Source organism: Acinonyx jubatus, chromosome E4 (genome assembly GCF_027475565.1).
Source record: "Acinonyx jubatus isolate Ajub_Pintada_27869175 chromosome E4, VMU_Ajub_asm_v1.0, whole genome shotgun sequence".
Taxonomy (NCBI): Eukaryota; Metazoa; Chordata; class Mammalia; order Carnivora; family Felidae; genus Acinonyx; species Acinonyx jubatus.
Window position 1 is genome coordinate 19543473 of NC_069395.1, and position 144179 is coordinate 19687651.

Below are 144179 nucleotides of genomic sequence, written 5' to 3' on the forward strand. Positions count from 1 at the left end.
TTAATAGCATGTAGAAGCTAAAGGTAGATTCTCCAGAAATAAACTGGTTGGAACTGGTAGAGTGCTGTTTAGAGTCCTGGAATTTGCAGTTAAAAATAAAGAATCTAAATAAGACTCTGGATAGCTTGGGCACATGTGCGCGCAAACGCAGACACACACACAGACACACACACAGACACACACACACACACACACACACACACACAGAGCTAGCTAACGCATAGTTGGCATGGGGTTACAAGATTTCCCAGTTAACTATAAAAATGATTTTTTAAAAGAGGCGACCAGCAGTGGTGATTAACTTAATTTGGTTATAATGTTAGGGCATTTTCTTTAAAGGGTTACCCTAATGAAACATTTTGCATTTGTTTTTACTGCCTTTCTTTTCCTAAAGATTTGACTCTAAGTAGAACGAATAGTACATAAAACATAAATGGATTCTTGCAGTCACATTTGCTGAAATTTATTTTTAAAATATGACATTTAAATATATAATAGATCTAAAGGGATCATTGTACTTTTTTATCCTACCACACTGTGACACCACATGGGATAAGAAAAGTTATATTTTGAGGTTATTCCAGTAATGCATATTTTGCAATCTGATATACGTTATAGATCAAGAGGAAGGAATATTGTGCATAGCTAATACTCTAAGTGGCCGATGGAAAAGTTAACACATTACTGGAATTCCAATTAATAGATACCCCATAGCTTCTCCATTAAAATACCAATGCAAGTCACTTAATTCATTTTATAAATAACTGGATTTATATAAAATCTTTTGAAAAGAAAGTGTAGATGAGGATGATTATCAACTACATACTGTTTCCAATAAAACACTGTAGAAAACTTGTCTTGCAAATATAACTCTTTGGTCAACTTAACTCAAATGGTATAATTTTACTTTTTGTCTTTGAAATAGATAAGTAGATATTTCAAGTTGCTAAAATAAAGAAGAATAAAATATAATTCCTCATGGATCAACTAATACATTTAAATATCTTCATATAGATGCACTGTAATTTCCTATTTAATACATTGATTTTTATTCACTAATTTATTTGTTCACTTATGGGATATTTATTGAGAAGCTCTTACTTGTCAACCACATCACTGTCAAAGTTTACCAAAGAAACAAACCATATATGAGTTATGTCTTTATGAAATTAAGTAAAAAAAATTGCCATTTGGAGAGAGATATTCAAAGCAGGAAGAATTCTACAAAACATAACTAAATAGTGTGATGGGAACATAAGAGATACTAACATGGTAACCAAAGATCAAACCATCGAGAGCCTCTGCCTATTAAAAAACAATTGAATTTCATCCTAGAGAAATTAGAATTTTGTTAAGCAAAGGAGTGCAATATTCTGAATTACATATTTTTAAATATCACTTAGAGTTCTTTGTGTAGCGTGTTCTGACAAGAATGTGAAGGCAGAGACCAGGAAGAGGCAAATATATTGGCTAACTGAGATGAGAAGATTACTTAGATAGGCTCCCAGCAATGAACAGGGTAATACAGATGGACATATTGTGCTTGAATAAACTATTTCAATCTAGGTATTTTTTTCAGTAAACAGCTTAAGAAAGAAATACTTATAGTATAAGAAGATGTTAGAAAGTGGTAGAATGAAGACTTATCTTCAGCTTATTCTTTTTATGAGAGAAAATTATTCTGTCTGAAATATGATATTCTACAAAATATACTAATTTTTATAGAGCCTGTTTTAGAGAATAAAGGAATTATTTCCCAAAGAAGACCAATATCAAGTAACATTATCCTTAAATTAAAAAAATAAATCTTTAAACTAATTAAAATTAGCACTCATATATACCACTTATAGTAGTAATTCTTGAAAGAACATGCTTTTCTTATTTTTATTAATGATAATATCCAGAATATCGACATTTATAGAGGGTTTTAGTGGTTTTAAAATAATTTCACATACATGACTATTCAATTTTACCACAACCTTGATATATAGATGGGAAAAATGAGATTCAACCAGATTCATATGCTCTTATGTCAAGAAGTAAGTCTGAAAACATATGCATTATGCTGAAAAATCAATATAAAGTTCTAATATAATATAATGGTAGGCATTAAATGCAACTGTGAGATTAAATAAGAAAAATGTAGAAAATATTAGCATTGTTCATAGTACACAGGACTCAATCAATATGTATTAGTTATTTTCTGAATGTTTATTATGCAGTAAGCCATATGTTTCCCTTAGAAAACAGATGAAATCAGCCTTAAAGCTAATTTTTTTAAATTTTTTATTTAAAGTTTATCGGAATTACCCAAGGAGTATAATACTCCAATATATATATTGTCACATTTCCAGTGATTTTACAGTGGTTCCCTCAGAAATGTGTTTAAGCACTCTTTAGGATATTGAGTCAAGTTATTTTTGAGAAAAAAAAATCAAACATTGTTCACATCTTTGATACACCCAACCCACCATTAAGTCACTTTAGGCATGATGATTACTTAATACTTAATTGTCAAGTGATGAACAGAATGAGCAACTACTAGATTTTAGATCATGTGCTGGGTCCTTCCATATGTCATTTTATTTAATCCTCAAAATAAACCTCTGAGTTAGGCATTGTAGCAAATACGTGCCAGTATATGATGGAGGGTAGTCCCATATTTGCCTCATTCTAAAATGTATTCTTGTTCCAATTCAACACAGGCAGTAGTCTAGTCAACAACATGCCTTCTTTGGAAAAGGGATGCTTCCAGTATTTGTACACGTATTCAAGGCTTCTGTTTTATGGGAGGTGTAGAGAAGCTAGATAGATGCCTTTTCAAACTCTTGCTTTTAAGCAAAACCACGACTGAAGGTGAGTAGTCATGAGCCTGATCCTCATTCCATAGTCCACCTATTCAATCTAAACAAATTTAAATAGCCTGTGCTTCTAATTTTAATCCTAAAACTACTCGTAATATTAAAATGATGGCATTTAACAGTGAATAATGGAATAATACCTGATCATATGCCTAATAAAGACAGACTAATATTTAGGTAATAATAATTGTACCCATTTTTTCAGTATTTGGAATAGAAAAATTCCCCAATTGGGTGATACATTTAAATTTAGAACTACACTCACTGTCAGGTTCTCTCTCCCTCTTCTCGAGAGGTGAGGGGGGATAATTACATTAAACAGAACCTTTGATTCTATGGTCCTTTAGCCAAAAGTATCCATGTTTTGGTTATCCATGTAAGAATTCTATTCCAAAAAAAAAAAAAAGTACAAAAAAAAAGAAAATATTCTGTTTTATTTCCATTCATTCATTCAATCATTTCTGCAACCAACAGTTTTTACTTAACATATGCCAGAATGCAAGAATATACTGACATATAGTAATCACTTTTCTTAAGAAAGTTGCAGAGCAGTGGAGAGAGATTACAACATGAATCATGATATAATGTAATCAGTGGTAGAACACCATGAGTATATTTAAAAAACTAAGAAAACTCATAGAAGAATGAGCTAATCAGTCCTAAGGACTCAGAGGGTTTCCTGAAAAGTTTATATTTTAGCTAAATCATAATAGATAAAGAAATGACTCAATTGGGAAAAAAAGAGAATGATGCAAAAAATGATAAATTATCATGTAATGTATATGCCTTATATGTATATATGTTATAAATATATTAAACACATATGTAGTTTTAATTTAATTGTTTAAATAATTTTCTGCTATGAAATCTCAAAATCCATTGATTTTACAAAATGAATTACAAGTTACATAGAAGCCTTACAACAGGTCTAAATAGGCAGATTGCTCTTATATTTGCAGAAAGGTCAAATGTGAATACTATTAAATTTACATTAAATTTTTATTTATTTTTTTAATTTAAATTTTTTACAATAAATAATTATCTAAAACTCTTCTCTTTATATATTACACATGTTAATTAGATATAAAGTAACTTTTTGTTTTTGGATAGACAATATATTTTCCTATAGATGAAGTTAATGTATGATATTAAATGAAAACATTATATTTTTAATAGGGATAATAAATACATGTTACTTAGCAGCTAAAATTTTACTAAACTAATTTATTACATTATACATTTTTATTTAGAAAAAATTAAGCAATGACTTTATGTGTGAATTTGTATATACCCCACTTCTCTAAACTTCAGGGGGTCATATCTGATCGACATTGACAGTGAATATTTGAAGGCTTTGTCCCTTATTATTTGAAGGCCTCAAGCACTCTGTCAGACCTAAATACTGATACATATACTAAAATATGGTCAATGTCATACTGCTAGAACAAATCATATGAAAGATGTTAAGTAGTCATTTCTGCTTCAAATTACAGGTTCTAGTTTCACTTGGTCATTAATATGCAATTTGTCCACTGTAGGGTATTACCTCAAAGTTAGTAAAAAATGTTATTCCCCTTGCATAATTTGATTTGAATCACATTTTTTGATTTTGTCTTTTGCTAACCAACCGTTATTAACTGTTGTTACTTGTTGTTACTTTAACAAGATTTTAGTATAGAAGTACTCTGCTTTTAAATCATTATTTTCTATCTTTTATCTAGAATCAGACTGTATAAATTAAAATTTTAAGTAAAAATAAAATTCTTAAGAGGCTTCCAGTTTTATTTATTTATTTATTTATTTATTTATTTATTTATAATGTTTATTTATTTTTGAGAGAGAGACAGTGTGAGCCCGGGAGCAGTGGAAAGAGACGGAGACACAGAATCTGAAACAGGCTCCAGGCTCTGAGCTGTCAGCACAGAGCCTGATGCAGGGCTCAAACCCACGAACTGTGAGATCATGACCTGAGCCGAAGTTGGCTGCTTAACGGACTGAGCCACCCAGGCACCCCTACAGGCCTCCAGTTTTAGCTACAATATGTAAAGAGCTTTAAGTCATTAATTACAGCAGACTTCCAGAAACCATACAAAATATAAGAAAGTGAACTATTTAAAGTTTTGAAATGACAAAACTACCATCATAGAATTATATATTCAGTAAAATGATCTTTCAAAAGTAAAGGAGAGATAAACACATATCGGACACAAAAAAATAGAGTATTTATTGCTTTCAAACCTGCCTTGGAAGAATCATTGTTAAAAGAAGTTCTAGAGGTAAAAGAAAAAACATATATTTCAGAAATGCAGAAATACATTAACAAAGGAAAATCATTGCGAAAAGAATAGGTAAAATAAAATATTTTGTTATTCTTACTATTGACCGATCTAATAGACAACTGTTTAAAGCATTAATAGCGGGAGACCTGGGGAAGATGGCGGCATAGGAGGACGCTGGGCTCACCTTGTCCTGCTGATCACTTAGATTCCACCTACACCTGCCTCTATAACCCAGAAAACCACCAGAAGACTAGCAGAACGGAGTCTCCAGAGCCAAGTGCAGACAAGAGGCCCACGGAAGAGGGTAGGAAGGGCAGAGAGGTGGTGCACACTACATGCACTGGCAGGAGGGAGCCGGGGCAGAGGGGTGGCCCACCAGCCAAGCAGAGCCCCGAGTCTGGCTCGCAAAAGCGGAGGGGCCAGATGGAGTGTGTTCTGACAGCAAGCGGGACTTTACATCTGGAAGGTTATAAGCTAACGGCTCTGCTCAGAGAATGGGAGGGAGAGTTGTTGAGCCCCGGACTACAGAGCTCAACTTGGCGGGGAACAAAGGCGCTCACCAGCGCCATCTCCCTCGCCCATCCCCCAGCCAAAATCCCAAAGGGAACCAGTTCCTGCCAGGGAACTTGCTTGCACCGCGCAAACACCCAATGCTGTGCATCTGCAAATCCATCACTCCAGCGGGTCTGACTCCCTCCCGGTGCCTCAGGGCCCCTCCCGAAGCAGATCACCAAAGGAAAAGTGAGCTGAGCCTGCCCCTCCCACCCCTGTGCACCCTGCTGATCCACCCCAGCTAATACACCAGATCCCCAGCACCACAAGCCTGGCAGTGTGCAAGTAGCCCAGATGGGCCACGCCACCCCACAGTGAATCCCACCCCTAGGAGAGGAGAAGAGAAGGCACACACCAGTTTGACTGTGGACCCAGTGATGGGCTGTGGGCAGATCAGGTCTGACTGCGGCCCTGCCCACCAATGCAAGTTATTCAAGACAGCATAGGGGAAGTGCCCCACAGTCTTGCACCACTCCAGGGACTATCCAAAATGACCAAACAGAAGAACTCTCCTCAAAAGAAACTCCAGGAAATAACGATAGCTAACAAACTGATCAACTACTATTTAAGCAATATAACAGAAAGTGAATTTATTAATCACTGGGCTTGAAAACAGTATAAAGGACAGCAGAGAATCTCTTGCTACAGAGATCAAGTGACTCAGGAACAGCCAGGAGGAGCTAAAAAATGCTATTAATGAGCAACAAAATAAAATGGAGATGACCACAGCTCAGGTTGAAGAGGCAGAGGAGAGAATAGGTGAACTAGAAGGTAAAATTATGGAAAAAGAAGAAGCTGAGAAAAAGAGAGATAAAAAAATCCAGGAGTATGAGGAGAAAATTAGAGAACTAAGGGATGCACTAAAGAGAAATAATCTACGCATAATTGGTATTCCAGAGGAGGAAGAGAGAGGGAAAGGTGCCGAAGGTGTACTTGAAGAAATAATAGCTGAGAACTTCCTGGATCTGGGGAAGGAAAAAGGCGTTGAAATCCAAGAGGCACAGAGAACTCCTTCAGATGTAACTTGAATCGATCTTCTGCAAGACATATCAAAGTGAAACTGGCAAAATACAAGGATAAAGGGAAAATTCTGAAAGCAGCTAGAGACAAATGTGCTCTAAAATATAAAGGGAGACCTATAAGGCTCGTGACCGATCTCTCTACTGAAACTTGGCAGGCCAGAAAGGAATGGCAGGAAATCTTCAATGTGATGAACAGAAAAAATATGCAGCCAAGAATCCTTTATCCAGCAAGTCTGTCATTTAGAATAGAAGGAGAGATAAAGGTCTTCCCAAACAAACAAAAACTGAAGGAATTCGTCACCACTAAACCAGCCCTACAAGAGATCCTAAGGGGATCCTGTGAGACAAAGTACCAGAGACATAGCTACAAGCATGAAACCTACAGACATCACAATGACTCTAAACCCATATCTTTCTATAATAACACTGAATGTAATTGGACTAAATGCACCACCAAAAGACATAGGGTATCAGAATGGATAAAAAAACAAGACCCATCTATTTGCTGTCTACAAGAGACTCATTTTAGACCTGAGGACACCTTCAGATTGAGAGTGAAGGGATGGAGAACTATTTATCATGCCACTGGAAGTCAAAAGAAAGCTGGAGTAGCCATACTTATATCAGACAAACTAGACTTTAAATTAAAGGCTGTAACAAGAGATGAAGAAGGGCATTATATAATAATCACAGGATCTATCCATCAGAAAGAGCTAACAATTATAAATGTCTATGCACCAAATACAGGAGCCCCCAAATATATAAAACAATTACTCACAAACATAAGCAACCTTATTGATAAGAATGTGGTAATTGCAGGGGACTTTAACACTCCACTCACAGAAATGGATAGATCATCTAGACACACAGTCAATAAAGAAACAACGGTCCTGAATGATACATTGGATCAGATGGACTTGACAGATATATTTACAACTCTGCATCCCAAAGCAACAGAATATACTTTCTTCTTGAGGGCACATGGAACACTCTCCAAGAGAGATCACATACCGGGTCACAAAACAGCCCTTCATAACTATACAAGAATTGAAATCATACCATGCATACTTTCAGACCACAATGCGATGAAGCTTGAAATCAACCACAGGAAAAAGTCTGGAAAACCTCCAAAAGCATGGAGGTTAAAGAACACCCTACTAAAGAATGAGTGGGTCAACCAGGCAATTAGAGAAGAAATTTAAAAATATATGGAAACACATGAAAATGAAAATACAACAATCCAAACGCTTTGGGACGCAGCGAAGGCAGTCCTGAGAGGAAAATTCATTGCAATCCAGGCCTATCTCAAGAAACAAGAAAAATCCCAAATACAAAATCTAACAGCACACCTAAAGGAAATAGAAGCAGAACAGCAAAGACAGCCTAAACCCAGCAGAAGAAGAGAAATAATAAAGATCAGAGCAGAAATAAACAATATAGAATCTAAAAAAACTGTAGAGCAGATCAACGAAACCAAGAGTTGGTTTTTTGAAAAAATAAATAAAATTGATAAAACTCTAGCCAGGCTTCTCAAAAAGAAAAGGGAGATGACCCAAATAGATAAAATCATGAATGAAAATGGAATTATTACAACCAATCCCTCAGAGATACAAACAATTATCAGGGAATACTATGAAAAATTATATGCCAACAAACTGGACAACCTGGAAGAAATGGACAAATTCCTAAACACCCACACGCTTCCAAAACTCAATCAGGAGAAAATAGAAAGCTTGAACAGACCCATAACCAGTGAAGAAATTGAATCGGTCATCAAAAATTTCCCAACAAATAAGAGTCCAGGACCAGATGGCTTCCCAGGGGAGTTCTACCAGACGTTTAAAGCAGAGATAATACCTATCCTTCTCAAGCTATTCCAAAAAATAGAAAGGGAAGGAAAACTTCCAGACTCATTCTATGAAGCTAGCATTACTTTGGTTCCTAAACCAGACAGAGACCCAGTAAAAAAAAGAGAACTACAGGCCAATATCCCTGATGAATATGGATGCAAAAATTCTCAACAAGATACTAGCAAATCGAATTCAACAGCATATAAAAAGAATTATTCACCATGATCAAGTGGGATTCATTCCTGGGATGCAGGGCTGGTTCAACATTCGCAAGTCAATCAACATGATACATCACATTAATAAAAGAAAAGATAAGAACCATATGATCCTGTCAATCGATGCAGAAAAGGCCTTTGACAAAATTCAGCACCCTTTCTTCATAAAAACCCTCGAGAAAGTCAGGATAGAAGGAACATACTTAAAGATCATAAAAGCCATCTATGAAAAGCCCACAGCTAACATCCTCCTCAATGGGGAAAAACTGAGAGCTTTTCCCCTGAGATCAGGAACATGACAGGGATGTCCACTCTCACCGCTGTTGTTTAACATAGTGTTGGAAGTTCTAGCATCAGCAATCAGATGACAAAAGGAAATCAAAGGCATCAAAATTGGCAAAGATGAAGTCAAGCTTTCACTTTTCGCACATGACATGATATTATACATGGAAAATCCGATAGACTCCACCAAAAGTCTGCTAGAACTGATACATAAATTCAGCAAAGTTGCAGGATACAAAATCAATGTACAGAAATAAGTTGCATTCTTACACACTAATAATGAAGCAACAGAAAGACAAATAAGGAAACTGATCCCATTCACAATTGCACCAAGAAGCATAAAATACCTAGGGATAAATCTAACCAAAGATGTAAAAGATCTGTATGCTGAAAACTATAGAAAGCTTATGAAGGAAATTGAAGAAGATATAAAGAAATGGAAAAACATTCCATGCTCATGGATTGGAAGAATATATATTGTCAAAATGTCAATACTACCCAAAGCTATCTACACATTCAATGCAATCCCAATCAAAATTGCACCAGCATTCTTCTCGAAGCTAGAAGAAGCAATCCTAAAATTCATATGGAACCACAAAAGGCCCCAAATAGCCAAAGAAATTTTGAAGAAGCAGACCAAAGCAGGAGGCATCACAATCCCAGACTTTAGCCTCTACTACAAAGCTGTAATCATCAAGACAGCATGGTATTGACACAAAAACATACACATAGACCAATGGAATAGAATAGAAACCCCAGAACTAGACCCACAAATGTATGGCCAACTAATCTTTGACAAAGCAGGAAAGAACATCTGATGGAAAAGATAGTCTCTTTAACAAATGGTGCTGGGAGAACTGGACAGCAACATGCAGAAGGTTGAAACTAGACCTCTTTCTCACACCATTCACAAAAATAAACTCAAAATGGATAAAGGACCTGAATGTGAGACAGGAAACCATCAAAACCCTAGAGGAGAAAGCAGGAAAAGACCTCTCTGACCTCAGCCGTAGCAATTTCTTACTTGACACATCCCCAAAGGCAAGGGAATTAAAAGCAAAAATGAACTACTGAGACCTTATGAAGATAAAAAGCTTCTGCACAGCAAAGGAAAGAAGCAACAAATCTAAAAGGCAACCAAAGGAATGGGAAAAGATATTTGCAAATGACATATCAGACAAAGGGCTAGTATCCAAAATCTATAAAGAGCTCACCAAACTCCACACCCAAAAAACAAATAACCCAGTGAAGAAATGGGCAGAAAACATGAATAGACACTTCTCTAAAGAAGACATCCGGATGGCCAACAGGCACATGAAAAGATGCTCAACGTCACTCCTCATCAGGGAAATACAAATCAAAACCACACTCAGATATCACCTCACGCCAGTCAGAGTGGCCCAAATGAACAATTCAGGAGACTATAGATGCTGGCGAGGATGTGGAGAAATGGGAACCCTCGTGCACTGTTGGTGGGAATGCAAACTGGTGCATCCACTCTGGAAAACAGTGTGGAGGTTCCTCAAAAAATTAAAAATAGAACTACCCTATGACCCAGCAATAGCACTGCTAGGAATTTACCCAAGGAATACAGGAGTACTGATGCATAAGGGCACTTGTACCCCAATGTTTATAGCAGCACCCTCAACAATAGCCAAATTATGGAAAGAGCCTAAATGTCCATCAACTGATGAATGGATAAAGAAATTGTGGTTTATATACACAATGGAGTAGTACGTGGCAATGAGAAAGAATGAAATATGGCCCTTTGTAGCAACGTAGATGGAACTGGAGAGTGTGATGCCAAGTGAAATAAGCCATACAGAGAAAGACAGATACCATATGTTTTCACTCTTATGTGGATCCTGAGAAACTTAACATAAACCCATGGGGGAGGGGAAGGAAAAAAAAAGAGGTTAGAGTGGGAGAGAGGCAAAGCATGAGAGACTCTTAAAAACTGAGAACAAACTGAGGGTTGATGGGGATTGATGAGGACACCTTTTGGGATGAGCAGTGGGCGTCGTATGGAAACCAATCTGACAATAAATTTCATAAAAAAATAAAATTAAAAAATTTTAAAAAATAAAGCATTAATAGCAATAATACACTAGATGATTATAGTGAAATAAATGGATAAATAAAATGAGAGAAATTTTGTAAGGGTTGATGAAGAAAGAAATTGTGACTACTAAGTTTTAAGGTACCTCTACTCTCAGTAAAGTGATACAATGCTATTTGAAAGTGCATGTAGATTAGCTGTAAATGTATACTGCAAACTCTAGAGTAAGTCCTAATTAAAAAATCAAAAAAAAACCTGATTGATAAGCTAGAACAGGACAGTATGGAATTATATGAAGTCATCTAATACTAGAGAAAGCAGAAAAACAAGAAAAAAAAAAGAATGAGTGCAACAAATAGGAAACAATTACAAACATGGTAGTGAGAAACAAAAAGCAATAAAAGAAGAATGAACATAACATAAGGAACCTTAGAACAGCAACAAGTGGACTAACTTATGTATTCTGGGAGTCCCAAGAAGAGAGAAGAAAAGCGAGAGAAAGGGGCCAAGAGTTTATTTGAAGAAATGAAAGTTGAAACATTCCCAAACCGGATGAAAGACAGAACATGAACATCCAAGAAACTCAAGAACCTCCCAGCAGGATGTATGTGAATACATACACATATATGTGTATGTCTCAGAGACATACACTGGGGGACGTTATGATAAATTTGCCAATAGCCAAAGACAAAGAGAATCTTGAAAGCAACAGCAGATAAACAATTCACAAATAAAAGAGATCCTCTCTCAAATATTATTAGTAGCTTTCTCATCAGAAATTTTGGAGGCCAGAAGGTAATAGGCTGGTAAAAAATTGTGGTTGCCGTGGGTTTGGTGTGAGGTGCAAGGACTGAATAGGTGAAGTATGGGGGATTTATTTTATTTTATTTTATTATTTTATTTTAGAGAGAGAGAGCATGAGTGGGAGAGAGGGGAACAGGAAGAGATAAAGGGAAAGAGACAGAGAGAGAAAGAGAGGGAAAAAATCTTAAGCAGGGTCCATGCTCAGCAGGAAGCACAATGCAAGGCTCGATCCCATGACCCTGGGATCATGACCTGAGCCAAAATCAAGAGTCAGATACTGAACCAACTGAACCACCAAGCTGTCCAAGTACAGGAGATTTTTAAGGTGGTTAGACTACTCAGCACAATACAGTAATGGTGGATACATGGTACTATAAATATATTAAAACTCATAGAACTTTACAGTGCCAGACAGCTTTAATGTATACAATTATAAACGTTTTTAATTAGGAGGTCACGGAATCCCAGGAAGAATGGTGGACCGTTAGAAAGGAATCCACCAGTATTATAAATAAAACAACTTCACTAAAGGGGTTCACCTGAGTAATTTTAGATATTAGAGGAGCCTTCCAGAAGTAAAACAAAATCAAATGCACATAAAGATTGCACTCTGCTAGATAAAGTTGTATCCCATGAGGTATGAGTTAATAATAATAATATTATGATAATAATAATAATCATATGATTATGGATTAGAGTTGGAGAGATCAGTGTAAACTTATTTTTAGCTCAATATAGACCCAGATGTTAACATCAAGAAATAGTTATAGATGTGTGTATATACAGGTCAGTATACATTCATACATTTCCTTGCCTTATCAGTTTAGAGTCCTAAAAGAAACAACACTGTGGTAGCAACAGTTTATGGGCTGCCCCGAGATATTTGTTTTTAAAGCATTCTCCAATAAAACAAATCAGGGTGCATCTTGGAGAAGTAGCTGATTCTAGAACTGAGGCAAGAAACAAGTAAGATGAGCCTGGAATATTTTGTAGTGACAGAAATTAGGGAGTCTAAAAATATAAACAAACAAAACAAACAAATAGCAAAAGAAACTGTAATAATGGGGTATGTCAAAGGGACACAGAAGCCAAGTAAAAGAGATCCCAGTGACCAAACTTGGAGCAATCTGAGCAACAAAATAAAGTAGTATTGGATTATAGCCAAATCATAAAATGCATACCCAGGTTTCCACACTGATGCAAATAAATTATTAAATAAATGAATAAAGACAACTCTCCTGTGCAGAATTCCAGATAATTCATGTAGCTGTTCCTTCAAAGCCATATATGGCTAAATCACCCTCTTCTGGAAACCCTTCTTAAAATTACTAAGATTAGATTTAGGTGCCTTAGTAGGTTTGAATCATCTGAGTTTAGTGTAATCAGTGATATCACTACAATCCTCCCCCTATTTTAATGGTGCAGAAATATCCACAATTTCCACAATTTCCAGTTTATCAACACTCTCTTTTTTTAACGTTTTTAATGTTTATTTACTTTTGAGAGAGACAGACAGACAGACAGACACACAGTCGGAGTGGGGAAGGGGCAGAAAGAGAGGGAGACGCAGAATCTGAAATAGGCTCCAGGCTCTGAGCTGTCAGCACAGAGCTGGATGCACAGAGTTCATGAACTGTGAGATCACAACCTGAGTCAAGGTCAGGTGCTTAACTGAATGAACCACCCAAGCACCCCATCAACATTCTTATAAAATAAAATTTCAGCACCTGATTCGTTTATTAAATATACAGTTCTATTTTGTTGTTGTTGTTATAACTGTGCCACGTAAGTGGATAATTGTGGAAGGTAAAAAAAAAAAAATACCAAATAACATAAGGAAATACGTTTAAATATACAGCTTACAATAAATGGTATAACTATTGCCGTAAAGGAGTTCATATTATGCTCAACAAACTCTGCAGCAAGATTGCTCATCCTTTATTTCAAATATATATTATATTTACAACACAATGTCATTTCCCAGATATCTAGTCAAGTTGGCACAACCGGCTGTTTCACCACAAGACTGGCAGATATGACAGTATCAAATACATCTCCACCACCCTCTGAAACCAAAATTAATTGTCTTTCCCTGGCCACTTCAAACCCAAGAACACTTTGATATTTTCGCAAATGCCCTGCATATTATGCTTTAAAGGTAGGTGTAATAACATTGAGCCTGGAGTTCTCTATCAGAGGTAGTCAACTATTATTCTGAGTATATACTACTCACTGCAAATGCGTTTCATACGCAATTAGAGCAGACAACAGAAGGAAAACGTACAGAATGGCAGTCTCTCCATACTATCACAGTTTATTTTACTACAATAATTCATTATAATATACATAATACTGCACTAAGAATACAATAACCCGGACAATTTTAAAAGCAGAAGGCATGATGGAAGAACTGATATAAATCATAATTCTGGAAAAACAAATGTATTGCCATCCCATATATATATATATATATATATATATATATATATATGTCTTCTTTTATTATGAATTTTACTTTTATCCCTGAATTCTTTTTTCTAGAATTTTATTATATTTTAATAAAATAGTATTATATTTCATCTATGCTATGGTAGTAGAATCCCTTTTATTTGTAAGTATGTTTTTATTTTTCGTATATTTATTTTTATTGAAGTGCATTAGAGTTTCTTTCCATTTAAAAATATTCTAGAATCATATTTAAAGTTTGAAAACAGTAATTATCAAACAGTATTTTATGAAGAATACCTATATCTGCATATAAAACAGATTAAACAGTGTTAAGATAATTTTTAAATCCATACAGAAAATTACATTAAATCATTACCTTAAAAGATACGTAACAGTCCAGATTAATCATTTTTCTTAAAATCCATTTTATCTCTTTAATTAAATGTCCTAAACATTCACCACCTTTCTCCCAGTCAATAATGTAATGTTTCTTATTTTCCTGAGTTCTGTTGCAATGAAAAAAAAGTAAAAACAAACAAACAAATAAACAAACAAAAACCTGTCTCATTGAGGCTTACTTGCTGCATTGGGAACAGCTCTGTTAAGGAAGCCTGTCTGTCACATCTGAGTCTCTATTACTTGCCAGATTTAAGGAAATGTTCTATAGTCAATTAAACTGACGGTGTTTTTCAGTGACATCCAATTGAACTTAGATTCTAAGTATAGAATTAATACAGAAAGGATCCATTCTCATCAGGAAAGGGTAAATCTTCTTTTCTCCCCTTTTTATGTCTTCTTGAAAAACCAGGAAGAATTGATGATAACCAGTTCATTGTCTGTCACTAGGTGTGAGTATTTGACAGATTCCTTCAGTGCCCTTAAATTTCAGAGCTGCTGGAATAGAAAATAAAGTACACAATTTCAAGACAGCACTGAAGGAAACTGGTAATTGGTCTTAAAATGGGGAAGAAATGAGTTCATTGATAACCATCACTAGTTGAAACTGAAAACTGAAGTAAAAGGAAAATACTACTTAAATATTCTGAATAAAAGTTATGACAACTAGACAAGGAAAAGAGCCAGGCATGTGAAGTTTTACATAAATATAATACTATTAAAGTGAATTACTGAGATTATAGAAATATTATTTTTAAAGACTATTTTTGACGTTACAAATTGTTGTAGTTTTTATATTTTCACAATGAAAACCATCATGTGCCTTAAGCTTCCTGAAATTCCCTTCACTCTCCATAAAATGTTCACTTAATGATCCAAACAGATTTTGGACACTAACAATTTAGGGTTGAAATGAGGATTCTGTCACTCACTAGCTGAAAAAGCTTAACCAAGTTATTTCCCCATTCAAAGTCTCAGTTTTACGTGTATTTTTTAAGTTTACTGATTTATTTTGAGAGAGAGAGAGAGAGAGCGTGCATGAGAAGCATGAGGAGCAGAGAGAGGTGGGGAGAAAGAGAGACAGAGGGAGAATCCCAAACAGGCTCCACGCTGTCAGCACAGAGCCTGATGTGGGGCTCGAATTCTTGAACCATGAGATCATGACCTGAGCTGAAAAGAAGAGTCAGACACTTAACCAACTGAGCCACCCAGATACCCCCTCAATTTTATGTGTAAAATTAGGAAATGACATTTCCCATATAGAAGTGATGGGTAGATTACATGGTATTTTACATGAAAATGTTTAAAATATTAAAATTATAGAGTTAGAAAAAAAGGAATATGATAGAATTAGTACCACACAATTTTCATATAAGATTGTTTTAAAAATAGCCAGTTATAAAATGTCTTGCCTGTTATTTTGTATAAGTGCCTTTTATGGGTTAAAGTGTGTCCTCCCAAGATTCATATGTTAAGTTCTACCCCCAGTACCTCAGAATGTGACCTCATTTGGGAATAGGGTTGCTGTAGCAACATTTAGTTGAGGTTTCATCTATTCTACTCCAATATGACTGGTGTCCTTATATAATGAAATTGGGCACAGAAACACAGTCAGGGAGAACACTATGTGAAGGTGAAGGGCAAAGATCTGGGTGAGGTTTCAAAAGGAATGTCAACAATTGCTGTCAAACCACCAGAACCTAGGAGAAAGGCATTAAAGAATGAAATCTTGCCATTTACAATGACATGGATAGAGCTAGAGAGTATAATGCTAAGCAAATTAGGTCAATCAGAAAAGACAAATACCATATGACCTCACTCCTATGTGGAATTTAAAAAAAAAAACAAAAACAAAACAAATGAACAAAAGGAAAAAAAGAGAGATGGAGGCAAACTGTCTCTTCACTGTAGAGAACAAACTGATGGCTACCAGAGGGGAGAGGGTGGGGGATGGGTTAAATAGGTGATGAGGATCAAGGAGGGCACTTGTCCTGATTAGCACTGGGTGATGTATGGAAGTGCTGAATCCTGTACATTTGAAACTAATTACACTGTATGTTAACTAACTGGAATTTAAATAAAAACTTAAAAAAAGAGAGACAAGTAGATTAAAATTTACTGTGTGTTAAAATAACTCAAACAAGAAGAGGTTCTCTCAGAGTCCTCACAATGAACTAAGCTTGCTAATTAACCTCAAAATGACTGGTTGATCTTAGAAATCTTGCCTCCAGAGCTGAGAGACAATAAATTTCCGTACCCAGTTGGTGGTACTTTGTTATGACAGCCTTAGCAAACTAAAACAATGTCTATTGCCAGTTCCTGGTCTTCTGTAGTGTTGAGTTGTCTTTTTTGAAATCTCTACAAATTGCTAAAGTTTTCTAATCCATCCTCTGCCAATTTAATTTACTATTGTGATTAATTTCTTAACTTTTTTTGTTTACCTTATCTCTGTAAATATTTGGGTGTAAATAACATTCTCTGACCTCTACTACAAAGTTGTCTTCCTTACAACTTGATTATTAGGACACAATTAATATTTAGCACATCATTTACTTGCATGTAACTTTTTCTCAAAACTCCACTTCAATTGTCTACTCCTTTAGGATATTTTTTTCCTAATACACTTCTCTTAAATTTATCATTTCAAATAATCACAATTATTCATTTAATCTAGCAGCTATAATTATTTTGTAAACATTAATGGGATTATGCCACTCTCACAATTTTTCAATGATTTTTTCATGTTTAGACTATAGTTAAATGCCTTAAAATTGCCCTCAGAACTCTGTTCCAATCACTGTGACTTTCTCCAGTTTTGTCTATTCCCTTTTCTTACCCTTCTCATTTAGTCTCAATCTCACCGTGCTGACCTCAAATGCATGGATTTCATTCTGCTTCAACCTACAGTTGTCAGATTGAGCAAGTAAAAATACAGGTTGGCATATTATATTTGGATTTCAGATGAACAATGGCTTCTTCAGTGTCGTATGTTGAAACAAGATTTTTTTTCCTCTTTTTAAAAAATTTAATGTTTATTTATTTTTGTGAGAGAGAGAGAGAGAGAGAGAGAGAGAGAGAGAGAGAGAGAGAGAGAGAGGCAGAGAAAGAGGGAGACACAGAATCTGAAGCAGGCTCCAGGCTCTGAGCTGTCAGAACAGAGCCGGACATGGGGATGAACTTATGAACCACACCTGAGCCAAACTTGGATGCTTAACCGATTAAGCCACCCAGGCGCCCCACATGATTTTTTTTTAATAAGAAAAGCATCCTTACCAGGTCTGAATGTGCCCCAAGTTCAAATAAATAAATTTAGCACTGCTTACTTTTCCCATGAAAGACAATGATGCTATTAATTGTGTCTTGTGTGTGTGTGTGTGTGTGTGTGTGTGTGTGTGTGAAGGTTAGTAAATTATTACTCAAAAATAATTTCACAAGCCAGATATAAGTCAAATACTGTATCTGATCTCTGTATGGTAGCTCTAAATCTCTCATTTTGTATTTCCTTCTCTTACAAATTCTTAGAAGATGTTAAATTCTGTGATGAACACATTTTGTACAAAAAATGTGATTTAGAAATAGAAAAATTCTGTTTCTTTTTCTATAGAAAACAATGTATATGTTTATATATATATATATATATATATATATATATATATATATATATATATTTAGAAATAAAAGTATCCATTAAAATATATATACTCTGGGAATGATGCATCTCAGTGTAGTAGCTGTGGTTAAATACATAGTTTCTTCTTTTTTAATATTTATTTATTTTTAAGAGAGAGAGACAGAATGTGAGCAGGGGAGGAGCAGAGAGACAGAGGGAGACACAGAATCTGAAGCAGGTTCCGGTCTCTGAGCTGTCAGCACAGAGCACGATGAGGGGCTAAAACTCACTAATGGTGAGATCATGACCTGAGCCAAAGTCGGACGCTAAACCGACTGAGCCACCCAGGCGCCCCATAAATACATAGTTTCAATTACAAAGACTCCCGTAATTATTTAGGACTTCTTCCTATTTCTAATATATCTTTCTAAATATTACAATGATTCATGAAGGAGTAGATTCAAAGTATAGTTGTAAGTGTTCAGTTATGCATTTTTGTAGTAAGATTTAATAAATTAGTTATTAGTGTATTAGCTTCTTGGGACTGACCTACCAAAATATCATAAATTGACTAGCTTAAAACAGCAGAAGTTCATTTTCCCACAGTCTTAGAAGCTGAAACTCCAAAACAAAGCTGTAGGCAAACCATTAGACCTTGCAAAGATATCCTTTGTACCTCTTAGCAGATTCTGGGCATCTGATGGCAATTTTTGGCATTCCTTGAATTGCGACTGCATACCTCCAATCTCTGTATTCATCATCACAGGGTATTTTCCGTGTGTTTGTCAGAGTCTCCATTTTACTTATTTTAAATGCAGGGGAGATTATTTTTGACACTTTATCTATCCATGCATACATTCATTTATTAATACTTATCAAGGGTATATGGTAAACATATAAATGCTGTGGTTAAAAATGAGCACTCTGGAGACATACTTATAGGTTCAAATTCAGACCCCTTGAGTTCTAGCTCTCGGATGTTGAACAGATTACTTACTCTGTTTGTACTTCAGTTTCCATATTCTTACAATGAGGTATAATCATAGTATTAAATTTATAAGGTCTTTACAAAGGTAAAATAAGTTCATCCTTAAAGGGCTTATAAGAGGGCTTAACCTATAGTAAGAAAAAAAAAACTTTCCATAAGTATCAGCTAGTATTATTATATAGAAAGGGGAAGATACTCAAAATAGAACTATAAAAGAAAAATAAAATATTAAAAGGATGCCAGGGACTCCTAATGCTACCCATGATAGATGTCACTTCTAGAAGATTAAACCTTTCACTAGAAAGGCTTGAAGTGCTATCAGCTCAGCCAGCACTTGAGGTTCCATTATCCTCTAGAATAAGGAAAATCATGAGATGATTATTACTTTCAACCTGATTTTAATTTTTGCCCAAGGGAAAATTTCTAATACCAATAAATAGAAAATAGAGTATTGGCAGAAAGCTATAGGCTTACAGGACTATGATGACAAAAGTCAGAGTCCAGGTCTGGAAATGAGAGAACCACAAAAAGTGGACACAAAAATCATCACAAAAATCTTCACATCACTGACTTAATCCTAAATTGCACACGCTCATGGTGTAAATTTCCAGAACCCCCAAAGAAAACAGTAGCTGTGTGGCAATAGTAGAAATATGAGTAGCTCTTTGGGAGTAAAGATGATAAAATTTGAGTTCAAAATCCAGCCAAGCTACAATCACTTTGATCTATCCATTTCATTTTGAAGTCCATAAAAGATGAGATTGAAGCACATCCTTCAGGCATCAGGGCACACGCAACAGGAGTAAGAACTATCCCTAGGTGGAAGGGCAAAACTGAAATAAAGGAAAGTCACAACACAACCTTTCAGAAAATTCAGTCGATTCAGTTATTCTGTACATCTTCCACAAGGGAAATGTGATCTGAACAATATGACATTTTGCAACAGATACTGAATATATTATGCTCAAATGCACACGGAATTTTTTCAAAAAGAGATCATAAACTGAATGATAAAATAAGTCATAACATGTTTTAAAAATTATAATGATACAGAATATAGTAAATAGGACAGAAAATTTGCCATAAAAAAAGGGAAATTAAGTGAAAATACCTCTAGGTGACCCATAGATGAGAAAATAACTCAGAAAACATTTTGAAATGAAAATAGTTAAATGATATGAAAATGGAGATATACTGTATCAAATTTTGTGATGCAGCTAAAATAAAGCTTAATAGCTTTTAATGAGTATATTAAAAAAGAAGATAAGTAAAAGTCATTAATCCAAACTTCAACTCCGCAAGTTAGAAAAGTAATGGGAAATAACTGCTTGTCCCCCTTGCCAACTGCGAGGTAAGTTTCTAGAAAACAAAATGAAAAATACAGGACAGGAGAAGGGTAAGGGACATGGGCACTTAATACAGTATTTTTATTACCTGATCTGTAAAAACTGATTTTACAGGTTAATAGGTAAAATAAATGAAAAATGTTCACATATAGCTGCATCATGTATAGCAAATGAGTCCTAATGCTGAAAAGAACAGAATTCTCCTCCTTGAAGAATAAAAGCTACTGGCAAAGGTGTAAGTAACAAATTGGCATCAGATTCCTATCAGCAATATCGGAAAGTATATTCACAAATTTATGATGGGCTAATCCCATCAAAATGAGAAAATATTATTCTAGAACTTATATGCAGTAATATTCTCAAATTTGAGAACATACTAAATATATCTAAGAAAGTTAAGAACTCAAAATGTGTATGTCACTTCTGCCCTTTCTAAAGAAAAAAATATATATTGGTGAAGAAACTAACACTTTGATTTCACATAAAGGACTGCATGAAAGACAAAAATGGGATTTAAGAAACTGAGATACACAGAATGTCATAATAAGAAATATCAGGATATTACAGCATAGTAAATCTGAAAAATTAGAGGAAAAAGTGTCTTAAAACACTTTAAGAAACAGTATTTATGAATCTGGAAAACATTAGTGACATAGTGAATGCATGTGACTCTTAGTGTACAAGCTAAAGAAGAATTAAAATCTTTGGAAAGGAGTCTATTTCTAGCAACCTAGTTGTTCAGGTATCCTCTCTGACACTCCAACCAAAAATAAAATAAAAAAAACTAAAAAAAAAAATACAGAATGAGATGCCAAAAATATCCATAAAAATATCAAAGTTCTTGAAAGACATTAGGAAAATATCAAGTTAAAATCTCAGTGAAATGGGAACTCAGAAGCAGATTTTGTTTTGATGGTATTTGCCAAGTCTAATAAAAATTGAACTTTAGTTTCCCTGGCTTTGTCTAAAATGGGAGACATAGACAAATTCCAGTACCACTCCAATGTGGGTGACCCTTGTAAATAAGGCAGAAACATCAAAAGGAAACACCCTCCATGCATTCTGAAACTGAAATATATTTTCTTGAGCTGCTACCCCAAGAGAACTGATATAAAAGTTACCATGGCAATAAGCAAAGCTGGAGGGTAAAATTAATATCAGAGAAGTTAAAGCAAAAAGCTCATCTTTACCTGCATTTGCAGACCAAATATATGTTATCTAGGTGTTAAAAATAAAATCCAGAATTAAGTATAAAATACTTGACAGGTAAGGCTCCCTGGTGCCTAACATTGCAAAGGGTTATCCTTTAGAGGAAATCATCTTAAAACTAGAACTTAAAAATTCTCCGAAATAATTTCCCAAGAGAGTAAACAGCTCAAAGAAAAAAAAAATTACAAGGCAGCAACATAGTACATGCCATCATCTACAGAGTATAGAAATAAACCTATGAATATTCACAAACTGGAATAATCAGACATCAGACATAGAACGAAAACAAAATCTATGCTTAGTAAGACAAATACACACACACACACACACCATAAAATAAAGTTTGAAAATATTTGAAGGGCAGTTTCTTGTTTTACATGTCAGGAGCTTTGGAAGTTACCACTCTTCCTAACAATAAGTAAAAACAAACAAACAAACAAACAAACAAACAAAAAACTGAGCAGTCTGATAAATTAAAAACTCTTCTTGGAGCTGTAAAACAAGTAGGGACCCAAGGTAAATAGCAGCCTGTAAGATTAGCTAGATAGGCGAATACAGGGAGTGACAGCTTACTTGAGCAAAGACTTATGGACAGTAACTGCATGGGAACCAGTACCAGGGTAAGAAAAACCAAACCGTAATTGGTGTACTTCTGGAGGCCCAGCGCAGATAATTCTGAGAGTTCAAAACAACATAGGGACCCAGTCATCAGTAGTTCCCACCCTTTTGTGCATTGTGCTTCCAAGACCTTGATTAGATTCTCACAGTAAATACTGGAGGAAAATTTTCTTGTGCTTCACACTGGGAAAAGGGAAAGGAACCATTCTGAAATACACCAGAATATTTGAACACTCTATTCTTAACAGTCCTGCCCTCAAGAAAAACTATTCAACTAGACTCTAACCTGCTGGGGCTTTATCACTTTAATTGACTTGAGGGAAGGGAGTTTCCAAGGCCAGCCAGCTCAAGTCTTCTATGTCAGAGAAGGGAAATACTCAACTCCAAAGTACACTAGTCATTCTGTCCCTCCTAAAGTGTGGCTGGGGTGGTTGGTGAAAGGAAACTGAGAAGCATCTGTGAATTTCACAGTCCAGAGGTATAAGCTCACAAAAAGACATGACCCAATCATAGAATTATAGAAAGCTTCCCTTCTCCTGACTTCACCACCATGTTATGAAAGGTCTATTTACAGCAGCTCCTTTTACATTATATCTGGCTATCAAAAAATTTTTTTTTATTTTACAAGGAAGACCAAAAGGCAAAAAACACAATTTGAAGAGACAGAAGCATCAGAACTGGAAAGGGTGTTGGAATTACCTAACTGGAATTTAAAGCAACTATGATTAATATTCTCAGGGCTCAAATGGATAAAGTAGACATCACGCAAGAACAGATGGCAATGTAAGCAGAAAGGTGGAAGGGGGGTCCTAAAAAGAACCAAAATGAAATGTTAGAGATCAGAAACATGAACACTGAAGTCAAAATCTTTGATGGGCTTGTTAGTAAACTGAACACAACTGAGGATAGAATCTATAAGTTTGATATGTCAAAAGAAACGTCCAAAGCTAAAAAAACAAAGATAAAACAATAATGGAAATAATGGAATAATCCAAGAAGTTTGGGGCAACTACAAAATTTGTAATATACACATACTGGAAATCCCAGGAGAAGGAAGAGGGAACAGTACACAAGAAATACTTAAAACAATAATAACTAAGAATGTCCCCAAATCAATGTCAGATCTCAGGTCATAGTTCTAATGAGCTCACAGAATGCTAAGCAGAAAAAACAAACAAAAACCAAAAAAAAAGACAAAAACTGGACCTATAATTTCAAATTATAAAATATCAAAGATATAGAGGAAATCCTGAAAGAAGACAGAGTCAAAAAACACGTTACCTATAGAAGAACAAAGATAATAATTACACAGACTTCTCAGGAATAATGCAAGCAAGAAGGGAAATGAAATATTTAATGTATTGAGAGGGGAAAAAATCCCACAAACCTAGAATTCTGTACTGTGTGAAATTATCCTTCAAAGGTAAAGGTAAAACAAAGAGTTTTCAAACAAACACAGCTGAAAGAATTTGTTGCCACAAATATTTATAGAACATATACATGTTACAAGAAGTTATTTAGAGAGAAGGAAAGTTCAGATGCCATGGACATTGAAAAGATAAAGAAATACCATGAACAATTCTATGCCCATAAATTTGATAACCTAGGTGAAGTGTACCAATTACTTGAAAGATAAAATCTGCCAACACTCACACAAGAAAAAAATAGTCCATATTAATATACCTATATATGCTAAAAAATTGAATCAATAATTAATAACCTTCTGAAACAGAAAGCACCAGACCCAGATGCGCTTGCTGGTGAGTCCTACCGAATATTTGCAGAGGAAATTATACAATTCTTTACTATGTCTTTAGATTAGGGAGAATAGTTCCTAACTCATTCTATGAAGCCAGCATTATCATATAAAAAAAGAAAAATAGAGACCATTATCTGTCATAAACATAAATGCAAAAATGCTCAACAAAATATTAGCAATAAAACCCAAAAGTGTAGAAAAATATATTTTTTCTTTATCAAGTTTTTACTTATATTGGTTCAAGCTGGTTAACATACAGTGTAATATTAGTTTCAGGTGTAGAATTTAGTGATTCATCAATTACATACAACACCCAGTGCTCATCACTACTACTGCCCTCTTTAACATCCATCACCTATTTAATGCATTCCCTCTGCCCATCTCTCCTCCAAGTTTCTTCCTTAGACTTAAGAGTCAGTTTCCAGGTTTGCTTCTCTCTCTCTCTCTCTCTCTCTCTCTCTCTCTCTCTCTCTCTTTCCCATATGTTCATGTGCTGTCTCTTTTTTTAAGTTAATTTATTTATTTTGAGAGAGAGAGAAAGAGAGAGAGAGAGAGAGAATGAACAGGGAAGGGGCAGATATAGACAGACAGAATCCCAAGCAGGCTCCACACTGTCAAGGCTGAGCCTGATGTGGGGCTCAAACTCGTGAACTGAACCGTGAATTCATGAACTGAGCTGAAATCAAGTCACTCAACTGACTGAGCCACCCAGGCACCCCTCATGTTTTGTTCTTTAAATTCCACATGAGTGAAATCATATGGTATTTATTTTTCTCTGACTGATTTATTTCACTTAGAATAATAATCTCTGTTTCCATGCATGTCATTGCAAATGGTAAGTCTTCATTCTTTTTTAAAACAACAGGTGTTGGTGAAGACGTGGAGAAAGGGGAACTCTCTTGCAGTATTGGTGGGAATGCAAACTGGTTCAGTGACTCTGGAAAATAGTGTGGAGGTTCCTCAAAAAGTTAAAATTAGAACTATCCTATGGTCCAGCAATTGCACTACTAGGTATTTACCCAAAGTATACAAAAGTAGTAATTCAGAGGAATACCTGCACCCTGATGTTTACGGCACCATTATCTACAGTAGCCAAATGTGTCCACTGACTGATGAATGGATAAAGATGATGTGGGATGTGGTATAATATACTACTCTGCAAATGAAAAGAATGAATGATTGATAGATGTTAGAACATATATGGATCCAAGATAAATAAAACTAAGTGAAGATAGACTAAAGAGGCTATGTGGTTATGATTTCATTTGTTTGACATTCTAGAAAAGATAAATTTATACAGTCATAAAACAGATATATGATGGGGCTGTGGAGGAGAGAGTTCACTAAAATATGGCACAGGGAAATTTTTCTGGTGATGGAACCCTTCTATATATTGATTGTGAATATGGTCACATGACTGTATAACTTTGTCAAAACCTCAGAAATGTTAACCGAAAAAGGCAAATGTTGCTAAATGTAAAGTACCTACATTTATAAAACATGAAAAGAAGATACCGGTATTTTTTCTTGCTGTTGTTAACCTTAGTATTCATATATGGTTATAATTCTGTATAAAAGTATCTAAAATTCTGGACTATTTCATTTATATAATATTTTCATTAATTTTAAAGACTGAAAAGAAAAATTGTCTTATATAAAACACTATAAAATGAGGCTTGAATTCATGTCACTGTTTATGGAGAGCAAATCAACTTGACTCACTTTTTAAACATTATTATTTGGTCTAGGCTTCCAGTCTAATCAAACTACAGTAGATCCTCATTATTCATGGATCCACCTGCTTACCAAAGTTTGTTACCTCAAAACAAATAACTCATGGGCATTTGTGGTCATTTGCAGACATTTGCAGAGTGGCAAAATATTTGAGTCATGCAAGTCACATTTTCCCAGCTAAAGTCAAACACGGCAACACTCTGTCTTAATGTTTCAGCTTCAAATTGTAAAGTAGTGTCCTATTTGCCATTTATTTAGTGCCGTATTTTTCACACTTGTGCATGTGTGTGTTTTTATGATTCTATCTTTAAAAGGGACCCCAAATGTAGTGCTGAAGTGCTATCTAGTGTTCTGAAGAGGAAGAAAGCAGTTTATATACCTTAAGGAGAAAATGATGTGGGTTAGGTAAATTTCCTTCAGGCATGAGGTAGCGTGATGTTAGTTAATGGATCATCAACACCGTACATCCAGAAAAAGGGGCGGGGGGGAGGAAATTTGCTGATCTGTATATAAGGATGCTCTGGAACGTGCTAACATAACATCTACAGAGTTTGATAAAGCTATGGAAGAGGTGGAAAAGTGACTGCATTTGTGGATTCATAAGAGAGCCACAAATGAAAAAAAAAAAAGCATAGCTTAACATAGAATAAATCAAGAGTTTGAGTAAACTTTTTAAGTTGAAAGTAAATTGAAAAATAATATCCAAATGAGAAAACAAAAATATTGCTGTATGTGTTATAGCTTGAAGGAAGAAGAATGCATCCTAAAATTTATCAACTTTAAACACTTGATTATGTCAGATGTCAGATATAGTTTGTGAAAATAAAAGGACGTAAAATAATCTCAAATATCACTTAATCAGTAGGGAGAAAAATCTTTAAAAATTTATCATAAGCATTAAAGATAAACAGTAACAACAATAAACATCTAAAGGGGAAGGGGCTTATTAGTACACTGTAAACCTTTATCATTTTAATTTAATCTATACATGATGACACTACAATATTAGTACCCTTAATTCACTTGGTCTAGTTGGATATTTCACCTGTCGTAAAAAGCAGTGCTAAAGACTCCGCAGATACTATCAAAAATTTTAACCTGTACACAACTTCAGTTTAGGCTATTGGAAATATTATAAATTATTTTTCAGTGCATTTGCTAAAACCCAATATCCACCTTGTTTCACTTATAAAACAATAGCACTATATTAGGACTCTGACACCAAAAAAAATATTTATGGACCAATGTCTTTTTTGTTTTTGTGCATTATTTGCTTTTACCTCTTTCCTACTTTAATTTTATATAATGCTTTAATTGTGACTCCCTTAATGTGAAGTTATACATCTAATCATTTTGATTATGATGTGCATTTAAGAGTCATGTGAAGCTTTGAATTAGAAAATAAAAATGATTCCAGAGAAAGAAGGAACAAAAATATTAGAAAAGCAGAGATTTTACAACCATTTAATTGCATATTTGTGATTTCTTAGTATTTTTATCTATACTCAGTAGAGTTCTACTGTACTGTATATTATAAACTATGTCTGCATTGGAATTGAGCCCTGAAAGGATGTTTGCCCTTACAAAATAAATGCACAATAACATGATAAGAATATATATTTAGATACTGAGATCCAGACTGGGGTAAAGAAAATATAGGGAAAGAGGATCAGAGGAACAGAAGAGATACAAACACTGCTGTCTGCATTGTGATGTCTATCTGTCTATTTTAGTCAATGACTCTTTGCCATATTATTCTGACATATATCAACTTCACATATTAGGGACATTTAGCACTTGTGACACAGGTTCTTTTTTTCTCCAAATGTTTTATATAATTATTTTACATAATAATACATACTAATTATTGTTTTTTATAAAGAATGAGTTTGGAAACACTTTATAATTTGCACAATCATTGCTAACTTTGCAATTAATATAACCAAGTGCCACAGAATTTTTGATATAAATTTTATCAGAGATGGGAAAAAAGTAGTATCAGCTAAACTCAGCCTCTGAGATATTTTATTTAATTAAATAAATTGAAATAACTTTAGAAAATATTCATTAGGAAATCCCAATTCCTCAATATAGTAATAATATAAGAATTATCTTAGCAAAGCATCTTCTTTTCAGGTAATCTGTTCATTTCTCATCCATTATATTTTTATGAAATATCAAAGCTGTACTGCATTTGATTACTGTGTTAGACAACTTGCAAAGTGTAACCTTCAGATTTCTTTTGTAGATGCTTTTATTTTGTTTTTGGCATCATTTAATGCTCTATCTGCCTTTCTAAATACCTGTTATAACAAAATAATGTGTTTTAGTTATACTCCAAACTAATTTCATGGATATAACAAACTTCCAGATTAGTTAAAAATCTATACTAGCTAGGTTCTTTCTCATTGCATCTGCATGAAATTTTCATTCTTTCCAACAAATAGAAACAAAAAGCTATTTTATCCACCAGTGGTTTCCAGCTACAGAATCTTCTTTACTGAAGAAAAATGTTTACTTTGTTGTAATTAAGTAAGACAGAAAAATAGGACATTGCCAAAAGGCCCGAGTACAGAGCAATTGCCCATACTTCACGCTTATTAATGGGAGAAGGAGGGACACGTTAGGGATCCAAAGCCCTGGATAAGGGTGAGCCTTGTGGGACCTGACGACTCTGTAGATCTATTCTGAAGAGTGACTGTCACCTGATCTACCCAATCACAGGTGTTAAGCAGAAATAAACATTTCAAAATTGTATTATATGTGAGGGCTAAGCCTATTAATATTTCACCTTGCTCTCTTCTCATTAGTTCCAGAAGGGCAGGGCAGCCTGAAGGTTATTAGGTGCTCATTAAGAAAAACTTAAAAAAAAAGAAAAGAAAAGAAAAGAAAAGAAAAACTTCAACGTGATAAACCAGGGACAGAAAATAATAGTACTACAATCTCATGACACAATATTTAATGATCTTAGTCTGCAAGCTGATGTTAAATAAGAGTTTTAAAGTATCATGCTTCATCAGGGTTTCAAAAAGTAATTAAAAGGCAGTTAATGTGCTACCATTTTTCATTTCTCAAGAGATAAAGAAATTAAAAAAAGAGTTATAAAAGAATTTTTTAGTCTTATTTAAGTTTAAACTACATAAATCAAAGACTAAATGTGCAGTCCCTAAGCTCTCTCACTAGCACTTGATATTCTGTCTCTAAAATAGCTACATATCTTTGATTTCCTAAGGGGTTAAAATTTATATGGTCCCGATTTTTAGACCAAAACTTGATTGTAAGAGAGCGGCAAAAAATCATAATAGCAATCATCATCTTTATCTTATGTGCAAACCCATAGGAAGAAAAAGAAACCATCTTCATGCTTTACTTTTTACTTGTTAAAAAAAAAGGATAATAAGGCTGCATATGAAAGATAATATATCCCAACATGGCCTAAAAGCCTCAAGTTTGGGAAGAAGTTTCTCATTTGGAAGAGTAGATAAACCAACCCATACTTAGAGGAGACCACTAGCTAATCTCTAAAAATGCCCATAGTTAAGCCCTCAGCCACTTCTCATCATAGACCCCAGAGCTTATATATTCTTCAAAAGCATAATCAGCACAAAATTGGACCTTATGATGTCCTATTTTTTCTGAAGGCACAATTACTGTTGCTTTATTTAAGCTTCTGGTTTACTATTTGATTCACAGTTGAGATGTAGGCTGTGTTAATTGCATATTTCCTAAATCAACTTTTTGAGATATTATTGTTATTTATGTTATTTATAATTTATATATAATTAATAATATAATAAATTATATTTATATTATTATTAAAATTACTGGAATATTTTCTATAAAAGAGTACAACAGAAGACTACAGTTAAAAATTCCCAAAGACATTTTGAATGCGTAAGTAATCCATAAAGATTTTACCCAGTTGGAGAATGTCTAAGGTAAAGAACTCTAAAATACAATTGCTTAATGTTCTATAAAGTATTGATAAAATTATTAAATATAAAAATATTATATTAGTCCCCAATAACTAGTGTTCTGAAAATTAACGATATCCACATTTCTCCTAAACTAAACCAAAAATAATTTAAGGTGCTTATGATATATGGTTTTAGCAGTGCTAAGAAAAAGTCCTAAAACACATTGATTTTTTGTCATTTGTTTAAAGCATCTTCTTTCTGTAACTGTTCTGATACCATATATCTATATGATTTCTGTGAAATTTAATGATATTATTTTTTAACTTCTGGGATCGATAAGGTAAAAATTAGATCATCTAGTATGGAAAGAAAATCAGTATTCTGGAAACAGACTGTGGAAACATTGCATGCAAAAGTACTACTAAGTGAGTTATAATGATCCCTTAATTTTTAATGCTTTAAATGGTTTACCTTTCAATGCACATACATGACAGTTGTTTTGGTAATTTTTATATATTCTGAAATTAATTTCATCATGTTATTGCAAGCAAATCACTAAAAGAAACTTAACCATGTTGAAATAGTGGAAAGATCTGCTTCTGTTTCATACAAAACATATATTGTTTCTCCAGTAAAGATGCTCAATAAACATCAAGTGAGGAGCTAAATAAATAAATAAATAAATAAATAAATTTTATAAATATAAATGAAACCTCCACGGAAATGTAAAACATAGGTGTTCCTTCTGCTGGTAGAGTAATAATAGTTGGACAGTGACTATAGGCTGAGTAGCATCCTGCAAGATTCATTCACATAACACCTCAGAACGGGACCTTAGTTGCCAACAGGGCCTTTGCAGATATAATTAAGGTAAGAATTGAGATAAAATCACAAGGATTTAAGATGCACACAGGGAGAAGAGAGCTTTGTGAAGATGGCATGCCTGGGGCCACCAGAGGCTGGAAAAGTCAAGTAGTGATCTCCCCATAGAGTTTTCTGAGGGAGCATGACACCTTGATTTCAGACTTTTAGCCTTTGGAACTATGAAATAATAAATTTGTGTTGTTTTCAGGAATCCACTTTGTGATATTTTGTTATGGCATAACTAAGAAACTAATACAGGTAGCAACTTAAAATGTTAAGAAGGGGAGTACTTAGCTGGGAGAAGTTTCAAAGGACCAGTTTTGGGGGAAAAAAAAGATTCTTAACATAAAGCCATGAAGAAGAGATCTATTCACACTGTAAGCAAAAATCTGAGTCGTAAATTAAACTTTTATAAGACATGAAAAATTATTTAAGGGATATGCAAATATAAGAGGTATAATAAATAAAAATGACACTGAGCATAGAAGAAAAAGGAACAGGTATAGATTTATGAAGGCAAAAGTTAATTTGCTAGTTTGTTTTCATAAAGTCAGAGAATCTGTTGATTGGAAGGAACCTTAAGGTTTACCTAGGTTTCTATTTGAATATCTCATCAGATACTTGAATCTCTTTAAAATTCCTTCTAAAGTTACTTTAGCTTCTTCTTGAACAACTTTAGTAGCAGATAAATAATTCCATTTTTAGACAACCTTGTCAGTATCTTTATTATAATAAGCCCAAACCCCTGTTCTGCATGGCAGACCTTCAAATACTTATCTCTTATTCAGGCAAAACTCACACTTCCTTCTAAAATTCCTTATATGATATGATTCATATTCTAGCTTTCTCTTCATCCAAATGAAACTCCTATGAAAACAATATGACTCATCTATGGATTTCTTAAAATAAGAATCTAAACTTAAACAGAATTCATTTGGTGTTTCTAATCAATGCAGTAGAAAAATTGGTTTCACTACCTACTATCTTTACATTATTTCAGTTTCAATTACATTATCATCGTTAACAGTCAAGTTATATTTTTAACTCAAACATCACAGGTGTTTATTATTTTATAGGGCTGCTTCTAAATTATTTTTCTCTTACTGTTTTCTTTGCTGAAAGGCAACACATTTATCTAACATTTTTAAAATTTGATTCTAATAAATCTATCTATATATATATATATATAAATGTTTTATTTTACCAATTTTGTACTACAAAGGGGTAGTTGTTCTCTTTTCCTGTTTAATGTATTAAAAAATGTGGAATTGTGGGGCTTGAACTTATGAACTGTGAGATCATGATCTGAGCTGAAATCAAGAGTGAGACGCTTAAGTGACTGAGTCATCCAGGTGCCCCTATAAAGCTGGGACTTAAGCTATATCAGTTTGACTCAAATATTCATATGGTATTTCTGTAAAGAAAGCACGGGGTTTTTATTCACAGGATCTGAATTTAGAATTTTAGATCTTGGACATAAGTAGCTGTAAATGATATTTTACCTCTTAAAGCTTCATTTTTCTGATCTGTAACACGGTCATTATCATAACTACTTCATGAGTTGTAATCAGTATTTCCCATTCATTGAGCTGGCTTTGGAATATCTGCCCCATATTTGTGTCTTTGTGAATATCTGTGTCGGTCCAAGTCATTCTTTCCTGGGAGGCAATGTGTCAGGATGCTCTCATTAGAAACATGTTATGTGGTTTCAAAATGGATTTCAAGTTTTGTAGAAGTGGGAAAGGTAATAGGTAATCAATATCATCCTCGAACAGAATTCTCATCACTGAACATCAGGTAGATGAATATCAGTTTGCAAGTGGCAGACTGCATACATATACTTGATCTCTTAGCCATGGGATTTTTGTTCTGGAATTAGAGGGAGGATTCCCAATCTCTCTTGCATCTCTAGCTTACCCATTGTCATTCTATGCACCAAATCATCCTCCTTCCCTCCCTCTCTCTGTAGCTCTGTCTCTGTCTATCTCTGTCTCTCTGTCCCTCTCTGTCTCTCACATTTTTGTTTAAAAAATCCAAGCTGATTTAGAACCAGGAAGTTGAGGGTCAAGAGCCTCCCCAAATAGATTTCCATATTTTAAGAAAGAAAAAGGAGAAACCTACTGTTGCTTCCTGCAGGTTTTTTTCTGAAAACGATTTTCCCAGCTTAGCATTATATACAAGGCAGAGGAGATACAGAAGATAGAGTTGTACATGGAAAGAACCAGGAGTGGCCAGCATGAGATAAAGCAATGATGGTAAAGGCAGCAATGGAGGGAGTATCAGAAGCTAAGACATGGAGGGAAATTGTATGGTGGGAGGAAGCTGACAAAGAGAGTGAGTAAGGCAGATGGAGCTGAGAGGACAGGGAGGCTGTTATGCCAGTGTCCACTTCTAGGAATCAGAAAGAGCTTCCAATAACCATTTTGAGAACACTCAGTTATATTTTCTTAAGTTTTTAGACTATATGAGCACATTCTTATTTTCTACACCTCCCACAGACACCAGTTAGCTTTTAGCTGTATTTATCGTTAAGCCATTCTATCCTTTTCAGAGGATAGCCAAAACCAAAATCAGGTCCTTGTTGACTGTGGAAAACACTGACTCAGGGACAGGGCCTCAGAGTCTAGGTATCTGCTTGAACCCTACCTCTTCACACAGTCCTACTATATTTTACATTATTTTCTTCCAAACACCTAGTGACATCTGGACTTCACATGTGTTTATTGATGATTCCCTTCATTAGCACATAAAGTGCTTGAGACCACAGTCCTTGCTAGGGTTCATGTTATGCTCTAGCTCAGAGAAGACATTCATTAAATGTGTACTGATGTCCCAGTAACAAGGTTTGTGAGATACATACACACACATATACATATACATACATATTATACATACATGCATTGTATGTATGTGTAATATGTATGTGTACATTAAATAAACATACATATGCATGTGTGCCATGCACATATACATTTTATGTCTATATTTATTTATTTAAAGATACATACACACATTTTCCCCCTGCTCATTCCCTTTCCCTCTAATTTATCCATGCATAATATGAGAGAAGAACATAAAATGCATTTAAGTAGAAAACTTATTTTCCCTTTGGAGTTTGAAGAAACATTTTGTTCAGCACATATGGAGGCAGCATCAGCAGAACTTGTTACTAATTTTGAGTGAGATGCACAGAGTGTTGTGTATGATTATTAGATTGCACTGAGACACAGTAGCTCACTATTTTATTTCCTCTACCACTAGAGTGAGGCTCTTCTATCATTGCAATAATGGAAATTGCTAAAAGATTGACAGAACAATCCCTATGTGAGTCTCAGAACACTTCCAGTACAGAATCAAACAATAAAGTAGTATTATCCAAGTCTCTGTGACCATGTCCATTTCCCTGACATCTTATCAATATTGAAGCTAATATTGTTCAGTGCATGATATCAGTTTCTTGTCTTTTACTTCATTCTTCTTTCATTTTTGCCTTGAAAGCCTGAGGTTGAAGCTGTATACTATGATAAATACTCCAGATTTCACCTGCCTGTGTGACTGAAGATTTGTGACATTTCTCCATCAACTTAATTGATTGATTTTTTGAATTAATTGACTGCAGTTTTTGAACAAAGGCTGCAATATTGGTTAATTAAAAAATATAAATATGTTCATGGATTGCTGTCATTGCATAAATGTTCAGTTATCCAACAAAACTGAAATTATGTTATTATATCATAGGCCATTAGTGCAGTATTCACAAAACCAAATCAGAACACAGAGTATTGAGAAAGTGAGAATCAGGAAAGAAATAACAAAAAATGATAAAAGCATTTACTGAGTTCAGTTTGGTCTGAAATTGTGTTTAGCATATTTTTTGCACCAATAAGGGGCATGATACCTAGATATATGTTCAAACTAGCAACCGAGTAGCTAGCAACTTGAATTATAATATAAAAGTATAAAATTATCAATTTTAAAGTTGTTATTCTGATATTTTTATCTTCACTATTTTTCCAACTACAATTTATTCAATTCCAAAAATTGCTATATAAATTATACCCGTGAAGGGGAATGGAGTCTTTTTTAAGAATTTGTGAATTCCTGTTAGCCATTCTATGGAATAAATATCTTGTCCCATTACTCACACTTGCTCCTAGTTATTGTGGGGCCACTTTGGGAATGTGTTGCTGACAAGATTTTACCAGTAGCTAGATTTGTGGACTGTCTCTATTCTTCTGGGCTTCAACCAGCCATTCACCTCACTGTCCTGTCTTCCTAACACAGGCATACCTATACTCAGGTCTTGATTGAGAACAATCGTCTCTGTTGACTAGGTTTTCTCATAAGAGGATCAGTAAATTACAAATCCACCTATTTTTCCCTATGGAATAATCCCTATGGAATAAACATTCACCTAAAAGAGATCCCAGGAATACTCCTGTTCCATGGATATTTGTAGCTGTCATTGCTTACCTAACCTTGGGCTATGAATTCCTTCTTAATTCCAATTAAATCTGTCTTTTGTCTTCCTGTGATTTCTCTTAATTTAGACATTCTTCTGATATCTCATAACTGTTCATGAATTTTTTCTATATTACAGGATTTGAGGTAGAAGAGAGACCCGTGGACAGGGACAGTCTCTGAAGCTTTTTTTAATTTAATTTTGTATTTGAATATAATTGACACAGATGTAACATTAGTTCCAAGGGTACAGCAAAGTAATTCAACAACTCTATATGTTACACCATGCATGGAGCTCTTTTCTCTAATGAATACTTATTTTAATTATAATCATATTGTTAACCAACACAATAAAACTTCAGTTTACTATAAATATTCACTGCAATTTTTGCCCTATCTGCATAAACATTAAAAATGTTTAACACAGTGAATTCTAAACTGTAAACGTTTCCAAATAGAGTATTGCTAGAAAATACAAAATATTAATAACACGTGAGAAGACTAAGATAATTTAATCAGAGAAACTGAGGGACGATATTTAATTGAGGCTCTATTATTATAGCTTCTGAGCAAACACAGGCTAGGTAGGATGAGGTATATGCCTCTTTAAAATAAAATCACAATTATGTAACTTCCTAGACTCCTTTGGAAAAAGTTAGTAAATAGGAATATAATTTTCTTGCTTTTTGCAAGCTTTTTCCAAAGTTATTACAGAATTTTTTTCTTTTTTTACTCTCTTCACTTTAATGAAAGTTAAAATAATTGTAAATGTAACTGAATTGGCCTCAAAATAGAAGACATTATTATTAATTTTCAGTGCAATATAGTCCTTGGGTGTTATATAGATGCCATAAGATGTTAAATTATAACATGTATCCTCTAGATCAGAAAATAATAACAAGTTATATGGTTTAAGTAACTAAATAGCACTCTCTATAACTGATTTATTACATCTTTATTTTTAAATGATCTATCCCCATAATAATATATACTTTCACAGAACAATTCTGATGTAGAAATGTTTTTACCGCTCTTCCTCAAGCTTGAAAAAGAGTGTTAAATACATTTTAAAGTAGACTTTGTCTATCTGATATGTCAGCATTCTTTTTGCCTATCTACAATATATGTATTCTATTTGTATTGATGTGTTTTGTCTAATCCCTTTATACCCAACTCTTACAGATATTATTCAGCGCTATATAAGCAAAGCATTAAATATTCAGCATCTAAAACCTGATTTTGCTGAAATGTGAAAATCAAGACCCTATTGAACTATGAAAGTTATGGACCTTCTAAAAGTAATTTTTTAAGTGCATGTACACATTTTTTTAAACCAGTGTGCGAGGGCTCAATGCTTCCCAACTGTCCCTTTTCAGGAAGTCTTGTTCCAAGGAAATTCTATAAAAATTTCTACTTCTGTATATTCCTCAATATTTTTTCTTCAATTCCTTATAAATAAAAATAGGGAGTTTTCACATTCTGGCCAAGATGTTTTATCTTAACCTTCCACCAAAAAGGAAAACAAAACAAACAGCAACCAAATAAAAAACCCTATAAAAGTGAGATATGTATGAAAACACACACACACACACAAAACAAACCTCTGACAGACAGCATGAAGAGCAACTATAGTAAGCAACATTTGAGCAGCTATGATCTATGAGAGGCTGAGATACTGGAAGCACTTTATTCATTACTGGCTCGCCTTAGAGGACATAGATGAACGCTGAGGGGCAGAATTTATGCTTTACTGATAAAGCAGGAGGGACTTGAGAACCAAAGTCCCAGAAGAGAGGAAATCTCAGTAAGTGAGCCCATATTCTGTGAATAATTTTTCCTTTATGCTGTAAAAAAAATCTATAAATTTCAAAGAAAAGTATCTGGCATCCAGTCAAAAAATTTTAACTGCTAAAATTAGAACCAAACTGTCAAAGACAAGAATAAAACAGACAATAGAAAGACATCCACAGGCATGTACTATAGAATACATAAGATTAAGGTGTATAAGAAATTATTGAAAAAAGATGAAGAATTTCTGAGAAACAAGTGGATACAAAAGAATGAAACAAATATTAGAGCTAATATATTTTTAACTATAATTGTTCAAAATATAAGTGAAAAGGGTAAGTATAGAAGAACTGAGAACAGCAAATGAAGAGTGAGGTAAGTAAAAATATACAGAATGAAACACAAAGAGAGAAAATAGTGGAAAATGTAGAAAAGAGTATAAGACATTTATGGGATATTGTGATGAGATCTACCATAAATGTAATTGGAGTCCCAATGGAATAACACAAAGGGAAAATGAAAGTAGAAATGTTGAAGAAATAATGAGTAAGAATTTCCCAACACTGATGAAAGACATCAAAAGAGATATTTAAGAATTTCTAAAAACTCCAAAAAAAGGTAAACGCAAAGATAATCTGATCTAGGCATATCAGCACTAAACTGTCAAAATGCAGGGAAAGAAAAAGAAAGTATTCATTTTCAAGGAATATCCAAGGGACAAAGAACAACATTACAGCAGTAAATAATTACATTATATCTGATACCAATATCTGAAATAAATATTTCACCAAACAATAAAAATTCCACAACATCTCACTTCATGATATTGGAGTGTATGTTAGTGTTTGAGACAGAGATCAGAATCACTGAAAAGAGTCACTGAAAAGAGAATGGGGAAGAGAAGTAAGACAAGGGTCCAGAGTGACAACGTGATTGAGATTTTGCTCTAAGTGAGAAAGGTAATCATTGGAGGACATCAAGCAGAGGAGTGACTTGCTTTGAATTAAGCAGTATTAATTCTGACTCCTGTGTTCTTCATAAAACAAAGAGGTACAAAGACAGAAGCGGAAGGACTAGTTAGATTACCTTTGTTGTGAACTAGATGAAAAGTTATCCTGACTGAATCTGAGTTTTAGCAGCAGATTAAAAGGGAAACATTTGGCTTCTGTAGATACTTTGAAGACAATGACTATCAGGATTTGTTGATGCCACAGATATAAGGAGTGAGAAAAATGGAGAATGGTAAGGAACCTTGATATAGGTTGTCACTGAATTTTACGATATCAAAAAAACTAAAGAGGAAATCAACTTGTGCTCTCAGCTCATTGCTAATTATGATGAATAAAAATTAGGCAAACTTTGGCAAACTCAGAAAATATGCAAAGAACTGGCATTCTATAATATAAAAAACTATATTTATATTTACATATAATATACATCATTTACATCAACTAAATTAATAAGGAAATAGGGCTAAAATTGATAATAATCTAATTTTACCAATAAGTAATGGTCATTTGCAGGTACATGAACTAATTCAGGATAATTAATCTCACCTATTCCATTAAGACATGTCTTTTTTATATAAATATTTTTATACTTAAAAACTACTTACCAAATTACTAGTATTTATTTTTATTTTGATGATTGTATACTACTACAACTAATACTAATATATGTCAATAGTTTATAAGCAGCTTATAAATAGCTTAATACTCATCTTAATTGTCTCAGGAAATTAAAATAATTATGCTAATACATATCTTTATAGCATAAATATGTATTACAAAGATCAAAAGCTGGGGGTAAAGATATCTTTCATATGTCTTATATGTGTGCATCTGCATAAAATTATTTGCAAGAAGTGGGATGGAAATTCAAAAATCATTAAGATATGGCACAAAAACAGACACATAGACCCATGGAATAGAATAGAAACCCCAGAACTAAACCCACAAACGTATGGCAAACTAATCTTTGACAAAGCAGGAAAGAACATCCAATGGAAAAAAGTCTCTTTAACAAATGGTGCTGGGAGAACTGGACAGCAACATGCAGAAGGTTGAAACTAGACCACTTTCTCACACCATTCACAAAAATAAACTCAAAATGGATAAAGGACCTGAATGTGAGACAGGAAACCATCAAAACCCTAGAGGAGAAAGCAGGAAAAGACCTCTCTGACCTCAGCCGTAGCAATTTCTTACTTGACACATCCCCAAAGGCAAGGGAATTAAAAGCAAAAATGAACTACTGGGACCTCATGAAGATAAAAAGCTTCTGCACAGCAAAGAAAACAACTAACAAAACTAAAAGACAACCAACAGAATGGGAAAAGATATTTGCAAATGACATATCGGACAAAGGGCTAGTATCCAAAATCTATAAAGGGCTCACCAAACTCAACACCCGAAAAACAAATAATCCAGTGAAGAAATGGGCAGAAGACATGAATAGACACTTCTCTAAAGAAGACATCTGGATGCCCAACAGGCACATGAAAAGATGCTCAACGTCGCTCCTCATCAGGGAAATATAAATCAAAACCACACTCAGATATCACCTCACGCCAGTCAGAGTGGCCAAAATGAACAAATCAGGAGACTATAGATGCTGGAGAGGATGTGGAGAAACAGGAACCCTCTTGCACTGTTGGTGGGAATGCAAACTGGTGCAGCCACTTTGGAAAACAGTGTGGAGGTTCCTCAAAAAATTAAAAATAGACCTACCCTATGACCCAGCAATAGCACTGCTAGGAATTTACCCAAGGGATACAGGAGTACTGATGCATAGGGGCACTTGTACCCCAATGTTTATAGCAGCACTCTCAACAATAGCCAAGCTATGGAAAGAGCCTAAATGTCCATCAACTGATGAATGGATGAAGAAATTGTGGTTTATATACACAATGGATTACTACGTGGCAATGAGAAAGAATGAAATATGGCCCTTTGTAGCAACGTGGATGGAACTGGAGAGTGTGATGCTAAGTGAAATAAGCCATACAGACAGAGAAAGACAGATACCATATGGTTTCACTCTTATGTGGATCCTGAGAAACTTAACAGAAACCCATGGGGGAGGGGAAGGGAAAAAAAAAGAAAAAAAGGAGATTAGAGTGGGAGAGAGCCAAAGCATAAGAGACTCTTAAAAACTGAGAACAAACTGAGGGTTGATGTGGGGGTGGGAGGGAGGGGAGGGTGGGTGATGGGTATCGAGGAGGGCACCTTTTGGGATGAGCACTGGGTGTTGTATGGAAACCAATTTGACAATAAACTTCATATATTGAAAAAAAATAAAGAGATAAAGTATCAGAAAGCAGAAGCCATTTAAAAAAAAAGAACAAAAATCATTAAGATAAAGAAACAATGTAAATTTCTAAATGTGAAAAAAGTTTTACGTAACCTTTTAAATAAATATTGATTTTAAATAAATACAGGTTATAAATCCATATGAGATTTGTATTCCATTGAATGCATCTTAAAAATGGATAATACCAGATTTATTTTCAAATGTCATTATATGCTATATATATGTATATAAAACATTACATATATATAACATAACATATATAACAATATATATGTAACATTACATACATTATATACTATATATATATAACATTATATATATATATATATATATATATATATATATATATATATATATATATATATATAACATTACATCCTTTGTACCTTTAAACTTCCTATGGCACATAATTTTTCAAAATTACTTTTGAGAAAATAAACATATTTGAAAATCACTTTTGGGAGGAGGCTTTCATTAATTACAATTGAAGTTTATGATTTACTCAAAAGCTTTTGCTATTTTCTTAGGGTAGTGCATTGTAAGATTTCAGGTATTGAAATAACAAAAAAAATGCTCATTATGTTAGAATCACTGAAATAAAAAGCAAAATATAATGTGTTAAGGGAGATAGGGATTTTGTGCCAGCAAGGGTCAGAGTATACATTTTATCTATTAAGGTATTGTGATGCCAGGAATTTAGAGTTAGGTACATTAGATTGTTTTCAAAATTGGAAATACACATTTTAGAGTTATATGCTTTTTTTTTTCCAAAGTGGAAGATGTTGATTTTCTTTTTTAGACTTGGTTGAAATGGTGATTGACACTTTTTTTTTTCAAAATAGGAATCCAAGATAAAAGATCCAATGAAATAGTCAAAAATTTTTGAATAGGAAGCATCTCTTTAGAGCAGAGATAAATGCAGTGGACTCTGATGTGATCTGTGTTGGGACAATTGGAACTGAATAGCTTAGCCACAGGTGATGCAGACAACTGCTGGGTTTGCATTTCAGAATGCTACTAAATGGTCATGAAAATGACCTGCAAAACGTTTTAGGCATTATTTGCTGTACTCTCTGAAAACAATGCTATAAATAATTCTTTTAGAGGTGTATGTAAATATTAAGTGATGTTTCAGCTTTATGAATCTACATTGGATGGTAGTTTGTAGAAATGTCTTTCTTTACTAAATAGAATTTTAGCTTAAATTTTGTTTATATTGGTTCAGATTATTAAAATTTTCTGCTTCTTATACATCACCTTCAAAATTTAGACTTCTTAAAACTGATGTGTAATTACTTATAATACAGCTTTTTTTTTTAAAGTTACCTTGACCCAGTTTTTTAGTCCCTGACTAGAGGCTAGTGAGTCAGTTCTCGTTTTTGAGCAAGTGATTAAGGTCATGCACCAACCATTTCCCTTATAGAGCTCCCATACCCTGGGCCACTATGTGCCATCCTAATTGTACTAGGGCCAGGAACCAGGCACCTAGGACAACCCCTGTGTCCCCAAACTAGTCAAATTAGCCAATTGACAGGGAGCAAAATCTACTTAACCCATCCCTGCTTGCCATACATGTACTGCGCCCCCCCAACAGCTCCAACTTATTGTTACCCTGTGTCGTAAGGCCATACCTCCTGTGTCTCTGTTGTCAGACTTATCTCCTTCCCAGCTGTAACAAAGTATTCTGCCTTTTATTTACCCAAGGGTGTTTTATGTCACACTATCAAAAGAATTATTAAGTCTTATAAAACATTAATCAACAAATGTTTATTAGTGTATGCCAGGATCATAAGAAGCAAAGACTACTGATGCTCTGAGGCATATATCATTTATATATTTATGTCTATATATCATCTAACATATATATATAGCATATATGCATATTTGTAAATTATAGTATTTGCTTTCTTCTTTCTAATATGTAGCTTTCTTAAGTAGCTTTCTAATAAAAATCTCTTTATTTCAGCAAGACTGGAACTTTACTGAAAATAGGGTTGGTATAACTGGTGAAAATTTTTGAATTATAGCTTTTTTAAATGTTTATTATTTTTGGGAGACAGCAAGCAGAGGAAGGGCAGAGAGAGAGAGACAGAATCGGAAGAAGGCTCCAGGCTCTGATCTGTCAGCACAGAGCCTGACGCGGAGCTCAAACCCACAGACCGCGAGATCATGACCTGAGCTGAAGTTGGCCGCTTAACCAAATGAGCCACCCAGGCACCCTGAATTATAGTTTTAAACCAAAATATTATATAATTTTCAACTTCATCAAATAATAAATAATGAGTCTAGTATACCAAATTAAAGGTCTAACTTATAAATGAATAATATCTTGATAGATGTTCCTAGATATTTGTTAACTGGCAATAGGCTACTATAGAGTCTTCTTTCTCTTGATGCAGTGTTTAGCAATCTTGGTGAAGTGTAATTTACAACACAAACAATTAAGCTGCATCCATGTGGAGTGAGCAATGCAATGACTTTTGAAAGATGTATACAACCATGAAACAACCACCACAATCAATGTCTAAAAACGTCCTCAGTCTTCTGTTAATTCTTTCTTCCCTTTTTCTTGGTACCACACAAACACTAATCTGTTTTATATCACTATAGCTTAGTTTTCTTCCTCTAGAAATTAATATTAGTGGATCATGTATTTCCTTTTGCATCTAACATCTTTTACTCTAAATAATGATTTTAAGATTTGTCCCCCATGGTGGTTCATTACTGATTGCTAATAGTATTCCATTGACCGGATATACAATTTTTAGCGTGACCATTTACCTGCTGACAGGTATTTGTTTTGTATAAAGAGTTTTGTTTTTATGAATACAGTTCCTATGAACTTTTATATACAGATCTTTGTAGGAAAATAGATTTCACTTCTTAGGGCTAATACCCAGGATTGGAATAACTGAATTGAGAGGTAGGTATATGTAGAACTTTATTTAAAAAATGCTGAAGTGGTTATAACATTTTACATTCTCACTGACAGTGTTTGGGGCATCTCAACCCCAGGTATCTTCACTTATACTAGTATTATCAGCCTTGATTACAGATGTCTTAGAGAAGATGCAGTTACATCACAGTGGTTTTATTTATTTTCCATTTTCCCAGTGATTATATAGAGTAACTTGTCATATGTTTATTAGCCACTTTGTTTTATCTTTTTTTTTAACTTTTTTGTTTCAAGCTTTTATTTAAATTCTAGTAAGTTAACATACAGTGTAATATTAGTTTCAGGAGTAGAATTTAGTAACTCATCACTTACATATAACACCCACTGCTTATCACAACAAATGCCCTCCTTAAAACTCATCACCCATTTAACCTATCCCCTACCCACCCGCCTACCAGCAACCCTCAGAGTTTGTACTCTATTGTTCACACTGTTTTATGGTTTGCTCCTCTCTTTTTCCCCCTTATGTTCACCTGTTTTATTTCTTATACCACATATCGGTGACATCATATGATATTTGTCTTTCTTTGACTTATTTCACTTAGCATAATACACCCTAGCTGAACCCACATCATTGCAAATGGAAAGTTTTCATTCTTTTTCACGGTTGAGTAATATTTCATGGTATTTATATACCAACTCTTCTTTGTCCATTCATTAGTCGATGGACATTTGGGTTCTTTCCATAATCTGGCTATTGTTGATAATGCTGCTATAAACATTGGGGTCCATCTGCCTCTTTGAATCAATATTTTTGTATCCTTTGAGTAAGTACCTACTAGTGCAATTGCTAGATTATAAGGTAGCCTATTTTTAACTTTTTGAGGAAACTCCATACTATTATCCAGAGTGGCTGCACCAGTTTGCATTCCAATCAACAGTGTAAAAGTGTTCCTCTTTCTCCACATCTTCACCAACACATGTTGAATCCTGTGTTGTTAATTGTAGCCATTCTGGAAAGTGTGGGGTGATATCTCATCATGGTTTTGATTTGTATTTCCATAATGATGAATGATATTGAACATCTGTTCATGTGTTTGTTAGCCATCTGTATATCTTCTTTGGCGAAATGTCTATTCATGTATTCTGCCCATTTTAAAACTGGATTATTTGTATTTTGGGTGTTGATTTGGTAAGTTCTTTATAGATTTTGTATACTAACCCTTTATCAGATATGTCATTTGCAAGTATCATCTCCTATTCCAAAAGTTGCCTTTTAGTTTTGTTGATTGTTTCTTTCACTGTGTAGAAGCATTTTATCTTGATGAACTCCCAGTTATTCATTTTTGCTTTTGTTTCCCTTGCCTTAGGAGACATATCTAGTAAGAAATTGCTATGGCCAAAGTCAAAGAGGTTGCTGCCTGTGTAACCCCTTAGGATTTTCTCACACTTAGGTCATTCATCCATTTTGAATTTATTTTTGTATATGGTGCAATAAAGTGGTCCAGATTCATTCTTCTGCATGTTGCTGTCCAGTTTTCCCAACACCGTTTGTTAAAGAGACTTTTTTCCATCGGATGTCTTTCCTGCTTTGTAAAAGATTGGTTGATGATATAGTTTGTGGGTCCATTTATGGGCTTTCCATCTGATACCATTGATCTATGTGTCTGTTTTTGTGCAAATACCATACTGTTGATGATGACAGCTTTGTAATATAACTTGAAGTTCAGGATTGTGATGCCTCCAGCTTTGCTTTGTCTTTTTCAAGGTTGCTTTGGCTATTTGTGGTCTTTTGTGTTTCCATACAAATTTTAGGACTGTTTGTTCTAGTTCTGTGAATGCTGTGTATTTTGATAGGGCTTGATTCAATGTGTAGATTACTTTGGTTAGTGTAGACATTTGAACAGTGTTTGTTCTTCCAATCCATGATCAATTGAAGGTTTTTTCCATTTCTTTGTGTCATCTTCAATTTCTTTCACCAGTGTTCTACAGTTTTCAGAGTATGTATCTTTTACCTCCTTGGTTAGGTATTTATTCCTAAGTATCTTATGGTTTTTGGTGCAATTATAAATGAGATCGATTCCTTGCTTTCTCTTTCCACTGCTTCATTATTAGTGAATATAAATGCAACAGATTTCCATACACTGATTTTGTATACTGCAAATTTACTGAATTCGTGTATCAGTTCTAGCAATTTTTTGGTGGAATCTTTTAGGTTTTCTACATAGAGTAGCATGTCTCCTGCAAATAATTAAAGTTTGACTTCTTCCTTGCCAGATTGGATGCCTTTTATTTCTTTTTGTTGTCTGATTGCTGAGTCCAGGACTTCCAGTACTATGTTATATAGCAATGGTGAGAATGGACATCTCTGTCTGTTCCTGACCATAGAGGAAAAGCTTTGTTTTTCCCCCATTGAAATTATGAGCTGTGAGTCTTTCATATATGGCCACTATGATGTTGCAGTATGTTCCCTCTCTCCCGGCTTGGTTGAAGAATTTTATCAAGAACAGAGGCTATATTTTGTCAAATGCTTTATCTGTGTCTATTGTTGTTCCTATCCTTTCTTTTGTTCCTATCCCTTCTTTTATTAATGTGGTGCATCACACTGATTGATTTGTAAATACAAATCAGCAGCCCAGGAATAAATCCTACCTGATCATGGTGAATAATTCTTTTAATGCACTGTTGGATTTGATTTGCCAGTATCTTGTTAAGAATTTTTGCATCTGTGTTCATCAGGGATATTGGCCTGTAATTTTCTTTTTTAGTGGGGTTCTATGTTAGGTTTTGGAATTAGGGTAATGATGGCTTTGTAGAATGAATTTGGAAGTTCTCTTTCCATTTATATTTTTTGGAAGAGTTTGAGAAAAATAGGTATTACCTCTTCTTTAAGTGTTTGGTAGAATTCCCCTGGGAAGCCATCTTGCCCTGGACTTTTGTTCGTTGGTAGACTTTTGATTACTGTTTCAATTTCTTTCCTGGTTATGGGCCTGTTAAAATTTCCTATTTCTTCCTGTTTCAGTTCTGGTAGTTTATATATTTCTACGAATTTATCATTTCTTCCAGACTGTCCAATTTGTTGGCATATAATTTTTCATAATATTGTGTTATGATTATTTGTATTTCTGTGGTGTTGGTTGTGATCTCTCCCCATTTGTTATTTCATTTTTGGGTCTTTTTTCTTTTCTTGTTGATAAGTCTGGCTAGGGGTTTACCAATTTTATTAATTCTTTCAAAGAATCAGCTCCTGGTTTCATTAATCTATTCTACCGTTTTGTTTCTATATCATTTATTTCTGTTTCAATATTATTCCCTTCTTCTGCTGGCATTAGGCCTTATGTCCAATTACTTTGCTTTTTTTCCCTCTGTTTAGATTTATTTAATTTATAGTGATCTATCTTTAAATTCAGTGATTCTTCTATAATTTTAAATCATGGCATTAAATATGTTGATTCTTGCCTCTTTAATAATGTACAAAATTATGTGTGGCCATTCGGAGTGAACTTTGCTGGTCTGTTTGCTAAATGGATGTGATTTTTTTTCCAGAAAACAGGAACAGTTTTGCCCTAAGGGAATATGCTGGCTTGTTCCAGCATAGTAGAGAACAAAATTTGAGTTTCTACAGAAAATTCTAGATGTTTTGAGGAATTTGAATCTAGTAATTTTTATTAGCTTTGAGGTAGAATTGACAAAATTGTAAAATATATAAAGTGAATGTCATGGGCACCTGGGTGGCTCAGTCAGTTAAGTGCCCAACATTGGCTCAGGTCATGATCTCACAATTTGTGGGTTTGAGCCCTGTGTCGGGCTCTGAGCTATCAGCACAGAGCCTGGAGCCTGCTTTGGATTCTGTGTCTCCCTCCCTCTTGCCCCACCCCCACTCATGCTTTGTCTCTCTCTCTCTCAAAAATAAATAAACTTTAAAAAATTAAAAAAATAAAGTGCACGTCACATACATTTTTAAAATAACTACATACACAATGAAAGGAGCCCCACTAATTAACACCTGTCACTTATTTATCTTGTGCGTGTGAGAATATTATTAGCAAATTTCAATTATATAATAGAGCATGAACAACTATAGTCACTATGATTAACATTAGGTCCTCAGATCTTATTTATCTTATAGCTGAAAATTTGTACATTTACCAACCTCCCCCTATTTTCCCCACTTCACAACCCCTGGCAACCACTATTCTAGTTTTTCTAACTTTTACATTTTTTAAAATTGTTTTCACATATAAGTGACATCATATGGTATTTGTCTTTCTCTGCCTAAATTCTTTATCTTAGCATAATACCTTCAAGTTCCATTCAACTGTTGCAATCACAGGATTTCCTTCTTTCTCATGGCTGAGTAATACACCACTGTGTGTGTGTGTGTGTGTGTGTATCAGATATTCTTTATCCCTTCATTTATTGAAGGAAACTTATATGGTTTCCATATCTTAGCTATTGTGAATAATGTTGCAGTAAACAAGGACATGTAGATATCTCTTTGAAATCCTGTTTACATTTCCATTGGATATTTACCCAGAAGTGGGATTGCTAGATCATATGAAAGTTCTATTTCCCAATTTTTGAGGAAACTTCATATTGTTCTCTGTAGTGGTTGTACCAATTTGCATCCCCATAACAGTGCACAGATGCTCTCTTTACATCTTTGCCAACACTTGTTACTTCTTGCCTTTTGGATGACAGCCGTTCTATCAAGTGTGAGGTAATATCTGACACTTTTGTTTTGTTTTGTTGATTTGCTTTTCCCTGGTGATTAGTGATGTTGACCACCTTTTCAAGTTTCTGTTGGCCATCTATATATGCTCTTAGGAAAAATTTCTATTTAGTTACTCTGCCCATTTTTTAATCAGATTTCTTGAATTGTATAATCCTTTTAATATATTTTGGTTATTAACCCCTTCTCAGATATAAGATTTGCTAATATTCTCTCCCATTTCATAGGTTAACTTTTCATTTTGTTAACTTCCTTTGCTGGCAGAAGCTTTTTAGTTTGATAGAGTCTCACTTGTTTGTTTTTGTTTGTGTTGCCTTTATTTCCGGTGTCAAATCCCAAAAACCATTGCCAAGACTGACATCAAGGAGGTTACTCGTATGTTTTCTTCTAGGAACTTCATGGTTTTAGGTCTTAAGGTCAAGTGTTTAATCCACTTCAGTTGATATTTGAGTAATTTGTAAGATAGGGGTCTAGTCGTGCATTCACTGATAACACATTTTTGTTTAAAGTTGTGTGTGTGTGTGTGTGTGTGTGTATAAAACAGATGCTTTAAGACTTTTGCTTATCACTGTCTATGCACACTTAGATTTATTTTTTTATTGACTAGGTCATCATTTTGTTTTGTATGTTTATGTGCCTGTTTACGTTTTCTTTGCATGTTTAGCTGGTTAGGAAATAGTGCTGAGATTAGATTGCAGTTGTTCTATATACTGTTGTGTTCTTTTAAGAATATTTTGTTGTTGCAGCGGCAGGCAGTAAACTCACATGGACTCAAACTGCAAATGCTGTCTCCTTGGTATGCAGCAGCTGATGTCTCTTTCCTATCAATATTATTTCCTACTGCTGTCTTTTATCTAGGACCCCAGGGGTTCTCCAATGTTTATGCATAATTTGGCTTTCAGACAAGGATTTTTAAGCGACGTGGCTCACTGTGATTTTCCTAAATCTGTAGATTCCGCCCCAATTGACAGCTGCTTTATGAGCCTCAAATATTCTTTCCTCTGATGCATCAAGCCTAGAAAGTTTTAACTTCTGCCACTTGAACTCCTAGCGGCTAAGAAATGCATTCAGTTGAAAATAATAAAATTGACAACAATAAAAAAAAGAAGAAACATGTCTAGTTTTATCTTGCTCTAATATTCAAGAACAAATCCTTGCTTGCCTCCACTTGCATTAACACTGGATCATCTTGCATATATCATACATAGATAATACGTATATGCACATTTGTATATTTGTGTTAAGTCACACAAAAGTTTTATTTTATATTTGTATTTCTTGCTTGTATTTATATTTATCTCTCATCTACATACCAAAAGGAACTATTAAAATACATAATGTGAAAAGAAAGATGGTTAGCCAGCATGGATGATGTTGATGTCAACTCTCCAGATAAGAAAACTAGGTGGTGAGGACGGGTTTGGACATTCTACTTTTAAGGTACCTACATGGAATGCAAGAGACAGTGTCAACTAGGCAGTTAAATATATAGACTTGGAGTTAGAGGTGGAATTGTGTTAAGATGTAAGTCTGTGATTCATGCAGGCTGGTAGGCAGCTGACATGCACGAGTGCAGCCTTTTTGGCTGTTTATCTGCTGTCTGCTATGCTTGGCAATGCCGTGGTGTTAATGGTTTTCGTGAAAGTGTTGGAGAGGTAAGTCTCTTTTTCTATTTCTCATTACCTTCTCCTCCATCATCCCCACCCCAAACTCTTATTTCTTCTCTTATTTTCTTCAGTCTGTCACCCCTTCCTTTCCTCCTCTTTCTGTACCTCCTTTTCTCTTTTTCTTTCTTGTTTTCTTATTTCTTCCTTCCTTTCCTCCTTCCTTCCATCCTTCCTTTTCTTTCTTTCCTTCTTCCTTCCTTCCTCTCTTTCTTTCTTTCTAATTTCTTTACTTCTACTTTTTTGAAATCCTGTTAAGCCAGCATATCTTTTTTTTTTTTTTTTTTGCTTTTTCTACAGGTGACTGTATCATATCTTTGCTCCTTAAAAAAAATCCTTTACCTTTCTTGAATGTGTAAGTAAACTATATTGTAGTTTCCTCCTCCTAATTTTAAAAAGCAGGTGAGTTGACTGTTTACAGTTCCTCCAAGGAAACAGTTAACACAATTCATTCTGCCTTGGGAGTTTTCCTGTGGTTAATGATTGTTGATTAAAGCCATCGGGAGGAGCCCTCAGCTGGTATCTTTGGGTGTTAATTTCACTATTGCTGGTACATCTTTTTCCAATCTGTTGCCCCACAGATTTTTCCCATTGGTTTTGTCATTTGTCCTCTTTTCACCTCCTTTTGTAAGTTCACAGATTACAAGTGAAGTCAGATCCAAAGCATTTCACAGTGCTGCTCTGATTCAACTGTGAATGCCCAACAGAGACAAAGTAATTGATTGTTAAGTTCCTAAGTTATTAACACAGTTGATGGTTGACTTCATTAAACTAAAGCTTCCTCTGGATTCTGTAACAACCAATGCAATCTGTCTTGTAAGTAAAAAAAAATAAACAAATAACTAAAAGTTTCAATTCCATGGACATATATGGAATAAATGTTTGAGGTGTGCATGACATTCTGTTTGCTGCTGGCACAAAGACAAATAGATCATGGTCCTGACCTTGAAGTGCTCCTAGTCTGAAGAATCCTATAATAGGAATATGGACAGGATCTATACAAACAACAAAAAAATAATTACAACACGACTTACCTTCAGTAAAGTCTTGGTTATATTTCAGGAAAAATGAGCAGTGTGCTAGAGTCCAAGGAAATAATCTTGTTTACCATCCCTTTGCAATTCCTATACATATACATTCACAGATTCATTTATAGACTGTTCATTTAAGCAACACCATTTAGAGTTCTTGTTTTAGTATTATTTATTTGACAGTATATATACATTATCCCATACAATATTGGAAATTATGCTATACAAAGAACAAACCCTTTCTCAAAGAAATTTATGGGTATGAAATAAGTAGCAAACAATTCCTAACATCATGCTTAGTGTTGAAGATGAGTCCTTGTATATGTTTTTGTTTGTATTGTTATTATGTGAAGAATGATCCTAGAGGCTATAACTTCTGCTGATTATTACTACACCATTTAGATTTGATAAAAATAATTCTAGAAATCCAAAGACTTTTGAATTCTAGCTTTAGAATGGAAGAAAGAGAAAACTAAACTAAACATAAATCTCAAAATACCTAGAGAAAACTGTTAGATTATTAATTTTTTTTCAATGTGTTTAAGTCCTACATGGCCACTTCCATGTAAGAAAAAAAACATATGCCTTTTTTCCCAAATACTTTTGTTCTGTTTCTCATTTTTATTTGTGCCTATCAGAATGCTTATGGATGTAATTCATAAATGCTCTCCTGAAGGTCTCATATGTATTCAAAACTAAATTAGGGCCCAAAATAAAGACTGCATTAATTTTGCTGCAGGGAAACACAGGTTTTTTTAGGGTAATGCATTAAATTTCGAATTAAATAGTATGTCACATACAAATAGTGTGAGATTGCAAAGGATTTTAAAATTCTGTAACTCAGTCATCCTAAAAACAACCCAAAGAAGTAAGCTCAGAATATTCAAAGCTCCTAGATATTTTGTTTCTAGTTCTAGTGTTCTGTCTTTATGGACTCTTTATATTGAGTATTAAAATTCATGTCTTTGTTTTTAATACTTGAAATTGGAATAGATATGACACATATATAGATATATTTAGCAAGTAAAGAATAGTTGAAAACTAACAAAACTCCTTAAAATCAGTTTGTAGATATGGGAGATAGAAATAGTAGATTTGAATAGCGTAAGTGATGCAGACATTATAGATAGTATTGAATTTATTTTAAAACTTTCTAAATAGCAGCATTAACTATACACCATAAAGTAATTCAGTAAATTACCATGAGGCCAGACCTCTGAGATTTTGTAGTTAACACATATTTATGACAAAACAAAAAAATCAAAACAAAAAAAATAAATAATAAATAAAAATTCAGGTAACACACATTTGCCAGACATATTTCTGACTAGTCTAAAAATAATCAAATCCAGAGGGAACAGGCATCACGTAAATGGAAGATTATTTAGAAAGCTGTATTCTAGTAGGACTAGGGAGGAAAATAAAATAAATGGAAAAGGAAGTAATCAAGTCCCTAATAGCTGGGAAAACTAATAACCCAGGATGCCCTTGCGACTCATTAGAGCAAACAAGAGGAAATGAAAACCTGTATACAGATAGCCCAGTCAACGTTTTTAATCCACGGAAATTAAAACTAGAGAGAATATTGTAAAATAAATTCACAGAAAATCCTGACATACCATTTAGATTTCCGTGTCTTCAACTTAATTATATCTGTTTCCCCTGTTATTTCTCTCCTATCATCTCACATTAATACACATATGCAAAGTGAGAAAGAACTATGAAATCAACACTTATGGACCAAATAACTTCCAAATATGTATTTAGCCCGAAGCCTTTTTGTCAGTAGTTCTGGGCATTTTATGCATCAATCATCATTCTTATAATCCAGACTCATTTTCTCCATGTCACCATGTAGCATACTTTTTTGGATTGTGCTAATGACAAGATTCTTCAGTGAAATGGCTTTAATTTTAAATAAATGGTTGGTATATCATTTTCTTCCATTCCTATAATCAATTACTTATACTTTTCTTTCAATTCTTTCTTTAAAGTAAATAATGTATCTATCATCCTACTGTCTATTTTTTCTTTACCTTAGCTCTAAATATTGTATGTTCAGGCTTTATTTTGTATAACTTCCAAATATATCTTGACATATCAAGGGTGCTCAAAATATTTTAATTGATTTGAGAATACACAGACTGGATTTTGAGCCATATAATAATTGAATTTAGATAATTCAGTACCTTTTTTTCTAATACATTGCCATCATGCTTAGTGTTGTTTTATAAACATTTAACATTAAATGAATATGGAAAATGATATTTTACTGACTATATAAATGTACTATAAGAACTGTAGTGTCAGGGGCGCCTGGGTGGCTCAGTCGGTTAAGCGGCTGACTTCGGCTCAGGTCATGATCTCGTGGTCCGTGAGTTCAAGCCCCGCGTCGGGCTCTGTGCTGACAGCTCAGAGCCTGGAGCCTGTTTCAGATTCTGTGTCTCCCTCTCTCTGACCCTCCCCTGTTCATGCTATGTCTTTCCCTGTCTCAAAAATAAATTAAAAAAAAAAGGTTAAAAAAATTTTAAAAAAAAGAACTGTAGTGTCAAGATTTTGTATATATACAGATGTGTGTCTACATGGGATGTATACATTTAGAGAAACATAAAAAATATGAACTACCAAGAATGCAAAATGCATTCCAGAACATTTAAAATTAGTCGCAAGCCTGAACAAATTCACTTTCCTAAAATTAATTAGGTTAGGCCAACATTTTCTTATTCCCCCACTCAACTCCTCTGTCCTGCTGCCTCTTCTGCTTATCACTTGAGCTTTCTTACTTACCTCATGGTAATTTCATTTGAGTTCCTTATAACTGACCTTGGCTTTCTTCCCTCTATTCTAGCCTTTGTCACTGGTACTCTATATCATGTTTCCACCTCTAATTCCATTACTGATGTCATTTGAAAGATTTTTGGTTTGCTTATGTTATTACATTTTGCACCACTGTGAGAAAAATAATATCAGAAACAAATGAGATGAGAGATAGCTTAGAAATGTATAAATGAACTTATTTACAGTGGGAAAAATTATATAATTGTGACTATATTTTCACACACACACACACACACCTCATAGATGAAGCGAGGAACACGTGTTTCATCAGCAAGATGACCAGCAGCTGACAGAAGCTTCTCTTTGACTCCATGACTGGAGCACACAAATCTTAGACAATGGAAAACAGCAGCACAGATGGCATATTTCCCTCACAGGATATAAGTGATTTTAATGAGGCTTGAAAATTGTCACCTTCATAGATGAACGTATTTACAATCTTTTCTTATTTATTCACTTATAGCTAACTCTGGATTACACAGTTATTCTTGTCCTCCTGATGCTTTTCTTGATGATAGAGTATACTTACACAATCCCACATATTCTGTACTCTTATTTGCTTCTCCTAATATACTAGAATAGTTTATAGTATGTAATTAAATCATGATGATATTAAGCAACTTGCTGAAATAAAATCTATCTAGTAAGTCAAGAGTAAAACTCAGATGTTCTAGTTTTGGTTCAGTGACTTTAAAATACTGTACTTTGTTTCCTATTGAAATATTTCAACTTAATATTAATTTAAATTTCAAAATCTGTATTCTAATTCCTAAATTGAATTTCAGCTGGAATCATCACGTAACATATTTTGTTCAATAATTTTACTTGACCCACAAGAGAGAGAAATTAATGTATATTAGAAGTATAAATGTTCCTTTATTGCCATGGTGCTTCACTCTGAAGTATAATGTTTTAAATGACAAAACTTTACCATTTAGGAACTTGAGATTCTCACACCTTGTGCACAAAATGTATTATATTTTGTTGCCTGGATTGAGTCACTCACTGGCATTTATGTATATTTTGTTCTTTTCTATTTTCTTTATTTCTAGAAGAGCTGCTAGCATTCAATAAATACATTTAAAAAGTGAGTAGAAAATTAATGAACAAGCCTCCACTCCTCTTGCAGAACTTACAAAATAAATTAGTATTTCAGATGAAACAATTGACATTCAATGGCACACTAAAGAGAATATAAGTGGCACTTGTAATACAGAACGTATAGGTTTAAAGAGTAAGATAATTGAACAAACTTGGTGAAGATGATCTCACGCTACTGACAGGTTTTCACTGAAAGATAATTCTCTCTTACAATTTCAAGATAGTCCCGCATGTTGTATCTACATATTGAAACACAATATCCAGAGGCAGAGAAAGGACCCTTGGGTATGTTATGTTTTTCTTAGGGATAAGCAACATTCTTCTTTAATGTCCCCAGGAGACCCATCCCAAGTCTCTGTGGGTATAATTGGACCACATATTCACTGAGAAGGAAGGCTTCCAAATCACGGGCTCGTCTCAGTACATAGGACACAGCCGATGCTTTGTCTCCTCCAGACCTGAGTCCAGCAAGGTGGAACATTAGTTTGTGAATGTTAGTGTGTGACTCCACAGTGGTTTGTATGAGAATGAAGTTGTCTATAAATTTAATCCTGAAAATGTACTCTATTAAATGGTCTTTTATCTGTTTTATCTAAACTGTATTATCTTGAGGTTTTTGGCTTGTAGTTAACTCCTTGAATAATTTTTGGCAACATCAGAATCCTTTCCATCACCTCCGAGCATATTTCACCAGAAATTATGGAAAGAAATATTAAAAAAGGAGTACTTGAGCTGTCTCACTTAGGAATCCTAACATGTTCAGGGGCGCCTGGGTGGCTCAACTGGTTAAGCTGAAGCGTTCTACTCTTGATTTTGCCTCAGCTTGTGATCTCAAGGTTCCTGGGTTTGAGTCTCATATTAGGCTCCACACTGACACTGCTGTGGAGCCCACTTGACATTCTTTCTCTCTCTCTTTGCTCCTCCCCCACTCGTCTCTGTCTCTCAAAATAAATAAATAAATATTTAAAAAAAGAAATCCTTAGGTGTTTGGTTTGTCTTTGTGAGTTTTATTGCTAATCAAAAATGAATAAGAGAATTTTAATAACAAACCAATTGTGAATTGAGTTAGGAACCAAGCTTATATTTTCTGATGTCTGCTTTTAGGTAGAAAAGTGAAAGAGAATCCACAACTTATTAAACTTGTTTAAACAAATGGTCCTTTTCAATGAATTTATATGAAGAAAATATTTTTATTTAAAAATCGTGTCATTACTACAATTTAGAGATCAAGATTTCATTCTCTATATTGGAGCTCAAAAATAATTCAACTTTTTGGAATTTCTTCAAAAGAATACAGCAAACTGTCTATATTGCCAGAAAACATACATCACTCACATCTAACAGAAAATGTCATTCTTGAATATCCACACTGTTTTTTCAAGAATAAAGGAAATAAGGTAAAAATGGCAGTAGAGCACTTGAAATATATTTTATAAGCAACTTTATTTCCTACTGTACCTCACACTGTCCTAATTTATATAACATTCAGAAACTTTTTGTAAATAATAACACTTTAGAAAAGTGTAACATATAGAAAAGATCATTTCCTATGTACAGATCCCTTTGACTTCAGAGGAAACAAGCATTTCATAAGGAAAATAGTTACAGGATTCTTCAGACCCTTTGTGGGGAAAAGGAACTTCTTCAAATGACTGGATTAGAGATGGATAAATTAATATATAGATTATAGTAATACCCTTTTTGCTTACACAGTGTTGAATGCAGGAAAATCACGATTAATTGGTCAAGAAGAATCATTGCATTACGTTTATCTGTACAATTTCAATTAAGTTAAATTAGCAATGGCCTCCTGAGTAAAATGTCATTTCATAAGAATATATTCAAAGAACACACACTTCGAAAGGATATTTATAAACTCTCTGAGGAAAGAGACTCTATCTACTTCACCCAGGAAATTTGATTATCTAAAACAGTACTTGGCAAATATAGCAAATCCTCAAAAATACTTATTGAGTAAAGGGATGCTGAACAAATTTTCTGTCACAAGGCAACCCTTCACAACCAATAATTGCGTGGAAAGTAAATGAGAGTTGAGTGAATTGGATAACATACTTAACACAGGTAAATTTTAAAATATATACGGAACTTCTACTCTTACACAACATTTTAATTATGAAATATAACACACAGAAAAGTATGTAAAAATAATTGTACACTTATAATTTTTATAATGTGAACACTGATAAAACTCTGACCCTAATACATAAAACACGGTCAGTCAGTACTCAATGATTCCCTCTATGTTTGTTAGCAAATTCTCCCCTCACTAACCACTATTCTAATTTACAATGACTATGTTTGTACATTTTTAATTTTAGAGTTTAGTCACTCAAACATACATCCCTAAATATTAAAGTTTAGCTTCACCTGTTTTTATACTTAGTATAAATGGAATTAGGCAGCACATGTTACTTTTGTATTGTATCTCTTAAACTTTGCATTATGATTGTGTTTCACACAGGTTACGGTGTACAGGTATAGTTCATTTATCTTCAAGGATGTGTTGCATATCACTGTATGAATCAATCCAATTTATTTATTTCTTTGTTATGTAGTTTTTCCATCCATAGCTCTTTTTAATAATGGGGTTATGTATATTCTTGTATGTGTCCTCTGTATGTAAGTATGCATGTATATACGCATAGATTTCAACTGCATATACACCTACCAATGAAATTATGGATCACAGATATGTAGTTGGTATTACTGATGTTAAACATTTTCTGCAATGGTTGTATCAATGTTAACTCTCACTGGCAATGTACATAACTTTCATGACCCTAAGCTCTCATATGCTACATTGTCAATCTTAAAATTTTAGTCACACCAGTAAGGGTGTTTTTGTGTCTTATATTTTTAAATTTCTCTCATTACTAATGAAGTCAAACACACTTTTACATGCTTATTTACCATTTAGGTTTCCTTTTTAATAAATCAGCTATTGGATTATCTTGCCACTCTTCTAGTCCTCTGTCTTTAATTTATTTACATGGTGATTTGTTACATATTTTCAGCCTAAGTTCTTTGCTGGTTGTACATTTTGTTAATACAGCCTTCTCATTTTTGGCTTGCCTATTTGTTTTTCCTAATACTATTTACTCATCAACAGTGAGTTCTTTAATAAGATCATTTTTATCTGTTGTTTAATAATGGCTAGTGATATTTTTCCCTATTAAAGAGATATTAATCAGAAATCAGGGCATGCCTGGGTGTCTCAGTCGTTTAAGCATCCGACTCTTGATTTCAGCTCCAGTCACGATCCCAGAGTTGTGGGTCAAGCCCTGCGTAGGGCTCTGTGCTGAGCATGTTCTCCCTTTCTCTCTCTGCTCCTGCCCTGCCCACTCCCTCTCTCTCTCTTGCGGGCACGCGCGCGCGTGCAAAATAAATAAATAAACTTAAAAAAAGAAAGAAGTCAGGATCACATGTGATATTATAAATAATTGCATTTGTTTTTAAACTATTTCTTCCTCTTGAGAACATTAGACCCATGAGGACAAGAATGATGTTACTGTATGTAATTGTATGTACACAACAGTGTATATTGTGTAATAATACAGAATAGTGGAAAACACAAAGCATACAATAAATAGTTATAGAATGTATTTTCTATAGCTATATACCTCTATATCTCCAAATTTGTATCCATCCACCTATTAACCATCAAAATATCCACACATATGTACCAATATGGTGTTCATGCAGTAATATATTTTAATATATTAATTATTTTCCTAATAATTATAAATAAACTAATTGAACTATAAATAAGATGAATACACTTGAAGTTTTCCACAGAATGGATACTTTTCTTGGAGCTCTCTTCTGTTGTACATAAACCTTTATATGAGGTTTTATTTTAAAACATTTTAACATTTCCTTTAATCTGAAGTTCTGAGTGATCCTGTTAGGACTTCAGTGCATATAAACAGTCAAGAATCCAAACCACACTGATATTTCTCATGATAAGTGCAGTCAAGATTCTATATTCCTGAGCATTCAGACATTTGACTACCATGAGTCCTTAGAATCATATTAGATGTGTGCACAGCATACTGTTGTTATACAAATGTTTTATCCAAATGCTTTAGCTCTAGTTTTTGCGTAGACCCCATATTTGGAAGATGTGTGGGTGTTGTATGAATCATGAGGACTAGTCCTCTAGTGTACGTGGCTCTCTTGCCCTTTTAAATTTAGAGAACTTGGTTAAATCTTGGCCCTTGAGTTCTTTACATTCTGATGTTTAGGAGAAAATGTGTGAAGGTTAACTAGGAGAAAAATAGTTTCTCTGAAAAGCAGAACTATCTTAACCATTTGCACCATGTCCTGGAAATCATGCTGACCCTTCTTGGCTTTCTAAGGAACTTGTGAGAGCATAGCTATCGGCCCAGATGCTCTCCCAAATCGTGCCTCCCTCTATTTCTATAATAGTTACCTTGGTTGTAGGTAGTTGCAAAGAAAAAATGGGAAAAATAAAGCAGTAAGAGCCCTTAAATTATAGAGACCACAGAAGAAGAACAAATCCACTAAAAGTGCATTGTCTACATACAGGAGAGAATTTTATTCATTTAGATCTTCTCAGAGACTATTGTACTTATTGATACCATAGACCAACAGAGCAAATAACTGTGACCTTGACTGTAGGTCTCGATTAAGTACAGAGAGAGGTGGGGAAGATAAAGTCTTGGATTTTCACAGAACATTTAGTATACAATTTAAAACTAGTAAAAACAAAACTGAATACTAAACCTGAATGCCTATAATCCATGTATAAAAATATTGTTCTAGATACATATTTTATTAAAGAATAAAAGAGTTAAAGTTTTACATGCAAATATATTCAGAATAGTATTAATTATGCTAATAAGAAATTGAAAACTCTTATGTCCAATATTAAAATGCTTAGGAAAATAATGGTGTATCCATATGTATTACTGCAACATTATAAATGATTTTACTTTAAAAAATACTTTCATTGATAAGCTAAATAAAGCAGGGTTTTATATTTTAGGAATGCAATAATATAAAGAAAGTAATAGATGTGATGGCTTTTTGATATGTCACTGGCTACATTACTGTCCCCAGTTATTTAATAACACTAATCTAGGTGCTCCTGTGAAGGAATTTTATAGCTGCAATTTGATTCCCTACTTACTGGAGTTTTAGGGATATTACTGTGAGTATGTCTAACATAATCAGTATGTGTATTGTATGTCTAACATTTACTCATTTATTTTTTATTTGAGGCACAGAAAGAGAGCATGAGCAGGGGAGAGGGGCAGCAGGCATACTGTGAGTATGTCTAACATAATCAGTATGTGTATTGTATGTCTAACATTTACTCATTTATTTTTTATTTGAGGCACAGAAAGAGAGCATGAGCAGAGAGAGCAGGGCAGAGAGATAGAGAATACCAAGCAGGCTCCTCGCTGGATGTGGGGCTTAATGTGGCACCCAACGTGGGGCTCAACAGGGACTGGATCCCAGGACCCTGGGATCATGACCTGAGCCAAAATCAAGACTCGGATGCTTAACTAACTGAGGCATTCAGGCACCCCTGTTGGAAGGCTTTTAAAGCAGATCTGAAGATGCCACCTGTGGACAACAGCTTTGGCCCCGTTCATGTAATTCCAGCCTGTGCTGGATCTTCCCTTCTTTACTGCCTGTGGAAACCAGCTTCTACCACCCTGTTAGGTTCCAGTTTACTTGTGATCTTTCTTTCCTGATAGTCTATTTTTCAGAATTTGAATTGCTTAGCTAGTCTCTACCACTGTGTAAGCCAACTCCCTACCATATATCCTTTGATATATCATCTCACTTGTTCAGTTTCTCTTGAACACTGATTGATACAATAGATATTATGCATATAATATGTTTACAAAATAAGAAAAGACCCCAAACAATTGTGAATGCTTCTGAGTTTTTGAATACAGTTTAGGTTTATTCTTTAATTGCCTTATTTCTATAATTGATGCAGATATATCAGACTCTAGTAGTTAAATGCCATTGTATTTGAAACTCTTATATACACTCTCCTGGTCTTATTCTACTATCAACATGCAACTCCATATTGATTACTCATTTTGAAGTTATTTAAAATGAAAATAATTGTTATAAATGGCTTACTGCCAATTACAGGATGGTTTTTCCTTTAAATTGTGATTAACACAAAAGAATGAACAATTATTGTCATTTGTATAAAGTATATATGTGTATATATGTGTATATATGTGTACATATGTGTATATATGTGTATATATGTAGATATATATATATATATATATATATATATATATATATATATATATATTCTTCAAGGTTATTTCTTCTATCTCTATGCTGGCCACCTCTGAGCCAATCTCTGCCTCCTGGGTTTAAATTAGTCTAGTTGGCCAGTTCTCGGTCAAATGTCCTCCTTGTCCAAATCTATTGATAAATGCCTTATGCCTAGAAGTTCAGACAAGACCTTTGTAATAATTTGATATTAGAAAAAGTATATCATTAACTTGCTCAAAAAAAAATTAAGTTTTTTTCTGTGCCAGATTCTGTATTAGATTTTGGATAATTTAAGACCATTTTAGGCTCTCAGTCTGGAAGAAGTTTTATAAAGATAAAATTGAATAACTTTAATACAATGAAATAATTTTCTTAGTAAATAAAAATGTAAGTGGCCTAATTCTAAACCCACTGAAATTAGTCTAGTATTGTCCACATTTTCTAAATTCAATGAATGCTACCTGTTACTCTAGGCTTTACATTATCCTAAAACAAATATGCTCCAAAAATGATACACAGAGTAGTTTAATATTGACTGTTCTGTTTAGAAAGAAAATGTAAAGGGAGTACTTGAATGAAGATAGTTTTACATGTTAGGGAAACCACAGGAATTCCTAAAATGTAAAACAAGGCTGGTCTTCTAAAACCTGCATATCTGAAGGACATGAAAAAGATTTCACATAATATAATTAATTGGTGTTTATCTATGTATATACATATATGGATACATACATAGATAATAACATGAGACTCTTAAATCTTTCTATAATTAGAAATCATTAGAAAGCATTAACTTGATTTCAGTGAAAACTGTAGAAAAAAATGTTCTCAGAAGAAAATGGTTAGCTCAAATTATGAACTCTCTAAAATTGTATCTGCTCCTACAAGACTTAACATATTTATGACGGATTCATCAAAACATGAATTATGAAGAAGGCTGACATGATGTATCCTGCATTATTGACAAAAGCTCCAGGCCCCTTCTGTGGCCTCTAAAACGAGGGTCTATCTTCTGTTTGAAATTTTGACCAGGGGATACAACAAATGTATACTCATTTCTTTCTCATGCATTTTTTAATTCTAATTTCTCTGTATGGTTTACCCATTGTGACTTTTGTAATTATTACTGTACTACTACGTCTTTTTATGTACGAGAATCATTTCTCCTTATAAACGACAGCATATAATTTTTCTAATTAATATGTAGTCCTTATGTGCCAATAATATAGTTAACAGATGTATATAAAATCTTAATGATATATTTTCATATAAAATACTTTTTCTTCCAAGTTTTTATTTGAGTTCCAACTAGTTAACATACAGTACAATATTAGTTCCATGTGTAGAATTCAGCGACTCATCATTTACATATAATACCTGGTGCTTATAATAAGTGTCCTCCTTAGTATCCATCACCTATTTAACCCTTCCCCCCACCCACCTCCCATCTAGTAACTCTCAGTTTGTTCTCTATAGTTAAAGAGTCTGTTCCTTGGTTTACCTCTCTTCCCCCCACCATGTTTATTTTTTTTGATTCTTAAATTCCACATATGAATAAAATCATATAGTATTTGTCTTTCTCTGATTTATTTCACTTAGCATAATACAGTCTAGTTCCATCCATGTCATTGCAAAAGGCAAGATTTCATTCTTTTTTATGGCTAATATTCCAGTGTGTGTGTGTGTGTGTGTGTGTGTGTGTGTGTGTGTGTGTGTGTGCGCGCGCCACATCTTCTTTATCCATTCATCAGTTGATGGACATTTGGGCTCTTTACACAATTTGGCTATTATTGATAATGCTGCTACATACATTGGGGTGCAAGTATGCCTTTGGATCAGTATTTTGTATGCTTTGGATAAATACCCAGTAGTGCAATTAATGGATCATAGGATAATTCTATTTTTAACTTTTTGAGGAACCTCCATACTGTTTTCCAGAGTGGCTGCACTAATTTGTATTTCCACCAACAGTGTAAGGGGAATCCCCTTTCTCTACATCCTCACCAATACCAGTTGTTTCCTGTATTACTAATTTTGGCCACTCTGGCTGGTGTGAGGTGATATCTCAGTGTAGTTTTGGTTTGTACTTCCCTCAAAAGGAATAACGTTGCACATATTTTCATTTGTCTGTTAGCCATCTGTCTTTTTTGGACAAATGTCTCTTCATGTCTTCTGCCCATTTGTTACCTGGATTATTTGTTTTTTGGGGTGTTCAGTTTTATAAGTTCTTTATTTATTTTGGATACTAACCCTTAGTTAGCATATAAAATGCCTCTAACCAGAAGGGAGCACTTACTATATTTTTATTTCTCTTGGATGAAGCTCATTTACACACCAGTGATTCAGAGTAAGATTTTACTAAGCTTCAAATATCTGTGATTTTTTTTAATTATTAAAAATGCATTAATATATAAACTAATCTATTAATGTTTAACTTAAACAGAAGCCATCTTAACTATTATTATTTATACAAATGTCATCATATATTTGCTCTTTTTAATATAATATTGGTAATCAATGGACATCAGAAAATGAACTGTCAGAGAACACTTATAAAACTTAGCAATGTAATAAAGCCAAGATTAAATAGTAAGCATTAAAACAAAATGCAATTTAAAATAGCAAATTTCATAAATATATAAATCAACAATGGATAGAATATTCAAGGAAAAATTAATACAAACAGTTGATGCTGAATTGGAACTTGAAGTAAAAATATTTGGGTGGATAGTGGTAAGAAATTATCTAAGTTGTGAAAGACAAAGGTGAAAGATTAAGTGACAAATTAGCATTATTCAAATGTTTATGAAAGAGTGACTAGAAAAGTCTTAACAAAATTACTGAGCTCTACATGAGTTAGGAAAAACAAATTTGGATTAGGCTGTCATTATTTTCAAAAGAATCTTCAAACAGTACAATTTGGATTTAATCAAGTTGCTAATGACCTGAGATCATAAAAAGAACATAATTGGGGAGCCTGGGTGGCTCAGTTGTTTAAGCATCTGACTACGGCTCAGGTCATGATCTCAAGGCTTGTAAATTCGAGCCCCATGTCAGCGCTGACAGCCCAGAGCCTGGAACCTGCTTCGTATTCTGGGTCTCCCTCCTTCTCTGCCTCTTCTCCCACTCACACTCTGTCTCTCTCTCTCAAGACAAATAAACTTATTAATTTTTTTTAAAGAAAAGAATTATTACAGTGAAACAGAACTTAGTTCATACACCTGTGCTTCTGGTCAATCATATTAACTACTAGTTCTGTGAACTTAGGCAAATTAATTTACTTCTGTGGCTAGCAGAAACACTGGTGCACGGTTCAATAAACAATAGACATTAGTTCTCATTTTCCTCATCCACTTTCTTTGGGGTAATATTAAAGGAAAAAAATAGATGAAATAAAGTTGTACATGCACCAATGATGAGATTAAAAAAATCATGGTCTTATTTATAGATCAAATACAAATTGCAGGTAACATTTACACATTCAACTTAATCTATTACCTTGAGTCTTTTGCCATAAATCTAAAAAACTACAAACCCGATTTCTAAAAATATTTATGAAAAATCATTTAGTTCATTCTAATCGATAATAAAATGCTCACTCAAAATATTGTTGGAAATTTCTTTTTCTTCTTTTTTTAAAAGTTTATTTATTTTTGAGAAAGAGAGTACAAGCAAGGGAGGGGCAGAAAGTGAGGGTGCAGAGGATCAAAGAAGGCTCCCTGCTGACAGCAGCAAGCCAATGTGGGGCTTGAACTCAGGAACCATGAGATCATGACCTGAACAGAAGTCAGAGGCTCAACTGATTAAGCCACCCAGGTGCCCCCTGGAAATTTCCTTATATTCATTGCAACTCTTTTTACAAAAGTGGAAATGTATATATTACAAAGCAAATGTTAATGAAATTGTACTCTGGGCACATTATCAAATATCTTGTATAACACTTATTTTCATTTATTGAATGTCTGAAGATTATTATGAGTCAAGAATGCAATTGAACTGCATGGATACAGTATTAACATATTGAAAAAAATAAACTATGAGAATTTAAATCTCAGGTGACCACAAATAATTCATAATGTCAAATTATGTAAAAAGGATATTTCACTTCAGCCATTAGAGGCAAAGATATAATTTCTTTAAAGTAAAATTAAAATACTATTCAATCAAATGTTATTATCATTTGATTATTTTCATTGTCAAATAAGTGAATTACCAAAGGATGTTAATTTACATCTCAATAGATTGGGACTTGAAAACAATTGCATAGTTGCATTTTGCTGGTAAATCAGAGACAACAGAAAGATAAAACTAAAACATTTAATGTCTTCAACTGGTTAGAAAAAAAGTTATTTTGTTTTGCTTGAATTTTTTATTTGATTTTTTTTTATTTTGAGAGACAGAGAGAGTACACAGTGGGGGAGAGGGGCAAAAGGAGAGAGAATCTTAAGCAGGCACTATGCTCAGTCAATGCAGAACCCATCACGGGGCTCAATCCCATGTCTCTGGGATCATGACCTGATCCAAAATTAAGAGTCGGATGCTCGAACAACTGAGCCACCCAGGCACCCCAGAAAAAAGTTTTGATTATTTTTTCTCAAATACTGTTAAATAACATGATTTGAAATTTGTATATAGATTGTAACATGAAACTGTATTTGCTTTTTTTAACCACTTACTTTTAGTAAGTATATGGATGATTTAAAAATTGATCATTCAATGGTGGCTTGTGATGTTAACATTAAAGCTTGTATTTTAATAAGCAAATGCTTAAATCCACAATTTATTATGCAGCTCATAAAATCATATTGAGATTGAGTAAAGTAAATGGTATATATTAATTTTTAAAATGTCCATAATTGGTTTTGGGAGGGATGAATGAGAATTTGCAAATGAATTTTTATTTATTTTTTATTTGAGTATAGTTGACATATAATGTCATATTAGTTTCAGGTACATAACTTGGTTATTCAATTTTTTGTATGTTATGCTCTGCTCACCAAAAGTGTAGCTACCACCTGTCACCATGTACTGCTATTGCACTATTGTTGACTATACTCCCTATATAGTGCCCTTTATTCCTGTGACTTATTCATTCCCTGACTGGAAACCTGTATGTTAAACTGGAAGCCACTGCCCTTCACCCATTTTGTCCATTCCCCCACCCCTCTTCCTTCTGCCAACCATCAATTTGCCCTCTGTATTTATAGGTCTGACTCTGCTGTTTGCTTATTCATTCGTTTTGCTTTTTGATTCCACATATGAATGAAATAGTATGGCATTTGCCTTTCTCATTCTGCCTTACTTCACTTAGCATAACACCCTCTGGTCTATCCATGTTGTTACAAATAGTAAGACATCCTTTTTATGGCTGTGTAATGTTCCATTACATGTAATTCCATCACATCTTTTTATCCATATGTCTATTGAACAGTGTCCATAATTTTTGAAGCTGCATTGTACGTCCTCTTTTTTATTTTACATAATAAACATGAGTAACAAAATGAGCAACGTAACTAACAAATAATTACTGAAAATTATACGCAAGGCATTTGACAAGGCAATGCAAAAAGGTCATTAGAAGCATAGGCTATTTCACTTGTCTACCCATGTAACTTTCAGCCTACAGCCTCTCTCAAGGTCAGACTGATACCACGTGACCCAAGGCCCCAAACACAGACCAACTGCTAGCATAAACTATCTCATATAGCCAAGAACTCCCTCCAAAATCACATTTGTTAGCATAAAGTATCTGGTGTAGCCTATGGCCTTAGGTAAACAAAGGCTGTTAATAGGCAGGAATCAAAGGCTTAAAGATTTTATTCTAGGTGTTGAGCAAAGACCAAATCTTTCTTTGGAAGGTGAAGAGTGGAGACAACCCAAACCTGCTGATTAATCTTCTGTGCACAACAGAAAACCCAAAATAGTATGAACTGGTATTCAGAAAGTGTAAGAGAGTCTAACAGTTAAAATTTAAAAACTAAAATATTTTCTTAGTGATATTTCCTTTTCTCTTTTTCTGGGAAATAAACTTATTTATAAATTAAGGAGTTCATTGAGTCAAACAACAGCAGTTTGACCTTGGTGGCTGCACTAATTGCTGTGCAATATCTTGAGACTCATTAGCATTATCTTACCTTTCCAGACCATCTGGTATTTGATAGAACTAGATACAAGAAGTACAAACAAAATGATCTTTCTGGATTTCTAGGTCACTCGGGCACAATAATCTATTCTATTCTCATGTTTCCACACAGGCATTAAATGCAAGTATTTATGACAAAAATTATTTTTATAATGAAATGACAAATTATTTACTGGTATAGTAGAATAAGAAGAAGCAGGGAAAATTTTTATTTGTCAGTGAAAATTCTTGCAATTTTAATTCATCATTAATGTTATGCTTCTTCAACCAAATATTTTGCTCAATAAAAATGTTAAAGGATAGATATAAAATAGCAAGGTCATCCAGACAAATTACTTACTATTAAAAAAACCATAAATGACATATTTTCTTTCTCCAATTTATACTTAAGAAAGGATAAAAATTAATCAGGAAAATATACTGAACAATTACCTATGAAACTTCAGAATTATAAAATCATGTTCCTTATATGAGAAACCAACTAGCTGTCAAGAAGTTTCAGAAGATGGTGTTACTGTGATGAATTCTTGCTTTGTCCATCATACTGGACTGTACTGAAAATTTTGTCAAGGGAGAGCATGTTTTCCAATTTCATGCAGATGCCAATTTATACAAATTAAAATATGTTGGTGTTAACATCAATAGAGGGTTTCTGTCATGCCCATTGTGTTCAAGGACACTTTATACATAATAAAAACAAAATCATTGCCTAGCTAAGGGGAGAGTCTGGTTTATAGCCATAAAATCAGTCATTCTGTCTACTGGATTATTTAGAATCATCAGCTACTCATTTCAGCTCACGAACACGAGACACAAAGATACATATACCCTCTATCCCATAGGCTCCTTCACATACATCTCCCTCAAAATTCTACATTCAATTTTTTTCAGTCTTGTTCATGCCAAGTTCTACAAAACTACCCAAAATGTTTCTCATTGATCAAGAGTCACCATATACCCATACCTCCTACTACTTTCCCATATATGCAAGTTGGTTATTTAAGTATTTCCTTTTAGCTCTGTTACTAGGAAGACTTTTTTTTCATAACTGTCCTTCAGAGTCATCTGAAAGTGAGAATATACCAGATATAATGTACAGTAATCTATTTCCAGTCATCTGGGAAACTGACCCAAATCTTTTTTAGTTGTTCACAGAAAAGCCTCTTTGAAGCCACTGGTATGACCTGAAGAAGAGGCATTGGTCTACAAAAGAGGTAGATGCAAAGGGATCCTGCATCATCAGGACATATGATTTTTTTAAGGTTTATTTATTTATTTTGACAGAGACAGAAACAGCACGAATGGGGCAGGGGCAGAGACAGAGGGAGACAGAGAATCCTAAGTGGGCTCCACACTACCAGTGTGGAGCCTGATTAGTGTGGAGCCTGATGTGGGGCTCAAACTCACAAAACTGTGAGATCATCAGGTCATGTGATTTACTTGTGTCTTCTGGACACTCTTAAACCTGTTCTTGGATCTACCTCTATCATGATTCATCAGTTATTGCCTAATTACCCCCAAAACTTGGCGATTTAAAAGAACAACCACTGGGGCGCCTGGGTGGCTCAGTCGGTTGAGCATCCGACTTCGGCTCAGGTCACGATCTTGGGGTCCGTGAGTTCGAGCCCCGTGTCGGGCTCTGGGCTGATGGCTCAGAGCCTGGAGCCTGCTTCCGATTCTGTGTCTCCCTCTCTCTCTGCCCCTCCCCCATTCATGCTCTGTCTCTCTCTGTCTCAAAAATAAATAAACGTTAAAAAAAATTAAAAAAAAAAAATAAAAGAACAACCACTTATTGTTACCCATGAATCTGTGAGTAGTTGAAGGTCAGAAGATCTACTTGGGGTTTAACTTTGAGTTCAAGTTGCAGATTGGGTCTAATTTGTCTTCCTATGCTTCTTGGACTGTGAACTAGCAGTAGCAGATTTCTCTCATAGTAATGATAAACTAAGAGATCACATTTTTTGGCTGCATACTTTCGGCCCTTTTCAGTTGATAGATGGCGCCCATGTTTACTTTCCTTGAATCCTGGCTGGTCTGTGATTGCTGGGGCCAACAGAGTACAACAGATGTGTCACTATGCCTGTTCCAGGCCGAGTCTTTAAAAAGACTACAAATTCCAACTTAAGTCTCATGGAGGTCCATAGCACTTTGTAAAACATTCTACCATATTAAAGAGACTATCTGAAAAAATGCTGCGATTACATAGAGAAAGGGGCTTATGTGTGTGCCACCTCTCAGCTATCTCCACAACAACATCATGGATGTAAATGGAAACCATTTATTTTCACACTTGACCAGATGTCAGGTGTGAACCTGTGACCCCAATGATAGCACACTGAGCAGAAGACTCTGTCAGCCAAGTTCAGCACAATTTCCTGAACCACGAAAGTATGCTATACAATGAAATAGCTGTTGCTTTATTTACCCGTAGAGGATAAGGAATAGAGATAAGTAGTTTTAGCGGTTCTATTCCACAGGTCAGGTGCTAACAGTGTTTATCCTAAGTACACATTTGAAGACTGGAAAAATAAGCACAGGACCCACTGTGAACTGTACTTAGAGCAAAGTTTCAATTAGAATCTAACTTCCATAAGCACCACTGTAACTGAAGAACCTTTGGGTTTCTTGGTACTAGGGTCAACTTAGCGCCTAGGTCTAAAATTCTTCAAAATGTTATATACTCTTCTTTCTCCCGTATACTGTAAACCTATATTGTCACAGGGCCCTTTTAAAAAGAGTCAAAATGATGCCTGTTGATACTTTTACAGTGGCATTACAGGGTCCTTCCTGTAAGGAAAGTAGTGGCCTCTTTAATCAGTAGACTATTGGATTTTGAATGGCTTACATTCAGAGAGGGTGCTAACTAGCATCATTTTACTGCTCACTAGCTCTTATCTTTATTTCTGTGATCATACACAGTTCAGCAACATTCTAGTGTCTGTCCCACTATCTAAGTCCTAAAATAATTATGATACAGTAGACATTGCTGCAGATCCCCTTAGATCGGGATATCCTGAATTTCAGTCTCCCATTGCTGCACTTGATGTTGATTTTGTTCATTATATGTCTGATATTTAAGTGCTTCCACCTAGCTTCTGCTATCCTAGAATTTCATTGATGCCATTCATATTAAAGAGCCTGGCTCCATAGAAGCATTTTTCCCATTAAGTGTAGTTTATAGAGGTCAGCCACCACTGAGCCACTGAGATGCCAGTGTGGTCTCCATCAGGGCATTAGTAATTGACTAAGTGAAGGAAATGTCCTTGAGGACCTGCTGGGGAAGACAATTAAGTGGTGCATATTTACATCTTGCAAATTAAATTAATTCTAACATCTTACTTCCTTAAGCTTTTAACCTTTCCTTAGTGATGTAACGGAATGTCCTTTCATTGCCATTTCAAGTACTGAAGGCTATTACCCTGTCCAAGTTTTAATAAACCACCTCAGCAAACTTTTAGGACTGTTTCTGGTACCCTTGCCAGAGCTGGGAGTCACTAGCAATGAGCGAGTTCACCTGTGTCAATAAATTATTTGTCTACAGTTTCATACTACATGAGTTTCCAGCCTAAGTCCTTTAAGGTCTACTTTTACATATATCTGAGGTCAGATTACCTATGTTTACAACATGGCTCCAATGCCTAACTTCTGTGTGAATTTTGGTAATCCACTTAATTAATCTGTGCCTCATTTTACCTATGTGTAATAGCATAATTATAAAAAGGATTCTAACACATAGCAATAGAAGTGAGAAAATTTAAAAAGTACATGTGAAGGACTCAAATCACTGCTTTCAAATAGCAATAGCAAGTAACTGTTTTGGTGAATTGTGTCCCCCAAAAAGACAATTTGAAGTCCTAATCCACAGGAAGTGGGAATGTGATCTTATTTGGAAGTAGAATCTTTGCAGATATATCAAGTTAAGATGACGTCACTATGAGTTAGGCTGGGTCTTAATCTAATGACTAGTGTCCTTGTTAGAAGAGGAAATTTGGACACAGAAATGCAGAGACTCACAAGAAGAGAATGCTATATGAAGATACAGAGAAGGCCATGTGACAGTGGATGCAAAATGATGAATCTGCAAGCAAAGGACCCCAGAGATTATTGGCAATGACTAGAAGCTACGAAGAGTCAAGGAAGGACTCCACACCCTCTCCAGATCTTCAGAGCACATAGCGCTATAGGTCCCTTGATTGCAGACTTCTGGCTTCCAAAACTGGAAGAGAATATATTTCTGTAGCTTTAGGCCACATGGTTTATGTTACTTTGTCAGAACAGCCCTGAGGAAACTAATATAACACCCACAAGGATTAGTCATTAATATTTTTGGAATACAGAGAGCATACCTAGTTTTTTTTTTAATTATATCTCTTTGGCCTTATTAAAACATAATATATTGACATATAATTATTATCCTATAATAATATTCCTAAGGAATATTTAAGTTTGTTTTCATATTCTTAGACCTAAACTAATAATATGTTTAGCCTCTAATAATATATTTAAAGTTATAGTTAACATTGAATGCCACCCCCTGCTAGGCACTGTACTAAGTACTTTAAGTAAATTACTGATAACAAATATATATTTTTCCTTATAACACATACATGAGGATGTTATTGTTTTAAAAATGAGGAAACTTTGGTGCAAAGAGGATAATATTCAAGTTCTCACATTGTGGAAGTAACAGATATGCATCATATAACATCAAGGAAACTTTGGAGGTATTGTACAAAGAAGATGCGACATTTAATAATGGCTTATTAGATGGTAGGCACTGAGTACTGAAGGAATGTTTCTCGAATGTATCATTTATAACCTCTACCTCCCTAAAATTTTATAAAGTTTAGAATACTAATGCTTCAATTACAGTGCTTACAAAATGAAGTTCAATGGATGCTGATTTCCTTAGAAAATGTGATTAGTAGTTGATTAAGCCAAGTAGAAACTAAAGCTGAAAACTAGACAATAAGAAGTAAAGCAATGGTGCAGTTTTTCATATGCAGTATCTTTGTTACTAGTCCCACAATGTCAGTGACTCATTTTCTAACATGCACTATATCTGGATACATTTGTGTAATGTGTCTTCCCCTGTGGTGTGTGTGTGTGTGTGTGTCCCTCTCTCCCTCTCTCTCTCTCTCCATAGCTACATTTATAATAATATATATATTATATATTATATATTATATATTATATATTATATTTTTATGTATTTGACAAAAATAAATATATAATAAGGATTTGACAGCAAAAGAAATATTAAGTTGATTTGTCTGGTAAGGTTAAACAAAATATTCTTTTTTTTTAACAAAGTGGATACCACCGACAATTTTGATAGGGATATCATTGCTTGACATTAGACATTACTGCACACAATACAAGATTTTAACATCTCTGACATTCATATGCTCCATGCTGGTATCAATTTTCAGTCCATAACAATCAGAAAACATCTGACCAATTTCCAAATAGCATTAAAGGAGGTGATACCAGCTCCAGTTGAAAATATCTGAGACAGAAGATGACAAAATAGGTTGGAAGTTGGATTATGACGTCATATGTAGCTAAATACTGTGGTTGACGTTGTAGACCCAGGGCTCATTACTAGACCACTGTATCCTTTACTTTCTTGATTATAAAGAAAAGGAATCCAAACATATTGAAATTTACTTTCAGTTAAGGGTGATCATGTGACCCAATTCTACCAAGAGGATATATGCAGGTGTGCTGGAGACTTTCTTCCATTAAACAAACAAACAAACAGACAGACAAACAAACAAACCTCATAAGGCAAAGGATATTTTCAGCTACCTGGCATGGTTATAAAAAAGTCAAAGTACAGCAGCCATCTGATGGGATCATACTCATAACACTAACCTGCTGGACATAAGAAATATAAAGACAGGAAGAATCTGGTCCCCTGATTTATAACTGTGAACATCAGCAGCAGCCTTCATTGATTACACCTTCCTTTTTTGCTATATAAGCATCGTATAGTTCAAAGTCATTTTACTAGAGTTTTCTTTCAATCATACTAGTGTTTCTTATCATATATATTGTTAGATAACCTATATCAAGAGAGAGATTTTTTTTAAGACCCATATAAAATTATGTCACAAATGGGTAGAAGTTGTGGCAAATCATTTCCATTTGGAAATACAGAGGCAAAGGTAAGGATAATAACTGGTAAGGTGAATAAGAAGAACAAAGGAAATAATTCATTAGGACTTAGTGTAGTAAATAAAGGACAGGTTGAAGTGTTTTGTTTTGTTTTGTTTTTTAATAAAGTTCAAGTAAGGGAAAGAATTGGGATGTAAAAGAAAAAGACAAAATTTAGTATAGGAATATTTTTAGGTGAGAAATTTCTCAGCTACTGAGAAGGAATAAAGGTATGTTTATGTGCAGTAAATGTATGAAAAAAGTAGGTGGAGAGAAGTATGTGGCCAATAAGATAATTCAAACATGAGAAGTCTTAAATATAGGGTAATTTGAATGATTAAGAATTTACTAGAGTTCTATAAATGATGTTAATAAATTTTTACATGAAGACATGTGTGTACAGCATTTAAAAAACCCTCCCCATGATTAAATTATAAATTTCTTTTTAAGTTTTTATTTATTTATTTTGAGAGAAAGAGAGAGTGAGCACGTGAATGGGGGGAAAGGCAGAGAGACAAGGAAGAAAGAAAATCCCAAGCAGTCTCCCTGCCGTCAGTGTGCTGTTTGATCTCATGACCATGAGATCATGACCTGGCCTGAAATTTAGAGTCTGATGCTTGGGGTGCCTGAGTGGCTCAGTGGGTTAAGAGTCTGACTTTGGCTCAGGTCATGATCTCACAGGTGGTGAGTTAGAGTCCTGCACTGGGCTCTGTGCTGACTATGCAGAGCCTTCTTGGAATTCTCGCTCTACCTCTTCCCTGCTCATGCTTTCCCTCTCTCTGAAAATTAATAAATAAACTTAAAAAAAAAAAAAGAGTCCGATTTTGCTGTTTCACCAATTGGGCTATGCAGGTGCCCTTAAATCATAAACTTTTATTTCAGTTCATCTATTATAATCAATCATTGTAATAACAACTTTAAAATTAGTTTATTAACCCTTTAAAATATTTTCATTTCATTATGGTCAGTTAGTAGCTGTGATTCTTAGATAAAAATGAAAAATATAAAATAATTTTATTTTCTAAAGCAATATGGAATGATTAAAGTGAGTAGGAACCAAATGCAAAAATAAGAATTCAGAGATAGTTTTCCATAAATCGTTAAGCTACTCATTATCATCTTGCTTTTGTTAAAATACATTTCCTTTGCATTTTATTTTCATCTTTACACATACATATTTGATTGAATGGCCAATGACAAAGAAATATTTGACATAAAAGTGAAAAATAAAATATTGCTAGTGTAAAAAGAGACAGTTAAACAATGTGACTCCAAGGTGCTATTTAAAATAGGTAGTTTTTCTGGAAATATTTCAAATGGTTAGTTTTATCTAATGAAAATGCCTGTGATCATTTTTGAAAAATTCTTCCAAGCTACTCTAATAGACCATGAATAAACTAGAAATATCAAATTTATAATTCACCTGAATACCTTTTATTTGTTAAATGATAAATCTAGGAGAGAAAATTATATGTAACAAATTTATAAGAATTTGTGCTATTTATAATGTGTCAGGCCCATGAATTTTATTCTACGCAACTTTAACCATTCTGAAATCCTTGGGAATGTATTGATAAAGTGACAGAAAATTTATTCAAAATGAAGGGCCAAAGGAATAAATTAAATTTATTATCAGAGGAAATAGAAAATGTCTGTAAATTACAGCATCTATAGACAGCTATGTTTGCAACGTCCCTTTAACCATGCTATGATATTTGCTAACCATGCTTTTGCTATTTGTTCTTATTACAGACCCAGATGGCCCCGGTTGATCTTTAATTTGTTAGGCTCAAAATAAAATATTGTCCTCTCCAGAGTTTAACAAAGGTTGCCCAACTTTATAGTTTAAGACATTCCAAATAAATCTGTTTCACACTGCAATTTAGCCACAAGCAGGATATAAAGATTAGAACTTTCTCGGGTCTTCCCAGCTGTTCAGATTTAAATACCCTCATTGCTTGACCACCTCCTTTACTTCCTGTAGGTTCCCCTATTTGAGTTATTAAGTAACTAAATATACATTTCTTTCTTTTTGTTTTAATGTTTATTTACTTATTTTTTTGGGGGGGGGAGGGAGGGAGAATGAACAAACAGGGGAGGAAAAGAGAGAGAGGGAGACAGAATATCAAGCAGGCTCCATGCTGTGAGCACAGAGCCCAACATGGGGCTCTAACTCAACAACTGTGAGATTGTGACCTGAGTCGAAACCAGGAGTCAGATGCTTAACCCACTGAGCCACCCAGGTGCCCCATATATATTTTCTTTCTGTTTAACATTTTTTTGTAAGATACTCATATACCTGATGGAGTGCTTTTAATGTAAAATGACATGTCTACATCTTTTGGGATGAAAGATAATGTTTCCTCTTTCTCCTCCCCTTCCATGATATTGATTCATTTAACGCACTGCTTCTATTTGGTTAGGTTTCTACTGTCATGAAATATGATTCTGGCTTTATTTTTTTTTAATATAGAAGTTTAGAATCTACAGGGTGAAGTATCATCTTGCTATGAATTATTTGGTGTTAAAGAGCAAATTTCCACTCAAATAATAAAATTATTTTAGCTAATTCTTGAATAAACTTAAAAATGTTTAAAAACAATAAGTTTCTTGATTTATATACAACTCTGTTCTTGGGGTATTATTTTAGAATACTGCTTCATTATGTTTAGTTGTAAATATGTGATGGCATTACACTGATTAATATATTTTTGTTGAAAGTCAGTCATGTTTAGGTAATATATGAGGTATGAATAATAAATAATGAGCAATGTTGAAAGTAAAATAATTTCATATCTTAAAAATATTACATAGGGAATAGACTGATGAGAGAATAAATTGCTGGATTCGATATTATTGTACAGATAAATAAAACAAAATGAAGAACTGGGAAATTTAGGAAGGGAACACAGGGAAGGGAAGTTAAGTCATAATGTTAATGTGCAAGACAAAAGCATTTACCTTTTTACTCAAGCAAATGAAAGTATATTGTTTGATAATATAGTATTTCCATATTTTTTACTTGATTTATATTAATTTGTGGAAAAGTCCTACGAAGAAGCTTCTTATTCCTTTAACATCTCTTTCACTCTGAACAGCTATCTTTACTTGGCTATTAATGGGCAAATGTATGCAAAGAACTCTGAGGATTAGTTAAAAAATGAGCAGCTGGTAAAAGTAACATATGTGAAAAACCTAATGCCAGACACACAGGAAGTTCACAATAAAGGTAATTTTGCCCTTTCTCTATCCCAATCCCACTTTTGACACAACTTCTTTTCCTGTTTAGATCCCACATGATGAGTACTCTGTTGCAGTTTCTAATTTCATAATGTTATTTTTAATTTCCTTTATGATTATATATTCTCTATTTAGTAATATTATTCATATTCCTTTTCACTGAGGTGGGTTTTTATAAACATTCCAGGTATGACCAACTAGAAATACGTCGCATTGCACACATCACAGAAAGGAAAAGGTTTCCTCATTCAACAAATGCACTACCTTAACTATACCATGCAGTTTTCAAGAAGATAATTAAAAGCACAAGCAAATTGGAAAACAAACAAACAAACCCACAAAACTTACAAGAAACTTTAAACTTTCTAATAAATGTCTATATGGTGAATTGACTTATTTTTATGGTTTCATTCATTATGTTCTTTCATTGAAAAGTACAAAAAAAACCAAAAAACAAAAAAAACTACTTGCCATGCCCACCAGTTTAACAGTAAAAATCTGTCCATGTATATATGCCACATTATTTCATGCTGACTAGAGGTACATATGGAGTGGCCTATCCAAAAAAATATTATTTATAACTCATCAGTTACATGGTAAAATATGCAAAAACCAAAAGAGATTTATTAAAAAATAATAAGGAAAAAAGGTAAGGAAAAAATAATAAAGAAAGTATTAAGGAAAGAAAAAGGTGAGATTAAAAGTAAAAAGGAATTGTATTAAATAAGGAAGCTTTGGCCTCGGTATTTAGCCAAAATTTAGTCTTCAGCCTCTTCAATTTCAGCCTTATTTTTTAGAAGAATAAATAATTAACAAAATTTCTACTTTGATATCATTTTCAGTAGCCTAAAATATTTCTGTAATCAAGTCATTTATGATCACATATAATTATCACATAAGAATGGTACAAACAAGATATTTTATTTGGATTTATTTTAAACATAAATATATTCACTTTCAAATGCTGGTAAGTATTTAAGATGTAACCGCAGTTACATGATAGAATAGCCCACAATGACATATTTTAAAGTCTGTAGAAGAATACTCTTTTACTCTTTTACTCTTTTATTCTGCAGAGAATACTCGTATTTTTCAGACAATACTAACATGGGAGCACTTCCTGATGGTCGCTTGCAGGGAAAATAGTTCTTTTCCTGGAATCTGCTTCATAAGTTAACCAAACCGAGGTACCTTGACAATACAAGGATTTCTTACATGATGTCAATCGCAAAGGTTTACAGTCTTTCTACTCTAGGGAAGATGCTAGAATTACACGCAGAAAAAAATATAAAGCAAGTGGAAACTGAGCAAAAGATTTTCCTCACTTTAAAGCCAATTACATCACCAATTGCCAGATTTCTAGATCTAAGTTTTAAGAAGCAATATTTGCCAACTCATTTAACAAACAAGTAAAATATTTTTAAGGAAGAAACAGCAGCATGATGAGAATAAAAATATTAAGTTTACTTCACAAAACTGGGCACATACCTTCTCTTTGAGAGCTGGTACAAACTGCATCACCTCTGACAATCAAACTTCAGATCCACGAGTAGCTGAGAGGAGTCTTGGGCTGTTATCATAAAGAAAAGTTAGTCACTTACTATCAGCATTTTCCTGAGTATGATTCTGTATTGGAAAAGCTAGCTAAAAATATCTTTCTCCTTTAGTTACATCAGTAGAAAGTAAGTATCTACTTACTGTTTTGACTGTGCTGTTTAGGAACCATAGGAGTCATTGAACCACAGAGAAAGCTAAAAATGATTAACCTGAATCATAATGAAAATGTTTGAAATCTGAGAATTAAACTTGTATAAAAATACAAATGTAACAAAATTCCAAAATATAAAAATCAATTTTGTTTTTACATCCTAAGAAGTTCATTTATACATTACATGTTACTTTTAGCCCCAGATTTACCTCTGACTTGCAGAGAACAGTGAAGCAGGAAGCAGTTAGTTCAAAAGGGCAGAGTCAGTGAAAGAAGATATAAAAAGCAGCAGAATAAACCTAATATGGAACACAACAATCAGTTTGAAAGAACACATATATTGCCAGGGATGATAAGATATCCAAGTTAAAAGCTGCATTGAATTGTGAAGTATCTGAATTGTTGTCCAGTTCCTAAGATGCATGACTATATACTAGGATGCTGAGTTTGACTTCAAAAGCTTTGTACTGTGAACTCTGTGGGGTCCCATTTAGATACATGACAAGGTTAATAGTGTTCTTAAAGTTGTGCACTATACCACTACTCAAATATGTGGTGACTGGCTATATAGCAGTTCCCAGCATTGGCTCAGTGGTCCAAATATATACCCTTCTCATTTCTAAAATTGTACTTAAATTCCTTGATCAATGGCCAAAGCTGGAAGAATTTGAGCAACAAACTAAATAAAGTAGTATTAGAATATAACACAGAATATAAAGTAAATACTCATTTATATGAATGCATGATTGAATAAATAAATGAGAATGAAGGGGCAAATCTCCTGTGCAAAAGAATCCGAAAGAAAGGGGTGCCTGGGTGGCTCAGTCGGTTAAGCGACTGACTTCAGCTCAGGTCATGATCTCATGGTTCATGAATTCAAGACCCACATCTGGCCCCATGCTGATGGTGCACAAGCCTAATAGGGATTCTCTCTCTCTCCTTCTGACTCTGCCCTTTTCCCATGTGCACTTGATCTCTCTCTCCCTCTCTCTTGCTCTCTCTCTCTCAAAATAAATAAATAAACTAAAAATAAAAAAATCCCAAATAAATTAAGTAGATGGTCTTCCCTCAAGGAAGTAAAAGATTACTTCTCACTCCTTACATATGGGGAACCCATAGTGACTTCCTTCCAAAGAGGACAGCATAGAAGCAGTGGGGCAAGGATGGGTAACTTTACAATGCAGAAACTTGACAAACACTACCTCTGGCAGGTGATCACCATCAATATCAATGTCCTAAGTCATGTTGATAGAATGTACATTTGATATGATGCAATGAAAATGATACATTACATTGAAGAGTCTGGACCCTGGCCAAAACCCTATATACGATGTTTCAGGCATGAACTTTTTTTGTTTCTTGAGACAGAGAGGGCTCAAGTGAGCGAGGGGCAGAGAGAGGGAGAGGGAGAGAGAAAGATGGTCTTATATCTTCCATAGCTAATGCTAAGAGTAACAGGACAGAGAAGTGATTCTGGAGAAAATCTCTGGTCATTCCTGTATGTCATAGATTGCAAGGAATTTGAAGACTGCAAAGAGAGAACTTATTTTATAGATGATGAAACTACTAAAAAAAAAAACCAATACATTCATTTTTTTTTGCCCAATGTCACACAGCTAATGATTGGACATTTTGTTTGGAAGTGGCATATGCACTAGGATGTTCATAAACTTCTAAGTGCTGTAACATGACCATCTAGAATCTGTCTTTGATCTTATTTCCAAAAATATGATAATTATTTTCTCTGCATTAGTAAAAATGGTAAGAATAAATAATTTTATGCAGTTTGTGGTAAAAGTACAATTACATGTAAATAAAAAGTTTTAATGTTATACTCTTATAAACTCTGAAATTTGATATTATTTTGACTTGAAATTAGACTAGCAGTGAGGAAGCTTTAATACAAATTTCTAAAAATGCCAGAACTATATACAAATTTATCAAGTATAGAATTAGTATAAAGTATATAATTTATAAAGTATAGAAACTGAGCTTCTAATATCTATAGGTTGATCACTACATACCAGGGCCCAATCTGTAAAGTTCATGTTCAGACTTGCAGACGTCTAAAACAAAACTCTATACTCTGCAGTGGGATCATCCATATATCATGTCACATGTATATGACAATAGCATAAGCTATTTATTAATCCTGAAAATATAATTCAGGAATAAATAGTAAGCCCAAAATACACTTAAAATTCATTGGTTATTTTTAAAAATGCACATCTTGAACATTTGTTTTATTACAATATATGATGGGAATTCCTGAAGTGAGCAGCCTAATTGGTAACATGATTTCAAATAGTAAAATATATCGTTAAATATCTTTTAGTATTATCAGTAATAAAGAGGCAAAAAAAAGAAAAAAATAAGTAATAAAGAGGCTAAAATCAAACTTCCCTTCTTAAAATACAGAATTAAAATTTGTGAACATAATTTTAGAGTGTAAGATATATTTTTGTATCCCACAAAATACCCCAACTTATTTTCAAGATAGGTAAGTTTTTTTTTATTCAGAGTATAGTTATTCATAAAATATTGAGGTACTTTTTGAGAGCCAGGATATAGCCCTGTATCTAATCAGTTCAGGGGATGCTCAATAAAACAACCATTTTGTTTCTCAATGTATGTATAGTAGACAAAACTCTTAGATACTCCCTTAAGATTCTTCAACCCTGGTATCCACATCTTCTCCCAGTTATTCAATTAAACACTAATCAAGGTGTTGCTGTGAATGAATTTTGAAGATGAAAAAGTCTCAAATTAGTTGACTTTAAGTTAAAGATTTCCTAGGTGGCTCTAGCCTAAATAAGTAAGTATGCCCAGAGGCCAGAGAAAGAAGTGGCCTCAAAGAAATGGGAACCTGAAGCAACTATCTCCCTCTGGCCATGAAGAAGCAAACGGCCATGTTTTAGAGAATGCCATATGGCAGGTAATTGTAGGTGGCTTCTAGGAATTAAAAATGGCCCCCGGATGATAGCAAGCAAGAAAGTGGGCACCTCAGTCTGAGAACTGCAAGGAATTGAATCCTTTCAGTGATCACTGAACTTGTATGAAGACTCTGATCTTTAGATAATATGGCACCCCAGATATGCCTTTGATTTCAGCCTGGTGAGACACTGAGCAGGATCCAAGTAACGGTACCCAGACTGGTGACCTATGGACACTAGGAGATAATAAGTTTGTGTTGTTTTAAACTATTATTAAATTTGCAATAAATTGTTGCACAGCAATAAATTATGCACTAAATTGCATAAAATAATGATATTTATAAATGCCTTAGTAGTACTCCCTTGTTAAAATATATAGTTTAAGGTGTATTAAATAAAATTAAACAATACATTTACAAGCTTAGTTTGTAATTCATAATTTGACTATGAATTAGTCTATTTTGAACTAAATATACCTTTTTCTTTTTTTTTCAATATATGAAATTTATTGTCAAATTGGTTTCCATACAACACCCAGTGCTCATCCCAAAAGGTGCCCTCCTCAATACCCATCACCCACCCTCCCCTTAAATATACTTTTTTTCAATAGACTTGTTAAAATAGAACTACCCTATGTCCCAGCAATTGCACTACTAGGTGTTTACCTAAAGAATCCAAAGAATACAAAACTACTAATTCAAAGGGATACATGCACCCCAATGCTTACAGCAACATTATCTCCAACAGCCAAATGGTGGAAACAGCCCAAATGTCCTCTGACTGATGAATGGATAAAGAAGATGTCATATATATATATGCATATATATATGTGTATGTATGTGTATATATATGTGTGTATATATGTGTATATATATGTGTATATATGTGTATATGTATGTGTGTGTATATATGTATATACACACATATACATATATGTCATATTGGAATATTACTCAGCCATAAAAAGAATGAAATCTTTGCCATTTGCAATGACATGGATGGAGTTAGGGAGTATTATGCTAAGTGAAATAAGGTCACTTTTAATAATATAATATATTTAATTTAATAATATAACCTGACATTTTGCTTTCACTGAGTTTTGTTTTTTAATCACTTTCAAAAAATGTATATTTAATAGACAATAAACTATTTCATGTTTTTCTCCATTTTATGAGTAGTAATTTTAAAAAATGTAGTTTTCAGTTACATAAGTATCAGAAGTATATGAAGGAATTTCTTCACAAAAAACACTTGACTAACTTTATGAGTATGTCTGTATCACCTTTCAAACACTGAAATAGCTTTATGTTTCCTTTTTGTGTTTTAAAACAATGATCATAACTCTCAGTTTTTCTATTTCTCAAAGATCTAAACAGATAGTTAAAAATATTACACACATATATCACACATGCTTACATACTATACATATATACATATATGTACATATATATACATACATGTACATATAAACATATATGTGGATAGCAAACAAAATTATCAAAGATTTTCGGTTATTAGTCATCAGAGAAAGCAAGTTAAAACCACAATAAGACATAATTATACCTCTATTACTATTAAAATGAAAACAACTACAACTGGCAATACAAAACACTTTGAATTATGAATTACACAGAGCAAATGGAACTCTAATACAGTGTAGTGGGAAGTGAAAAGTGTGAAAATTTTTGTCTTGTTCTTCACTTTATAATGAATAATTATGCTTTCTAAGTTATTATTAATTAAAATTTCAATTGCATACAACTGCACTAAAAGTCCATGGATACTATTAAAAAATTTATAAATCAGAAGAAAAATTAATGCAAAATAAAGCAATGTATTAGCATAATTTATAAGAAGTTTCAAATAAATTTTTGGAAGAAGAGGATACAAATATAAGGGCAAACAGATATTGTTATATAGATATGCATGTGTGTATAAAGTATATTATATGTTAGAGAATATGTGATATATTTAATATTACATATCCTGATAAATGTTAGATACACAAATATATATTGTTAATATGAATGTGTATCTGCATAAATACATTTTTATTTCCTCCCAATTTTGACACTTATTATAAAGTGTACAAGTTTTATGTTAATATCTTTACCTGTTTCCTTAATTATGCTTTAATAATTGTCTTCAAATTTTTTGAATAATTATGTCTGAAAATTATTAGGTATATTATCCTGCATGATGATAAATGTACATCTGTGAAAATTCTTTAACATCAAGGATTATTAATATTGATAGTGATTAAATAAAATTTAACTTTTAATCCTCATTATGAACTTACTTTACATTAGATATTTCACAGTAAATAAAATTATTTATTTTCCTTTTCAGTTTTGAAAACTTATCTGTTTAATTTTAATTTCAGTTTTTTGTTATGGATCATAATCTTTGTGCCTATAGGACTGTGAAGCCATAAAATTCAAAGGATAAATCATTTTCTCCATCAATCTAGATATGATTCTTTGTGGTCACAAAATTTAAGAACAGCTCCACAGTGTTTTATATACATTTCACAGAATACTTTTAGCTGCTACAAATTCAGATCACTCAGGGTTGTATTAGAATCCAATATTTCTTTTCTTTTTTTTTTTTTTTACATTTATTTATTTTTGAGAGACAGAGCATGAGCAAGGGAGGGGCAGAGAGAGAGACACAGAGACAGAATCAGAAGCAGGCTCCAGGCTCTGAGCTGTCAGCACAGAGCCGCATGCGAGGCTCGAACCCACGAACCGTGAGATCATGACCTGAGCCAAAGTCAGACGCTTAACCGACTGAGCCACCCAGGCAACCCTAGAATCCAATCTTTCTTCATCCAGGCTCTGATTTTCTTTGTAACTACATGTCCTTCAAAATATTAGAATGTATTTGACCAATTTTCTTCCATTTAGTTTCATGTGCCACTAATTATACTCAATTTTACTAGAGTAAATACACTAATTTACTAGACAGAAGTCTCATAAGTCCTTTACTTTGTTTCCTGCACCCATGCAATATTCTCTCAAATTAGTGGCAGCCACACAGAAGCCAACTGAAACTCAGAAGTCTTAAGGGCATTATTGCATAACACACTTTATAGTCTTTTTTCTTATGATATGGCATCTAAAACCAGTGCTATCTCTACAAAGTCCCATTACTGGGCTTCTTTTACTGCCTTTCATTCTTGATTATAAACAAGACTCCCTCCCCTGCTCCTACTTCCCACAAGCTTATCTCTTATATTACACATTACTAATTTGGATCATCACAAACAATACCTGAAGCTAAGGGGTTCTGTAGAAACCTACTCCACTTTTCACTTGCCACATGTGTTAATATTGCCAAATGTTTGTCAGTGGATAACTAGCTTTCCAACATCCATTGTCCATCTTCTCATCACATTTTTCTCACAGTCTACAAGGTCACTGACACATATTTTAAATTCTCTTAAGGTCATTTCAAGGTACATATTTTTACATCATATAGATTGTCTAATTCTAAATAAGAAAGCATTGAGATAATTACAGGCTCTATATATAATAAAAATGGATTCTTTCTCCTGCAACAACACTGGGCAGGTAAAGAGGGTGTGTGTGTGGTGGGGGGTGGGGGGAACAGCCTTTCTCTGCTTAATCATTCAGGATTAGAGGCTGACCAAGGCTGTGCCACTGGGTTCAACACATGGCTTCCATGTTATCCCTAAAATAATCTGCATCTGATGGAAGAATAACATGATGGAGGGTGTGTGGGGGTTGTTATGAGACAAAACTGAAAAGAATTCACATTATTTCAATCCTCATAACCCACTGACTGGCACTGAGCTTCGTGGCTTTATTTAACAACAACAAAGCCTGGGAAATACTAATTCTATCCAGGAAGAAGAGAAATTACAATGTGGTAGGCAATTTCTAAGGATAGAATAGAACTGAAGAATACTAAGAAAACTTTTTATTGTCAGAGATGGATTTTACATAGATTTCAAAAAGAGTATTAGAAAGCTTGGCCATATTTGTACTAAGCAAACATCTGCAGACCTCTAGAAATAATTCACAGTGCTTTTAAAGTATTTTGAAAAGAGTAAAAAAAGGCTAATAATAAATAACAGAATACAGATGAAATGTAGCAAATAACATGCTTGGGTAATCTTAAAATTTGAATGTTCATGCACAGTCATTTTCACGCTGGCAAACTGATGGTGCTCAACTTGGCAGGTGGTTTAAATGTGCTGAGGAAAATGTAAAGGATCTTGGTGAAGTCCAGCCTTGGTTGACACAAGTCTCCTTTTGCTTGATACAATGTATTGATCATGCAATATCCAATTTTGTACAGCACTATACATCCATTCCAAGATGTGGACATTTTCTATCATCAAAATAAATTATAAAAATTGATTAAGGGCCCAGATTACAAGTAAGGTGCTAAGCCAAAAATCACTTCAAATTTCAAGTTATTATCGAAACCAATCACAGTTTTGATGTTGAAATTTTGAGTAAACTTACATCTTAAAAAAGAAAAACACCACCAACAGGCACATGAAAAGGTGCTCAACATCACTCCTCATCAGGGAAATACAAATCAAAACCACACTGAGATACCACCTCATGCCAGTCAGAGTGGCTAAATGAACAAATCAGGAGACTCTAGATGCTGGCGAGGATGTGGAGAAATGGGAATCCTCTTGCACTGTTGGTGGGAATGCAAACTGGTGCAGCCTCTCTGGAAAACAGTGTGGAGGTTCCTCAAAAAATTAAAAGTAGACCTACCCTATGACCCAGCAATAGCACTGCTAGGAATTTACCCAAGGGATACAGGAGTACCGATGAATAGGGGCACTTGTACCCCAATGTTTATAGCAGCACTTTCAACAATAGCCAAATTATGGAAAGAGCCTAAATGTCCATCAACTGACGAATGGATAAAGAAATTGTGGTTTATATGCACGATGGAATACTACTTGGCAATGAGAGAGAATGAAATATGGCCTTTTGTAGCAACGTGGATGGAACTGGAAAGTGTTATGCTAAGTGAAAAAAGTCATGCAGGGAAAGACAGATACCATATGTTTTTACTCTTATGTGGATCCTAAGAAACTTAACAGAAGACCATGGGGGAGGGGAAGAAAAAAAAAGTTAGAGAGGGAGACAGCCAAACCATAACAGACCTTAAAAACTGAGAATAAACTGAGGGTTGATGGGGGGTGGGAGGGAGGGGAAGGTGGTTGATGGGCATTGAGGAGGTCACCTGTTGGGATGAGCACTGGGTGTTGTATGGAAACCAATTTGACAATAAATTTCATATTAAAAACAAACAAACACCAATTGCAACATTTGGATTCATATTGCCTTCTTTTCAGAAGTGTAGCCATTGGTTTTTACATAAAACTAGAATTAAAGACATACAATCGTTTTTATAGTCTTTCTCTCTGAAATAAATAAATCCCAAGACATTGAAGTAAAACAAAATATTTGTACATGTGAATTTTTTTTTCTTTTTTCTCTGGAGAAAGGGTTTGCACCTTTCAATATATTCTCAAAAGTGCTCAAGAAGCCAAAATGGCTAAGTAATATTGATCTATATGGTTGTCAGGATTTTGTTTTTAACTAAAGTTTATTTTAAAGAAAAGGTTTACTTAAGTATTACTGCATTATTTTCTGAATATATAAAGTAGATGAGGAAAAATTAGTGTGGGCAGACATTATATATATTTGATTTCCATGAAATTTTGGTGTATTGTCTTCTTAGAACAAATCCCATAGTCAGGATAGCACAAAATTCAACTCCCGACAAGTACTCATGATCTCATGTCTACTTTGTTCTGTGTCCTATCTTCTATTATTATTTTTCAGTTTCTCAGTCTTCAGCAATCACACTATATTTTGACCTTGCACACCCCCTTTAAAAAGTCTCTCCAACTCTTTCAGTTGTTTTCCTGCATTCTTTCTTATGTATACTGTTCTCTTTTATGTGTGGGAGCATCTTCTCTTTGTTGCCCTGCTGTTTGCTTTTTCCTGCTGCCTTGTTATTTCCTCTAAGGCCTCTTGTTGAATCCCCTTTATACCTTGCTTTCCTCCTGTGCTGCTAACCCCAGTACTACTTCTGCTCCTGCATTGCAATCCTGCTGTGCCCACACTTTCTAGAGCTGCACTTCCCTTCATGCTATTCTTAGGATCTTCACTGAAAGGAGCACCCTGATGTTTTGGTTGAGACTGGAATCCTTCCCCTAATGCCTGGAAAGTATACCTTAGAATCCATGGCTTTGAGGAGAAAGGCAATTTTCTCAGCACATGGCATGTGGTATCAAAGATAATAACAAATCCTTTAGTCAACTATAATTTCTGACTTTCTAAATTAAAAATAATGTTGTCCCTAGTAGACTTAAATATCACTTCAAACATGTTCCTAGGGGAGGGTTTAGATAAAAATTAGAAGATGTTTGCGCTTTCTTTTACTTTTACTTCTTATCCATTGTGTGTGGGTTACACTGTAACAACTTCCTTCCAGCACTTCTTCAAATGACCTATGTGGCCCTTCTACCTAAAGAGTCCTCTTCTCCCTCAAGCCTTCATTAAACGTAATTTGGTATGTGACCCTTTCTTCACATCAAGGAGTAGAACCCTTAATTGTTTTTTGACCTACATAATTCATATAAAACCTGCATTATCCTCTGTGTCATGATTGTTCTCCCTGAAGTTATGAACAAATGAGGGCAAGAAACAAAACTTAATCAATTTAGTATGTGGAACATAGTATGTGGAAGTCAGAGTATATGTCTACTGACTTAATAATAACTTTATTTTTTAAATTTATTTTTTATATATTTTAGTTTGTATTGCTTATATATTTAGTTATATTGGTTATATATTTAGTACAATATTGGTTTCAGAAGTAACTTCAGTGATTTATTACTTACATACGACACCTAGTACACATCACATGTGCTTTCCTTAATACCCATCTAGCCCATCTCCCACTCACCTCCATCAATCAGCCCTCTGTTCTCTATCATTAAGAGTCTCTTGTGGTTTGTTTCCCTTTCTTCTCTTCCCCCCCTTCCCATATGTTCATCTGTTTTGTTTCTTAAATTCCACATATCCACAATATCCTATGATATTTGCCTTTCTCTGATTGACTTATTCTGCTTAGCATAATACGTTCTAGCTCAATCCATAGCATTGCAAATGGCAAGATTTCATTTGTTTTGATGGCTGAGTAATATTCCATTGAATATTTATACAATATCTTTTTTATCCATTCATCAGTAGAGAGACATGTGGGCTCTCTCCATCGTTTGGCTATTGTGGATAATGCTGCTATAAACATTGGGGTTCACATACCCTTATGAATCTATATTTTTGTATCCTTTTGGTAAATACTTAATAGAGCAATTGCTGGATCATGGAGTAGTTCTATTTTTAGATTTTGAGTAAAGTCCACACTGTTCTCCAGAGTGGCTGCACCAGTTTGCATTCCCACCAGCAGTGCAAGAGGGTTCCCCTTTCTTTGCATCCTCACCAACACCTGCTGTTTCCTGTGTTAGGTTAATATTAGCCATTCTGACAGGGGTGAGGTGGTATCTCATGGTGGTTTTGATTTATATTTCCCTAATAATTAGTGATGTTGAGCATATTTTCATGTGTCTGTTAGCCACCTGGATGTCTTCTTTGGAAAATGTCTATTTGTGTTTTCTGCCCATTTCTTAATTGGATTGTTTTTTGGGTGTTGAGTTTGATAAGTTCTCTTTATTTTTGGATAGTAACGCTTTAGCAGATATGTCATTTGCAAATCTCCCATTCCCTAGGCTGCCTTTTAGTTTTGTTGATTTTTTTTTCCCTTTGCTCTGCAGAACCTTTTTATCTTGGTGAAGTCCCAATATTTCATGTTTTCTTTCATTGTCCTTGCCTTCAGAGACATGTCAAGTAAGAAGTTGCTACCACTGACAATGAAGAGGGGGCTGCCTGTGTTGTCCTCTAGGATTTTGATGGTTTCTCACATTTAGGTCTTTCATCCATTTTGAATTTATTTTTGTGTATGGTGTAAGAAACTTGTCCAGTTTCCCAACACCATTTGTTGAAGAGACTTTTTTCCATTGGATATTCTTTCCTGTTTTGTTGAAGATTAGTTGACCATATAGTTGTGGGTCCATTTCTTGGTTTTCTATTCTGTTCCACTGATCTCTGTGTCTTTGTGTGTGTGTGTGTGTGTGTGTGTGTGTGTGTGTGTGTGCCAGTACCATATAGTCTTGATGTATACAGTTTTATAATATAGCTTGAAATCTGGACTTGTGATGCCTTCAGTTTTGTTTTTCTTTTTCAGGATTGCTTTGGCTATTCAGGGTCTTCGGTGTTTCCATACGATTTTCGGATTGTTTGATACGGCTCTGTGAAGAATGCTGGTGGTATTTTGATAGGGATTGCATTAAATGTGTAGATTGCTTTGGGTAGCATAGACATTTTAACAATGTTTTTTTTTTTCTTCCAATCTATGATCTTGGAATGTTTTTCCATTTTTCTGTGTCTTCTTCAATATCTTTTGCAAATCTTCTATAGTTTTTAGAGTACAGATCTTTTACCTCTTTCATTAACTTTATTCCTAGGTATCTTATTGTTTTTGGTGCAATTGTAAACGGGATCGATTCCTTTTTCTGCTGCTTCATTATTGGTGTATAGAAATGCAACAGATTTCTGTATGTTGATTTTTTATTCTGTGAATTTGCTGAATTCATATATTAGTTCTAGCAATTTTTTGGTGGAGTATACCACCTTGATTGATTTGTGAATAACAATCCTGAACCCTAGGAATAAATTCCACTTGATCGTAGTGAATAATTCTTCTAATGTACTGTTGAATTTGATTTACTAGTATCTTGTTCAGAATTTTTGTAACCAGGTTCATCAGGGATATTGCCTATAATTCTCCTCTTTAGTGGGGTCTTTGTCTGGTTTGGGAATCAAGGTAATGCTGGCTTCACAGAATGCTTTTGGTGGAAACTTTCCTTTCATTTCTATTTTTGTGGAACCATTTCAGAAGAATAGGTATTAACTCTTCTTTAAATAGCTGGTAGAATTCCCTTGGGAAGCCATCTGGTCTAGGACTCTTGTTTCTTGGGAGATTTTTGGTAACTGATTCAATTCTTTTCTGGTTATGAGTCTGTTCAAATTTTCTATTTCTTTCTGTTTCAGTTTTGGTAGTTTCTGAGTTTCTAGGAATTTGTCCATTTCTTCCAGATTGCCCAGTTTGTTGGCATATAATTTTTCATAGTATTCTCTTTTTTTTAATTTCTTTAATGTTTATTTTTGACAGATAGAGAGACACAGAGTGTGAGTAGGGGGGGTGCAGAGAGAGAGAGAGAGAGAGGGAGACAAAGAATCCAAAGCAGGCTCCAGGGTCCAAGTTGTCAGCACAGAGCCCGATGTGGGGCTTGAACTCACAAACTGCAAGATCATGACTGAGCCGAAGTTCAGCACTCAATGAACTGAGCCGCTCAGGTGCCCCCATAGTATTCTCTTATATTTGTTTGTAATTCTGTAGTGTTGGTTGTGATCTCTCCTTTTTCAATCTTGATTTTAGTTATTTGGGTCCTTTCTCTCTTCTTTTTCATAAATCTGGCTGTTTATCAATTTTGTTTATTCTTTCAAAGAACCAGTTCCTGGTTTCATTTATCTGTTCTATTGTTTTGTTGTTGTTATTGTTTTGTTTTGTTTTGTCATTGTTGTTGTTTCTATATCATTTATTTCTGCTCTAATCTTTATTATTTCCCTTCTGCTGGCTTTATGCTTAATTTGTTGTTCTGTTTCTAGCTTCTTTAGGTGTAAGGTTAGATTGTGTATTTGGGACCTTTCTTGTTTCTTGAAATACTCCTGAATTAAAATACACTTTCCTCTTAGAACTGCCTTTGTTGCATCCCAAAGGGTTTAGACTGTTGTGTTTTCATTTCTTTTGCTTCTATTTTTTTAAATTTCTTCTTTAATTTCCTGATTAGCCCATTCATTCTTTAGTAGGATGTTCTTTAACCTCCATGTATTTGAGGTGTCTCCAAAATTTTTCTTGTGGTTGACTTCAAGTTTCATAACGTTGTGATCTAAAAATATGCATGCTAGGATCTCAATCTTTTTGTAACTGTTGACTGATTTTTGACCCAGCATGTGATCTATTCTGGAGAATGTTCTATGTGCACTCAAGAAGAATGTTTTTTCTGATGCTTTAGGATGAAATGTTCTGAATATATCTGTTAAGTCCATCTGGTCCAGTGTGTCATTCAAAGCCATTTTTTCCTTGTTAATTTTCTGCCTAGATGATTTTTCCATTGTTGTAAGTGGGGTAGTAAAGTCCCCCTACTATTACTGTATTATCTCAATGTGTCTCTTTATGTTTGTTATAAATTGATTTATATATTTGGGTGTGTCCAATTTGGGGGCATAAATGTTTATAATTGTTAGATTCTTCTTGATGGATAGACGCCATAGTTATGATATTATGCCCTTCTTCATTTCTTGTTAGAGTCTTTGTTTTAAAATCTAGCTTGTCTGATATAAATATGGCTACTCCAGCTTACTTTTGACAACCATTAGCATGGTAGATTGTTCTCCAGTCCCTCACTTTCAATCTGCAGGTGACTTTAAGTTTAAAATATTAACCTTAAAATACAAAAAGGGAAATGCACCTAACACTACAAAACTGAAATATCACTATATATATATTTATTTTATTTGTCTTATCCTATTATTTTTTTTGATTTGGGGCATATAAATAAAATGGCTTCATTCATACTTCCTTTGATTCTTTAGTGAATAACTTCTCTGGTGACAGCAAAGGCTTCTTTATTTCAAATGGCTAGAGAAATAAGGTACTCCATTATTTACAAGCTCTAACACTACTTTAAAAATAATATAATTTTCAATTTTTCTTAAATGCTTCTGATTTTTCTCATTTTGTATTGTCATTACTATTACCAAAATAGAAGTATATATTTCTGAGATTCTGATGCTAAAACAATAGAGATGAGGATTTAATATATTTTTATATTTAAGTTGAAAGATATTCAATCATTTTAATATTTATTATCATAACACATATAATTTAACATTATAAACATCTGTACTTTTTAAACTGGGAACTCAAGGAACATGATAAAATGAAAACAATTTTTCACATTGAGTCCTAATGATGTTAAATATTACTGTTTATACATTTTATTTATCTTTACCTGATTCTCATGAAGAATTTAGCAAGTGAGAGCGGTTGTTAAATGAACTATTAAAAGTGTGGTATATACGTCAAATATATTGTTATAGGTGTTTATAGCAATAATTAATGTAAAAGTAAAAATTTTTTATGTTCATAACAGTTACTATTTTCCCAGGATATTTTCAAACTAATAAGTGATTTTTGTACAACATTGTGTTACATTTATGTTAACCAATATCATTTAAAGCTTTTTTCAGAAATATTTTTATATTTTATTATATAAACATTTTTAAATCATTTTTAGAGTTTTCCACCAGAAATGCTCTAATAACCAGGAAAGCTTTATAAATATACAGAGGTCATAATATTTTTATAATTATGTCATAATAGTACTTGGTAGTAACTTTTAACTATTCTTATTAGGTTTATGATATATATTAAATGATTATGAAGCTATTTAGATATTTAATCTCATTATCACTATGAATCATATTTAAAAGCCCCTAAATCCTTTTTTTTCTTTTAGATAAGCAATATGTTTTCATTACAGTAAATTTCAAAATATAAGTATAAGGGAAAAATAACTCATTTTATTGTCAATCTTTAATAATTGCTATTAATATTATTGATGGATTGAATCATGTCATGCAAAAGATATCTTCAAATCCAGACCTCTGGAATGTCAGAATGTGACCTTATTTGGAATAAGGATCTTTGCAGATGTAATTAAAATAAAGACTGCAAGATTAAATCAGGTGATCCCAATGTCCTTTTGTCCTTATAAAAGGCCGAAGAGGGCAGAGACATAGACACACACAGGGAAGAAGGCCATGTGACCATGGAGGCAGAGACTGGAACTATGCTGACACAAGCCAAGGAATACCAACACCCACCAAACACTGGAAAAGGCATACAGGGATTCTTTCCCAGAGCCTTTGGAGAGAATATGGCCCTACAACACCTTGATTTTGGACTTCTGGTGTCTAAGATTGTGGGACAATTCTTCTGTTTAAACATCCCAGTTTGTGGTAATATGCTATACAAGTCTTGGGATGCCATTGGGTCAAATATTTTAGAATATCATGTATTTAAATTACAGTATATCTATTATAATTTGTAGTGCTGGAACCTTGCTGGTACATTTGCATTTGAAGTGTGTTTTCCTTTAATTATAGTTACTTCCTTATATATACTTCTTTGTTAAATTATTTCCTGAATTTTATTTTCCCCTTCCTTTATGAAATTGATTTTAAACTATTTTATTGGAGATATTCATAATCAATGTTCTGTGATAATTCATTTAGCAACACTCTTTTTTAATAGATTTTTAATTTTTAATGTTGATTTATTTTTGACACAGAGAGAGACACACACACAGAGTGTGAATGGGGAAAGGATAGAGAGAGAGGGAGACACAGAATCTGAAGCAAGCTCCAGGCTCTGAGCTGTCATCACAGAGTCTGATGTGGGGCTCAAATTCACAGACTGCAAGATCATGACCTGAGCCAAAGTCGGATGCTTAACCAACTGAGCAACTCAGGCACACTTTAATGGATTCTTAAAAAGTCATCTTCTAACCAATGGGGTCTTATATTGAATTCATTATGGCATTTAGATATAGCAGCTTCTAGATTAACTAATTTAAAAAAAACATATTTTTCTTTAATTTTCCGCACCTTTATATTTTCTGTAAAAAATTCCTCAATTTATGAACAAATTTTCTATTTTTTGTTTTAAAATTTTTTAACGTTTATTTACTTTTTTAAGACAGAGAGAGACAGAGCATGAATGGGGGAGGGTCAGAGAGAAGGAGACACAGAATTGGAAACAGGCTCCAGGCTCTGAGCTGTCAACACAGAGCCTGATGCGGGGCTCGAACTCACGGACCGCAAGATCACGACCTGAGCCGAAGCCGGCTGCTTAACTGACTGAGCCACCCAGGCGCCCAATTTATTTTCTATTTTATTAAATTCTAAATCCTCTCTGTTCTTTTAATGGTGGTCTGCTTTTATAATGGATGTTATATTGTCTCTCTTCCGTCTGTTAACTTTTTAAATTGTATTTATTTTGGAATTTCATGTTAGAAATTAGACTTTACCTTAAGACCTCATAAGTTGGAAACCCTTACCTTGATTGTAAATTCATATTTATATTTTATGGATTTTTGTGTCTATTTCTAAAACTTGTGATGATACTCTATTATAATAAAATGAAGGAGGTGATAAGCTGGCTTTATGTCCTTTCTCTTTGTCTGATTAATATCCCCCAGAGAATCCTTTTTCACCCTCCCGATAGTTTTAAAGCTATTTGCTAAGATTCTGGCAACTGAACCAGCAGCATAAGTATAAGTTAGCTTTCATGACTTATCATGATGTTTATTGCTTAATACTCCTATTTTCACGAAATCTCTCATTTTGCCCTCAGTTGTGCTCAGTAGCCTCGAGTCTGGTGGTATTGTCCTCTTTTCCAATGAATGAACTTCTAATCATCTATGGTGAAAGTGCAGTATGAAGGCATATATCTGCTGGGGTATAATGATTTCTTACTCAATGAAATGCTTTGTTTTCAAGATCTTCCTACCATACATCTGAATTCACAGATACCACTGTACCTAAATTATTAAGCCTTTCCAGTATATTCCAGCAGTCTTGATTTTTATTAGTGACTCTCCTTCTGTGAGATTTTCAGTTTCCTGGGGCTGTTATGTAATTCAACATGTATTTACTTGCTTTCTTCTACAATCGTGTTTGCTCATATGCTGAACTTGATATCTCAAAGATGAGCCACTGAATTATTTTTAATCAGATTGTTTTTTAATTCTAAAAATAATCTGATTGCAAGGTGAAGCACGTATTATTATAAGAGAAAAACTGTAAACATGAAGTGGACATAAATCACTTTTATACATAGAAGGTCACCTTCCTTACCATCCCCTTACAAACCACTATTTGCCTTAATATCAAACAAGTTGGCAAATTAACCCCTGGGGGAAGATTTTACCACTGGAAAGAATTGTGTAAATGTATGTGTTTGGGCCTATGTGACTAGAAAAGGCGCTAGTATTAGATTACAAAGTATTTTGAAAACATTAACAAAGTGGTTTAAGGTCTGCATAATTTAAAATGTGTAAAGCAAAAACGCATGACATTAAAACATTGATAATATTTTATTTTTATAATTTTACTACAAACTTTTGTCTAAGAAGTCTAGGATCGAAATGATTAAGAAGCATATTTTAAATGATTAGATGGTTATTTTTGTAACTATTTTTTATAACACACTTTAAAATAACAAATTTTAATATTTAAAATTGATATTTTCAATGTTTCATTTATTTTCCAAAAATGGTACTGACAGTGAAATCTGTAGCAGTAATTCTGAGTAATATGATATTCTGCTATAATACTTTATAAAAGGCTAACAAAAGAGTATCATTTTAAAAATGTTAATAACGGGAAACAACTTCAGAGCTCCTTTGGTGTAACTTTGAAGTTAGTCTTCATGGAAGAAATACCAGGTTGGGAACAATTTAACACAGTGCTTGAGAAGAAAATCTGTAATAACGGCGGGAAGTGTGAAAGAGAAATCACCTAAGAAATATGTTAATTATTTTTAACTCCAATTAATGGCTTGTTTTGTTTTCAATTTTTTTGGGGGGAGCAGTAGTGTGTTTAATAGGTACATTGCTTTACTATCTGTGAAGAGAACTAAAAGTGGCATATTTGTGTATTAATTGGATACAAGAATACTTTAAAATGAAAAGCCTATATAATAATTTATAAATCATACACACACACATATGGATTATATATAGGCTGATAAGTTTTGTTTTTATAATAAGTTCTATAAGTTTATGTTTTGTTTTTATAATAACATATTTCTCACAATACATGTCAGTGATATGTAGTGCAGATATACACACATTATATAGACACAGAGAGAGCATATGTGCATGCAGAAGCACTAGAGTACTATGTATTTTAATTGTATTTTTGTTTTTTATGATCATTATTCACATTGTTTTCAAGTCTACTGGATTCGGAGTGAAACTGTTTGAATCCCAGTTTCACAATTTACTAACTATATGACTATGAGTAATTCAACTTCTTTGTGCTTTAGTATTTATTTACGAAAGAAATACAATAACAAGAAATGTCTCATGGTTTGTTGTAGCAAATAAGATGAATATGAAAAACACTTACAAGAGTGCCCTTCACCATATATACCCAGTAAATCATAGCCATAAACAAATACTCAGATTTTGGCATCTGAGTATAATTTAAGCAGAAAAGATGTAGTTATACACTCTGCATTCCCATTGTTGACATTCTAATACCAGTTTTGAACTGTCTTTTCAGTTCACCTGGCTTTTCCTACCCAAGTTATTAGGATATAAAACTATCAAAACTGACTGTTTTACATTTCAGAGGATTTAAAGGCTATGAGAAAGCTAAGAGTTTTTGGTGCTTGTAAGAGAGCACATTGAGGTGATGAATCGAAATTAAAAAAATTAATATTAGGATTTAAACAAAAGCAGATTATTTATGGTATATAAGGCATGTAAAAGAATATTCTGGTTGCCTCAATTTTTTGTTCAGTTTGTAATAAAGTTAAAGAGAGGATTAAAATTATATTTAAAGTTACTTATAAATGATAATAAATAGTGATAACACATGACTGTTTTTGATGATATGCTTTTTTTCTGTTGAACAGTCTGCTCAATGTGTACCTTACAAGGAATGTTTTTCTTTGACATGACATATGACATGAATAAGAATGTCCTTCATCATTAGATACTGTATTTATGATAGCTGGTGCATAGTCAAAGAACGAGAGAACAGTAAAGATGAGATAAATTTACCTATAGAGGATGAAAAGATACATATATACATATATGTATACATGTAAAGATACATATACACACAATACATACACCCACACATATACACACACACACACATGCATTTATTCTGTTGGCACATAGTCTGTAGTTAAATATTACATAAATTATGTGGAATAATTCAAAAATATTTCACCATACTTATATAAAGGCAATGACAAATTTTTTCTCTACTCTTCCAACTTTAGGATATGCACTGCTGAAGAAAACCATCCGGACAGTTTTTGTATGCTTTTATAATGTAATGTTATAGAAGGAAAACTTCAATGACATTAAATATTATTTAAATATATGATTATTAATAGCTGCTTGGATAGTTTTTGTATTAATTTATTTTGCCCTTCCTTTTCTTTAAACTTTCTTCTATTTTTTTTCTAGTTTTTTTCTAGTTTTTTCTAGTTTGTACTACCTAACAAAACTAATTCTGCCATCTACTGTTTCCTTTTATGTTCAAGGAATATGGAAAGTGGCCTAATGTAAGAAGGTTATACAGTAAATCCCATAATGAGATAATATACCACCATATCAGAAATAACATGGGGCCTAGTTACTCTAGAAAAAGACTGCATGCATCTCTTTTCTGCTAAGCTCTCACATCCATTTCCTCATGTCATTCTATTGGCGGGAGGGGGGAATCACATGTTTAGAGTTAGTCTCTGTTTTCTTAGCATTTTTAGGTTTAAAGCCCAAACAATGAGGATAATACATGAAAATTGCCCTCCATTTCTAAAGCTTGCTATATCCTATGGGAATTACTCTGAGTTATCTAAACTAGTCAATTGACCAACACCTCATTCAAGTTACAGGATGTAACAAAGGAGAACTAGTTGATAGATACACAATTCTCAAGTTTTGGCCAAAGCTTGGTCTCTCTTCCTTTTGGAGATAAAAGTTTGCGTGCTGTCAAAAGATATTTATACTATATTCAATCTTTTTTCAATGTTTATTCATTTATTTTTGAGAGGGAGAGAGAGAGAGAGCAGGAAAAGGGCAAAGAAAGAGGGAGGGAGGGAGGGAGGGAGAGAGAGAGAGAGAGAGAGAGAGAGAGAGAGAGAGAGAGAGAGAGAATCCCAAGCAGGCTCTTCATCGTTAGCACAGAGCCCATGTGGGACTCAAACCCATGAAATGTGAGGTCATAACCTGAGCTGAAATCTAGAGTCCAACACTTAACCAACTGAGCCAAGCAGGCACCCCTATACTACACTATATTTAAATGCAAATGATAAGATGAAATCACTTAATAGCCCTGTTGAGAGAGAGTAGGATGGAGAAAGTGGTCTGAGAACTCTAGTATACAGGGGTGTGAAGAGGAAAATAGATGTAACATCAGTGGAGTGGGAGGAAAAGCAAAATGAGCGGTCATAAAAGCCAAAGGAAGAGCCTTTCAAGGTAAAGATGGTGGTCAATTTCACTGAATGCTGCTGAAAGGCCAAATAAGATAAAATACAAAATTAACCATATGATTTGACAAAATTAAAATCATTGATGTTCTTGATATTTTATTATTTTAATGATATTAATTAAATCCTTCAGCTTGGTGGATATGTTCTTCTTTTGTTGCTGTTGAGTTAATGATTAGAAATAATGAGACTGGCCTTCAAAACTGCTAAGCATTTAATTGCGCAGTTCTAACTGTATTGTCTTTTACTGTATCTCATAAAAGTTATTAATATTATTAAAATATGTAGAGAAATATAACCAAGATCTGGTCCTAAAAGCCTTCATTTGATTGTTTGCTTAACATATGTCGTTGCTTTTAGCAGAGGCAAGTTGATAGAAGCTATGGCTGTGAGATAATTGTTATACTTCCAGGCTTGGAAGTCTTTCCAGATGCATGTTAAATTCCCATTTAATTCTCTTGCCTCTCTCTCTATCTTTGCCCTTCTTTTACCTTTCCTTCCCTCTTTCCTTCCATTCCTGTTTTCCCTTTCTTCTCTGCCTTCTTTGCTCTCTCCTATCCTGCTTTCTTCCCATATACCTCATATACATTTCAACTCCTTTTGTTAAATAGAACAAAGTGTAAGACTCCCTCTCTCCTCTAAGCTTTCAGTCCACCTGCTTCTGCCTATTAACAACTTCTTCTGTACTGTTCCACAGATTGACAATGTGCAACAATGGAGATGACATAAAGAACCCCAGTAAAATTGAGAGATAATTTATTCTGATGGAATAAAGGATAGTATTTCTTTTTCTCCCTTCTACCACCCAACCCTCTGCATAAATTCATGGGGGACTTTCATTATCAGAAGTATAAAAGTACAGAGAGGTGATGAATCAAGAGATTAGAATGACTACTTCATAGCAAAAAGCCAGACAAATGCTATTTCTCTTTAGGTACCATGAGGCCCCTCCCTGCCAGCCCTGCAGTTCATTATCTGAACATATTTCTTTCCTTCCCAGAAATGAGAATTAAAGTAATAAGAAAAATAAAGATAATTTCAATTTTCTAATACATAATGCTTTAGTAAACCTGAAGGACTTTCCACCATTTAATAAAATCTTTCCTAGGCTCCACGTGTTATATATGGTTCAAGTTTTGGTCTAAATATTATACTTCAGCACTACCAAACGGGGCAGAAAAAAGTAGCACTGAAAAATGAAAGTAAATGTGTTGTATTTATGTTTGAATGAACCTAGGGTTGAATTTTGTTTTCTCTTATTTACAGTATAATTACCAAAATGTAACTTTTTGTAAGTGGCAAATCTACCTGTGACCTATTTTACAACATTGGAATTTTCGTCTTTTACCTCAGCTTCAACAAGTTTATTTCACATGTGTGCAAGGAAATACATTCGGAGAAAAACTCTTAGTTCTCTGAATCCTGAACTTCAGTTGATAAATCATGTCAAAGATAAATTATGAAAGGTATAGTGGCTTAGTGCTTCCTGATGTCAGCACGAGGCTTACATAGAATGAGCTGCTTTATCTCCCAGCATGTGTAATTCTAAGAATTGACAAAAGACTAAAAAAAAAAAAAATTGAGCAAGATTCTGAGACACTCTAGTTGTCAGACTTTAGAATCATGTCTTCTAGAGGTAAATAACAGGGTAATCACAGTTAAACTCATGGACCTGACAGGTATAACTCTAAACCTTTATGCTGTAACTCTAGTAGAGACAGAAGAGGCCAGGAAAAGACATCCTTTTTTTAAAAACTTAAGCATAATAATAAATTTTACATATAAATTCCTAAGAATGAAATGTACTTTGTAAATAAGATAGTTTTTCATATTTTGAAAATTTTCCTAGATTTAAGTATAGTAAACATTTTAAATACAAACATTGTTATGTCAACCTAACTATCCAAATATTAGCCTTCTTTCCAGTTTTCTCAAGGATTTACTATAAGACAATCTAAAAACTGTGATATACTAATTATCAAAAAAGGTGCTGAGGGTTCACACAATGGCACATATGTTAAATATTTTATATTTCAGAGACTATGCAAAGAAAGCCAATGGCAAAGATGAAGATGGACATCCTTTTTAATCCCCCCAAGCTTTCTGCATATACAAATGTACATGTATTCATTCATTTCAACAGCTATTCTTGAGTATATATATGAGTTACTTTTCATATATAGGATTTACCTCAACAGAAAAAGTACATATTCACATGAAACTCACATTCTATGTGGAAGAACTAAACAAATAAACATAATATTTCAGGTGAACCTAAGCTCTAAAAAGGAAAGTAAAGTAGTAAGATGATAAAAATTGATGGTGGAAAAATACCAAGTGTTGCTAAGAGTGAGAAGCCACCAGAGCCTTCATTCACCATTAATGGGAGTGTAAATTGGTAAAACCATTTGAAAACTGTTCAGCATTCTCTATTAAAGCTGAGCAGGCACCCATCCTATGACCCAGGAATTCCATTCTTTGATGTATTCCAACAGAAATGTATTTATATATTTACCAAAAGTTATATGGTAAAATGTTCATAGCAGCACTGCATGTACTGGGCTTTTAAAGGAAAATAAACACATGCCCATTAATAGTATAACAGATCAATAAACTGCAGTTATCCACACCATGAAATAGAATACAGAGATGAAAATGATCAACATTTGCATAACCAAAGGAGAAAATATTGAGACATTCCATTTATATAAGTATTAAAGCAAGTTATATTCGTCTATGTTGTTAAATGGCAGGACAGTAAAATCTTAAAGGTGGTGAATGCTGAAAGAGAGCACAAACAGTTGTGAGCATATGCTGCCAGTTTCTAGTTTCGTGATTTGGACACTGGTTTCCTAATTGTTCTAATAGTGCCTGGTTTTCTAATTTGGATGCTGGTTTCCTAATTGAGCCTTATTGTCTCAGACTATGACCTTATCTAAAGCTAATGTTCTGTTTTCTTTCATGGTATGTCTGTCAATACGTTTATTTTTCTAAATAGTGTAGCCTGTGTTATGAAATGTCTCTTCTTTATTACATTTTAGGAGGTGATTTAATTTCATTAATTCTCACAACAGGGAGTCAATAGAAAGTGCTATTTAATAATAATGCAACTGAGATTCAATGAGATGACATCCCCAAAACATGAATTCGTAGCATGAATAACAACAACAACAACAACAACACAATAGTCTTGGTGGTCCTAAATACTGGTCTTGAATTTGTAAAATCTGCTGAATTAACAAAGTCTGCCCACTCATTACAGGCATTAGTAACCCTCAGTACCACTTTGATTTCAATCTAATAGCAAATAAATTATATTTGAGAAGTTAATCTTTACTAACTATAGAAAAAAATTAAAAAGTGGATCAATCTATTTACTGTTTTTGGAATAAGATAAAAACTACCTGTTATATAAAGGCTATTAGAAGATGAATCTTTAAATCTCACCAAAGGTATTCTTGACATTCCCCTTGATTTGATAAAACAACATTATGAACCTATTGCTACCAGGGTGTCCTCACATTTTTCTTTTGTGTTCAAAAACTTATATGCCAAAATAACAGAATTTCCTTTTGCCTTTCAAGATTAAATAATTCTTACAACTAAAATTATTTAATACTATGAATTCTCTTCAAAATAAAAAGTATCTATTAGAAGACACATGACTAAAATAGATTGTTCTGAAAAATTAATTGAATTCATGTCAGTCTTTATAAAAGCATATATAAAAATACGTGCATATAATACTGTGAGCAGATTATACTTGAAGGCAGGAAAAAAAATAACGTTGAACATACCTATTATGCTGATTTTGACATTGTAATACGTAGCTTGAGATTTTTGAATATATGGAAAACATCACCATCATAAATATTTGAGTAATGTTTTATTATCATAAAAAGACATGACAAAATTTTGTGTGAAATGCTATAAATTTTGTATTTCAATATTCCTTGTCCTGTGTACTATGTAAAATAATTAAGAGACTGACACTAGGTTGATTGTATTATTACCTGTACATACATCAAACCCCTAACTAAGCTCTGTACAGTGTATCAGTCAGTGCTGCATTTAACTCAGTCTGTTCTATGGCATGCCACACTTGATACCCACTATTGGTCATTGATAAATATTTGATGAATAAATGACAAATTTATAGCTTTCTGAATTAATAAACACAAACACATATATAGTAGAATGATTCTTGACCAAAAGATTTGTGTCAAATGAACTGGCCCTACACAATTTTGAAAACAGTGAAATTTTGCAGGACATCACAAGAATTTTGCCTTGCTGGTCCTTCCATCGCATCCTGAAAAACCACACACCACAAAATTAGACACTCCCACCATTACATCATAAACCAAAATAATTTCCAGCTAGATTATGTATTCAAAGGTGAAAAATTAGACCATGCAGAATATAATATAGATAAATAATTACCTGATTTAGAACAGGGTGAGCAAAATATATGATAATGAATAACAAGCAGTTCCACCGAAATAGATTGATTACCTTAATTATATTTAAGTGAAAGGAAGCCCACACTTCTCCACACTGTCAAATTTTATAAATGAATTTGGGAAATATGAGTAGGAACATATATTACAGAGTAGGTTTAGTATCCTTTATGAATTGCTATTACAAATTAACATGTGAAAAACTTGCCATTAACAGAAGGGTTGGTAAAGGATATACATGAATAAGATGAAGATTATATGTTATATAAACAATATGATCAAATTTTTTCTAAAACCAAAAAAGCAACATATGCCTGTGCCTGTTTCTGTCTGTACTTTTTCTCAGGTGTCTATATTAAGCATATGTGCTAACTGCAACATTAAATTATATTGTATCTTCACTCACTATTCTTAAAATTTTGATGTTTTTGGAATTCAGTGAAATAGGGTAATTCATTTTTACTGTAAATGCTTGACCAACTGTAATGGAGAACTTTTTGAGAATTGTTAGAACAGATATCTGTGAGGAAGAGGATTAGTGGAAAGGTCTAGAGCATAAAAGTAATATGTTAAAATCCTGAAAATGCACCTGTAGAGAAATCTTGAACACATTTTAGGCTCCTTTGTCTGGGGCATGTTTTTGCAACAAAGGTGATGTCAACCACAAGCAGGTGAAAATAGCTTTCCTTTTGATATTTACAATTGTTAGATCTTTTTGTTGGATATACCCCTTAATTATGATATAATGTCCTTCTTCATCTCTTGTCACAGTCTTTGGTTTAAAATCTAGTTCATCTGATACACATATGCCTATTCTGGCTTTATTTTGATGTCCATTAGCATGATAGATTTTTCTCCAACTCCTCATTTTCAGTTGTAGGTGTCTTTAGGTGTAAAATGAGTTTCTTGTAGGCAACGTGTGGATGGGTCTTTTTTTTTTAAATGCATTCTAATACCTGATATCCTTTGATTGGAGTGTTTATTCCTTTTACATTTAGGGTGATTATTGATATATATGAATTTAGTGCCATGGTGTTACCTCTAAAGTTTGTTTTTCTGAAGATGTTCTCTGTTCCATTCTAGTCTTTGTTGCTTTTGGTCACTTTCCTCGAACGAATCCCCTTTAGTATTTCTGGTAGGGCTGATTTAGTGGTCATTAATTCCTTTAGTTTTGGTTTGTCTGGAAAACTCTTTATCTCTCTTATTTTGAATGACATCCTTGCTGGATAAAGTATTCTTGGCTGCATATTTTTCCCCATTCAGCACACTGACTATATCATGCCACTCCCTTCTGGTCTGCCAAGTTTCTGTGGACAGATATGTTGTGAACCTGATGTTTCTTCCCTTGTAAGTTATGGACATTTTTTTGTTTGTTTGTTTGTTTTTTTACCTTGCTGTTTTCAGGATTCCTTCCTTGTCTGTATATTTTGTGAATTTGACTATGATATGTCTTGGTGATGGCTGAATTTGTGAATTTAATGAGGGTTCTTTGTACTTCTCAGATTTTTATGTGTGTTTCCTTCTCCAGATTAGGGAAGACTGCAGCTATAATTTGTTCAAATAAACATTCTGCCCCTCTTTCTCTCTCTTCATCTTTCTGGGATTCTTATGATATGAATGTTATTATGCCTTAAGGAGTTGCTGATTTCCCTGAGTCTACATTCATAATCCAATCCTTATTCCTCCCTCTTCTTTGCAGCTTCATTATTTTCCATTATTATATTTTCTGTATCACTGATTCACTCCTCTGCCTTGTCAATCCTTGTTGTCATGGCATACATTCAGATTTGCATCAAGGATATAGCATTTTTAAGTTTGGCCTAACTTGTTTTTAGGTCTTTTATGTCTGCAGTAAAGGATTATCTAGTGTCTTCTGTGCTTTTTTCAAGCCCAGCTAGAATACTTATAATTACTGTTTTGATTGTTATCTATATTTGAGAGAGAGTGCACATGAGTCGGGGGGGGGTGCAGAGAGAGGGAGAGGAAAGAGGATCTGAAGAGCACTTCGTGCTGACAGTAGAGAACCTGATGTGGAGCTTGAACCCACAAATTGTGAGACCATGACCTAACCTGAAGTTGGATGCCTAACCAACTGAGCCACGCAGGCACCCCATTATAATTGTTGCATGAAATTCTAGTTACAACATCTTATTTACACTTTTATTAATTAAATCCCTGGCCATGATTTCTTTCTGTTCTTTCTTTTGGGTGATCTCCTCCCTCTTGTCATTTTGGAGGTCAAAAAAGGAAGATAGATCCTAAGTGTGTTTTGGTCTGCTTGTTAAGAGAAGTTTGATCAAAAAAAAATTATAAATAAATAAATAAATAAATAAATAAATAAATAAATAAATCCAATGAAAAACATCATAAAATAAAAGCTATTGCTTTTTCTGTATCCAAAATAAAACAATTAAAAAAAAAAGAATCTAGATCCTGAAGCTTTGTAGCACTCTATGATCAGTAGACTCGGTGCTTGCAATGGGTTTGTGCTGGTCTCCTGGGTGTGTAGCACGCTGTGCTGTTTCTCAGATAGACTTGTTCTAATGGAGATTCACCTGCAAGGCACAGGGAGGGCAGGACTTGGCACAAGCAACTCTGGCCTCCATTTGGAGGTGCTGTTTTGCTCACTGAAGTCAGTGTGGATGGGTGGGGAATGGTGTCTCCCCACTCTTTAGTCTCTGGAGCAGGAAGCTTGCACCTGCCAGTCTTCAAGATGCCCTCACAGAAGAGCAACAATTACCCCATTCTGTGTCCCCAGCTTCCATCAGATCCCTGTCTTCAACCTTGTCTGTGTCCAAGCGTCTGCCTGCTAGGTGGCACAAGTGTTTTATCTCAGGTGCAGCTGGATTTCCAAGCTCCAATCTTCGGAGACTTGTGCAGCACAGACCCATGGTGATCCTCTGTGGGAGGGCCTCACTGTGCTGTGGCAGGGTGCCCGTTTGTCCCAGAAAACTGACATTTTAATCTGTGTAACCACGTATAGTTTATGGTAAAGCATGGCAGGAAAACAACACCAAGACTCACTGCCTTCAGCTGGCATCCTTGTTCGTATGCTGCTGAACATGGCAGCTTAATAGCACCCAAGAGTCTTTTGTCTCCAGCCAGGCAGTGTCCCCTCTCCCAAATGCACCCCAAGAATGGGAATTGTTTCTCCTCATGTGACCCAGGGGATCCTCAGACCCAGCTGCCTGCACCCGGTCTCTGCCCTCCTTCCCCACAAGAGCAACACTAAGACTGCCAGGCAAAACCCTGTCAGTGGTGTAGGCCCCTAAAACTTTAGACTTTGCTCTCCTCTGCTTATAAAAACTTGTGGTATTTAACCCCTTTCCTATTCCCAGTCAAGGGTTTTGAGGAAGAGTTTTCTTGTGCAATCCCTTGCACATATTTTCACTCTTTTTTACACTCTTCCTCTTTTCTCTCTCACTGCTCTCTGATCAGCGCTCCCTCCCATCCACAGTACCTGGGGCTCTTTTCTCCTCCAAACCAGCTCTCTGCAAGTCCTACCTTCCACAAGGTGGTCATTTTTCTACTTGTAGATGTGCAGATCTTCTCTCAATCATTAGATTGCTTTCTTGGGTGTTCAGAATGATTTCATATTTATCTAGCTGTGTTTCAGAGATGAGACAAGTTTAGTGTCGCCCTACTCCTCCACCATCTTAACTGCTCTCCTCGGTTCTCTCACCAATTAAAATAAGAGGGGCTACTAGTGGAAATGTGGAAGACTCTAAGGACATTTGAAAGCACAAATTTTTTATTAGCGAGATCTCATAGAGAAATTGTTTTAAGGGGATGAAGGATAATCCAGAAGGAAAAAAAAAGATTTTCTCACGGGAACAAGATATGAAAAAAACACTCACTCTACTGCTGTCTGAAACGCCTAGGTGACTCTTTAGTATATCTCTCAGCCTGAAGAGAAAGGTTCCCCTGCTCATTAAGAGTGCGGCATCCCTTTGTGGCCACAAATACCTTCTGATAAAATGGTAATCACAACAAATAACCCTACAAAATGGTACAGAATGGGTAGAAGCCACCTGACTGGTAGGCAAGGATTTGCTCCATCCTTGTCCACGACTTATTAGAAACTAAGAACAACAAAAAATGGTTGGGAAAACATATCTCCTCATAAAAGTCTGAATCTGTACTCTGTTCACTATATAGCCATGGAAACACAGTATTTTTCTATATTTTCTCCCTCTTGGCAATTAACAATTCCAGAGAATTTCTAATAGGGTGATCTACATGAGGACAACGGAAAGCAACAAACCAGGGAGTGTATTATATGAGTGTCCTAAAAAAAATTAAAAAGATTAAATAAATAGAATAATGTAAGTAGGATATACAGTGGAATTAGTAGGACAGGTTGTTCATATTGAAAAAAGACAAATATAAAAGACAAAAGAAATTAAAAATAACATGGACTCCCAGCAAAAATAAACCATAAATAAGACTTTTCCTGAATAAAAATAAATAATAAGCCCAATGAAGAAGCATAAACACTTATTCTCTGCTAAGAATAAAATTAGTATCCTAATAAATGGTTTTGGAGAAACTGTACAGCTACCCCCAAAACAGTGTACCTGGACCACTTTCTTACATCATAGATAATAAACACAAAATAGACTAAAGACCTAACTGATAAGACCTGGAAGCATAGGCTTCAAAAAAAGGAAATATAGGTAGGAAACTCTATATATCAACCTTAGCAATATTTTGCTGGACCTGTCTCCCCAGGCAAAGGAAAGAAAAACAAAAACAAATAATTGCGATTACGTCAAACTAAGAAGTTTTTGCACAGTGAAGGAAACCATCAACAAAACACAATGACAACCTACTGAACAGGAAAGGATATTTGCAAATAATATATCCAATAAGGAGTTCATATCCAAAATCCATAAAGAATTCATACAACTCAACACAAAAAAAATAGTAATAATAATATGATTAAAAATGGTCAGAGGAGCTGAATAACATAGAGGTGGCCAACAGAGACATTAAAAGGTGTTCCACATCACTAATCATCATGGAAACGCAAATCAAAACCACAATGAGATAGGACCTTACACCTGTTAAAATGGCTAGTATCAAAATGACAATGAGTGTTGGTAAGGATGTGGAGAAAAGGGAACCCTCAAGTGAATGTGAATTGGTGGAGCCACTATTGAAAACAGTATGGAATTTGCTCAAAAATTAAAAATAGGGGTGCCTGGGTGGCTCAGTTAGTTGTGTCCAACTCTCAGTTTATGCTCAGGTCATGATCTCACAGTTCGTGAGTTCAGGCTCTGTCTTGGGTTCTGTGCTGCCGGTGTAAAGCCTGCTTGGGATCCTCTGTCTCTCCCTCTCTCTCTCTCTGACCCTCCCCTGTTCTCTCTCTCTCTCTTCCTCTCTCAGAAAAATAAACTTAAAAAAAAACAAAAATTAAAATACCATATGAACCAGTAATACTTCTGGTATTTACTCAAAGAAAACAAACACACTAACTTAAAAAAAATCCATATATATATTCGTATATATATTCACCCATATGTTTATTGTAGCATTATTTACAAAAGCCAAGATATGAAAACAACATAAGTGCATGTTGAGAGATTAATGGACAAAGAAAATATGGTATATACAGACAGCATAAAAAAAATGAATGAAATCTTGCCATTTGTGACAACATGGATGGATCTAGAGAGCATTATGCTCAAAGAAAGACAAATACCACATGATTTCACTTATATCTGGAATCTGAAAAATAAAACAAACAACAGAAAGAGACACATAAATATAGGAAAAAAGCTTCTGGTTGCCAGAGGGAAGGGAGTGCGGGATGGGTGAAATAAGTGAAGAGGATTAAGAGGTACAAACTTCCAGTTGTAAAATAAATAAGACATAGAAATGAAAATTACAGCATGGAGGATATAGTCAGTAATGTAATAACTATGTATGGTGACAGGTGGTAACTATACTTACTGTGGTAAGAATTTCATAATGTATATAACTGTCAAATCATTATATTACACTACTGAAACTAACATAATATTATATGTCCACTATACTTCAATTTAAAAAAAAAGAAAAATAGTGTTCTAACAGATGAAAGAGACTGCTCAAAACACAAGGCAAAACCATAAAGTAAATGAGTCTATGAGAATAAAAATATGTATTTCTGAATAGGGATTATGAAAAATAAAGATAACTTTAGTAAAATAATTTACAAATCATTAAAATAAAATTTTCCTTTGTTTTAATTGGGATTCTAATTGAAAATGTCACTTAGAAAGTTAATTCTCCCCATTTAGTTATCCATACCCTTTGTGACAAGACTTTGAATGACCTCTTATTAAATGCTATATATTTCCAGTTTTAAACTGAGCTAGACTTCTGATTTGCTTTGGGCAGTGGGACAGTAGTAAATACTATATGAGAAAAGACTTCAAAAGTCCCTCTTCCAGGTCATGTTAAAATTCTGTCATCAGGTGGATAACTCCAAACTATCCTTTTGGAAGTGAGAGAACACAGGTTGGAGAACACCCTGCAAGCTGTGTGACCCCTGAAGATTAAACCTGTTCTCCAACGAACTTGAATCTGTCAGCAACTACATGAGTAAGTCCATCCAGACTGGCAGAACCACCCAACTGTACCCAAACAAAATTCCTGATCCACATGTTAAATAAATGATTGTTTACTTAAGTGACAAAATTTTAGAGTAGTTTGTTTGGCGTCAAAGACTGGCAATCAGTATCTTCCTCGTTTTGTCATATAACATGCTTTTCCTTCTTTTCTTTATTATAAAAAAATGTTGTAGACATTTTCTATTCTGTCCCTGAGAAGTGTACAATTCCCTATCTATATTCTTTTTTTTACTGTGATAAAGCTGTTAACTTTATTTTTTAATATGAAATTTATTGTCACATTAGTTTCCATACAACACCTAGTGCTCATCCCAACAGGTGACCTCCTCAATGCCCATCACCCACCCTCCCACCCTCCATCAACCCTCAGTTTATTCTCAGTTTTTAAGAGTCTCTGTGATTTGGCTCGCTCCTTCTCTTTTTTTTTCCCCTTCCCCTCCCCCATGGTCTTCTGTTAAGTTTCTCAGGACCTACATAAGAGTGAAAACATACGGTATCTGTCTTTCCCTGTATGACTTTTTTCACTTACCAAAACACTCTCCAGTTCCATCCACATTGCTACAAAAGGCCATATTTCATTCTCTCTCATTGCCAAGTAGTATTCCATCGTGCATATAAACCACAATTTCTTTATCCATTCGTCAGTTGATGGACATTTAGGCTCTTTCCATAATTTGGCTATTGTTGAGAGTGCTGCTATAAACATTGGGGTGCAAGTGCCCCTATGATTCAGCACTCCTGTATCCCTTGGGTAAATTCCTAGCAGTGCTATTGCTGGGTCATAGGATAGATCTATTTTTAATTTTTTGAGGAACTTCCACACTGTTTTCCAGAGCGGCTGCACCAGTTTGCATTTCCACCAACAGTGCAAGAGGGTTCCCTTTTCTCCACATCCTCGCCAGCGTCTATAGTCTCCTGATTTGTTCATTTTAGCCACTCTGACTGGCATGAGGTGATATCTTAGTGTGGTTTTGATTTGTATTTCCTGAACGAGGAGTGACGTTGAGCATCTTTTCATATGCCTCTGGGCCATCTGGATGCCTTCTTTAGAGAAGTGTCTATTCATGTCTTCTGCCCATTTCTTCACTGGATTATTTGCTTTTTGGGTGTGGAATTTGGTGAGTTCTTTATAGACTTTGGATACTAGCCCTTTGTCCAATATGTCATCTGCAAATATCTTTTCCTATTCTGTTGGTTGCCTTTTAGTTTGGTTGATTGTTTCCTTTGCAGTGCAGAAGCGTTTTATTTTCATGAGGTCCCAATAGTTAATTTTTTCTTTTATTTCCCTTACTTTTGGAGATGTGTCAAGTAAGAAATTGCTGCGGCTGAGGTCAGAAAGTTTTTTCCTGCTTTCTCCTTTAGGGTTTTGATGGCTTCCTGTCTCACATTCAGGTCCTTTATCCATATTGAGTTTATTTTTGTGAATGGTGTAAGAAAGTCATCTAGTTTCATTCTTCTGCATGTTGCAGTCCAGTTCTCCCAGCACCATATGTTAAAGAGACTGTCTTTTTTTCCATTGGATATTCTTTCCTGCTTTGTCAAAGATTAGTTGGCAATACTTCTGTGGGTCCAATTCTGGAGTCTCTATTCTATTCCATTGGTCTATGTGTCTGTTTTTGTGCCAATACCATGCTGTCTTGATGATTACAGATTTGTAGTAGAGACTAAAGTCTGGGATTGTGATGCCTCCCGCTTTGGTCTTCTTCTTCAATATTACTTTGGCTATTCGGGACCTTTTGTGGTTCCATACAAATGTTAGGATTGCTTGTTCTAGCTTCGAGAAGAATATTGGTGCAATTTTGACTGGGATTGCATTGAATATGTAGATAGCTTTGGGTAGTATTGACATTTTGACAATATATATTCTTCCAATCCATGGGCACGGAATGTTTTTCCACTTCTATATATCTTCTTCAATTTCCTTCATAAGCTTTCTATGGTTTTCAGCATACAGATCTTTTACATCTTTGGTTAAGTTCATTCCTAAGTATGCTTCTTGGTGCAATTGTGAATGGGATCAGTTTCTTTATTTGTCTTTCTGTTGCTTCATTATTAGTGTATAAGAATGCAACTGATTTCTGTACATTGATTTTGTATCCTGCAACTTTGCTAAATTCATGTATCAGTTCTAGCAGACTTTTGGTGGCATCTATTGGGTTTTCCGTTTAATATCATGCCATCTGCAAAAGTGAAAGCTTGACTTCATTTTTGCCAATTTTGATGCCTTTGATTTCCCTTTGTTGTCTGATTGCTGATTCTAGAACTTCCAACACTATGTTAAACAACAGCAATGAGAGTGGACATCCCTGTCATGTTCCTGATCTCAGGGGGAAAGCTCTCAGTTTTTCTCCATTGAGGATGATATTAGCTGTGGGCTTTTCATAAATGGCTTTTATGATGTTTAAGTATGTTCTTTCTATCCCGACTTTCTTGAGGGTTTTTATTAAGAAACGATGCTGAATTTTGTCAAATGCTTTTTCTGCATCGATTGACCTGATCATATGGTTCTTATCTTTTCTTTTATTAATGTGGTGTATCACATTGATTGATTTGCGAATGTTGAACCAGCCCTGCAGCCCAGGAATGAATCCCACTTGATCATAGTGAATAATTCGTTTTATATGCTGTTGAATTCGATTTGCTAGTATCTTATTGAGAATTTTTGCATCCATATTCATCAGGGATATTATATTGGCCTGTAGTTCTCTTTTTTTGCTGGGTCTCTGTCTGGTTTAGGAATCAAAGTAATGTTGGCTTCACAGAATGAGTCTGGAAGTTTTCCTTCGCTTTCTATTTTTTGGAACAGCTTGAGAAGGATAGGTATTATCTCTGCTTTAAATGTCTGGTAGAATTCCCCGGGCAAGCCATCTGGTCCTGGACTCTTATTTGTTGGGAGATTTTTGATAACTGATTCAATTTCTTCGCTCATTATGGGTCTGTTCAAGTTTTCTATTTCTTCCTGTTTGAGTTTTGGAAGTGTGTGGATGCTTAGGAATTTGTCCATTTCTTCCAGGTTGTCCAGTTTGTTGGCATATAATTTTTCATAGTATTCCCTGATAATTGCTTGTATTTCTGAGGGATTGGTTGTAATAATTCCATTTTCATTCATGATTTTATCTATTTGGGTCATCTCCCTTTTCTTTTTGAGAGGCCTGGCTAGAGGTTTATCAATTTTGTTTATTTTTTCAAAAAACCAACTCTTGGTTTCATTGATCTGCTCTACAAATTTTTTAGATTCTATATTGTTTATTTTTTCTCTGTTCTTTATAATTTCTCTTCTTCTGCTGGGTTTGGAGTGTCTTTGCTGTTCTGCTTCTATGTCCTTTAGCTGTGCTGTTAGATTTTGTGTTTGGGATTTTTCTTCTTTCTTGAGATAGGCCTGGATTGCAATGTATTTTCTTCTCAGGACTGCCTTTGCTGCATCCTAAAGAGCTTGGATTGTTGTATTCTCAAATTAATTTGTTTCCACATATTTTTTTAATTTCTTCTCTAATTGCCTGGTTGACCCATTCATTCTTTGGTAGGGTGTTCTTTAACCTCAATGCTTTTGGAGGTTTTCCAGACTTCTTCCTGTGGTTGATTTCAAGTTTCATAGCATTGTGGTCTGAAAGGCTGCAGGGTATGATCTCAATTCTTGTATACTTATGAAGGGCTGTTTTGTGACCCAGTATGTGATCTATCTTGGAGAATGTTCCATGTGCGCTCAAGAAGAAAGTATATTCTGTTGCTTTGGGATACAGAATTCTAAATATATCTGTCAAGTCCATTTTATCCAATGTATCAGTCAGGGCCCTTGTTTCTTTATTGATCCTGTGTCTAGATGATCTATCCATTGTTGTAAGTGGAGTATTAAAGTCCCCTGCAATTACACATTCTTATCAATAAGGTTGCTTATGATTATGATTAATTGTTTTACATATTTGGGGCTTTCATATTCGGGGCATAGACATTTATAATTGTTAGCTCTTCCTGATGGATAGACCCTGTAATTATTATATAATGCCCTTCTTCATCTCTTGTTACAACCTTTAATTTAAAGTATAGTTTGTCTGATATAAGTATGGTTACTCCAGCTTTCTTTTGACAATCATTAGCATGGTAGATGGTTCTCCCTTCCCTCACTTTAAATCTGCAGGTGTCCTCAGGTCTAAAATGAGTCTCTTGTAGACAGCAAATAAATGGGTCTTGTTTTTTTACCCATTCCGATACCCTAAGTCTTTTGGTTGGAGCATTTAGTCCATTTATACTCAGGGTTATTATTGAAAGATATGGGTTTAGAGTCATTGTGATGTCTGTAGGTGTCTTGCTTGTAGTGACGTCTCTGGTACTTTGTGGTCCTTGCAACATTTCACTCACAGAATCTCCCTTAGGATCACTTGTTTGGCTGGTTTAGTGGTGATGAATTCCTTCAGTTTTTGTTTGTTTGGGAAGACCTTTATCTCTCTTTCTGTTCTGAATGACAGACTTGCTGGATAAAGGATTTTCAGCTGCATATTTTTTCTGTTCACCACTTTGAAGATTCCTGCCATTCCTTTCTTGCCTGCCAAGTTTCAGTAGATAGGTCTGCCTCTACTCTTTGTAAGTTAGAGCCTGTTTGTCCCTAGCTGCTTTCAGAATTCTCTCTTTATCCTTGTATTTTGCCAGTTTCCCTATGATATGTCGTGCAGAAGATCGACTCAAGTTACGTCTGAATGGAGTTCTCTGTGCCTCTTGGATTTCAATGCCTGTTTCCTTCCCCAGATCAGGGAAGTTCTCAGCTATGATTTGTTCAAATACACCTTCAGCCCCTTTCTCTCTCTTCTTCTTCTGTAATTCCCTTGATACGGATATTTTTCCATTTGATTGCATCACTTAGTTCTCTAATTCTCCCCTCATACGCCTGGAATTTTTTTATCTCTCTTTTTCTCAGCTTCTTCTTTTTCCATAATTTTGTCTCCTAATTACCTATTCTCTCCTCTGCCTCTTCAATCCATGCTATGGCCACCTCCATTTTATTTTGCACCTCATTTATAGCATTTTTAGTTCCTCATGACTATTTTTTATTCCCTTGGTCTCTGTAGCAATAGATTATCTGTTGTCCTCTATGCTCTTTTCAAGCCCAGTGATTAATTTCATGACTATTATTCTAAATTATCATTCTTTTATATTGCTTAAATTGTTTTTGATCAATTCGTTAGCTGTTGCTACCTCCTGGAGTTTCTTTTGAGAAGAATTCTTCCATATCATCATTTTGGGTAGTCCCTGTGGTAGCTCCAAACTGCAGAGCACTTTTCCTGTGTTGTCTGGAGTAACTTGTGTTGGTGGGTGGGGCCACAATCAGATCCAATGTCTGCCCCCAGCCCACCACTAGGGCCACAGTCAGACTGGTGTGTACTCTCCCAGGGGCAGAACTCACTGTGGAGTGGCGTAGTCCCCGTCTGGGCTGCTTGCATACTGCTAGGCTTGTGGTGCTGCTTCGATGGGATCTGGACAATGGCGTATTAGCCAGGGTGGATCTGCAAGGTGCACAGGGGTAGGAGGGGCAGGCTTAGCTAGCTCTGCCATCAGTGGTCCCCTGCAGGAGGGGAGCTGCATCACTGGGAGGGAGGGAGGCCCCTTGGAGGGATGGATCCACAGAAGCACAGCATTGGGCATTTGCGTGGTGCCAGCAAGTTCGGTGACAGGAACTAGTTCCCTTTGGAATTTTGGCTGGGGGAAGGGAGAGGGAGATGGTGCTGACCAGTGCCTTTGTTCCCCCGCTGAGTTGAACTCTGTCTTCCAGGGCTCAGCAACTCTTCTCCCTGTGTCCTCTCGCCCTCCCCACTCTCTGAGAGCAGAGCTGTTGACTTTTAACATTCCAGATGTTAAGTCCCACTGGCTGTCAGAACTCATGGACTCTGGCCCCTCCGCTTTTGCAAGGGGCTCTGCCTTGCCAGCTGGGCTGCCCCTCCATCCTCCCGCCAGTCCGTGTAGCACGCACCACCTCTCCGCCCTTCCTACCCTCTTCCTTGGGCCTCTTGTCTACACTTGACTCCAGAGAGTCCGTTCTGCTAGTCTTCTGGCAGTTTTCTGGGTTATTTAGGCAAATGTGGGTGGAATCTAAGAGATCAGCAGGACGAGGTGAGCCCAGCCCTGAGCCAGCTCCAGGAGGAGCCCAGCCCCTCCTATGCAGCCATCTTCCCTAATCCCAAAGCTGTCTAAATTCTTATTCATTAAAATCCAACTGATTTTTTACCTATTGGTTCTCACTATGGTACTGTGATCCATTTTGGTTTCATTGTCTCTTTTTTAAGTGTATTTTTGTGTTTTCTTCTTAGTTGTGAGCCCATGTCCCTTGGATTTTCTCTGAGAATGCTTTGAAGACTATATTGAAAAGTCATTTCTCCAAAGAGAATTTGTGTTTGCTCCCTGTAGTTAATGCCTCTGGAAAGATAACTTGAATGAAATCTGAAGTTTGAAAATGTTAAGAATCACAGGATGCCTGATTGCCCTTACAAATTGTCTAGGGAGATATGTTTTGTTTTTGCTTCCTCTATTAGAATTAAAGTTAAGATAGCCACCTTTCTATTGGAAATTATATTCACTTCTTACAATTACACTGAGAATCTTATATATGTGGATAATCATTTTTATGTATCTGCTATGGACTCCCCACCTTATACAGGCCCAGGCTTTATTTTCTGTCATCTGTAACTCATGCAGTCATTAAAATAGAATTTCACTGCTGGTATTTAGAGGTGGGGTGTTTGCTAAGTAATTAGATCATGAGGTTGGAGCCCTCATGAATGAGATTAGTGCCCATGTAAGAGACAATAGGGATCTCTCTTTCCTCCATGTGAAGGGAGAGTGAGAAGTCAGCTGTTTACAAGCCAGGGAGAAGGTTCTCACCAGATACTGGATCTGATGGCACCATAAACTTGGATTTCCCAGATTGTAAAACTGTGAGAAATAAAGGTCTATTTTGTAGGTCACCCAGTCTACAATGTTTTTGTTATAGTAATCTGAACTGCTTATGATAAGATGGTAGAAAATCTCTGGCAAAAACTGTCTTGATGCTTGACTATCTACTATAGTTTCTGTATTTACATTGTTTTTAGCCTCTAGAAATTCTTTTGTGACAATATAAAACTGAACTTTAATGTTCTTACAGAAAGGTTGTTCATAGTTTATTTTCTACCATACTGCCACTAATAGGTTACTCATTGACTCTGCTTGGCTATCTAATAAATGATAGTAAACCACTGATTTTCTTCCATTACCTTGCCTTCTCATATATTAATATGTACATCAGGTTTTGTCTTAAATCAGATTATTAATATATTTAGGTTTTTTAGGTTATTATATATATGGTCAATGTACAAACAAATAAGACAAGAGTTGCAAAATGTCCAGCTGTCCTAAACTCTCAGGCCATTGACTTTCAATGATGCTTGAAAAGCCAACATTCTAATCAATAATTTTTTAATAACTTTTATTGCGATTCTTCCTAAATATGAGAGAAGGGCAATGAATAGGGAGAAACTAAAGACACACATTTATTTGCCTAACTATTTTTCCTAGGGCTGGCCCTACATATAACAGTGTATATTTTTCATTAAATAGAATAAAAAATCAAATGCAATTAACTGAACTAATATGAAGGGACAAGATAAATGCTATATCCTAATAGAATTCCAATGCTAACAACTTCAAGCCATAGCTGTCTTATTTGTGGACTAGAGCAAATAACATTAAGCTAAAGAACCAACTAATGGATGATTAATGTTCCTTATTCAATTAGATGAAGGAAAATAACAATGTTAGTTGTTAGCAAGTCACCAGAGTAGAGGGAAAAAAAAACTTTGACAAGGAAAATTTTTCTGAAGTTTTATTTCATAAAGATGGTGAATATAATTACCCAGAGAAATGGAATTTTGTTCTATTATTGACTGTAAATTTTCTTCCTAATTTTATATGAAAATATATTTTATGATTTATGGTTGCCTTCACAGATACACATAAGCTTGCATCTAGATTATAAACTTGTGTGTACATAGTACACATTACATTTAAGAATCCTTTTCAAGATCTCATAAAAAAGCCTTTATACGCAACTTTGATTAAAGGTAGATTTGTGAAATAGTCTTACATAAAGGATTGCTTTTTTTTTCCTTTATTTAACATTATCTTTGGTATAATTTTTGTATAATTCTCTTCTTTCTGACATTATGAGGTCTGACATGGAAAATCAAATTTTCTTTAATACTGTATATGATAATTTATTTTTGTGCATAATTATGTGATCAAACAGAAATAAGAGAGTGTCCCAGAAAGAGATTAAAATTTTTTCGTGCTGAAATAGTCTCCAGGGTTATAGTATATGACAGACCTTATAATCTATACTAAATAAAACACTATGTGGGCAAGTACTTAAATGTTAGCGGACTCCTCTGCTTTTTTCTTCCCCACCATCCTTACTAATCATCATCTGTAGGTTATGAAGAAATTGTACATGGAAAGGGTGATTACCTCTTCTCTATTTAACATGAATGATTACTGACTAAAAAGTTTATATATTGCATATATAAACAATCGATGCATCATTGCTGTTACTGCCTTATACTGTCAATTACAGTTATCTTTAAGAGCACTTTAAGTAAATACACACAGACATACACACACACCCTTTCAAAGCTTCATTTATTCCATTCCAAATGTTCTTAATTTCTCCATGCAAAGGCAAGTTTCTGATGTTACAGACATTCTTTTGCCTGCAGAATTTTAACCTATCTTGTAGAGTAAGTCTGCTGGCAATGAATTACCACAAGTTTTGTTTGAGAAAAGTCTTTACTTCTCCATTTTTGAAGGGCATTTTCTCCAGATATAAGTTTCTAGGTAGATGAATAGACATTTTTCCAAAAACATACAGATTTCCAAATGACGCATGAGAAAATCCTCAACATTACTAATTATCATGAAAATGCAAACCAAAACCACAAGGAGATACCATCTTACACCTATCAGAATGGCTAAAATAAAAAAGACAGGAAGTAAGTGTTGGTAAGGATGTAGAGAAAAAGGAACACTTGTGCACCACTGGTAGGAATGTAAACTGGTGCAGCCACTATGGAAACCAGTATGGAGGTTCCTCAAAAAAATAAAAATAGAAATACCATATGATCCAGTAATTCCACTACTGGGTATTTAACCAAAGGGAAAAAAACCCCACTAATTTGAAAAGATACATGCACCCATGCATTTATTGCAGTATTATTTATAAGAACCAAGACGTGCAAGCATCCTAAGTATCCATCAATAGACAAATGGATAAGGAAGATGTGATGTATATACACAATGAAATACTACATGGCCATAAAAAAAGAAATAGACTGTACCATCTGCAACAACATGGAAGGACGTAGGGGATATTACACTAAGTGAAATAAGTCAGACTGAGAAAGACAGATACCATATGATTTCACTCACAACGAATCTTAAAAAAAAAAAAAGGAGTAAACTAAAGACCTATAAATACAGAGAACAAACTGATGGTTGCCAGAGGAAGGGTGGGGGGGTGGTCAAAATGGGTGAAGGAAAGTGGGAGATGCTGACTATCAGTTATGGAATCAATAAGTCACAGGAATAAAAGTTCAGTATAAGGAATAGTCAATGATATTGCCACAGTGATGTATGGTGACAGATGGTAGCTATACTTGTGGTGAACATAACAATATATAAACTTGCCAAGTCACTATGTTGTACACTTGACACTAAAATAACATAGTTAAATATACTCAAAGTAAATTAAAAAAAATAAAAATAAATAAATTTCTAGGTTGAGAATTTTTTTATTTCCTTAAGCAAACCAGTGTTTTCTTGCTCACATGGTTTCTGATGACAAATCTATCATATTCTTATTTGTATTAATTTGTAGAAAGATTTCCTCACTCATTCCAGATAGCTTGAAAATTTTGTCTTTGGTTTCTGTATGTTTATTTATTTATTTTGAGAGCAAGTGAGTAGGGCAGAGGGAGAGAGAGGGGAGAGAGAGAATTGCAAGCAGGCTCTACGCTGGCAGCACGGAGCCTGATGTGGGGCTTGAACTCATGACCTGACCTGAAACCAAGAGTTAGATGCTTAACTGACTGAGCAACCCAGGTGCCCCAAGTTTATGCACTTTTAATGTAATATGACTAAGTGTAATTTGTTGTTGTTGTTGATGCTACTGGTATTTTTTGTGATATTATTTTCTGCTTGGTGTTCTGTGATTCCTGGATCTGTTCTGGTATAAATAATTTTGGCTAATTTCTAATTTTTTTCCTTAATATTTCTTGGGCTTCATTCCTGTTTTATTTTCTTTCTGGGATTCCAACTTCACATGTTTTAGCATTTTATATTGTCCCACAACCCTTGGATTATTTGTTCTTAGTTTTATTCTTTATCTCTTTGCATCTCATTTTGCCTAATTTCTATTGACCTATCTTTAGGATTTGTTATTTCTTTACCTTTGTCAAATCTACTACCGATGAGCCTGTTGACTATATTCTTCATTTTTTTTTAATGTTTATTTATTTTGAGACAGAGAAAGAGAGCGTGTGAGCGGGAGAGGGGCAGAGAGAAAGGGAGAGAAAGAATCCCAAACAGGCTCTTCACTGTCAGTGCAGAGCCCAATGTGGGGCTCAATCTCACTAATCATGAGATCATGACAGGAACTGAGATCAAGAGTCTGATGCTTACGTGACTGAGATTCCCCAAGCACCCCAAATATTCTTCATTTCTTATACTGTGTTTTTACATTTAGCATTTTCATTTACTCTTTCTTTAGATTCTCTTTACTAAAATTGTCTATTTGAACTTGCATTCTGCCTGCCTTTCTAATTAGAGTCTTTAACATATTAGTTATTTCAAACTGTCATGTTTATAATTCTAATACCTGTATCATCCCCAAGTTTTGTTATAATTATTTTTTCTTTTCAGACTTTGAAGTCGTTTGGCATGTATTGTAATTATTTGTTAAAAGTAGACACATTGTATAGGACAGTACATACTGAGGTAAACATGATTTTTAAAAGTCTGAGATAAAAGACAAAATGAAGTGTGTGGTAAATATGTGAGTAAATTCTATGATTACTAACTATATAAAAAGTAATACAATGCATTTTTAGATTTAAAATGATAAAATTACACAACAATAAAATTATATAATATTAGAAATATAAATAAAAGTAAAGTGTTCTAAAAGACTGGTATTTTAGGGAGGACATGGAGACATTGATTAATTTAGACTATAATGTGTTAAGTAATCACATTATAGTATCAGTTGTAACCTCTAGGAGAGACACAATATAAAACTTCCAGACTGAAAAATGAGGGAAAGTAGAAAAAAAAAAAACAACTCTCTGACCTCAAAAAGAGGCAAGAAACCAGGGATAAAAAATAGAACATGTGAGACAAATTAAAAGCCAAAAATAAATTGGTAGATATGACCTCCAAATATTTAGCTACATTAAATGTAGGTGGACTAAAATTGCAGTTTAAAAACAAAGATAGTAAAGTTTATAAAAATCTATCCAGCTGAGTTGTCTATACAAAAAGCAATTCTATAAATTGAGAATAAAAATGAAATATTACATACTATGAAAACACCAACTGAAAGAAGAAAACTGGCATAGCTCTATTAATATAAAAAATTGATTTTCATATTAAAAAACTGCTAGATAAGAAAAGCTATTTTATTTCACAAAAACATTTAAAATGGATAATATCTGAGAAAAAATATTTAAGCTTGTAATAAAGATAAATTTTTAACCACAGTTAGAAACAATGTCACACCAACGTAGTAACACAATTATAAATTCTGAAACATATCCCACAGGATGTGAAAAAATGGAAAAACTTTGATGGGATTTAAAATTGGTACCACAATTTCAGAAAACAATATTTCTTTACCTTGAAAAACTGAAGGCTAATTTTATTACCATAAATGTCTGACCCAACACTTCCATGCCTAGTTATATATGGAGAAAATTTAAAATATACATCTGGAATTGCAAGGCCATTAAAGTAGACTTATTTATATTTAAAAAATAAAAATAAAAAGAACCCAAACGTGCATCCATGGTGGAGCCAATAACTTGAGATTTATACATCTAATCAATATTTTAGAGAAAAAAAAAATAGGTACTAGCTATACTCTAAAATGACATTCCTCAATTTTGGTCTGGGAACATCTGGAGTTTCTAGAGATCCTTTCAGGGAATCCACTAAAAATAAGAGAACTATTTTTTAATAATACTAAAAATATTTTAGCTGTTTTCTGTTCTCATCTAATGAGTATACAGAATATTTTTAAAAGCTACATAACATGTGACTAAATCATTGCTTTGATGGCTAATGGTATGTGTACTTCTTTGTGTATATTTTTAACTTAACCAGTTTCCATCTTTAGTAAATTGTGAATAAAAAAGTTAATAGTTAAGTATTTTATATCCAAATTGTGTTCATTCTACTGATTGCCATTGGACCAGTGAAAGTTGTTTTCACTGCCTGTGACTCACACTGCCTGTGACTCCCCTTGCCCCCACCTCCACCCCACCTCTTAAAATGGAGTGGGTCAAACTAACAAATGTATATATTCTAAACATCAACTTATTAGCTTAGCTCAGCCAAATTACTCAAATATAAAGAACTGGGGAAAGTGTGTCTTCAGTTATTTGTCCCTAAAATGATTCATTTCTAGCAACCAAAGCATTCTTAAACAAGCACCAATTAATTTTTCAAATAATATGAATAAGATTGAGTTCTTCAAAAATTACATTTCACAGGGGTGCCTGACTCAGTGGGTTGGGTATTTGACTTCCGCTCAGCTCATTCGAGCTCTGTGTCGGGCTCTGTGCTGAGAGCTCAGAACCTGGAGCCTGCTTCAGATTCTGTGTCTCCCTCGCTCTCTGCCCCTCCCCCGCTCATGCTCTCTCTCTCTCTCTCTCTCTCTCTCGCTTTCTCGCTCGCTCTCTCTCAGAAATAAACATTAATTTTTTTAAAAAAAGTTATATTTCACTGTGTGAATATTGTTAGGGCTCCAACATGATAGAACATCTAAATCAAATTATCAGTGGTTTGCCAATATTAAAATTAACAAGTTAGTTTTTCACATACCTGTTGACTCCTCCCTATGTTAGTTATTCAGTCTATGAGCCTGTGACATTTCTTAAACTGTTTCCTGCATGCTTATGGAATTTTGGTTTTATAGCTAAAAAGAGAAAAGAAACCTCTGGTATGTTACCTGGTTGAAGACAGAGGATTTAAAGTAGATAGATGCAAATATTTTAAACATTTTTGTTTGATAAGCATGCTTACATATCTAAAATTTATTTTTAATAGTGTATATCAGTGTGCATTTTAAATTATCTAGGTTATGATCTGGATCTTTGAGCTAGTTCTGTAAAACGATGACATCAAATTAATTAAGATAATGTGTGGGAAAGACAGCAGAGTGCCTGGAACATACAGGTTCTCAAAATTTTCTGTAGAAACCGAACACAAAATACATGATTTTTAAGCCAAGAAAATACACTGAAGAAATTATAAAATGATTTGTATTTAGTATCACTAAGTATTTATAGCTACATTTACTTATTTATCCTGACAGAGCACATGTCGTCTCTCGATCAGAGACCAGATTGTATATCACTCATCTAGCATCTTATTGCCAGCTCCCTGAGCCTCAGTCCCCATGGAGTGGCATGATAGAAAGCTGATGTTACCCTGCACATGCACTGAGGCTCCACAGGACAGGAATCCCAACATTATGATATGAGAAGCTTATTGAAGGGAGCTGCACATCTGTTCCTCCTTATCTCCAGAGAGAAAGGGACCCTAGCTCTGAAATCAAATGCTCTGGAGAAGGAAAGGTCACTAGATTTTCGTTAATTTTAATGTAGGGAAGGGTAGGGAGATCACTCCTTCTTACTTTCAAGTCATGTTTGCTCTTTAATCATCTAATTTACTTTGCTCAGTAAGCCCTAATTATACAGAAATGTAAAAATATTCTTGGAATATGGTCTCCTCCTAAAAAGAATATTATGAAATATCAGAAAGGCTTATATTTATGAAGCTAGATCTCTCGAGCATTGAGTAATTCAGAGTAAGTTCAGCCAGTTTGTGATCTAGAAAGATTAGATCACTAGATTTAGCCCCATTGTTCATATGAGAAACTGAGGTCAAGAGATGCATAAGAACACAAAATTGTGAATAGTCTAAGATATTTGCAAGGAACAGTCACATAAAGTAAAGTATAATATTCTGCATTTCTATATGTACTAATTCCAAAAGTATGAATTGAGGTGACATTTAAAACTTAAGTCAGTGAAGACTATTATATTCCAGAAAGATCTTCCACTCCTGCAAAGTTTAATGGCTAGTACAAATGTACTGAAATTCACTATAATTATTAGTAACTGTGTCAGTGTGTGCAATATGTGCATTAGTATGTTTCATATTAAACCAAACAAAAAAAGGACACTGCTGTAAAGAGAATTTCCATGTTCTGGATGTCATTCTCAATTGATAATCTGTTTAAAATTCACATCTTATACCAATGTAACTCAATGGAAGCACAAAATGTAACATAGGTTTATTTGTCCATTTGAGTTTAGCCATTCTAACAGGTGTGATGTGGTATCTCATTGTGGTTTTAATATGCATTTCCCCGATGATTACTGATGCTGAACACATTTTCATGTGTCTATTAGCCATTTGTGTGTCTTCATTGGACAGTGTCTATTCAGGTCCTCTGCCCACTTTTTAACTGTAGATTACATGGGGGGTTTTTTTGTGTTGAATTGTGTAAGTTCCTTACATATTTTCTATATTAACTCCTTATCAGATGTATCAAATATCTTCTCCCATTCAGTAGGTTGCCTTTTTGTTTTATTGATGATTTACTTTGTTGTGCGAAGTATTTTATTTTGGCATAATCCTAACAGTTTAGTTTTGCTTTTGTTTCCCTTCCCAGAGAAGACTGATCTACCAATATGTTTCGATCTACAAATATGATTCAAAGAAATTATTACCTATGTTTTCCTCTAGGAATTTTCTGATTTCAGGTCTCACATTCAGGTCCTTAATTTTGAGTTTATTTTTATGTGTGGTATAAGAAAGTGGTCCAGATTCATTCTTTTGCATGTAGTTGTCCAGTTTCCCCAACACCATTTGTTGAAAAGATTGCCTTTTTCCCATTTAACATTCTTTATATTTAGTAGAATGATTTTTGTGTCTTTTCACTGGGAATTTTATTTGAATATTATACACTCATAGTTTAAAACAAGCTATATAAGTTATATTTACATCTGTAATTATATTTAATATTTAATAAGCCTAAAAATCAAGAAATTTCTTCTCAGTTGTAAGTGGTCAATTAATATACAATATACTGTTAGTGTTGAAGGAGTATCATTATTTAAGTATTTATATTTAATATATGACATGAACAAATATTTGATCAGAATATTTAAATCCCGGATGGAAACAAATAATAGTAGTTAAAGAGAAATAACTTAGGAAAAACACTTCAGGATTAGCAGGATTTTTAAATTTTAATTATAAAGACAGAGCTCATGATAAAACATAATAATTTTACTTAATTTTACCAATGTGCTTAGAGTTTCATCAACTTTTATTATTCCAGCATGCTTCTTTCATCTTCTCTGTAACATTTTTCTGAGAATATGCTTTTGGTACTTATGTATCACAATGGCAATGGGCATTTTAATCCCAATTAGTCTAGTTCTGTCTGTTATTTTCCATAGGACATGACAAAGTATCCTCCTGAGATATATTCTCCAAGTGTAACTTTTATCTCTTATACCTGTGGGGACTTTATAGGAAGCAGTCTAATTCTATCATTCCCATAGAACCACAGAGCCTCCATCCCTTAGGTTAAATATCAGGCTAATCATTAAAAGAATAAAGACAAAGAGCTTATGCTTACTAGAGCCAGTACATAAATAAAGATGAAGACTTAAATGAAAACTCCTCAGATACTTAGGATGTTGGAAAGTAGTTAACAGTAGAAACCTGCTAGCAAATATAGAGAAGTTCTTTAGAAAAAGCAGGGTGGCCTATTTGAGTCATTCAACTGAAAATTATTCTTGGCCAGCCAAAGCCAAAATGGTCTACAAAAAAACAATTCCCTCAACCAGTGCAGTGACTTGGGAAGAGAAGAGGGGTCAGAAGAAAGGAGGCAGAAGAAAAGAATTACATTCTTTTTTTATTATTATTATTTTTCTTACTATTTTCTTATTTTTCTTATTTATTTATTTTGAGAGAGACGGAGACAGCATGAGCAAGAGGACAAGCAGAGAGAGAGGGAGAGAAAGAGAATCCCAAGCAGGCTCCATGCTGCCAGCACAGAGCCTGACATGGGGCTCAAACTCACGATCTGTGAGATGGTGACCTGAGGAGGAACCAAGAGTCAGACGCTTAACCAACTGAGCCACCCAGGTGCCCCAAGCATTATAATCTTAAAGAGCAGCAACTGGTGTTTTACAAGTCAAGGCTTGAAGAAGAGCTATACCATCTTTTTTTTTTAATATTATGCAAATATAGTTGACATACAATGTTATTTTAGTTTCAAGTGTATAACACAGCGAATGGGCAAGTATATAAATTACACAATGTTCACCATGGTGAGTGTAGTTACCATTTGTCACCATACAAGATTGTTACAATATTATTGACTACATTACCTGTGCTGTACTTTTCACCCTTATCACTGATTTATTTTATAACAAAGTTTGTACCTCTTAACCTCCACCTCTTTCACCAATCCCACCACTGTAATGTCAACATTTATATGAATCTGTTCAGTGGTAGGAGACACATAAATAACTACAAAAAGAGAATTTTTTCCTCAAATATTTGATATGATCACTTCCTCCTTTTCTTGAACAGGGTGGGACATAGTTATCACTATAAAAGTAAGGAATTTGTATATAGCAATTCATTTAATAATTACAACATCCTTAACAAGGAGGTATTATTTTTATAACTGTATCCAATTTAGAGAGGAGAAAATTGAGTATCTTTTCTTGGGCCACACAATAAGAAATAAAAGATATCTCCACATTTTTCAATATGATGAGATAAATACTGAGAATGCCCACATAACTCAAAAGTAAGTAGATACTGAATAAAGTATATTATATTTTATTTTTTATTTTTTATTTGAGAGCGAGAGAGAGGGAGAGTGAGAGAAAAAGGGAGAGAGAGGGACAGAGACAGAGAGAAAGAGGGAGAGAGAGAGAAGAGAGAAAGAATCTTAAGCAGGCTCCATGGTTAGCATGGAGCCTGATGCAAGTCTTGATCCCACAACTGTGGGATCATGACCTGAACTGAAATCAAGACTTAGACAGTCAACCAACTGAGCCATGCAGGCACCTGGATAAAGTATATTTTAAAGCATTTATGCACACATATTAATATCATAATAGCATATTTTAAATCATAATAAGAACTAATTAAAAATAATTTATTAATTTTATTTTTTGAAGCTTACTTATTTTTGAGAAAGAGAGGGACAGAGCATGAGCCAGGGAGGGTCAGAATCTGAAGCAGGTTCCAGGCTCTGAGTTGTCAACACAGAGCCTGATGCGGGGCTCTAACTCAGGAACCATGAGATCATAACCTGAACAGAAGTAGGATGCTTAACCGACTGAGCCACCCAGGTGCCCCAAGAATAATTTAAATAACCATTTAAAAACTCAGCAAGGACCACCTTCACCTCCAACAATCTAACAAATTGAGGAGAAACTGGAGCCAGTAGCAATTAAGATAAAGAAACACTAAAAGCAGGATTTTCTTAAAAACAAAAGCCAATATCAAATATTATCAGAATGCTTTTTAAAAAATTTTACTTTTAGTAATATTTATAAGTGAGTTAATAGGTTGTATGAAAAAAATAAAACAATAAAGGTGTGAAAAAGATGTATTAGGTGATAATATCAAAATAAAGCTAAGGGAACTATAATTATCAGAATGTATAAACTATAAAATAGAAGAACAGTGTTAGAAATAAGATTACTAAATGATGATACAAATCATCAGGGAAAAAATATAACTATTGCCTGGAATGCAGGTAGCTGCAAAATATATTAAGCAAAAATTGACAGAAGGAAAAAAAATTGGATAGCAGATTTCAATATAATTTATCAATGGGTCATTTGAAAAAATATTGATAGACATTGTATTTAAGAATTGGAGAATTCATATCTTCATGTGCATAGAGAATGTACAAAGTCATACAGCTTCTTTCCAAATATCAGATAATTGTTATGCCAAAAAATATACTCTTAAACCACTATGCAATGATAAATAATAAAAATAATCAAACCACCATAGAGTTCTACATAATTCACATATCAAAGAGAGAGTCATTGTGGGCATTAAAAAATAAGCCATAAAATGTTTTGATAAATTCATATTTGATAAAGCTAGTATTTCAGAGATTATGTTCTTAAATGTTTATACTGAAAGAGAAGATGCTAATTAATAAGCACCTAAATTATCATACTAGAAAACAAACTATATACCTCCCTCCCCCCAAAAAACATAGAAAAAAGTATAGATGTCAAAGCATAGTAAATATACCACAGGGGAAAAAAATATAAGGTCAAGTGCTTATTCTTTAAAATGAGTAATAAAATAACATTGCTTAGTCTTACAGATCATGAACAAAGAAAGAATTCTCAAATAAAAATAACAAGTTGATCATTTTTCTAGTAATCTGGTTCTCTCCTCTTTGATTTTGTCTCCTCCAACCTACCTCTTCTACTTCACTATTATACCCCATAAGTGGCTTTCAGTTTTGCTACTATACCCCATGTGAGACAAACTCATGACCAGGATATACATGCACAAACATTCACACAGGCACATGTATGTGAAACAAGTTATAAACACTACTTCCAATGTACTAAATTTTCTACAATATCCTAAAATGCTAGCCATGACCCAAGAAACTGATCTTATAACACACTAATATGTTGTGATTTTTATTTGCAACACTTCTATAATCTGAGTTCCAAGTGTTCCAGTCTGTAAAAATTCATTCCTATCTTTCCAGCCCACTCCCTTTTTATCCACCCCTCTGACAATTCTTTGCCCATTTTTCCAAAAATATCCCATGGATGCTATCACTCATACACTTTGCTTACCACTTTCATATCTTCATATCCCTCTGTGCCGAAATGTGATCTTGTGGTCTATCATTCTAATTATACACTGCATGTACAATCAACCTTCTTGCCTCCTCTCTTTCTCATATTTATCTGGAATAAGTCCACATTGTACTAGATGAAACTCTCTATTTTCTGCCTGAATCCATGCAGATGTATTTGGTAGGGAAAAAACACTTAACTGTATTGACTGGATACATGCTAAATTTAGGATTATTGACAATAATCTACAGTTAATAAACTGAATCAGAGAAATTCACATTTATTGCTAAGTTTTCACTGTCTGTATTGAAAGAATTCCATGTCTTTATTGAAACCTATAATATTAAGGTTTAAAAATCAAAACATATTACATTAATATGAATAATAATGGTAAAAAATTATATGTCCTAATTTAAGAAAGGATGAATTGCTGCAGTGGAATGCTGGCTTTATTGGAGCATCTTTTCCCCCTGGATCTGTCTCATCAGTTCATTTTAATAATGTCATAGCAGGCAATCAATGTGTTGTCTCCATGTTAATGGGCATAAAACTTGTTCCAGCTCCAGAATGCATGCGTAAGGCTTTATGATCTGGGATTTATTGAGAAAATTGCAGTAAAAGTATTGATGTTCCCATCAGTTTGGGTCTAAGCCTATAATTAATAGCTAGTTTCCTTTCATTTCAATGGAGACAATCAAGTGCTAAGCTAATTAAGTAGAGGTAAGCCATAAATTACTGTTCAACTTAAGAAAAAAAATCTTGTTTTGAAACAAAAGGCATTCAGAAGTTTAAAAGGAAAATGCATTTACAATACTTGACATTTAGAGATATCTCTCCTAAAAATGTGAAACACATTGCTTACTTTTTGAAACTAATATGATGCACTAGAAACCATGATTGATCTTTAGCCAATACAGCCATTCATTAGTTGATAGCACTTTCTAGATAATCAAAACTAGTGGTTTTGATGATTTTTATTTTTCACTGCACATAATTTTGTGGTTTCACTGGCAATGTGTTACCTTCATGGCTGAGAAAACTGTTTTGTCATAAATCCATGTCTGTTTTACATGTCATGATCACAATTAATAAGATTCTTAATATTGATATATTTAATTGATACTATAAAATTTGCTGTTTTGTTTTTATATTACCTAAACCTAATAAAATATTATTTTAATTAATAAAAACATTTAATAATTAAACTACTTGGCATTACACTCTAGAATCTCAATTTGTTTCATCTTAAAGCAGCAGTTTCCAGTTTTTCCCACATAACACAACTAAGGGATTATACCAACCAACATACATAGGGGATGAAAAATTAGTTTGGCTGTAATGGCCCAATTTAAAATAAATAAATACATAAATCTATTTGAGTCCTTTTGTATTGAATGCCTACTTAATACCTATTTACCACAACCTAGGCATGATACTGACCCTCTTAACCTTTACCAGACAAGCCTCATGGCCGTAAAGAATAATGAAAGAAAAAATTAGAAAACTGTACAAATCTTCATAGAAGTCATTTCTAGAAAGTTTTGATTTGCATATTCACAGATTTTAAAATATTATACTCATTTATTATGTTTCTTGTCACTATTAGAAGCAACAACTTCAATTCCCTAGTTATATTTATAGTCAAATATCTCAAAGCCTCATTATGTTGAGATACTAAATTTACCAGTCACCCTGACGATTTGAAACTAAGTCTGCTATACCAATACATTCTCTTCTCAACATCACTATTACCTATTCACCACAGTTGGCTTGGGAGAGATCCAGTTTCTAGGTGAATTACTATTATTAGTGCCCCCTTTCACTACGAACCTTGTGCCAGACTTATGCATTTTCTCAAACCTCTATCTTCCTTTTCTATATGGTCAACCTAGTATACATGGTCTATTCTATATGGTCAGCCTAGGTCTATGCATTTTCTCAACCCTCTACCTTCCTTTTCTGAAAGTCCTAAAGGATCAGGGAGAATTGGTGAGCGCAGTTTCAGAAAATTTTCCTACTCTTGCCTTTAGCAGTACTCTACTTTCCTAAAGTTGGCATTCTCATTGCTGTTTCCGGCCATCTTGCTCTCTCTGCATGTACACATGACCTCACTGCACCTAGCAAACATTCTCCCTCAGCAGTCTACACAGGAACACAGACCACTGGGTCATAATCCTCACAGGAGGTTTATACCTCTACCTCATGCTCTTAGATTACTGTTCTATTCATGAATCATGTGGACCTAACTTACCTGCCATCAGATCATTAGGGCTTAGCTCCTTCCTGTATGTATATGTGTGTATGTATGTATGTATACACACACACACACACACACACACACACACACACACATTTGCAGTGGGTCCCAATGCAGTCCCCAAACTAGTTGCTACCCTGGTTGCTCTCTGTCTTTCATGAGAAAACTTCTTAGGTTATATAGATACAGAAGGCTGGGTTCAAGTACAGGTTAATGTTATTTCTGGAGTCACTGCTCTTTTCTCCAAGGTATAAATTCAGTTGGTGATGCTTCCTTGTAGGTCCAAACCACTTTCTCTATAGAGATTTCTTTCTTTCCAACAGGGCCTTTCAGTCTCTCTTGAATTTTAAATACCTGTGAGATCTTAAGTTTGGCAGACAAAACATTTGTGCAAAGTTTGTATTTCTTTCTTTCTCACTTATAAAATCATTGGTCTCAATGATATTTAAGAAGTAAGATCTACATATGTTTTAAGTAACATTGAAACATAGCTTTGCCTTAGATCTGTATTGCTATTCTGGCCTCTCATACTAGCCTGCAAGAAAAAAAAAAAAAAGAAAGGGATAGAAGTACTTGCCTTTCATCTGCAGATGCCCCTATGATTATTCAAATACACACATCCAAACACACATGCATGCACCATAATGACATTTTCCACCTAATAGATACTGTAATTATTATGTTTGAATGTTGTGCTAGTGATATGAGATATGATAGTTCATCTTCTGATCCTCTGGACAATACTGTTACATTATTTTTAGAACCTTTGTCTAGCATATGCAAATGCAGTTGCAGTGTAGATAGCCTGGTTTGCACTTGATTGGTCAACGTTATATATAATAAATATAATTTTATTTATGTATGTGTATATGCACATACACAAATATGTATTAAAATAATTTATAAAATATTTATATATGTAAAATACAAAGTTATAAATATTTATATATAAAATACATATTCACATCAGTTTTATAAATACGGTCTCCCACAAAGGACTTGTATCTTGCCTTCTAACCCAATAATAAGAAAACAAGCCAGCTTTAAAAACTGGAAAAATATAGGGGTGCCTGGGTGACTCAGTTGCTTGAGCATCTGACTTCAGCTCAGGTCATGATCTCATGATTTGTGGGTTCAAGCCCCACGTTGGGCTCTGTGCTAACAGCTCAGAGCCTAGAGCCTGCTTCAGATTCTGTGTCTCATTCTCTCTCTGCCCCTCCCCAAACTGTGCTCTGCCTCTCTCTGTCTCTCAAAAATAAAAAAAAAAAAAATTGTAAAAAAAAAAGTGGAAAAATATTTGAACAAACTGAAGAAGACATTTGGAGAGCAAAATATCACATGAAAACGTTCTCAACATCATTAGTTCTTTATAATGTAGAAAATGCAAATGAAGACTATAGTGAAATTCCATGACAAACCAATTAGGGTAGCTAAAATTAAAATCATACTAAGTGTTGGCAGGGATGTGGAGTAACTCTAATTCTCATACACTATGAGTGAATGTGAAATGGTACAATTGCTTTGGAAAAAGAGTTTGACAGTTTCTTAAAAAGTTAAAAATACATCCATCAAAGGATTCAAACATTCTCCTACTATTTATAAAAAATGAAATTAAAAAAATATATATCTACACAAAGACTTGTACAGAAATTTTAATACCAGCATCATTTGTAGGAGCCAAATCCTAGAAACAACTCTAATGTCCATCAACAGGTGAAAGCATAAACAAATTGTGGTATATTGTTATCATGGTATGTAATAAAAAAGGAATGAACTACTGATACATGTGATGACAGGATGGATCTAGAAAGAATCATGCTGAGTGAAAGAAGCCAGACGTCCATATTTCAATATCACCCAGACACCCACACCTAATATAGTTCCATTATATACATTCTAAAAATTGAAAATGCATTTTTAGTGACAGAAATTTGATAAGTTTTGACAGGGACAGGAAAAGTTGGGAGAAAGAAATTAAAAAGGGCAAAGAGGAAAACTTTAGAGATGGATGAATATGCTCATTTTCTTGACTGACATTATGATTTTAGGAATATATACATATGTTAGAATGTATCAACTAATAAACTTCAATTATGTGCAGTTTAATGCCAGTTATACCTTAATAAATTTGTGAAATGTAAAGATGCAGAGTCCAGGATTAGCATCAGTATCTTTGTCGTCCTCCTTTGAGATTTTTGGACTTCATTAATGAATTTCAAATAAAAACACTAATACTAAGTGTTTTTTTTTAATTGTTGGTTCAATTTATTCTTTTTTTTCAATATATGAAGTTTATTGTCAAATTGGTTTCCATACAACACCCAGTGCTCATCCCAAAAGGTGCCCTCCTCAATACCCCTCACCCACCCACCCCTCCCTCCCACCCCCCTCTTATGTGGATCCTGAGAAACTTAAACAGAAACCCATGGGGGAGGGGAAGGCAAAAAAAAAAATAAAAGAAGTTAGAGTGGAAGAGAGCCAAAGCATAAGAGACTCTTAAAAAACAGAACAAACTGAGGGTCAATTTATTCTTAAACATATTGCCAGTCTTGATTTCTTTAAATTTGGTCCCAAATATACATATTTGATAAACAGAAAAGCTTTTGTTAATAAAATACAATTTATAGGAGTTTTTATTATAGAGCTGACCCTTGATCAATGTGGGGGTTAGAGGTGCTGACCCTCTGGGAGAGTTAACATTCTTCATATAATTTTTGAGTCCTCAAGAGCTAAATTACTAATAGCCTACTGCTGACCAGAAATTTACCGATAATATAAACATAATATTAACACCTATTTTGTATATTAAACGTATGATAGTGGCACCTGGGTTGGCTCAGTAGGTTGAGCATCCAACTTTGGCTCAATTCATGATCTCATTCTTTGTGAGTTCAAGCCCTCACTGCACTCTGTCCTGACAGCACAGAACCTGCTTTGGATCCTTTGTCCCCTCTCTCTCTGCCCCTCCCCCAATCGTGTTCTCACTCTCTCTAAAAAATAAACACAAAAAATGTATTATATATTGTACTCTTAGAGTAAAGTACAATAGAGTACAGAGGTTAAGAAAATCATTAGGAAGAGAGAACACATCTCCAGTACAATAATGTATTTATACAAAAAACTGTATATAAGTGGACTTGCATAATTCAAACCCGTGTTGTTCAAGGGTCCACTTTAGCTACAGTAAACTAACAATAGAATTCTAAATACAATCTAACTTGCAAATAATTTATTAAAAATGCATACAATGAAATTCATGTAAACTTTAAGACCCTTCCATAAGTAAAGTACAATTTTTTCTTTCACTTTTCTAAAAGCACAACAGTGAAGGGGACACACTTTGAAATCATACAATTTTTTCAAATTATTTGGGCTATATCTATCCTTATTGATTCCCCAAAGAAAAATATTTAGAAACATCAACCAAAACAATATTATTGATATTATTTGAGATAATATATTAATAATCATTACATTTTAGATATTTTTCAAAGGAACTTAAGCCTAAAGACATCACTCATTCATTCCTACTAAGCAGTTTATCCATTCCACTGCCAGCAAACAACATGAAGTTGGAAGACTCTAGCTTTGAAATTAAGCAAACCTTGGCTGAAGTTTAGACTCATGACTTTTAGACATGTATATTCTAGCAAGTTATTTAGTCATGACTTACTTCCTCCAACAAAAAAGAGGAACTTACTGAGATTACATTAGCAAATTTTAGACAGAAAAATCTCTCAAGTGCCTAGCACGGGATCAAAATTAAAAGTACCAACTAATAATATTAAAACATTTGTAAATACGCATTTTTAAAATACCAAAATTGTCTGTAGGTTTAAAAACTCATGAAAAGGAAAAGTTTGTTTTAGTGTTTCTTCAAACTCTCATTTGCTTAATCTCAGTACCTTGGTTATTTATTTTTTCACATTGTGATGATCTCTTTCACGGGGAGGGAAACAACTTACTTAAACTTTCAAAGTGTATTAACTCACTCAGCGTCTCATTTTATGATCAAAATGTTTGTACCGTTTATTTCTGTTTACAAAAAATATATATTTATTTTTTAATTTATGTTGAGAGAGAGAGCACATGTCGGGGAGAGAGACAGAGAGAGAGGGAGAGAATCCCAAGCAGGCTCCATACTGTCAAGACCAAGAGATCATGACCTGAACCGAAAATAAGAGTTGGACACTTAAGGACTGAGCCACCCAGGTGCCCCACAAGTTAAACTTTCAAGGCAAAACATATACCTTGTAATTTACTATGTATTTGTGAGTGATGGTTTTTCTTTAAGAGGTTATTTTATCATAAGAGATACCAGGAGTTTAGGCAAACCAAGGCAATGTTATTTTCAAGCAAATTAGCCTCTTGCATATATCAAATAGTAAAGGGTGTAATATAATCCATCATATAAGGCAAACCTACTATCTGTAGAAAACAGTAATTCTAAGGACTAGTAAAGACAGACAAAAGAAAAACAGAAAAGGAGAATATTAATACAAAATAGTCAAATGGCAATTGCAATCTTATTTTTGAAGTACTTTCTTAGAAAATTTTGTTACATAATTCCAGGCTCAACCTAAGACCTTCAAAACAGAAATGAGTGACCCTATCCTAAATTGCTATTTCATGCAGATATTCTAATTGGAAAAAGACACATTCAGGCAAATAACAAGAAAAGGCAAGATTTGCGCTTGGAAAGGGAATATACCATATGTGTATTTTAAGTAATAGTATCACTTTGCTCTCTGTTAAAAATGTACAAATATATATTGTGAAATTAGTTTAGTATTTCCCTTTTTAAGGGCTGACTTATTTCACAGAAATAATTGTACTTCTCAGTGCTATAAGCCATAAATAAAAGTATTAACTTAGAATTCTATTCATAACATGACTTATTATATATGATGTTTAGCTAACTACAAAATTACAATTTTACTGGAACATCAATGAATAGAAGGTATTATTATACTTTAATTATCTTTCTTTAATCAACTAAAAACCACCATGTGCAAATGTATTGTCTTCTTCACTTACAGAAACTCAAACTACAGTATAACTTCGGTTTGCAAGCATAACTCGTTCCAGAAACATGCTTGTAATCCAAAGCACTTGTATATCAAAGTGAATATCTCCATAACAAATAACAGAAACTCAGATGATCCATCCCACAACCCAAAAATATTCATATAAAAATGATTACAATACTGTAATAGAATACAAAATAATAAAGAAAATACAAAATCCAAATAAACATATTAACCTACACTTACCTTTGAAAACCTTCATGACTAATGTGAGGGAGACTAAAGAGAGGAGGGTTATTGTATAGGATGACTCTCATTATCACTAACAAAATCACTGCCAATTGGGCCAATGGAATCTTTCTTTTCATGCAAATTTAATAAGGAACCTATCTAATGGCACTTGCTTTTGCCTCCTTTTGAGGATTTCGCGGAAATGTGACATCACATGTGTAAACAGATTCATCGCTGGCTCACACTGCTATTGCCTTATTCAGGTAGTGCTTTTCTACAAAATGTTGCACTGTTTTCCACATTTTACACATCTCCCTAATCTCATTTGAAGTAAGGGATCCCTCCATCTTTTTCTCCTCCTCCTATGCAGGTGAGATGCAGACAGAGACTTCTTATAAAATCTTGCAATTTCACCCACTCGCATACCTCATATGCACTTCTCAATCATTTCCTTCTTAACTTACACTGTAGTCATCTCCTTCTTACCACCTTTCTTTTCAACCTTTTTCTGCATGGGGGTCACTATGTACACTTGCATGGATGCTGACTACTGTATGGTATTAATGAACTCTTGTCAAATACCGTATTTAATGTAACTGGCAATAAGGCACCAGAGGATAAAGGGTCTATATCTGCAGGCCGCCTGACCTAGAATGAAGTAAAGCATTCCTAAGCTTACTCTTGTATGGAAAAGCAAAGGACTGTCCATAGGTGCTCTGAAGTGATCAAAAATACACTAGTGCCAGTTATGGGCACCTTTCAATGTTCTGAAAAGTCACTGATTTCTGCCAAACACAGTAGCCTGAGACTGAGCATCCAAGCATTGGAGACAATTACCCACAATCCCACAGAGAGAGAGAGAGAGAGAGAGAGAGAGAGAGAGAGAGAAGGGAAGGGAAGGGAAGGGAAGGGAAGGGAAGGGAAGGGAAGGGAAGGGAAGGGAAGGGAGAAGAGGAGAGGAGAGGAGAGGAGAGGAGAGGAGAGGAGAGGAGAGGAGAAGAGAGGAGAAGAGAAGAGAAGAGAAGAGAAGAGAAGAGAAGAGAAGAGAAGAGAAGAGAAGAGAAGAGAAGAGAAGAGAAGAATCACTGGCTTGGTTGTGATCATGTAACATTCAGCATCATGTACTCCTCGTACATGTCCCTCTAAGACATCGCAAGTTTATCAAGTTAAAATTTATTAGAAATGTTTGCTCGTCTTACTAAACACTTGAAGAAAAAGTTATTTACAATCCAAGGTCTTACTGTTTATACTTTGGGCTCTGATCTTACAGTGATGTCCTATTAAGATTTTGTTAAGATTTGAACAATATGTGATCAGAAAATTTGTAATTCTGCCAAAAAGAAATCCTAACAAAATTGTGAAAAGCAAATGTGTAAAACGAATATACACACGAATAGAAACAAAACGTGTTCACATTATTTTGTTTAACCTGTCTCTTCCAAGACTAAACATATATAAGACAATCTGCTGAAGAAAACTAAAGTCTCATAAAAAATTAATAAAAGAAAGAACACATATATTGGTGAACCATTGGAAAGTTGCTTTGTTATAGATTTTTAATAAAATGTTTAGTGTATCATGTCAATTATTTTCCTTCCTATACCCTGAAGTAGTCATTATTGGTAACTAACCTTGTCCAAACATATAGAAACATCTATCCACGTGTAATCTTTTTTAAAATGTTTATTTATTTTTAAAAATTTTTAATGGTTATTTGTTTTGGGGAGGGCAGAGAGAGAGAGAACCTGAAGTAGGCTCCATGTTCTGAGCTATCAGCACAGAGCCTGAACAGCTTGAACTCATGAGCCATAAGACTGTGACCTGAGATGAAGCTGGATGCTTAATCAACTGAGTGCCCTATTTATTTATTAGCGGGGGGGGGGGGGAGCAGGGGCAGAGAGACAGGGAGAGAAAGAATCCCAAGCAGGCTCTCTACTGTCAGCACAGAGCCCAATATGGGGCTCGACTTCACGAACCATGAGATCTTGACCTGAGCCAAAATCAAGAGCCAAAATCAGTTGCTTAACCGACTGATCCACCCAGGCACCCCTCTTTTAAATTGAAAATATAGCATGTCCATTTTCTAATTATGTTTAATATATTATAGGACACTGATAATATATATTTTTTTAGTATACAATCTTCTGTCCAGAGTTATGCCACTACCTGCACCACTGATCATATCCTTTTTGATATATGCTCTTATGTTTTGCTTTGTTTCTTTCACTGATGCTCAGAACTGTATAGTTAGGGTAAAGCTAGTTGCTATAATAAGTGAGCTACAACACATTACTGGCTTAAACCAATTATGATTAACTTCTCACTCATCTAGTGATACAGGGTGAATAGAACAAAACAGAGGGCAGCTTCCTCCACACAGTCATTTGGGGACCCAGGATGACTAAACTTCTGCTGTCTTGGACATATGTCTTCCAAATTTCCCTGAAGATATCTTCTATTGCAAACCAACTAGAAGGTGAAAGGGCTTGGATGATTGATTACTTATGGGAGATATTTACAATCTGGGATAGAAATAGCACATATCCTCATATAAACAGCTCTACCAGCAAGGGGACAGGAACATGTAGTCTTTTGTCTATTAATCTGAACAATTCTACATGGTAGAACAAGAAACGTAAGTTTTTGTGAACCTTTTTATTCAAAGTTTAATAGATAAACTTGATATATTCCAGGAAGATTGAAATATATCACATTCCCTACAGGAATGTATAAAAGTGCCTTTTTCGTTATATTTTGATTAGCATTTGGATATTGTCAATAGTTTACATTTTTGTCAAATGTATTATATGGGTGAAATGTGTTATATTATTGTTTTAATATGCATTTTCAGTCTGTTGGTAAGTTTGTGTATGTCTCATTATAAAGGGCATTAGCATTTCTTCTTCTGAAATCCATCCTTATACCCTTTGCCTAATATATATCTATATCTATATAGATATAGATAATTTTGTGCATGAAAAAAGTTATAAATTAGAACATTTATTCATTTCCAGTCATATGGGACCCAAATACTTCCAGTGTATTGAATTTACTTTGTTTCAATGATAGATTCCATATTTCCAAAATATTGATATAAATTTATTAAACTGTAAATATTGAAATGCAACATCAATAGACTAATTAATTCACTGCACTAATAGGTCCTCTTGACAAACACTTTCATCAGGAGATGATGTTCCGTGTGTAATTTTATTCTTCATGTTCAGGGCTTTCTGAACAAAGAGCACTGTCACTTCAAGGATGATTAAATGGTCACACACCTTGGAAGTTAGAGATCGTGAATAAAGTTTAGTATCTTTCTTATCTCCCTCAGTACCAATTGCTTATATTCCAGGATAGAGACCTTCTTCTTCCTCAAGGGAAGATTTGTTTACCTTCCAGAAGAAAACAAAAACAAAAACAGAAACGAGAGCCCTCCCTTCTCTTCAGAGAGGAGGATGGACGAATGTGCCAGCAACTGCTATGTGAACCCAGAGTTCCATAGTTCCAGAGGCCCTCTCTCCTGATGCAAACCCTCCACACATGCAGGGGTCACCTGGTTCTCATCATGCCCTGTTTTGGGGGTTGGGGTTTGGGGCCTGAGGAACTGACGTAAGCTTCTCTGTGAGTCCTAGGTCTTTTCCCAGACTTAGAGGTTTGTGTGTGTTGGGTTGCAAATAGGGTAGTATCTAGCAATCTGTAAAGTTTCAGACAAATGTTATCGTGTTTTCTCTCTTTTATAAAATAAATGGTAAATAAAATATCAGTCTTATCTAATAAAGTACAAGGCTAACTCCCATACCTTATACTAAAATTAGTACTGTTACCTTGTATGTGATAGCCCAATGTGTTTTAACTCCATGATGTAATTTAACATTCTACAATAAAAGAAAAAAATTGAAATATAACTTAATAATAGGAATTTTGATCTGGAGAACAGCAATGTAAATCTAGAAAAGTGGCATAGATAAGAGAGCTAGGAACTTGGGACTGCAATAAAACTTTAATTTTGTTTTGCTCTTTCCACTTTCTTTAAAAGACCATTTCTGTACTTCTAAGAGGTTTACATTACTTTTTATATACCAAGCTAACAAAGCCATCTGTGATTTTCTTCTTGTACTCCTTAAAAATATTCTCTTGGCATGTAATCAGAAACTAATTCATACTAGAGTTGAGTCTTATATTTCTAGTGAAAATTTTTAAAGAACAAATTAGTGTAGTTATCTAAACTGGACCCTAGTTCATCCCTTTGCAAATAATGAGGAATCACCAAGTATTTCCAGGGTCTTTAAAGTGAAGTCAAGATGAATCCAAGAAATAAGCTGAATGTATAATATCTCCTTGGAGAGTCAGAGAATCTTCTTTGAACACACCTAATTGCCATAAAGTGGAACATTCCTGCTGCCAGCTACATTAGGTAAGTTTACATTTAAACTTTGTCCTTTCAGAGCGCTCATAAAAAATAACTAAGAATAGTACAACGAGCTTTAGACTCCAGAGTACAGCAGAAAAATAATTGTTTCAGGTAGCAAACAGAGGAAAGTGACATTGCCTCCAGTCAGTCTTGTGAGATCCTTGGACACAGCCAACTGTCGACAACTGTATGTTTCCATGCTCACAGTTCTATGGTAAGGGAGATCTTTGGAAGGTTCATTTCTCAATACTCCAAACTAGGTTAAAATTGCCTTATGCTATGAATTTCCAGTGGATTATGTTTAGTGAAGTTACATATAGCATTGCATATTTCATATTTGATACTGATTAAGTACAAATTACATAATTTTATAGGACACTCTAAAACTGGGACCAGTTTTAAGGACTGTAATCATGACTTCATGATATTCCAAATTAATGTAACTCTGTGGTCATGGAAGTTATGTATAAAATTGTAATAAGTGCTTTTCTGTGATATTTATATCTATATCTGTATCTATATCTATATCTATATCTATATCTTAAAGGATGATTAAATGGCCACACACCTTGGAAGTTAGAGATAGTGAATTTCCCAAGAGCCATTAGCTCCTGTTCAAGTAGTAATAATGTTTAGAGGTACCTTTCTTCTCTCCCTCAGTACTAATTGCTTATATTCTAAGATAGAGACCTTCTTCTTCCCCAAGGGAAGATTTTTTTACCTTCCAGAGGAAAAAAACCAATATCCCTCACTTCCTTGCTGGACAAGTGTGCCAGCAGCTGCTATGTGAACTCAGAGCTCTGAGTGACTGGTAAAACTGGTAAAATATAATATATACTATTAAAATATATTTTTGTAAGCATATATTAATTAAATTAGTGTTTTAAGTAATATAGTATAAATACATAATTATACATGATTATGTATATTTTTTACCAGTTTAGAAGATGTTCAGTTTAGGCTGGATGTTTCCAATACCCAGTGCTTCTACTAGAAAATCAATGAAAATTAAATATGTATGTCTCTTTGATTCTCCAATAGGTTATTTTCCATTCTCTCTCTTAACATTTCTTTTAGAATTTCTCAAATGTTGAAATGCCAAAGACAAGTAGATTGAAGGTGTGTATTTGTATAACATAAGTCCTTAGAATGCCAAGGGTATAAACCACTAAGTATTTAATCAGTGTTAATTTATTCTGGGAAATGTGTTCCTTGTTTCAAAACTCTGATGAATATTTAGTCTTTATATGAAAATCTTGCCTACAATATGCAATTATTTCCTGTAATTTTCCTTTTACCTGATTATTGAGAACTTAGGACTATATCACAGTATTAGGTGATCATTTTCATGCATAAAATTTTCTATCAGATATGGTAGAGGCCTTTTTAGGGCTTTAGAAAGAAAAATTATGAAATGGAAACAAATGTTTATTGGATAAATTCTATATTATACGAAGTGTGTTACACAGATTATTGTAAAAATCTTTTTAATGGTATTATTATATCTCCGCTTTTAGGAAAATAAAGCTTAAAATTGTCAGCAAACTGGAATCAAACTTTGGACCCTTTACTCCAAAGCTCTATATGTTATCTTTTCTTAAAGAATCAGTATAAATTATGAGTTTATGGACATTTCCAGTTATAATTTTGTATCATTTTTATTATACTGCATATTGAAATTCTTACCTTAGCAAATTGAAATGCCCAGATAATCTAGAACCATTTCTCTCTTGTTCAATATGCAACAGAGTGAGACTTAAGATAGTGACCAGACTATTGATAAAATTAATTAAAAACTAAATTCAGAGCATTTAGTTATTATGACATAAATGTTGGCTTCGACTTGGAATACTTTGATCAGTTAGTGGAATTACAAGTGACATAATTGGGCACGACTGGTGACGATTGATAAGAATCATAGCTATGCACAGTTAACTTATAAAAAGTTAAAATACTACTACTGTCTTTTCTGCATATCTGAAACCCTGAGAAGGAAGAAGGTAATGCAGTATTTTCTGGAACACACAGAAACTGAGCCAAACTTCTACTCTCCTCTCCATGGGACAGTGAGTCTGAGGCTATCTCCAACTAGGAGCACTTTACCCCATCCCACTGCATCTTGGGCTGACATCGTATATCAATTCTTTTAGGAGCAATAAAACTACCTACCATTTGCAATGACATGGATGGAACTAGAATGTAGTATGCTAAGGAAAATCAGTCAAAGACACTCATATGTGGAATTTTAAGAAACAAAACAGATGAACATATGAAAAGGGAAGGAAAAATAAAATAAAACCAGAGAGGGAGGCAAACCATAAGAGACTCTTAACTATAGAGAACAAACAGGGTTGCTGTAGGGAAGAGGTAGGATGGGCTAAATGAGTGATGGGTATTAAGGAGGGCACTTGTGATGAGCACTGGGTGATATATATAACTGATGAATCACTCAATTCTACTCCTAAAATCAATGCTACACTATATGCTATATGTTAACTAACTTGAATTTAATTAAAATCTTGGAAGAAAAAAAAATACTTGAAATTATATGCATATATGTTTCTTTTTTTACAATGAAAAAATAAAATAATTATAAACAGGTCACTTACATGCCTATTTTGGATAGTTCCTAGGGAACAGAAATGCATTTTTATAAATTTCTTGCCACTTTCAGGTATTTGGAAACTTACTAAGTTGGAAAATTAAAAAAAAATTAAGCCCTGTATTTGACTTTAGGACCCCTATACTTTAGAAAATTTTGTTATAAGTTGCTTGAGAGACATTTTATACCATGTGTGATCTATAAAGAGTTATTCTGTGGGGTTTTTTTGGTGCATTAGGTTCTAGGAAACATTTGAGTTCCCTTGGCCAGCTGATAAAAGTATAGTTAAAAATGCAAATGATGGGTAGTAAGAGATAACATTACATCTAAAAAACTTGAGTCAAATAAAATTATTGTTGGATCCATGATGTTACTGGACTTTAGGTTTTAATATCAATATTATCTAATATCTTAAAGCTATGTTGTCACCTGTACAATAAATTATATAGCAAAAATATTGTGAAATGATAAAGTATTATAAAAATTTACTCTGCTTGTTGTTAATAAAGCCCATGATATTTGATTTAGATGATAAGTAATTGCTTTCATGGTATCTGAGTTAGGTGCTAAAAATATTTAGTAGATAATAGGCCTTCTGTCAAAATTCATCAGATATTCTTTCAACCTATGAATTTCCAATTCATATCACCTCCTCCTGGGCTGATTAATTGAAAACCATTGAGCTGAAATATTGTTGCTCATCCTCTCTGCACCACTGTTTTATACACATGATTTGATCTGCATAAGAGAAAAAAATCCACCATAGATACTATTTCAAAAGTAGAGCATATAAATAAAATCAGTTCATA